The sequence below is a fragment of the Odocoileus virginianus genome, unplaced genomic scaffold, assembly GCF_023699985.2.
Source record: "Odocoileus virginianus isolate 20LAN1187 ecotype Illinois unplaced genomic scaffold, Ovbor_1.2 Unplaced_Scaffold_16, whole genome shotgun sequence".
NCBI lineage: Eukaryota > Metazoa > Chordata > Mammalia > Artiodactyla > Cervidae > Odocoileus > Odocoileus virginianus.
This window is the reverse complement of record NW_027224278.1, coordinates 552,650-681,011: the sequence shown is the minus strand read 5'-3', so window position 1 is coordinate 681,011 and position 128,362 is coordinate 552,650. Positions and strand designations below refer to the sequence as shown.

The 128,362-nt window shown below is 40.4% G+C and overlaps 3 protein-coding genes across 7 annotated transcripts; 1 reads left to right on the top strand and 2 right to left on the bottom strand.

Annotated features, from left to right (window-relative positions):
• Positions 1-12,151: 12,151 nt before the first annotated feature.
• CMC4 (C-X9-C motif containing 4) lies at positions 12,152-23,107 on the bottom strand. 5 transcript variants are annotated; one of them, XM_020889560.2, is made up of 4 exons: positions 16,379-16,426; positions 16,238-16,278; positions 14,846-14,913; positions 12,152-12,516 (listed from the first exon to the last, which is right to left on the bottom strand). In XM_020889560.2, exons 2-4 carry the CDS (start codon positions 16,255-16,257, stop codon positions 12,368-12,370), a joined length of 237 nt encoding a protein of 78 aa, XP_020745219.1. In that variant the 5' UTR covers positions 16,258-16,278; positions 16,379-16,426; the 3' UTR covers positions 12,152-12,367. The 5 variants fall into 5 exon arrangements, with proteins under 5 accessions (XP_020745219.1, XP_020745220.1, XP_020745216.1 ...); XM_020889561.2 differs by lacking the exons at positions 16,238-16,278; positions 16,379-16,426 and adding an exon at positions 23,019-23,107; XM_020889557.2 differs by lacking the exons at positions 16,238-16,278; positions 16,379-16,426 and adding an exon at positions 15,910-15,998.
• MTCP1 (mature T cell proliferation 1) lies at positions 14,914-23,107 on the bottom strand. The gene is made up of 5 exons (XM_070462889.1): positions 23,019-23,107; positions 16,800-16,951; positions 16,520-16,690; positions 16,379-16,430; positions 14,914-16,278 (listed from the first exon to the last, which is right to left on the bottom strand). Exons 2-4 carry the CDS (start codon positions 16,902-16,904, stop codon positions 16,383-16,385), a joined length of 324 nt encoding a protein of 107 aa, XP_070318990.1. The 5' UTR covers positions 16,905-16,951; positions 23,019-23,107; the 3' UTR covers positions 14,914-16,278; positions 16,379-16,382.
• A 905-nt stretch (positions 23,108-24,012) lies between these two features.
• Positions 24,013-92,817, top strand: BRCC3 (BRCA1/BRCA2-containing complex subunit 3). Its single transcript, XM_020889552.2, is given in 13 exon segments — positions 24,013-24,150; positions 24,962-24,978; positions 25,697-25,728; positions 25,731-25,750; positions 31,985-32,104; positions 33,403-33,490; positions 50,321-50,409; positions 51,953-52,008; positions 74,525-74,599; positions 87,816-87,947; positions 88,483-88,526; positions 89,701-89,870; positions 90,941-92,817. Coding segments are annotated over 12 exon segments (948 nt in total). The 5' UTR covers positions 24,013-24,027; the 3' UTR covers positions 89,853-89,870; positions 90,941-92,817.
• The last annotated feature ends 35,545 nt before the right edge of the window (positions 92,818-128,362 follow it).

Genomic DNA, 128,362 nt, shown 5'->3' with positions numbered 1-128,362 from the left:
CCTAGGGTGAGTGCTCATGGTTTTGAAAATGCTTAACTATTGTCAAAGTGTCCCCTCCATCATCCTTCTGTTTGACATTTGCCAGAAAAGATGGACATGACTAAAGACGGCTCTTACTTTGAACATCTACTTTTTTGTAGTTCGGGAAATGCCATCCATTGGATTTTAAAAATTGTGTTAGGGATAGATTGGCAAGATCTGAGTATCATTGGTATTCCATGATGATCTTAGTTTCTTCTCTGAGGGAAACTTCCTTAAGGCCAGTTTTGGACCCTGCAAACAAAATTTGAGTCCTCCCCTCTCTGCGGTCTCCACCAAGTTACCAGCTTCATTTCTTTGTTGTGGCTCCAAGTCTGGGGCTTGCTTGAACACGTATACAATAGTGGTGTGATCTCTTGGAGAGATGGGCAGACAACTTATTATTCTGGACATTATTTCCCAGAGATCATACAGTATGGCTTATGTCTGTGATGTTTGATACTTCTTATGCATCTTGCTGTGAAAGTGCTGCACTCAATATGCCAGCAAAATTTGGAAAACTCAGCAGTGGCCACAGGACTGGAAAAGGTCAGTTCTCATTCCAATCCCAAAGAAAGGCAATGCCAAAGAATGCTCAAACTACTACACAATTGCACTCATCTCACATGCTAGTAAAGTAATGCTCAAAATTCTCCAAGCCAGTATTCAGCAATACGTGAACTGTGAACTTCCAGATGTTCAAGCTGGTTTTAGAAAAGGCCAAGGAACCAGAGATCAAATTGGCAACATCCGCTGGATCATCAAAAAAGCAAGAGAGTTCCAGAAAAACATCTATTTCTGCTTTATTGACTATGCCAAAGCCTTTGACTGTGGATCACAATAAACTGTGGAAAATTCTTCAAGAGATGGGAATACCAGACCACCTGACCTGCCTCTTGAGAAACCTGTATGCAGGTCAGGAAGCAACAGTTAGAACCAGACATGGAACAACAGACTGGTTCCAAATAGGAAAAGGAATATGTCAAGGCTGTATATTGTCACCCTGCTTATTTAACTTACATGCAGAGTACATCATGAGAAACACTAGACTGGAAGAAGCATAAGCTGGAATCAAGATTGCTGGGAGAAATATCAATAACCTCAGATATGCAGATGACACCACCCTTATGGCAGAAAGTGAAGAAGAACTAAAGAGCCTCTTGAAAGTGAGAGGAGAGTGAAAAAGCTGGCTTAAAGCTCAACATTCAGAAAACTAAGATCATGGCATCCAGTCCCATCACTTTATGGCAAATATATGGGGAAAAGTGGAAACAGTGGCTGACTTTATTTTTCTGGGCTCTAAAATCACTGCAGATGGTGATTGCAGCCACAAAATTAAAAGACGCTTACTCCTTAGAAGGAAAGTTATGACCAACCTAGACAGCATATTAAAAAGCAGAGACATTACTTTGCCAACAAAGGTCCATCTAGTCAAGGCTATGGTTTTTCCAGTGGTCATGTATGGATGTGAGAGTTGGATTGTGAAGAAAGCTGAATGCTGAAGAATTGATGCTTTTGAACTGTGGTGTTGGAGAAGACTCTTGAGAGTCCCTTGGACTGCAAGGAGATCATTCCTGAGTGTTCATTGGTAGGACTGATGTTGACGCTGAAACACCAATACTTTGGCAACCTGATGCGAAGAGCTGACTCATTTGAAAAGACCCTGATGCTGGGAAAGATTGAGGGGAGGAGGAGAAGGGAATGACAGAGGATGTGATGGTTGGATGGCATCACCGACTCAATGGATGTGGGTGGACTCCGGGAGTTGGTGATGGACAGGGAGGCCTGGCATGCTGCGGTTCATGGGGTCGCAAAGAGTCGGACACAACTGAGTGACTGAACTGAACTGAACTGAAGCAATCATGAATTTCAGGAGTGATATTTTTCTAGCAACAATTGACAGTGCTGTACTTTCTTCACGTTTTTAGAAAACGATGGAAAAAAAAGCTAAAACTATTTAGCTTGCCATATCTCTACCTTCTTTAGTTTTCAATGGTAAAGAACTGCCATTATGATGATTGACAGCAGTGGTTCTCATCCTGGCTTCCCTGGCTGCTGTCTTGGAGGCTCTGACTGCACTGTACCAGTGGGGCAGCCTCAGATATTTGAGGAGCAGCCAAAGTTGGAAACCACTGAACTACAGACTTGGAATCTGGTGCTAATAAAATCAGCAAGCAACTTCTGAATAGGCCATTAAAGACTTTTAAATGAAGTGCCCTGCAACTTTGGATGCCTTCTGAATACTGAGCATAATATCACAGTTTATTAAATGTTATAGGAACTGTGTGGATTGGCTGCATGAGGGTAACATGATGGCAGCCCTGGGCCTTTGTCATCAGTGGATGTAAACATCTTAGAAGATTGTGGGGCATTTGGGCTATTCATATGGTGCCAAAGTATCACCCCACAAATGATCTACCCATTACCAAAGGAAAACTACCTTTCCAGTGGAGAGGTCTGTCTCAATCACTAGTTAACCAAGTGATTAAACTTAGCATCACTCCGAGCCCACTTAGCAGGCTTTTGAGTCTCAAAATGGAGGATGAGATCATAGTTATCACCTTAGCTCTTCCCTGAAGACTGAGATTCAGTGCTAATCATGGCCCCTAATAAACAATTGGTAAGTATTAAGCTTCTATGATGGCTCTTTGGTTTCCCTGTATGTCATCGTAATAGCTAAGAAGGATAAGATTGAAATCAGTGTTGCTAATAGATGTTGACTTACATTGAGACAGGACTGGGTTTAAAGATAGGAAGGAACAACTGTTTGAAGCATTAGGAGTTCTAAAGAAAGTAGTATACCGGCGGGGGATTAAAACAGTCAATTTTGAGTAGTTAACTCAATCAAGATAATTTTGTAATAAAGCACAGAACAGCAGTCTCTGATCATGTAGTGATTGTTAACGTGACTCCAACACGACTTTCGACTGATACTTTAAATGAACTTTAGATTTGTATATAATGTAAATGTAGTTGTAAAAAGTTTCATTAAATTGGTTTACTGTTAACACAAGACATTCAAATGATTTTATGAAAATGTAGCCCTGTTTTCCTGGTCTCTTAAGGGAGCATTTCTCCAAAGGAGAATGTCCCCCTCCTTTGAGAGATGCTATCTGCAAAATGGCGTGTTCTGGTAGAGTTGGCAAGTATTACATATAATAGTCCTTTCCAGGGAATCATACTGCACATGAGCATATGAACTGCTTTAGCCTTGCAGGAAAGAAACCTGTTGATTTTTGTGGAACCTGGTATTTCCCAAATTTAGCTTACCAGGCAAGCATTTTTTCTCCATTACAGCAATTCTTAGAAATGCTGATTTAAAGAACAGTTGGTTTCAAACAATAGTGGTATTTGAATACCAGGGACTATTTGAGTTTGTTCACAGCAGTGTAGACTCTAGCATACTGAAAGAGGGGAGGAAGGATCCTCCGTGTTCTGGCTTGAAATCCTAACCCCTTAATACCCAAGGTGATGGCATTTGGAGGTGGGGCCTTTGGAGGTGATTAAGTCATGAGTGCAAGGCCGTCATAAGTGGAATTAGTGCTCTTATAAAATAGATTCCAGAGAGCTCCCTTGTCCCTTCACGTGAGGATATGGTGAGAAGGCTGCCATCTATGAATCGGGTGGAGGGCCATCAACAGACACTGAATCTCAGCACCTTTATCTTGGATTTTCTGCCTCCAGAACTTTGAGAAATAAATGTATGTTGTTTAAGCCACCCAGTCTATGGTATTTTGTTACAGCAGCCTGAATGGACTAAGCTTTTGCTTAAAAAGTCATTGTTTTCCTTTTTTTTGGGGGGGGGGGGATGGTAGAGGGATGATGTTTCTAGCCCCTGAGGAAAGCAAATGGCTTGTTCAGTACTGCTACCCCCTCAACCACTGCGTGAAGTCAGACAATTGTCAACAGGCTTCCTTCAATAGCCTTATGTTAACACCATCAGTATCCACTGGAATATGTTTTGATTATAAGGCCATACAGTGTAGGTAAACCACTTAAGACTTCTAGTTCTGTCTGCCCAGTTTCCAATGAACTGTTTCTGCCAGTTCTCTCATGAGAGTCAATGAACAAATTTGAAGTGGCTTCTTCTGACTAGGCACTTATAATGGAAGAATGCAGAAGTGGAAAGAGGTGTTCTGAGTGGCATCTGGAAGGACACGTGGCCCAATTATTGGCCACAGAGTCACACAGGTGACGGGCTCAATCCCACAAAACTGCACCCACTTGTTCAGATTCCTATTCCAAACCCTGGTTGTCACCCTCTGCTTCTGATCAACTAGCTGCACACCTGAGGTTCCCAACAATGCCTCCTTGGGTTCAACAGATCTATAGAGCAGCTTACAGAGCTTGGAGGACATTTCACTTCAGTGTTTACCAGTTTATTATAAAGGATATGGATGGACAGCAGCCAGGTGAAGAGGTACCAGGGTGAGGTCCAGCCGGCTCTAAAACACAAGAGCTATCCCCACAGAACTGCAGTGTGTTCCCTCCCAGCATGTGGATGCATTCTGGTTCACCAACATGGAAGCTCTCTGAACCCCATCCTTTTGAGTTTTTAAGGAGGCTTCATTACACAGTGTTAAAAAACACATGGACTTCCCTGGTGGTCCAGTGGATAGGAATCCACCTGCCAATGCAGGGGACACAGGTTTGATCCCTGGTCCAGGAAGATTCCACATGCTGCAGAGCAACTAAGCCCATGTGCCTCAACTACTGAGCCTGCACTCTGGAGCCCAAGAGCTGCAACTACGGAGCCTGCATGCTACAACTGCTGAAACCCATGCACCTAGAGCCAGTGCTGTGCAGCAAGAGAAGCCATAGTAATGAGAAGCCCATGCACCACGATGAAAAGTAGCCCCTGCTCACAGCAATTAGAGAAAGCCCACATGCAGTAATGAAGACTGAGCACAACTAAAAATAAATACATAAATTATTTACAAACTCCTATATATACCCAATATCAGTTAGGTCAGTCGCTCAGTTGTATCTGACTCTTTGTGACCCCATGGACCACAGCACGCCAGGCTTCCCTGTCCATCACCAGCTCCCAGAGCTTGCTCAAACTCATGTCCATCGAGTCAGTGATGCCATCCAACTATCTCATCCTCTGTTGTCCCCTTCTCCTCCTGCCTTCAATCTTTTCCAGCATCAGGGTCTTTTCCAATGAGTCAGTTCTTTACATCAGGTGGTCAAGTATTGGAAGTACTTGGAAACTTCAGTTTGTATTGGAAGTATTGGAACTTCAGCATCAGTCCTTCCAATGAATATTCAGGACTGATTTCCTTTAGGAAAAGAAAAGCTATGACCAACCTAAGTATCAAATTAAAAAGCAGAGACATTACTTTGCCAACAAAGGTCAGTCTAGTCAAACTGACTAAACTGACTGATATTGGGTATATGTAGGAGTTTGTAAATTATGTATTTATTTTTAGTTGCACTAAGTCTTCATTATTGCACGTGGGCTTTCTCTAATTGCTGTGAGCAGGGGCTACTCTTCATTGTGATGCACGGGCTTCTCATTGCTTTGATAGTAGGAGACTTTAACACCCCACTCACATCAATGGGCACATCTTTGAGCCAGAAAGTCAATAAGGCAACACAGATTCATAAATGATAACAACAGAACAGTCACACTCAATTTATATTTTCAGGACATTACATCCAAAAAAAACCAGAATACACATTCTTTTCAAGTGCACATGGAACATTCTCTAGGACTGACCACATACTAGGGCACAAAACTAAGCCTCAATAAATTTAAGAGTATAGAAATTATTTCAAGTATCTTTTCTGACCACAATGGCATGAAACTAGAACTCAACCACAGAAAAAGAAATGAGAAAAAAATGATTACATGGAGGCTAAACAACATGACACTAAAAAACCAATGGGTCAACAATGGAATCAAAGAAGAAATTAAAAATGCCTTGAGGCAAACCATGAAAAAATAGCCATACAAAATCTATGGGATATAGCAAAAGCATTCTTACAGGCAAGTTCATAGCGATACAGGCCTTCTTTAAGAACAATCTCAAACAACTGAACTCATCACCTAAAAGATTTAGAAAAAGAACAAACAAAACCTAAAGTCAGCAGAAGGAAGGAAATAATAAAGATCAGAGAGGAAATAAATAAAGATTTCAAAATTTAAAAAGTCAATAAAACCAAGAATTTGTTCTTTGAAAGGGTATAGAAAATTGACAAACCTCTGACCAAGCTCATCAAAAAGGAAAGGAGAGAAAATAGACAAAATAAGAAATGAAAGAGGAAAAACTATATAATTTATACTGCAGAAATACAAAAAAAAAACAACCATAAGAGAATACTATGAGCAATTATATGCCAATGAATTTGACAACCTAGATGAAATGGACAATTTTTTAGAAATACAGCCCACCAAAACTGAATCAAGAAGAAATAGAAAAAAAAAAAAAAAAAGAAATAGACAACTTGAAAAGACCAATCATCAGAAATGAAATAGAATCTATAATAAAAGCAAATCCAAAACGCTCCCTACAAACAAAAGTCCAGGACCAGATGGCTTCATAGGTGAATTCTACCAAACATGCAAAGAAGAACTTATACTGATCCTTCTCAAAGTTTTCCAAAAGACTGAAGAGGATGGAACACTTCCAAAGTCATTCTATGAAGCCACCATCACCCTGATACCAAAACTAGACAAAGACACTACCAAAAAAGAAATTACAGGCCAATATCTTTGATGAATATAGATGCAAAAATTCTCAACAAAGTATTAGCAAACTGAATCCAACAACACAAAAAAAAATCAGATCATACACCATGATCAAGTTGGATTCATCCCAGGGTCACAAAGATGGTTCAACAGGTGCAAAATCAATCAATGTGATACACCACATCAACAAAGGACAAAAACCACATGATCATCTAAATAGATGCAGAAAAAACTGAAATAAAATTCAACATCCATTTATGATTAAAACTCTTACAAAGTGGGTATAGAGAGAACATACCTCAACATAATAAAAGCTATTTATGACAAACCCACAGCCAATATAATACTCAATGGTGAAAAGTTGAAAGCCTTCCCACTAAAATCTGGAACAAGACAAGGAAACACTCTTACTTTTCTTCAACATTTTATTTGAATTCCTAGCCACAGCAATCAGATAAGAGAAAAAAAAGGTATTCAAATTGGTAGGGAAGTGGGTAAAACTGTCATTATATACAGATGACATGATACCGTAAAATCCTAAAGACTCCACACAAAAACTACTAGAACTGATAAATATTCAGCAAGGTAGCAGGATACAAGATTAACATACAGAAATCAGTTGCAGGGGGTGGAGGAGGGAGTGGGGTGGGGCAGGGCGGGGGAAGAAATTGTTTGCATTTCTTTATACCAACAATGAAATATCAGAAAGAGAAGGTAAACAATCTGTTTTAAAATTACATTAAAAAATACTTAGGAATAAACCTGACCTAGGAAGTGAAAGACATATGCTGAGTACTAAAAGAACATTCTTTTAGTTCTGCTTCCCTGGTGGCTCAGTGATAAAGAATTCTTCCTGCAATGCAGGAGCCATAGGAGATGTGGGTTCGATCCTTTGGTCCAGAAGGTTCCCTGGAGGAGGGCATGGCGACCAACTTGAGTACTCTTGCCTGAGAATCCCATGGACAGAAGAGCCTGGCGGGCTACAGTTCATAGGGTCACAAAGAGTTGGACACGACTGAAGTAACTTAGCACAAAAAAACATTGATAAAGGAAATTGAAGATGATTCAAGGAAATGGAAAGATATTCCATGCTCTTGGATTGAAAGAATTGTTAAAATGGCCATAATACTGAAAGGAATCTACAGAGTTAATGTGATCACTATCAAACAAATTACCCATGATATTTTTCACAGAACTAGAACAAATAATCTTAAAATTCATTTGGAACCATAAAAGACCCAGAATTGCAAAGCAATCCTAAAGAAAAAAAAAAAATCAAGCAGGAGGCATAGCCCTTCCAAACTTGAGACAGTATTACAAAACTACAGTAGTCAAAACTGCATGATATTGGCACAAAAACAAACATATGGATCAATGGAACAGAATAGGCCATTAAGAAACCCACACACCTATGGTTAATTGTGTAAAATGTGTACTCAGTCACTCAGTCATGTCTGACTCTTTGTGATCCCATGGACTACACAGCCTGCCAGGCTCCTCTGTCCGTGGGATTCTCCAGGCAAGAATACTGGAGTAGGTTGCCATTTCCTTCTCCAGGGGATCTTCCCAACCCAGGGATTGAACCCATGTGTCTCCTGCATTGGCAGGTGGATTCTTTACCACTGAGCCACCTGGGAAGCCCTAATGGTCAGTTAATTTTCAACAAAGGAGGTAAGAATACACAATGGGGAAAAGACAGTCTCTTCAGGAAGTGGTGCTGGGAAAGCTGAACAGCCACATGTAAATCAATGAAGTTGGAACACACCCTCTCACCATATATAAAAAATAAACTCAAAATGGCTTAAAGACTTAAACATAAAACATGATACCATAAAACTCCTAGAAGAGAACATAGGCAAAACATTCTCTGACATAAATTGTACAATGTTTTCTTAGGTCAGTCTCCCAAGGCAATAGAAATAAAAGCAAAAATAAACAAATGGGACCTAATCAAACTTATAAGCTTTTTGCACAGCAAAGGAAACCATAAACAAAATGAAAAGACAACCTACAGACTGGGAGAAAATATTTGCAAATGATGCAACCAACAAGGGCTTAATTTCCAAAATATACAAACAGTTCATACAACTCAATAACAAAAAACAAATGTCCCAGTTGAAAAATGGGGAGAAGATCTAAAGATCTTCTCCAAAGAAGACATACAGATGCGCAATAGGCACATGAAAACATGATAAAAAAGATGATCAACATTGCTAATTATTAGAGAAATGCCAATCAAAACTACCATGAGATATCACCTCACACCAGTCAGAATGGTCATCATTAAAAAGTCTACAAATAACAGGGAATTCCCTGGCATCCCAGTGGTTAGGACTCCACACTTTCCTGCTGAGGGAATGGGTTCAACCCCTGGTTAGGGAACTAAGATCCTGTAAGTCATACAGCGTGGCCAAAAAAAAAGTCACAAATAACAAATGCTGGAGAGGGCGTGGAGAAAAGGGAGCCCTCCTATACTGTTGGTGGAATGAAAAGTTGGTACAGCTGCTATGGAAAACAGTATGAGGTTCCTCAAAAAACTAAAAATAGAGCTACCATATGATCCAGCAACACTCTTGGGCATATATCCAAAAAATATGACAACTCTAATTTGAAAAGATACATGTACCCCTATGTTCATAGCAGCATTATTCATAATAGCCAAGACATGGAAACAACCTAAACATCCATTGAATGGATAAAGATGTGATACATATGCAGTGGACTACTACTCAGCAATAAAAAGAAATGGAATTTTGCCGCTTGTAGCAATGTGGATGAACCTAGAGATTATCATACTAAGTGAAGGAAGTCAGAAAAGAAAATCCATCATGATATCCACTTATATGTAGAATCTAAAATATGGCACAAATGAACCTATCTGCAAAGCAGGAGACTCATGGACACGAAGAACAGACCTGAGGTTGCCAAGGGTGGGGGATGAGACCGGGAGTTTGCGATTCAGTAGATACAAAACTATTATTTTATGATGGATAAACAACAAGGTCCTACTGTATAGCACAGGGAACTATATTCAGTATCCTGTGATAAACCATAATGGAAAAGAATATGAAAAAGAATGTATATATGTGTATAACTGAATCAGTTTGCTGTACCACAGAAATTAACACATTGTAAATCAAGCATACTTCAATAAAAATTAAATAAGAAAAAACTGAGACTAGCCTTGAAAACTCCTTGAGCAGACAAAACCAGTTTAGTCACACAAGCAAAGCTTAATTTAACTTTGAGAGACTAACCTGACCTAGGTCATTTATTGCTTATGCTTCTGAAAATCGTAAGACAAAGTTTAACTGTTTTCCAAGGCTGATATGAGGTAACCACTGACCAATTCCCTACCATTTAGGAAAATTCTAATAATATAAGCCATCACTGTGAAGAAAAAACATCACTGCTATCATGCTATGTAAACTACTTTATAACAGTACACCCCTGGGCCTCATTCCATGTTTTGGTTTAAATGCTCTGTTTACAAACTGTCTTTTTGGTGTGTGTGCAATAAACGTTCATTAACTACTACTTTGATGATTAATTGACTTTGTTATTTTTCTATGATTTTTTTGGTAAATTATTTATTCATTTATTTAAGTTGTGCTGGGTCTTCATTGTTGTGTGGGCTTTTCTCTAGTTGGGCAAGCAGGGGCTACTCTCTAGCTGCAGTGCACGAGTTTCTTCTCATTGTGGTGGCTTCTCTCATGGAATACAGGCTCTAGGGCACTCAGGCTTCAGCAGTTGTGGTGCATGTACTTAGCTGCTCCTCAGCATGTGGGATCTTCCCGGACCAGGGATTGAATCTGCGTCCCTTGCATTGGCAGGTGGATTCTTATCCACCGCGCCACCAGGGAAGTCTTTCTGTGATCCTTTGACAAGTCACAAAGATCACCATTGATTGTGACAAGGCACAACTGATTAAATTGTTGGTCATTGGTGATTGAACTTAGTCTTATTCAGCCTCTCACCCTTCTTCCCTCCTTAGAGGTCAGGGTGGGGGTGGAAACTGAAAGTTCCAACCCTCTAACATTGCAGCTTGATTCCCCTGACAACCAGCCCCCATCCTAAAGTTATCTAGGGGATTTCAAAAGTATCCTCATTAACATAACCAAAGACACTTTGATTGCACTTGTTCAGTCACTAAGTCCTGTCTGATTTCTCTGTGACCCCATGAACTGCAGCACACCAGGATTCCCTGGTGTGTGTCTTCCAGAGTTTGCTGAAACTCATGTTCATTGTGTTGGTGATGCCATGCAACTATCTCATCCTCTGATGCCCTCAGTCTTTCCAATGAGTCAGCTCTTTGCATCAGATGGCCAAAGTATTGGAGCTTCAGCATCAGTCCTTCCAATGAATATTCAGGGTTGATTTCCTTTAGGATTGACTGGTTTGATCTCCTTGCAGTCCAAGGGACTCTCAAGAGTCTTCTCCAGCACCACAGTTTGAAAGCATCAATTCTTCAGTGCTCAGCCTTCTTTATGGTCCAACTCTCACATTTGTACATGACTACTGGAAAAACCATAGCTTTGACTATACAGACCTTTGTTGGCAAAGTGATGTCTCTGCTTTTTAATATACTGTCTAGGTTTGTCATAGCTTTTCTTCCAAAGAGCAAGTGTCCTTTAATTTCATGGCTGCAGTGCTGTCCTTCGTGACTTTGGAGCCCAAGAAAAGAAAATCTGTCACTGTTTCCACTTTTCCCCATCTATTTGCCATGAAATGATGGAACTGGATGCCATGATCTTAGTTTTTTGAATGTTGAGTTTTAAGCCAGCTTTTTCACTCTCCTCTTTCACCCTCATCAAGAGGCTCTTTAGTTCCTCTTTGCTTTCCCTGATTGCACTTATCACTTAAGAAATTCTAAAGAGTTTTAGGAGCACAGTGCCAGGAATGGAGATAAAGACCAAATATATATTTTGTTATAAAGAAAGCAGCTCTTTTGCCCTTTTCCTATTTGCCCATTTCTGGTTCCCCTGTAACCTTAAAAGAACCTGATCATAGGAATGAGATCACCAGGCAATTTAAGCAAACTCCTGACTTATGTTCTCCTGAATGCACACCATGCCTCGCCTAACATGTTGATTCTTTTCCTAGACAGAAGTAAGTAGGCCTCCGCCCCCAGTAGCCCTTATAAGTAATCCTGCCAGCAAGATAACATCTGAAGAGTCAGCTAGTCTGCACACAAAGGAGAAGGATGCAGAAGCCAACCTCCTGCTTCAATGATTCCCTGAGATTCTTCCTCCTTTTCCCTTTAAAAACTGTCATGGCTGATTAGAATCTTCAGAATTGGAGTGAGGACAATACACCTCCTCTCCAGGTTGCCTGCTTTTCTACTGACACTTGACCCTCCACTATCGCCTTTCGAACAAGCAGTCAAATCTGCCTTTAGTAACAAGAAAGCAAAATATCGCATATACCAAACCAAAAATGTTCACTGGAAAGATTTATTTTAGCAGCTCAGTTTTATCACATTCTACACATTTGTTCAATATATTTATATTTGTTCTGCATAGATGGCATATTAACTTTTATAGTTGACTTTTTCATTGGATATTTGCTGCTACCTGGCCTGAAGAAAGAGTCAGGAGGATAAATAAAACCCGCATGGTAGAAACAAAGAGCAGCGTTTCGGTTCTCGGCAGAACTTTACTGTGGTGTGAGCTTCAGTGTCTGCTTTTCTTCCTCTTCTTTCTCAAATCCTGAGCAGACGAGAGATCTTCCCTTGGGATATCGAGCACAACACTTACGCAGTTCTTCGATGACAGCCTGACACTTAGATTCCATGTAGTTGTTGGCTGAAAGACAGACAGGCAGACCCTAGTCATGATCTCATAGGACTCAGGCACAGGGATGTTGAGACCTGAACTTCCCAGTCCTTTTCACCTTAATGTACCTACAGACATGGAAGAAAGAGGATGTAACCACGTCCACTGAATTCTTTCGAGACCCATCAACAGCTTAATAAGGAAGAAAAGTATGATTTACAAAGTGCTCAAAAGATATTTTCACATCTAATTTCTTTTTCTTTAAGGCTGATTACTTATGTGCCTTCTTCTAGGGCAGCGTTTTCTAACCTCCTCTCTTTTTTTTTTGTAGGGAGGGGTCACTAATCCCTTGCACATTAGTTTGCACTCAGTTTAAGGTGGCTGCTGGATGTTCCCAAAGAAACCTTTGCATTAGGGGTTGAGAAACTGCAGCCTCAGGGTTGAATTCTGCTCTTTTTTTAACAGCTGAGCTAAGAATAAATTTATTTGGGGACTTCCCAGGTGGCGCTAGTGGTAAAGAACCCACCAGCCAATGCAGGAGACATAAGAGATGCAGGTTTGATCCTTGGGTTGGGAAGATCCCCTGGAGAAGGGCATGGCAATACACTCCAGTATTCTTGCCTGGAGAATCCCCATGGACAGAGGAGCCTGGTGGGCTGTAGTCCATGGGGTCGCAAAGAGTTGGACATGACTGAAGCGACTTCCCATGCATGAGCTAAGAATGGTTTTTATAGAAGGTTGTAAACACACACCCACACCCACAGCCACACCCACCCACCCAAAGTCCTCCTGACCTCCAAAGCCTAAAATGTTTCCTGTTAGGTCCTTTACATAAAACATTTGCATATCTCTGCCAAAGATAGACCCTAAGTCTAGGAGGATTTGATCTAAAGGTTCTAGGTAAGCTGATTGATTTGAGTCCCCCAGTACTAAAATGGGGTGCATGGGGGTTAGTCTGGGATAGGAAAGACAATTCAGCTTAGCAAGAGTATGGTTGGGTGGCTAAGTCCAGGTTTGGACCCAGACCAAAGGAGTTCCAATCGTCACTGTGCCCCTTACTAGTTCTGTGACCCTGGACAAGTTACAAAGCTTATATCCATCTCATGGGTGAAAGGATTAAGTCAATGTTATTTAAAGCCCTTTCAATTGCGATTGTCATCCAGCGAGTATTTAATGGTCTCTATTTCAGTCCTTCCAGCTTTCACCATAGCAAGGGGGTGTTACCAGCTCTAACTTGATGTGTATTCTCCTTTAGCCATATGATGCTAATTCAAATCAGGAAAGATTCAGAATCACCTAAGAATTTATGTGGGAGAAGAAATTATGAAAAGCATTCTTTGCAGGCAGGCGGGCAGGGGGTGGATGACCTGGGCCCATGGTAATGAAAGCATGGAGTCCTAACCACTGGACTGCCAGGGAATTCCCCTTCCTTTTTTGTCAATTTGGAGAAAGGAAAGAAAAGGATGAATAAAATGGCATTCTTATTTTCCATTAACGTTTCAGATTAAAAGATTTAAAAAATATTGCTTTCATCATAAATGGAAAAGTCCAAGAATGAAAGTTAAAGGTCAATGGAAATACACAAACAAGGGTTTTCTTTGGTGGTGAGTCTTTGGGTGAATTCTGAACATTTTCTCCTCTTTTGTTTTTATATTTTCATGGGGATCCATGTCTGTTACTTTAATAATGGGAAAATGATAAAAAAAAAAATCAGTTTTCAAATTCAGATAGCCTTGTAGCTTTCTGCTAGTAACCACTGGCTGATTTAAAAAACTAAAATCTTCTAGCACTTGGTCCAACAAAATGGACAAATCATATCAAATATGCTTTAGTTGAAATTAACTTTTGCCTTTAAGAGTTAGTTGCTGAATCCCAATTGTATTTTCACCCCCACACCTTCTAACCTGATTGCTCTTAAAAAGTGAGTTGTCAGCCACCAAAGTGAGTTTGTAAAGTATGACCAACCCATTTAAAACTAGTCTTTTTTAAAAATGACTTTGCTCAGCTTAGTGATTATCAACTCTGGCTGTGTATTAAAATCACCTGGTTAACTATTTTGATTGCGTGCTACCCAGACCCCAGCTGCAGAGAGTGTGATTTAATTGTTCTAGGCAAGTTTTTGAAGTTCTACAGGTGATTCTAAATGTACAACCAGGATTTGTTAACCCTAAGCTTAGGTCACATTGCTTTATTTTCTGCCATCTTTGGTGATATAATGAGGAAAATCTTGAGGATAAATTAATTACAGAAATATTATATTGTGAGCAGAGTTAGTATTGTCTGTTGATAAAAAGAACACTTGGTCTCTTGTTAGTTCACAGATAAATTGGAAACATAGAAAAACCATTTAACGTACTACCTTGTAAACATTTCTGTATCTCACAGGCTTGTTTCTGGCACGGATCCTTCTGCGGCATATCCAGAAAACTAAAATAAGAAAAATGATGTTTATTTTGTTTTTATACATAAAGACTTTAAACCCCCTCTAGATGGAATTTTCTTCTGAGATAAGCAGTATGCTCTTACAATTGCTGGAAAACAATTACACTAAAACATTCTTCCCGTTCAGAGGATGAATATGCTGTATTTGTATAATATTGCATTTCGCTTGGAAGATATAAATAGCTTGAAAAAAAACCCTTGAATTCAACTCATCTTGACCACTGTAAACCAACATTGGGCTAGAGGAGCCAGAGCTGCAACCTGACGGCTCTATGACTTACAGAACCACCTTTATAAACGATTTAATTCCCTGAGCCTTTTTCCTAATTATTGATGTGTAAAATAGGGATAATACCTACCTGAAAGCACTGATGGAAGGATTAAATGTCATAAAGGCGATAAACTGCATAGAATAGTGCCTGGAAGGCAGTAAGGACTGAACACATGATAGCTATTATTCCCGAGATTTTTTAACAAGTAAAACCTTACTTTTAATGTACATAAATTGCTATGAGTATTTTAACTCAGGAAATGTCTTTATCGGGTAGTGAATCAGCAATATTTGGTGCTATTACTACTTCCTGAGAAAGGTGCTAGGTAAGCAGTTAAAATTTTTCTTGGAGTTCTTACAGAAACCAACTTCAGATATTTGAAACCAGAGAATAAACTTAAGTGCCCATGATTCTGATCAGCAACTTCTAATAATGTGAAGACACCATTTCAGAAAGGAAAAAGGCCCAGGAGCCTTGGTAGGTATTTCATGAATGCAAATAATCTCCTTTCTCTCTTTTTTCCCCTCAGAGCCCCCTAACTTCTCAGTAGATCTGAGTTAGGTCAGTACTGGGATGGGAAACACTGGCGCAAAACCTAGGATATTTACAGGACGGGAGAAGGAAAGGCAGGTGAATTGCTGCAGGGCAAATAAGCGACAAAGAGATGCTGATGCTGCTAGCAGTTGCTCTCTTCTCTCTAAATCAGTACCAAGTCCTTGGTGATCGGGGCATCTGTTCTGTAGCAGGTGCTGACTTTTGTGGGATTCATCAGATCCCAGGTCCAGCAGATGATGTCCGTTAACGGGTCTATGGCAATTTCCAAAGGAGTCAATGGCAAGTTACGTATCCTAACTACGTGCTTGTGTTGGCTTGCTTTCTGCCTGCATAACCCTTCCTCTGCAGTTCCACTTTCCGTGTTCTTCATGGCCCTTTCTAAACTTCTGTGTTCTTGAGCAGTTTTTCACCCCGTGCCCCACCCCATCCCCAGGCCCACAGGTGGGTGCACTGCAGTAGTGAATGTCGTGATTGTCATTTACTGAACAGAACACTGGAGCATCTCTTCCTAGAATCCCAGCACCTGGGGGGGGGGGGTGGAAAAGAAAAGATCATTAGCATCACCACGATCAGAGCGAAAAAGAAGCAGCCGGGTAGGGATGGGGGAGAGAGAAAATACATACCCGGTTAATCATCAGGCAAAAGCTTAAGCAACAGCTCCTGTACGCCCCTGACCTGCCAGAAAAAGAAAAGTTTATAGAGTAGTCTGTCATAAGAGGCCCAGGACAATGAAAAAAAAAAACATGATTAAGCAACAGGCCTACCATTAAATGATGCTGGATTTGCCACAAGCGAGAGTTGTTGTCCATGTAGCGCTCCTCAGGGTAGAGTTGCCACATGAGAGGTAGCTGGGAGGTGAGAAGGTGGCTTGGCCTGGCTGCGTCACCTAAAGGAACCTGAACTTGCTGAACTCGGGCCCTTAGGAAGCTCGTCTCCTGGTGGAGAGAAGCGATCACACAGAAAACCAGAGACTTCAGGATGGTGCGATGGATGTGCTTGAAAGCAAAAAATCGATCAAGAAATCCGCAAAGGAGAAACAATTACCTCTTCCAGGACGGCCACCCACGTGCGCTGGTACTCGTCGCGGTAGACACCCTCTTGGTGAACCCAGAGGCGATCGGGTGGGGCCCCCACATCCTGTCCTGCCATCCTGGGCTTTGGGGTCCAATGCTAGCCCTGCTTTTCTCCAGCTAAGCCTGCAGCACCCGTGCACAGGACACAGGTGTGACTTTGGGGCTTGGACTGAACACACCCATGAGCCAGGGGACCTGGTACTAGCAACCACCAACTAGAAGCCAACCTCTTTGACGCCTACTCGCACTGTCTACACTGAACCCGGGGCATCTGAAGCTCGTGGCCGGTCTGAAACTTGGGGCAGAACCTCGGGTGAGGCTGCTGACGGCGAAGCACTCGAGAACTTGGGGAGGGAAGGGGTTCTGGGGACACGTACGAACAGCGCTAATGGGAAGCCAGGGGTCGGGGGCTGGTCTCGCAGTCTTTGCATTCCGCAAGCAGCATTGGACAAAATGTAGTGAGCCATGGAGTATGCACAGCAGTGCACAGGACACACTTATTGGGGCAGGAAAGCAGTAGAACAGACGCATGCATGCCATCCGTCCCCAAGTAAAAGCCCTTTCCAAGCAGTTTCCATCTTAAAAGGTAAGACTGTGCAGGTCAAATTATGTAATCATGTATGTGGCTTTCTAAATGGCAATCAGAATTTTATTTTAAAGGGCAAACGACCTATTTACCAGTTTTCTTAGAAAGCTTACTTATAGGAGCTAGGCATTTCCAGAAGGCAGTTTTCTTTTTAGGGAAAATATATAAGGTCACATCATGGAATGTTTCAGTTCCAAGAGACTCTGGGATCATGAAGGTTCAGAGTTGACAGACAGCAAATGAAAGTTACCCATCTCGTTTCATTTTTATGCTTTGGGGTGTCACAGGAGCCCATTCTCCCACAGACGGATGGCTTTACATTCTGTTTTCCCAAGTCAGAAGAGCAGAAAAGCCCACCTGCTCTTTGAGAGGTGTAAGTGAAGCACACTTTCGGGGCCAACTCTTATGTAACACAAACTCAGCTCTACCATGAGGATCCTCTGCCCACTTCTGGATCAGATTTCAGGGCCTCACAATAACTTGACCTGAATTTTGCAGGAATGAACCTTTGGGGGCCAGGTTACAGCATCATGGGGTAGCTTCCCTGGACCTCTACATTGGGCAGGGTGCAGACATGCCATTGGGGAATCCACTCCAAAAAAACAGAGGCCTTCTATTCCCACTGGGTGACTTAGGTAGGAGAGGGGTTGCAATACGTCTTGGGAGGTTGCTAAACCCTCAAAATGAGATTGTCAAGAGCAAACAAGAAGCCAGAACGCAGGGTGAAGTCCGAGAGGAGAACTGAGATGAACCCAGCCTTCTTTGCCAGAACAAGCTGAGTCATTTGTTGTTGTTTTTCCTTAACATGAGTTAAGGAAATTTTTAGTTTACCTTCCTTGTTAGTTTACCTTCACTGAAAGGTATGTGGAAATATGTTTGAGAGAGGGAGGAAATGGTTTGATTGGCATGAATGATTTATGAGCATCACAGTTGCTTTGTCCATTGTACCCTGAGTGGACCTGACTCTGAGCTTATCATACCTTTTGTCTTATGAGTAAGTAAGTAAGTGTTAGTCGCTCAGTCGTGCCCGACTCTGCGACCCCATGGACTGCAGCCCACCAGGCTCCTCTGTCCATGAGATTTTCCAGGCAAGGATACTGGAGTGGGTCACCATGCCTTTCTCCAGGGGATCTTCCCAACCCAGGGATAGAACTTGGGTCTCCTGCATTGCAGACAGATTCTTTACCGACTGAGCTACAAGGAAAGCCCTTTGTCTTACACGGCTCTCTTATTTCAAACTCATCAAAGGCAGAACGCCTTCTCCTTAACCAAATCCCGATTTCTCTCGGTGGCAACATAGCCTCTCCTGATCCTGCAGACTCAAAACTTACGACTTTTCCTGTACTTCCTCCTCTTCTTCAGTGGGTACATCCCACCTGTCACCAATGACAACCAGCGCCACTACCACTATTATTTGAGACCAACTTCCCCCTGATAGCAGGTTCATTGTGTCTAGTGCTGTATCCTTGTTCTCCCTGTAAGTTCAGTTCAGTTGCTCAGTCGTGTCCGACTCTTTGCGACCCCATGGACGGCAGCACACCAGGCCTCCCTGTCCATCACCAACTGCCGGAGTCTACCCAAATTCATGTCCATTGAGTCGGTGATGCCATCCAACCATCTCATCCTCTGTCGTCCCCTTTCTCCTCCTGCCCTCAATCTTGCCCAGCATCAGGGTCTTTTCCAATGAGTCAGCTCTTCGTTTCAGGTGGCCAAAGTACTGGAGTTTCAGCTTCAACATCAGTCCTTCCAATGAACACCCAGGACTGATCTCCATTAGAATGGACTGATTGGATCTCCTTGCAGTCTCCCTGTCCACTCATGTATAATATGCCTTCCCAGTCCTCTCTGCCTATCTCAGTGCTGTGACCACAGAGGGTGTATGTCTGCCTCCTTGATGAAAACATCTTGCCTCTGATGACTACTGAACATTTATGTTTAAAAGTCACATTTTGGCCACTAATTATAAATTGCTTTGCATTTTGCTCTGCTTATTTCACAAGTCCTGTCCCCGCCCCACCCCGATATAGTATTATAAGCACCTAGACAGAAGGAATAACATAGTACTGGGCAGTACTGGGGCACTGTGAGCCTCAAATACTAGTCAGTGTTCCTGGGCGTGGATGGACACGGTATGCTGAGTAGACAAACAAAAGGCCATATAAACATGGGTAGAGAGTGGTTCATTCTTTGGGTAGATTAGATAGCTGTTTGTTATTTTGTTCAAAGCCTTTTTTTCCATTTAGCAGACACAACTATTCTGCCTCTCTTCCCTGTCCCCCGCCCCACAGCTTTGGAAAGGAGCGATCCAAGAAAAGAAAAACAGTAAATAGGAATGTCAAAAAGAGAGTTAAGTCTGAATTTTGAATACAGAAGAAATTGGTGTGTTCCCCCCGCCCGCCTTTGAAGTAGAAACCAGCGTTGAGGGTTTTAGGGCCATCTCAACTTCACAGGTAGGCCCTGGCAACAACTAACAGATTGTCACACTGACATTTACATGTTTTGAAGGAAGAGCAAATGTTTACTGGTTACCCTGACTTTGAAAGGAGATACTGCCAGCAGAATAGAGGGCCAACCAATTGGATGGGCTAAGTTAGGAAGAATCACTACCAAGAGACCTGTGAACCTCTGCGAAATATTCTTAGAGGAAGGGCACCACGTGTACCACTGTGACCCACAGGACAACATGCTGGACGTTGGTGGGGTGAGCTGGGGACAAGCCCCAGCACACAGCCCTGGACTCCCACTCAGAGATGCGTGATGGCCCAGTGGAAGGCAACTGCAGGGATCAAGGGACTGAGAAGCTGCCCTGTGAATGCAAATCAACGAGAACCTCAGCTGAGAAACGCAAAGGCTCAGTGAGAGGGATGAAGAGCAAAGCCCCGAGAATCACCGGGGAAGGCAATGGCACCCCACTCCAGTACTCTTGCCTGGAAAATCCCACAGACGGAGGAGCCTGGTAGGCTGCAGTCCATGGGGTCGCTAAGAGTTGGACACGACTGAGCGACTTCACTTTCATTTTCACTTTCATGCATTGGAGAAGGAAATGGCAACCCATTCCAGTGTTCTTGCCCAGGGACAGGGGAGCCTGGTGGACTGCCGTCTATGGGGTCACACAGAGTCGGACACAACTGAAGCTACTTAGCAGCCCTAGAATCACAGGTTGTATGAACGGAACACAGTCTCCCTCGAGGTGATCCTTGGGACGCTGGCCCCTAACTTTTTCTTGGTCAAGTAAGTTTGGGAATCTTAGGGAAGCATAAAGTACCTAAGGATAATAAAAGCTCTGACAAGTTATGCAGTCACGAAACTTTAACATTCTCCCCAATTTATCTGACTAGAGAACATTCTTCTCTATAGACAGTTGTGCATAAACTTTAGGGCCCTGTGAACTAAGATGAATCTCTGAAAACCTCGAGATAAACTTAGGTACAAAGTGCAATACAACACACAGAACATAACCCTGTTCCACTCAACTCAAGGAACACTACCAGATGCAAATTCAAGTGGACTCAAACAAGTGTTTACAGGGACCTCCCTGGCAGTACAGTGGTTAAGAGTCTGTGCTCCCAATTCAGGGCGCATGGGTTCCATCCCTAGTGGGGGAACAAAGGTTCCTGCATGCCTCACGGTGTGGCCAAAAAAAGTGTTTATATTCCTTTATTACCCATGAATGTAGGGCTTCCCAGGTGGCGCTAGTGGTAAAGAATCCACCTGCCAATGCAGGAGACGCAAGAGACGTGGGTTCAATCCCTGGGTGGGGAAGATCCCCTGGAGGAGGAAATGGCAACCCACTCCAGTATTCTTGCCTTGAAAACTCCATGGGCCGAGGAGCCTGGCAGGCTACAATCCATGGAGTAACAAAGAGTTGGACATGACTGAACGACTGAGCATACCCATGAATACACTAAAAAAGATTTCCCCTTTGGGGGTTACCTTGATGGTAACCTGAATATGACCAGGGACCACACTGGCCTAGATAAACTATTTCTTAGTAAGGTGGTTTGTAAACTATTTTAAATAGATGACAGATCACAAAGAAGGATTTCCTTAGGTATGTAAGTACAACCATTATTTTTCATGTATAGAATGAATTATTGTCTCTTTTAAAAAATTTATAATTTGCTTTAACTTCCAGGTGTTTGAACAGCTTTCAAACATGAATCAGTCGAATACATTTATTTTATTTGAAGTGAATTAATAAACTCATCTAATTACAATGAGTGAAGTTATTAATATCAAGAATGCCAGCCCTGGAGTCAGCCTGGCCTGTATATGAATGCTGGTTTTGCCACTTACTGGCTCTGTGACCTCGGATAAGTTAAGCTCTCTACACTCCAGCTTTCTAAAATGTTAAATGAGATAAAGAACATATTGATCATGATTGTCAGCACTTAGCAGTTTCTACATGTCTTATATATATTGACACTTGCCATCTTCACAATCACTCATGAGATACTATGATTACCTTCACTTAAAGATGACAGAAGTTAAGGCACAGAGAAGTTAGCTAACTTGCATAAGGTAACACAGCTAGGAAGTTGCAGACGCCGGTTCCAACTGGGGCAGTTTACACATATGAGACATAGAGATGCTTCGTAGTCTAGCACATAGTAAACTTGACATGTTGTTTTTTTTCTGCTCCAATTAAACTTTAGAGCTGTCTAATGCACCCATGAGCATTATAAAAGAGACTGTCAATGTTGAATGTGAGATTGACTAACACCAACCACAGACAAAAGGTGTTTTTCTTCTCTTTTAGTGCTGCCTAAAAGTGGTTATAAACGGAAGACGTCTCATCAGAAAACATAATAACAACAGCCATTCGTGCACCATCAGCTCAGGGCACACTAGCCGCGAAGAGCAATTGAAAAGAATACATGCTGTAAAATCGAAGCTTAAGAGCAAAATTGGATAGGTGGAGTATAATCGCACACTTGAAATGTCGTCCCTGCTTCATCATTAGCAAAACGAATAGTGGAAGGATCTGTAATATGATTCTTAAACTTTAGGTAAACAATGGAGGTTGCTGGCATGGATGTTCCTGATAGTTCCACGGGACGTTGGCCCTATTTGTGGGGAGATTGGGGTTGGAACTGACTTGGGAGAAGAGCAAAGCATCAACACGTCCTCCAGCAGCACCCTGGGCGTGTTCCCTTTCCAGTACTGGCCTGTTTGCCTGGCTCCCAGACTACACACGAAACCGGTCAAACCAACAGGCACTGACCGGCCATAGCGGCAGCACCGCATAGATTGTCTTTGATTTAGACTCATTCGAGAACCTGCGTGTAATTTCTAGCCTTGGCAGTTGGGAGATGCGTACTTTCCCTTATGGCGTGTTTATCACACCTCCAAAGAAAATGACTTTTACATATAATTTCACCGGGTCTGATATCACCGAGACAAGGCGAGCTGAGGAAACTCGTGCGTATCTGCGGCGATCTGAGACACATCCGACCTCGAATCGAAACTTGAGTTCCCCTTTCCCTTTCCCTGTATCAAACACAGAGATACCTAAAAGCCTTCGGAGAAAGTAGCAGCCACCAAGCTTAGGAGTGATACTTTTCAGATACAGTGTAGCACTGTTTCTGCCAAGAGGTTACTCACATGAATATAGTGTTTCTTGGGCTAATTAATCCGCCTCAAGAGCAGCGAGGCTACAACTTCAGGTCACCCACCCCGGGCCACTCAAGCCGAGATCGGGACGTGAGCCCGGGGCGAGCCGAGGCGCATTCCGAGCCGAGGTCACCAAACCGAAGTTACGGGGCGCGGGCTGGTTACCGGAAGTGGTCCAGTGAAAGAGTGGTCCCAAATTCAGGGCCCCTAACTTGGAAACAAAATAAAAGAAAACCTTAACTCGGGACCCAATTTCCAAAGAGTGTCCCCTGGGCGCGAGAAGGCCGGCGGGGGCAGTGATGCCACTGGCGGGAGGTCCCCGGAGCGTGTAGGCCGCGCACGGCTCTTCTCGGCGGGCGGGCAAAATGGGCGCCGGCGAGCAGGAGGCGCCGGCCCGGCCGTACGCCCGTTCCTCACACACCACGTCCGCCCGCGGCCAGACAGCGCCGCCTCCCAGCCGCCCCCCGAGCCCGGCCCCACGTCCTGCCCGCGGCCGGCCACCGCCCTCCGCCCCGACGGCCACGCCTGCCTCAACCGGCGCGGGCGTTTCCCAGGTGCCGCTGGGCCGGCCCCGCCCCCGCGTCCCAAGCCCCTCCCCCGCGCGCCCGCCCGCCCTGCCCCGCGCCCCAGGCCCCGCCCTGCCCCAAGCTCCGCCCCCGCCCTCCCGCCGGCCCACCCGCACCCCAGGCCCCGCTCCCACGTCCCAAGCTCCGCCCCTGTGAGCCCGCCCGCCCGCCCGGCCCCGCGTCCCATGCCCCGCCCCACACCCCAGGCCCGGCCCCCACGTCCCAAGCTCCGCCCCCGCGCGCCCACCCGCCCCGTCCCTCCCACAGGCCCTGCCTCCGCGTCCCAAGCCCCACCCCACGTCCCCAGCTCCGCCCCTGCGCGCCCCGCCCCGCCCCGAGCCCCAGGCCCCGCCCCCCGCGGAACCCGCCCGGCTGAGCGGCGGGTTGGCCAGGCCCGAGCTGGCCGGAGGCGGACGTGAACGGGCCGGGCCAAGATGGCGGTGCAGGTAGTGCAGGCAGCGCAAGCGGTCCATCTGGAGTCGGACGCCTTCCTTGTGTGTCTCAACCACGCTCTGAGCACGGAGAAGGAAGAGGTGATGGGGCTGTGCATTGGGGAGGTAAGTCAGCCGCCCAGCTCGGCCAGGACCCTGCCAAGCGGTCCCCTCACTTCCCCGGGTGGCTGCTGGCCGCGCCCGGGGCTCTACAGGCCACAGGCCTCCTCGGCTCATCTTTGGATAGATCCTTCCCTTTGCCTCGGCTCGCTGAAAGCTTCTGGAGCCTTCCACAAGCCCCCAGTGGTCCCCATCAAGCCTTGGGGAGCGGCGGGGGGGGGGGGAAGACTTGCATTTTCTCCTGGGTGTGCTCAGTCCTGGCCGACTCTTTGCGACCCCGTGTATTGCAGCCCGCCAGGCTCCTCCGTCCATGGCATTCTCCAGGCAAGAATACTGGAGTGGCTTGCCATTTCCTCCTCCAGGGTATCTTCCCCACCCAGGGGTCGAACCTGGGTCTCCTGCTTCTCTGACATTGGTAGGCGGGTTGTACTGTGTGGCTTTTCTTTAGATCTGGAGTTACCACCCCAGTGACCAAACCCGCGATTCAGAACAGAAAGAATCTGTTATAATGAGGCCATCGTGTATTAGGGAGCAGGCGTCCACGATTAGGGCCTTCACTGTCCCTCTAGGAGTCATTTTGAGGGCATCAAATAACCTAAGACAGGTGAGACTTTCCAAGACTCCCAAATTTCTGCTGCGTTAAATATTGCAGGGGCGAAAGAGACTGAGCTTACTTGTTGACAATCCGAAGTAAGAGTTGTCCAGGCTTTCATGCTGGTGTACAGGAACCTATCACCTGATTTTCATTTTATCTGCATCGTGTACCTCTAATACGGTTAATGTGATCAATAATGTTTTCTGCTCTTTCCCACTCTAGTTAAATGATGACTTAAGGTAAGAGTCTATTTGTTTATTCCTATCTTTTGATCTCTTTGTTACTGTTAACGCCAAATTATCACAGCTTTCCCAGTATTTTGGACCGGTTGTATTCTAACTTATCATGATGACTCTGGAGCTCCCTCAATAACCCAGTTTAAATCCCACCCCACCTCTGAAAGTTGTTTTCCACCTGACTTTCTAGTTAGGAGGATTGGCAGTTGAGATATGGTTGTGAAAAATATGGTTGTGGGAACCAAGATCCTAAGTGAAAGCTCTTTGGGGCAGATGGCGTGCATGGAAAGGGGCCGTGTCCCTCAGTTAATCCATTTCTCTGTCTAAATTGTCAGTGGCTTTCTGCCTCCCCCTGGTGGACCCTACAGGGATCTCCAAGATCTCCAGCTGCTTGAATGCTTTTGGCCGTGAAAGCTTTGGGTTACCTTTATTGAAACGTCAAAGCATAGCAGAATTTCTCCTTGGCAAACTCAACTGCTTAATATCCAGCGTTATAGGACTTTAGCTTTGACCATGAAAACTGTGCACTTGCCACTTAAGCATGTGTCTCAGACTCCTCCTTCCTAACAGTCATGAGCACAGCTCTAGTCTCAGTTTATTTCCCTCTTCTTTCTCTGTCTCTACTGTTTCATTGCAAAAACTGCTAATCCTCTTACTTTGCTTTGAGACCTTTTTTATATTCCCAAGCTCAGTTCCTTTTTTTCTAATTTATCCCCAAAAGGAATGACCCCAAATTTACATATACTGGAACTGAAATCGCACTGTTGCTGAAAAGGTACGTGTGCTCTCATTTTGCATGATGCAAACTTGCACTTGGGGATGGATTTCTGTCTGTCTGATGGGCTCAGCCGAGGATGAACCTCCTTTCTGCAGACCTTCATTTGTGGCTGGCGAGGGGGGGGGTTTGTTCTCTCTAGTAAAATCAGATGAAGAATCTCCTCACTAGGAATAGGACCTATTCTTTGCAGTGAATTTTTCCTACTCCATCGAAATGAGTAGCTGCCATCAGCTCTCCTCCTCGCTGACCTCTGCTGGGTTTGTGGCCCTTCTCCCATCTTCCTTGAGAATTTGGCTGGTTCGCATCCTGTTATCTTTTTATCCCAAGTCCCAACAGTCACTCAGGCAACCCTTCTCTGGTTACAGGCAACCTGTCTACACTCCTGCCCCACCTTTTCTGTTATTCTCCAGTTTTTGTGGTCGAGTATCATGCTTCTCAACTTAATTGTGCTCTTCAGTTCAGTTCAGTTGCTCAGTCGTGTCCGACTCTTTGTGACCCCATGAACTGCAGCACACCAGGCCTCCCTGTCCATCACCAACTCCCAGAGTCCACCCAAACTCATGTCCATTGAGTCAGTGATGCCATCCAACCATCTCATCCTCTGTTGTCCCCTTCTTCTCCTGCCCTCAATCTTTCCTAGCATCAGGGTCTTTTCAAATGAGTCAGCTCTTCTCATCAGGTGGCCAAAGTATTGGAGTTTCAGCTTCAACATCAGTCCTTCCAGTGAACACCCAGGACTGATCTCCTTTAGCTCTAGGACCAGTTAATTTTTCCCCTAGTGTATCACAGACCGACGCTTCTGTAAAATACAATAAAAGTGAATTCTGTTCTCCCATGAAGCAGATGATGAAGTAAAAGCTGTCAGGCAACAACTCCATCTAATTATTACCCGCACATACAATCCTCTCCATGTTAAACCACTTTGCCTTTCTTCTTCCCATAATTAGGAAAGACATCTACTCCTGTCTAAAGCTGTAGCTTCTTCCGAGACCTTGCTTCTCAAATATCCTTTCTCTCTTTTGAGTCTTCAACCTATTCTTGTGATCTGGCTTTTTTCCCTTAGAATACAGCTGTGCTTCAATTACTGTATTTTTCAGAAAGGAAGGAAAAATAACATCTCAATTCTGTCTGTTCCTGTAGTTAACTGCTCTTGTGTCCTTGCTTTAATAGCTGTGTCTACATGTTCCTTCCTTCTCTCCCTCTCATCATTTATGGACTTTTCCTCCTCTGCCTCAAATATGGTAGTCTCCTAGTTTCTGCCTTCACCTCTTCCCAGAATGTCTTCTTGGCCAACATGAACTTCCTTGTGGCTTTTCCTGCAGCAGACATTGAGGTTAGACAGATCTGTCTGCAAACGCTTTCTCTGATACTTATGGTGTGACTTTGGGCATGTGACTTCACATCTGTGAGCTTTGCTTTCCTTATCTCTAAAACAGGGATAATGATAGCCGCCAGCTTCCTAGAATTGTTGAGAGAGTTGGATCTGCATAATGTGTGTAAAGCAGCATCTGCAGAGTGGGCATTCCAGTAGTACCAACCTCCCTGGGTCATGGGGAGAGTTCAATTAAGTTAATACATGAAAAGCACTTTTCCAAATGCCCGACATGTGGCAGGTAGCCAGTAAATGTTGGCCATTCTGCCTGGTTGCTAATGCTTGGTAGATGCTAGTTAGTATAAATTACCCCATGCTCTAGAACTTCATACTCCACTGCCTTCTGGACATCCATGTTTAGTGTTCAAAACTTTCCTCTTTCCCAAACTCTCTTCTCCAACATTCCTCCTGCCATAGTAGTTCCCAAACGTAGCCGCATCTTGGAATCGCCCAATAGTCGCTACAGAATCCCGATTCCAACTCGGTTTTTGGTGAGACCTGTGTGGCGGCAGTCTGCAAAGCTCCCCAGGTGATTCTCACGTGCAGCCATGTTTGGGAACCATGGTGTCTCCATGGTCTCCTTGCCGGGAGTCTGTCCTGCCTGTAGGCTTTTCTTGTGACTGCTTATGATGTGATCTTTTGAGAACAGCACTCTGCTACAAGTCTGCTGAAAAGGCAGTGGGTTTTCTGTTTTTTTTTTTTTTTTTTTAGGATGAAGTCTTCTTAGTGAAGAAGTCAGGATCTTTCCTGACCTCATATCTGTTTCTCTCCTTACATGTCTCTAGGTGGGTCCGAGTTCTAACCATGGCAAATGATGTCAGTTTCCAGCTGATGCTGTGCTGTTTCACTTTTTCTGTCTGCTGGGTATTATGTCTGGGCTGCTTGCTATCCTTCTCTGTTTGGCTGACTCCCTTTCCCTTGTGGTTCAGTGCAGATGCCTTAAAGGAACCTGCCCTGACCTGTAGCATATCGATTAGGGTACATCAGGGATGTTGTCTTCGAGCTGTCAACCTGTCTGTCTTTCCGGATGTAACTACTGTATCCTGTTTATCTTTGTATACTTTAACCCTCATGCAGTGCCTCACATATCGTACAGATTTGATAAACACATTTTGTTTGAATTAGCATACCTCCCCTGCAGTAGGAAATTAGGGTTACCTGCCCAGGATCCCTGGAGCGCCATGCTAGGGGGTGCAAACTTGCTGGAAAGGGCCAGATGGTAAATATGTTTAGCATTGGGGGCCATACAGTTTCTGCTGTAGTTCCTCAGCTCTGCCAGCATGGTGCAGAAGCAGCTACTGGAAGATAAATGAATGAACATGGCCAGAATTGGCCCGAGGGAGACCAGGCCAGCCATAGTTTGCTGACCTTTGATCTGTACCAAGGCAGACGCGCAAAAGGAACTGGAAAAGGGTAGGGGCTGATCTAGTCCAGCTGGAATATCTTCTTTCCTGTGTGACTATGACCATAACAGTCTGTTCCTCAATCCCTTCAGCTCCCTGTGACTTTTGGGGACATCTGTCAGTCCTCTGTGACCTCTGTGCTTTTTTTAATTTTCTTTTTGAGACCTGAGCTGGTCTCACCACCGTATCCTAAACTTCTTTTTTTCATTCCTCTTAGGCACTAAACCTTTCTCTGAGTAGAGAAAGAAAATTCACCCTGGGCAGCAACTCCTGTTAAAATAGTTTAATGATGTAATCTGATTTTTTCAGAGTCCATGTCCTCATCTTGAATTCTCTGTCAGTTTGTACCATGCACATTCGATACGAAACTTCATGAGTTGAGCAACCTTATCTGTCTGGTTAATGTTGGCATGGAATATCTTTTTCCATCCTTTTATTTTTAGCTTTTCTGTGTACTAATATTTGAAAGTGTGTCTCTTATTGGCAGCCTGTAGTTTTTAAAAAAATCTATAGTCTGATAATCATTTGAATTGGACTGTTTAGTCCAAATACATTTAGTGTAATTATATATATATAACATGCACACCACACAGATCTATAAATATATATATTATAACTGTCATATTTTTGGTTTCTATTTGACCTTTTTTTTTCTTTTTCTCTCCTTCCTTGCCTTCTTTTGGATTCATCAGTATATTATTTCCCTGTGATCCTCCATTAATTAGATATAAAATTTTTTACTCTTTTTGTAGTTATTATCCTACATATTGCAATAGGCATTCTTGATTTGTTAGTCTAACACAAGTTACTGTTTTTAATATTTCCCTGATAACAGTAGAGCTTTGAACATTGAAATTTCATTTCCATCCTCCCACCTTTTGGATTACTATTTGCATGGATTTTATTGATATGCTATTTTAAGCCCCACATGACATTGTCATGCTGTTCTGTACAGTTAGCTGTATTTGTATTTACTCATATTTTACCCTTTATGGTGTTTCTCACTTTGTCATACCTGAGATTTTCCTTTCTCTTTTTAGTGTTTCTGGGCTGATAATGATCTCTCGGTTTTTTTTGCACATGAAAATGTCACCCATTCTCTTTATGCTTGGTTGTTTCTGTTTCAAAGTCAGCTCTTGCCTTGTTGCTCCCTGGAAGGTCGAATTTCTTTCTGTCTCTACTTTTGATTTTCTTTTCTTTTTTGTGTTAAAGGTAACATTGATTTATTTGGCTGCACTGGGTCTTAGTTGTGACATGTGGGATCTTTAGTTGCAGCATGTGGTATCTAGTTCCACGACTTGGGATTGAACCCAGGCCCCCTGCATTGGGAGTGCAGAGTCTTATTCCCTGACCACCAGGGAAATTCCCTAATTTTCTTTATTGTATCCTCTGTGCCTGCCAGATACTGTATGGTGGCTGGGGTTAGAAAATAACTAAAACATGTTGCTTGCCCTTAAGGAGCTTGTGTTCTACTAGTTATTGTTGTTCAGTTGCTAAGTTGTGTCCAACTCTTTGTGATCCCATGGACTGCAGCACGCCAGGCTCCTCTGTCCTCCACTATCTCCCAGATTTGCTCAAACTCATGTCTCTTGAAGCTCCAATATTTTGGCCACCTGATGTGAAGAGCTGACTCATTGGAAAAGACCCTGATGCTGGGAAAGATGGAAGGTGGGAGAAGGGGACGATAGAGGATGAGATGTTCTGGTACTTGAGCTTAGTCACTCAGTCATGTCCAGCTCTTTGCGACCTCATGGACTGCAGCATGCCAGGCTTCCCTGTCCATCACCAACTTCCAGAGTTTACTCAAACTCGTGTCCATTGAGTCAGTGATGTCATCCAACCATCTCATCCTCTGTTGTCCCCTTCTCCTCCTGCCCCCAATCCCTCCCAGCATCAGGGTCTTTTCCAATGAGTCAGCTCTTCGCATCAGGTGGCCAAAGTACTGGAGTTTCAGCTTCAACATCAGTCCCTCCAATGAATATTCAGGACTGATTTCCTTTAGGATAGACTGGTTGGATCTCCTTGCAGTCAAGAGTCTTCTCCAACACCACAGGTCAATAGCATTCATTCTTCATCGCTTAGCCTTCTTTATGGTCCAACTCTGTTAGAGGAGGAGATTGTCAACAAATAGACATGTGTAAGCTCTAGCAGATATGTGTGTGTAATAAGTGAAGTTGTGTGGGAGGGGAGAAGGACTCATACTTTATAGGATGAGCAGGTAATTTAAAATCTATGAAAGAGTTCATGAGGTGAAAAAAAAGGCGTGAAAAGGAACCACAGGTGAAGCACAGTAGCCGCACGTGCCTCATGGCTGCTTTGCTGCACAGTATAAGGTCTATCACTTACTTCAAATGTCTCATATTTCACCCTCGTCCTTGTAATTTCTGGCAATTCCATACCAACCTGTTCTCCTGAAACTCTTCAACCATTTTATTGTTCTGCTTTTGACCCCTCTGTCTCCCTTCCTCGTTCCTCTTACTGTACCCCATCCTAAACCATGGGTGCACCCCTGGATTCACCCTGGACCTCTGTTCCCTGTCCTCACACAATTCCTTGCCTTGATTTCAAGGCTCTCATCTGAGTTCAGCTCATCTGAAAACACTCTCATCTTCCCTCTCCTAGACCCTTTCTAAGCTTTGATCTGCCTCCTCTGTTCTGAGTTTCAACCTTGACAGTTTCCTGGCCTCTATCACTTAGGTTGCATAAGCTCTGAAATCTTGCAGATTCTTAATGATTTTCCAGTCTGTTTCTTCCATCTTGGACATACACACAAGCTGGTACTTCATGGTCAAGCGATCTGAAATAGTCTCCTTCCTTGGACGTCATCCTGCAGACCACGGCTTGCTTCCGAGACCTTGAATATTTCCACTCTAACATTTCTCAGCCTGTCTGCCATTCCACCTCGAGTTCTTGATTTCAGTCAGTTGGCTGGTTTGTCTCCCAAATATCTTACTGACGTCAATTTGGAATCTATGGAAATTCTGTCTATCTGTGCACATACACACAACAATTAGGAGATAAGATACACTCGGCTGCCTTTTCTGGAAAGCTTTCTTTTTTTTTTTCTTTCAAAATAAGTGACTCGTTTCCCCTGAGCTTCTATAGCATTTATTTACTGCATTATTTTAATGTAGTTTCACATATGATTCTTGCTGTGCAACTGCATGTTAGGTGGTTGGCGCTCAGCGTTGTATTTTTGCACATAGTTGGAAATCAAATGATTATTACTTGATTGTTGCAAAGTCCTCCCTTGATGTAAATCTCACATTTTGTTTGGAAATGTATATATTGAGTTTGGATATATTTGAAACATTCCATCATGCATGAGAAAAATCCAAGTTTTCTAAGATGGCAACTTTTTAACCTGATAGTATAATATGATGTGTCCTCTAATTGCAGGAGGAGATAATTATTGGAGAGAGACAGAAGTAAACATTTCTGTGGATTTTCCTGTAGGTTGACACCGTCAGAATTGTTCACATTCATTCTGTCATCATCCTGCGACGTTCCGATAAGAGGAAGGATCGCGTGGAAATTTCTCCAGAGCAGCTGTCTGCGGCCTCAACAGAGGCAGAGATATCCTTACTGGTCGATGAGAAGCGTTTATGTGCTCTGAGGCTTCCAGGTTCCTCTGTTTGCTCCTTTTCTGCTTGGTGACTGTTTCTCAGTTCTCATATTTACTCCTTAGATCCAGTTGCTTGGTTAAGTGATCAGATGGGGCATTTGCTTCCCATGATTCTGGATTCCATAGGTCAACCATAACAAATCAAATTTGCATCAGTGGTTTTAGTAATTTATCAATCCTTTGGAATAAGTTAATCTTCTAGTCAACTGAAAAGTAACTTTGAAAACTAGAAAACATGCATGGTAGAAACTTTTGAAAGGTACAGTAGTGTGTACAAAATAAGTACTTCTCTCCAGCTTCCATGCCCTAGTTCCCCAACCATTCCTCCCTGGACATAACCAGGACTATCACATCTTCATGTAACTTTATGGTTGAATTATTTGCATACAAAAACATATAAGAATGTTTTCTTTTTTACAGAGTTTTGAATACATATGGTAGCTGTAATGGTACATAACAGTGTACCTAGAGAATTGTCCACTGATACAGAGATACCTCACTCTTAAGCCTGCATAACACAGCCCTTGATGGTTGGGCTGACCTCATGCAGATGTTGAGGTTATTTTCAGTCTTTTACTGATGGTAGTGCAGTACAAGCATGGAGCCCTAACCACCAGACCACCAGGGAATTCCCTAAAAAGCTGTCTTAGACTTAGTTGTGTAGACAGGTCTGTTGGGTTTCAGTGTAAGTCATTTTCAGGAAAATGAACCAGCAACAGAATGGGACAGCTTTTTCTCTTCAGCTGAGCTCTTATCTCAAGTTAGAGCCTCAGATAGTTATGGCGCATGGGCTTAGTTGCTTAATGGCATATGTGATCTTCCCAGATCAGGGATCAATTCTGCGTCCTCTGCACTGGCAGCCAGATTCTTTACCACTGAGCCACCAAGGAAGCCCTCACATGACTTTTTCAAAATTTTGCACTTCTTAAGAGGATGAGGATAGGTTGGACCAGAGAGAGAATAGAGGATTACTCAAGTTAATCATGTGACATCCAAATACTAACTAAACTGGATTAAGAGGCTATAACTGTATCCAAGAATGGAAACCATTCTGCTTTTTTTTTTTAAAGAAAAACCTTCGTCTTTAGATGGAAAGTGTGGGAAATTTTGGCATTGACCTTTGACCTTTTTAGACTTTTGTTGACATTAAATTGTAACGGGTTTATTTGAAACTTTAAGATGCTCTCTGAGCCCTTATTAGCATCACAGATTTTGTTTCCGCAAGTTGAAAATACCTTGACAGACACACAGGTTGGCTGAACTGACGGGTCGCCCCATGAGAGTTGTGGGTTGGTATCACTCCCATCCCCATATAACTGTTTGGCCTTCACATGTTGGTAAGTACTCTAGGGTTGCAGTGTTTATTGCTTTTAGAAATGAATATCATTTTTCCTTCTCTGCTACATGGCTTATGGTTTCTCCAGGGGATCTTCCCGACCCAGGGATTGAACCCTGGTCTCCTGCATTACAGGCAGATTCTTTACCATCCAAGCCACCAGGGAAGTCCTCTCTTTAAGCAGATGTCCTTATTTTCATTTTACGGTTTTAAAAGTACTGATTTATGTCATACTGATTTGTTGTTCACAGAGCTAAAATTTCAGCGCTCCATTTTGACACTGTTCAGGAAATCAGGACTAAAACCTGACAACTGGCTGATATCCAAATAGAGTCTTATTGCTCATAATAAATAAACTGTAACTGAAAATTGCCAAATGTGCCTGTCTGGTACACTCCCATTTGGAAGAATCAAAGATGTGAAGGGGGATATTTACAAACTTGATGTTTACTTTTTCTCTTTGACATTATATCATCCTATCTCTTGGTGCTCTGAAGCTGCCTTCTCACCCCTCTAATTAGTATAATTTAACAAAATTGTTTTCTCTCCTTTGATTTTTATCCCTTTTCTCTAATTGTGGTCATCTTTTTGTCTGTACCTGACTCTTTGGAAAGACGTAGAATAACTTGACTTGCAGAAATGAATGTTTTCTCCTCTACCCTGTGAGTTAGAGTTCTCCCCCCTCACGTCAGTGAGGAGTTAGCAGAGCTGAGGTCTGAACCAGATCTGTCTCCTAGGTCTGTAGTCTCTCCACTGTGAGGTTTTCATCCTAGCCATAGTCATCAGTGGATTAGAACACTTCTGTGTTCATCTACCCTGTGACATGAATTCCCCCAAATTAGGAGTCATGGTTCTTCATGTGGTGAAGGCTACCTCTCAGTCACCTGGGAGAGCTTTTCTAAAATGTACCTGCTCTCAATTCATCTTTCCTCACCCTGTCTGTTATTGCCACAATTCCAGGGAGTGGATTGAAACACTTTGTTTGATGGAAGAGAAAAAGTTGGAAGCTGGAACCTGTGGCAACAAGAATAGTGGTATTTTTAACTTTGATTTTGACATAATTTCAGACTTGAAGTTGATAAAATAGTACACAGAATTCCTGAATACTCTTCCTCCAGATTTGCCAAATGTTAGCATTTCAAAACATTTGCTGTATAACTCTGTCTACATACATGTATGTATATGCATGTGTGTGTGAGAGTAAGTTGCAGACCCTAATCCCCCTTTACTCCTAAGTACTCTTTTGGTGTGACTCTCTTAAATACAAAGAATTCTCTTATATAGTCACAGTGTGCATTTATAAAAATTCATAAATTTATATTGATATCCTACAATTATTGAAATTACTGGCATCATTCTAATTTTTTTTCTTGGCTCATCGAACTGAGCACCTGGAATTTGCTGCATGCTGGCAACTGTTATAGTATTTGCAACTATTTACATTGTATTAGGTATTATATTAGAAGGAAATAGCAACCCACTCCAGTATTCTTGCCTGGAGAATCCCAGGGACAAAGAAACCTTGTGGGCTGCCGTCTGTGGGGTGGCACAGAGTCGGACATGACTGAAGCGACTTAGCAGCAGGTATTATATTAATAATAGATGATTTAAAGTATATGGGAGGATGTGCCTAGGTTATATGCAAATATTGCACCATTTTATTGAAGAGACTTGAGCCTCTGCAGATTTTGGTATCTGCCCTGGGAGTTAAGTGTCCTGAAACAAATCCCTGCAAATACTGAGGGATGACTCTATATGACATTTTTTCCCATGTTTATTACAATACCGAAAAAAGATGCCACAGTATTCATCAGCAAAAATCTTTTAAGGACAAAGAGGGAGTACAATTGAATATCTAAAGTTGAAGAGCAGACACCATTTGAATGATTAACAAGAAGAATCCATTAGGTCTCTCAGCTGCCATCTCAAGAGGATTTGTGGTGGTCGAACTGTGAGTAGAAGTAAAGAAAAAATGATCTCCCAGATAAATTGCTGTATACAGCTTATCTCCAAACAGCCATTTCAGAATCGAGTCAAACAGTGGCCCTGTATTAGCAGGCCTTGGAAAAAAATGAGTGATGAATTTTAAAAAAAGGTTGATTTAAAGTATGTACAGTACATACATTTCATAGGGAAAGAATCCCTAGCTATGTTAATGAATGAAAAGAGTAAATGACATTTTTTTTTTCCATTCAAGAAAAGGAAGAGAGAGAGAAGGCTGTGAGAATGGGGTGTGTATATGTGTAACAAGAATTGTAATGCTGTCATGCCTACTCCTCACCCCACTGTAGTCTGGCTCCTAGCCTATTACTGTTGAAGTGGATCATGCCAAAGTCACCAGAGACATCCACGTTGAAAATCTAGGAAACATTCTAAGTCTCCACATTATGTAGCATGTGACTCTACAACCACTCTCTACTTCTTGAAACACTTTTCAGATAATCATGAGGGCTGCGTGGCTCTTAAGGGAAGAAACTAAGCCCAGGCTCGGAGCTGAAAGGCCTCATCCCAGACAAGACAGCTACTAAGTAGCAGAGTCAGTATCTGAATAGAGGTTTCTGTGAATTGGGGGCCTCTGATTACCCAGGGTCTGCTTTGTCCCATCAAGTGGGAATGCTATTTATGAAAACAGGAAATGGAAGAGGAAGCTTAAGTTTGGTGGTGAGGAAAGAGACAGTTGAGTGACATCATACCTGTGCAACTAACTTCCCCAAATTTTACCTAAAGGGCATGGTTTCCAAGGGGCTTCCCTGGTGGCTCAGCTGGTAAAGAATCTGCCTGCCATGCAGAAGACCTGGGTTCGATCCCTGGGTTGGGAAGATTCCCCTGGAGAAGGGAAAGGCTACCCACTCCAGTGTTCTGGCCTGGAGAATTCCATGGACTGTATAGTCCATGGGGTCGCAAAGAGTTGGACACGACTGAGCAACTTTCACTTACTTACTCATGGTTTCCAGAAGAAAAAGACAAGCAATTGAAATAGCGCAGCCTAAATCGTAAATTGGAGAAGGCAATGGCAAACCACTCCAGTACTCTTGCCTAGAAAATCCCATGGACAGAGGAGCCTAGGTAGGCTGCAGTCCATGGGGTCGCTAAGAGTTGGACACAACTGAACGACTTCACTTTCACTTTTCACTTTCCTGCATTGGAGAAGGAAATGGCAACCCACTCCAGTGTTCTTGCCTGGAGAATCCCAGGGACGGGGGAGCCTGGTGGGCTGTCTATGGGGTCGCACAGAGCCGGACATGACTGAAGCGACTTAGCAGCAGCAGCAGTAACATATGGTAAATTGCGCGAGACTTGGCACTATTTTTAAGTCACTCTTACATTCACTTTCCCGTCTTTGGAAGTGCACAGTAAGAGGACAAATGTGACTGTAGGTATGTTCTTATTTTTGATACCTACTCAGTCGTTTTGTAAGAAATGAAACACTGTTAGAATGATGTCATTGTTAGTTAATTTATCACCAAAGTTGCTGGATCCCATCAACCTACCATGACAAATATAGGCTGTGGTTTTAATTAAGCAGTTTTCTATAACCAGTCATTTAAAACATTTACATTTTGCCGGTACCAGCCGGCAATGTGAACAGGTCCCGACCGCAGCAGCACGGAAGCCTGAGAAAAGAAGCTGAAAGTAAAGGATGGGGTCGAGAGGGCTGAATGCTCTTTAGGCAAGTCAGCGATTTTATTGAGTAAAACAGCTACCTTTATACTAGTACAAGCAGAAAACATAGTTCATAAAAAATGCCATCTGGTGTTTGTCACATCAATACAATTCTTTGTCTTAAGTGATTGCAGAAGCTTACATCTTGTTTTTGGCATTCCAAGATAAACTACTAAGTGAAGGTCACTACTATGTTTTTCTCAAGGAAGAACAAAGGAGACCCAGCAAATGTTTTACTACTTTATCATGGGGTGGCGGGACAGGGAATGGCCTCTTTCAAGGCTTTCCCAGGGCCTTTTTGGGCCTTGAGCAGGCCGGCTCCCCGCATCTCCCCCTTTTTTATTTATTAAAGGCCGAGCCTTCTTACATATTCCTCGAGAAAAAGTAGACAAGGTTATTTTTTCAAAATCTGGGCAAATTTTATAATCCTTTCAGTAACCAGATTCATAATACATTGTAGAAAACATGGTCCACAACAAAGAACACAGAGTACAACAACAAGCACTATGAGCAGGGTCTTCCACCAATCACTCTCAAACCAGGATTTAACTTGCTCCCAAAAAGAAAGGGAGGAATCCTGCATAGAAAGTATTTGATGTTGAAGATCATTTACAGCATCAGACACATTGGAAGATAAATCTGGGATATACACACAACATTCTACTTTTATTATAGCGCAGGTCCCACCTTGAGCAGCAGTAATAATGTCTAGGGCCATGTGGTTTTGTAAAACGGCTTTTCTCATTTGTTTCTGTTCTTCATTTAGAGCCTCAATAGCCTTTTTAGTGTCTAATAAGGCTTGTTGAGTAAAATTAGTTAAAGCATCTACATGGGCCATTATGTCGACCATCCCAATAGAGGGAACAAATACTGCTGCCAAATAATCATACCAATGAAATACAGCTCGAGACCATCGCCCTCGCAAAAAGGGAAGGTTGGCAGGGTTCTTGATGGGCTTATGACTAATACAGCCAGGAGCAAACACAAATCCAAGGCTGCACCGTCCTACCCAGCCCACAGGCAGCCATGGCCAGACATTAGGACCACAAATCCATTTTGTTCCGTTAGGAGCAACCCATCTGATGCCTGGGTTATAAAGCCAATCAGATCCTGGCCAAGGCGTGGATGTTTTGACGGAAAAAGTAACATCAATTATGCATTCACACAAAGAATTAGGAGTAATACCCATATGCTTTAACAAATGTCTGCCTAAATTTCTTTCTCCAAAGTTGGGTTGATGTTCTTGTTGTTCCCAGCAAATGTCCACTCGTTTCAGCAATTGTCCTTTTTCTGGGGTCATCCAAAAGTATTCATCCCAAATCTGATAATAGTCCCCAAAATATCGGCTGGGGTGATCTTGTCCCTTACTGGAGGAATTAACATACTGATTAAAGGCAGCAGAAATTGTCTTAAGGCTTTGGTTGGCATTAAATCTAATCCAGGAATCATAAGGTTTCGAATTACACCAGGTCAAAGCTGTAATATTAAGAGAATTAAGGCTAAGGTGAATCTGCTTATATTGTTTTAAAAATTCACACACCGCAGGTAATTCTTCCTGACTCATCGGCAAAACCCACCATGGTAAACCATTTACAACTGACAAAGGCATGGCAGTGCATACCCAACAAGCAGAGGTATTATAAAAGTCAGCATAGGAATGAGCCCAAGAAAGAAAAACATTTCCTTCAGCTCTAGGAAATGCTTGATTCATGACAGCACATGCCAATGCAAGCACCAGGTAGGATAGGGAAGTGTGTGGATTGATTGTATCCACAGCAATGTGTCTTGCTCGTTCCACGAACTCATGTAGTTGTTGATTTGTTGGCAGAACATTCCTCTCTTGTATCTGCAGCCTCTCCATTCGAGCAGTCAGTGACCGTCTCCGTCTGGCGTACCAGCCTCTCTGGGAGCCAGCGCGGTGCTTTGGCATCCTGTGGAAAAACACAAACATGTCCCCGTCCCCATATCAAAACAGGGTGAGGGCCATGCCATTGATTAGTAGTTGGATCTTTCCAAGTTACAAAGGGTTTGTTAATAGCAGCTGGGGACCAGAATCGCTGTGCTGCGGTTTTGCCTTCAGAGTCCAAATTTAAAAAATTAAGAATGAAAAGGGCATGATGTAAGTAATTATATGGTGTGAGGGGATATAACTCCCCCTTCTTTAATTTTAAAAGCTGATGTTTTAATGTCTGATGAGCTCGTTCAACGATGCCTTGGCCTTGGGGATTGTAGGGGATGCCTGTTTTAAGAGAGATGGAGAGACGGGAGCAAAAATTAAGAAAAGCGGCAGAAGTATATCCAGGTCCATTGTCCGTTTTGATGGTCTTTGGAGTTCCCATAACGGAGAATGCTGCAAGGCAATGTGCAATACAATGTCGAGCTGCTTCTCCTGTTTGTAAAGAGGCAAAAATATATCCAGAAAAAGTATCTATATTAACATGAACATATTTCAATTTACCAAAGGAAAGAACGTGAGTAACATCCATCTGCCATAAATGGTTGGGAAGGAGGCCACGGGGGTTCACACCATAGTGAGGAACAGGAAGGAGTTGAGGACAAACAGGACAGCATTTAACTATTTGCCTGGCGGTTTCACGGAGTATTTTAAATTGTAATCTGAGGGTATTGCTGTTTTGATGATGTAATTGGTGAGAACGTTCTGCGAGTTGGGTCTGGGAAAGGAAAATATGAGTGGCTGAATCAGCTAATGCATTTCCAGAAGTAAGTGCTCCAGGTAAACTCGAATGAGCACGAATATGGCCAAAAAAGCATTTGTAAATCCTTTGATGTAAAAGAGCTTGTATATCGCGAAATAGTTGCTGAATCACTGAATTAACAGTATAAATAAAAGGAACAGTTTCCAATTGGTTAAGAGCTCTAATAACATAATGACTATCAGAAAAAACATTCAAAGGTTCAGAGGCAAAGTGTTGTAAAACAACAAACACGGCGCATAATTTTACTTTTTGTGCAGAGGAACAGCCTGTAAACCAGGAGGTAACATTATCATTAATAACATAAGCAGCCTTCCCGTTTGACGATCCATCAGTAAAAACGGTGACAGCGTTAGGAATCGGCTGTGAAACAATTACAGAAGGAAACACAAAGTCGTGTTGACTAGCAAAGTGTAGCAGCTTATTAGCGGGAAAATGATTTTCTAATCTGCCGGCAAAATGAGCTAGGGCTGCATTCCAGGAATCACTGAACTGGAATAGCCAGTTCTGTTGTTCCTTTGTAAATGGTAAACAGATAAAATAAGGGTCTCTCCCCAATAATTCTCTGGAATCCCGACGGCCCTTAGCGATAAGATTACTGACTAGATCAAAATAAGGGGTGAGTACTCGAGCAGGGGAAACAGGCAAATGTATCCAATAAAGAGGGGAATCTTGAAAAAGAACAGCTGTAGGGGTGCGTTTAGAAGGAAGTATATACAAGCCCCATTCTTTTGTATAATCACAATGAGAGCTTGTTTGAGCAGCCAATGCTTTTTCTACTATGTTTAAAGCTTGGCGTCCTTCATCAGTCAAAACCCGAGGCGACGTAGGGTCTGAAGGTCCTTTAAGAATATCAAACAGGGGTTTTAATTCTCCAGTAGTGATTTTCAAATAGGGACGAATCCAATTAATATCTCCTAATAATTTTTGAAAATCGTTCAATGTTTTCAAATTATCCTTATGAAGTTCCAATTTTTGAGCTTTAAAAGTCTCCCCTTCCAGTCTAAAGCCTAAATAAGAATAAGGTGGGCTATGTTGAACTTTCTCAGGAGCTATTTGAAGGCCATAGTGCTGCAAATCAGCCTGCAAGCCGGAAAAGGCAGACAACAAAATACTTTCATTAGAATGAGCTAGTAAAATGTCATCCATATAATGAATCATATATAGAGAAGGATATTTTTGACGAGTAGGTTCCAAGGCTTTAGCAACAAACTTTTGACATAAAGTGGGGCTGTTAGCCATGCCTTGAGGGAGTACTTTTCATTGATAACGCTTCATGGGTTGATGAAAGTTATTAGCAGGGACACTAAAAGCAAAACGAGGACAATCTTGTGGTGCCAGTGGTATAGTATAAAAACAATCTTTTAAATCAATGATTAATTTATAAGTCCCTTTTGGAATAGCTATAGGAGAAGGGAGACCAGGCTGCAAAGGTCCCATAATAACCATGGTCTCATTAACCTTTCTAAGATCTTGTAATAATCTCCATTTACCAGATTTCTTTTTAATTACAAAAATAGGAGAGTTCCATGGCGAATTAGAGTGTTCAATATGACCAAGCGCCAATTGTTCCTGCACCAATTGTTCTGCGGCTAATATTTTTTCTTTTGTGAGAGGCCATTGATCGACCCAGACTGGCGCGTCACTTTTCCAGGTAATCGCGTCCGCATGAGCCACAGGAGATACAATGGCCTCCCCTAAAAATATCCTAATCCTGATCGAAGAGGCAAGGTTTTAGTTTGAATAGGTGACAAATTTCCTTCTCCATTTTTTCCTAATCCCTGATTAGGTAATAGCCCCTGATTCAAAAGCATCTGACTAACGGCATCATTTGGGGCGAATATGTAAACTCCCATTTGTTTCATAACATCTCTTCCCCACAGATTAACAGGAATATTAGGTAAAATGTAAGGCTGAATGTGTCCTTCATGACCCTCAGCATCCTTCCACTTAAGCAATTCAGAACTCTGTTCAGGGTTATGAGACTGGCCAATTCCCCATAAGGTGGAGATGGCTACTTGCTTATTCCAATTTTTTTGCCAATCATTTAAAGATATTACAGAAACATCAGCCCCAGTATCCAGTATCCCCACGAATTTGTGCCCATTAATAAGTAGTTCTAATTCTGGGTGAGTTTCTTTTATATTTTGAATCCAATAAGCATCAGATGACCCAAAACATGCACCTTCCCGAGGTTGAGCATTTTTTATTTTCCCCATGGGTATAGTAGGCAGCATGACCAATTGAGCTATGCGCTGTCCAGAAGGGATACTAACAATGTTTTTTGGGGCACAAGCCATAATTTTTATTTCTCCAGTAAAATCTGAATCAATTACTCCAGGGGCGATTTGTAATCCTTTCATAGTCCAACTGCTTCTTCCTAATAGCAAACCCACGGAATTTTGTGGCAACGGCCCATAAACCCCAGTGGGTAGCGCTTGCATTCCCATTTCAGGAGTTAGTACTGTATAGGTGGAGGAACAGAGGTCCAATCCTGCGCTGCCTGAGGTGGCTCTATAGAGATCTTTGACTCTGGGTTGGAAATCGCTCCCTGATGATTTTCCTGAATTGCCCCATAACATTGTTTCGGGGCCTGGGGCTGGCCCCTCACCCAGTTTCCCGACACAGGTGCAAGCACTTTTCCATTGATATCTGTTTTAGATCTACAATCTCTTGCCCAGTGTTGTCCCTTTTTACATCTGGGGCATAAATTAGGGCCTTCAGTTTGTTTATTGGTCATTTCTCCTTTCTTTTGGGGGCATTGTATAGCTCGGTGTCCTATCTGTCCGCAGGAGAAACAACTGCCAGGGGGCCCGTTAACCCTATTCTTAATCTTTCCTTTGTTAGCTTGTTGGTACAATATTTCTTTAACAGTTTTTCCCTGTAGGGCAGCTGCGATGGTTAAACCTTGCATATATGATGGCCCAATATCTGCACAAATCCGGATATAATCAGCTATTGCCCCTTTTTTCTGTAGGGTCTCAAAGCAGCCTGGCAAGCAGAGTTAGCATTTTCATATGCCAGCTGATGGGTTAAAACCATACCTGCTTCTTCATCTCCTATAACTCGCAATACTGAGTCAAGAGACAAGCCACGAAATCCTGATAAGGCTCATCAGGACCCTGCCTTATTTTAGACAAATCTTCAGATTTTTTATTAGATGTAGGAAGAAGCTTCCAAGCTATCAAAGCTGCCTCATTTATTTGGGGATAAGCTTCAGGGGGATAATTCAATTGCTGATTAGTAGCCCTATATGCTCCCTCCCCCATAAGCATTTCAAAACTCACTTGCAGTCCATTCCATCTATTTCTGTCTGCAAAAGTTCCACATTGCTCTCCAAATTCTGATTTCCATAGCAAATAATCTCCCCCAGAGAGGCAGGCCCTAGAGACCTGCTTCCAATCATTAGGAGGTAAATATTGACTATTTAAATTCTCAATGATGGACATAGTAAAAGGAGCAGTTGGTCCATACTGGGCACAGGCTTGTTTTAATTCTTTAATTTGTTTAAATGGCAGGGGTTCATAATACCTTCGTTGTTGAGCGTCTTCAAGGACGGGGAACAGGATGGGAAATCCTTCTAAAGTTTCTCCCTGTTGCCTCGCCTGGCGAATTGCAAGTTGGAAGGGGGACAGTTCGGAGGTGTTTTTTACAGATAATGCCTGTGCGGGAGCCTCAGACCCCTTTTGCATATCAGCAATCGGTGGGTCTAATCCTGCAATAACGGACGGAGGCTGCGATGGTAACTGATTAGAGGGACATAAGGGCTGGGAAAAAAGCTTTAAGTTAAGAGTATCAAGACATTTAGTCATAGTTGTAAGCAATTCTTTAACCTCCGAAAAAGGGGATAATTCCGCTTGTGTTTTAACAGCGGTTTTTTCAGCAGCAAATAACTCCCATGGATCTTCTGCTTGCTCAGCAGGGTCTAATTCAGAATCAGAGTCAGAGGAACTCTGTACAGGGGATTTTTCTGCCGTATCAGAACCATGCTCCGAAGGAGGAGCAGTAGGCAAGGTGGGAGGTTTGCCAATTATATTCTTTAACGCAGTCTCCAATTTTTTGCTTTCATGTTCAGGGTCCAAACAGTCTCTGATAAGAGTCCATAATGAGTAGGCATCTAACGGTACCTTCTCAGCCCCATGTAAAGAATAATACTGCTGAATTTGCTCCCCTACCTTCTTCCAAGTTTCTATATTCACAGTCCCATCCTCAGGAAACCAAGGACAAACTTCTTCTACAAACAACAAAAACTTTTCTAATTTATGTTTAGCAACAGTAACTCCTCTCACCTTTAACATAGTCTTAAGCATAGTTACAAAAAGCTCTCTACTACTACCTTGACCCATAGTTTATACTCTCGACTAAAAACCCTCTCTGCCCTGAAAAAATCCGTACTCACGTTTCTTTTTTTTTTTTTCCTCGGGATCCCCTCTGTACTCACGTTTCGGGCGGCTGCGACCGTGTAGTCCGATCGGGTCCCCGTTCGGGCGCCACCTGCCGGTACCAGCTGGCAATGTGAACAGGTCCCGACCGCAGCAGCACGGAAGCCTGAGGAAAAGAAGCTGAAAGTAAAGGATGGGGTCGAGGGCTGAATGCTCTTTAGGCAAGTCAGCGATTTTATTGAGTAAAGCAGCTACCTTTATACTAGTACAAGCAGAAAACATAGTTCATAAAAAATGCCATCTGGTGTTTGTCACATCAATACAATTCTTTGTCTTAAGTGATTGCAGAAGCTTACATCTTGTTTTTGGCATTCCAAGATAAACTACTAAGTGAAGGTCACTACTATGTTTTTCTCAAGGAAGAACAAAGGAGACCCAGCAAATGTTTTACTACTTTATCATGGGGTGGCAGGACAGGGAACAGCCTCTTTCAAGGCTTTCCCAGGGCCTTTTTGGGCCTTGAGCAGGCCGGCTCCCCGCAACATTTTCCTAAACAAACATTCTCTTCTAGAAATTACAAGTCAATACTCCTCAGAATCATCAATTTTTTTTTTTTGTTGTTGGATATTACATTTCCGTGCTCTTCTTAGCAAACCGACTAAGATGGAAACTCCGTTAGGACAAGAGCCAGAGTAAGTGAAGGCAGAACCAAAATTTTATTATAATGGGATGGCTAACTCAGGGCTCGTATTCTAAAGACAAATTGTGCATATCATCTCTCATCTTCTGTCATTTACTCTCAACTTGCCTGAAACAGAGACCACAGGCCCCAGAATAAAGGTTTTTAAGAGAATGAGAGATTATATATGTGATTGTTGCACACCAGGAAATGGGAAGTGGGCATTCTTTTGTGCCTTGAGACCATCTGATGCTGAAAGAAAAACTGGACAACACAGTTGCAGGAAGTTCTCGTAGACCTCCATCCTTTAGACTAAAGTATATCTTTTGGGTTTGGCCTTTTGGTTGTAACTGACAAGGAATTAAGGTATCTGATGAAAAGACGTACATCAAGGTAAAGGGCAAAGAGTTTCTATATTTTAAGGTGCATGGTTAGACCTCATGGAGGAAGTAATGGGGGATCCAAAACTTGTAGGAAGTGAGAATGACCGTGCAAATATCTTGGGGAAGAGCATTCCAGGCAGAGAGGAATAGTCACTGCACAGGCCCCGAGGACAAGCATGGCTGGAATATATGATGAAAAGCAGAAACGCCAGTGTGGCTGGAGCTGAGTGATCAAGGGGGACACTGGTGGGAAGTGAGGGCGGGGAGGTGATGGTGGGGACCCTGTGAAAGGTTGCTGCCACAAGCCATGACTGACGCCAGGATGCGTGGCCCCCAGACCAGAGGAAATTGATCCAGGACCAGTGATGAGGCTTGATCACTCAGAGCTTTTGTATCATGAAGTTTTATTAAAGTGTAAAAGAGATAGAGAAAGCTTCTGACACAGACATCAGAAGGGGGCAGAAAGAGTGCCCCCTCGCTAGTTTCTAGCAAGAAGTTATATATCTATTTTCCAGTAGTCATGTATGGATGTGATAGCTGGACTATAAAGAAAGCTGAGCACCGAAGAATTGATGCCTTTGAACTGTGTTGTTGGAGAAGACTTTTGAGAGTTCCTTGGACTGCATGGAGATCCAACCAGTCCATCCTAAAGGAGATCAGTCCTGAATGTTCATTGGAAGGACTGATGTTGAAGCTGAAATGCCAATACTTTGGCCATCTGATGTGAAGAACTGACTCATTGGAAAAGGACCCTGATACTGGGAAAGATTGAGGGCAGGAGGAGAAGGGGACGACAGAGGATGAGATGGCTGGCATCACTGACTCAATGGACATGAGTTTGGGTAAGCTCTGGGAGTTGGTGATGGACAGGGAAGCCTGGCGTGCTGCAGTTCATGGGGTCGCAAAGTCAGACACGACTGAGCAACTGAATGGAACTGAAGTACATACCTATGAACAAGCAAGTTGCTAATCAGAGAAAGGAAACCAAAACAAAGCGGCACCAGGCCCCTCACCCACAACATGGTTCTTGAGATCACACTGATGAAGGGTGATTTATCCCCGGGCCGTAAAACAATTGCCAAGAATCTTGAAGACAGGCTGATCTCCAAGCCAATACATAGTTCCTTATGATGGCTTCAGAAAGACACTTCGTGAGAAAAATGCATTGCTGAGCTCAAAGTTCGAGATGGAGTTAAGTTTAGGCAGAACCAGGCATTGCCATGACAATGCAAGATGAGAAGTTTGTTTCCTCCTGCCATTTGGGGACCTCTGGCCTCTCTACTGAGGCCATGAACACTCTCACCTGGAAGGATGGAGTTGCTGCTGATTGAGAAGGGGATGCATTTGGAATAGCAGATCCTGTGGAGGAAATCCAGTCTGTGCTTTTGGACATGTTGAGTTGCATATATGTGGTAGGCAAGTTATGTGCACCTAGTCTGGCTTTAGGCCCATAAATCATCTATGTCAGGAGTTCTGTTTTTATTTAGGAAGATGGTAGGTAGAAGTCCCGATCCAGATAAAAAGGTATAAATGCAAAGTATCTTTAAGAACATCTAAAACAAGGTAAGTGGGCATAAGGCACCAAATGAAACCATACTTTCTGCACCATTTTGCTGGATCTTTTGTATCCATAAATAGTGGTCTGAAGGCTTCAGACCTTTCAACTTGTCATCTGTTCAGTGTTTGGTAGTTTTTAATCCTTTCAAATGTTATTTGGTGTTTATGATTTCCTTTAAAAAAACTGCATAACTATTTAGTGAGATTTTGTTTCTATTCCCTGGAATGTAGTGTTTAATTCTACTATAGTCACTTTTTAAAAAAAAAAAAACAAAACTTTTTTATTTTGTATCGAAGTATAGGCAGTTAATATACAATGCTGTGATAGTTTCAGGTGGACCAGCAAAGGGACTCAGCCATACATATACATGTATCCATTCTCCCCAAACCCCCTCCCATCCAGGCTGCCACATAACATTGAGCAGAGTCCATGTGCTATACAGTAGGTCCTTGTTAGTTATCCATTTTAAATACAGCAGTGTGTACATGACCATCCCAAACTCCTTAACTATCCCTTCCCTCTGTCCTTTGCCCTGGCAACTATAAGTTTGTTCTCTAAGTCTGTGAGTCTGTTTCTTTTCTTTTTTGTTTAACTTTTTATTTTTTATTGGGGTATAGCTGATTATACCATCAGTTCAGTTCAGTTCAGTTCAGTTCAGTCACTCAGTCATGTCCGACACTTTGCGACCCCATGGACCGCAGCACTCCAGGCCTCCCTGTCCATCACCAACTCCCGGAGGTTACTCAAACTTGTGTCCATTGAATCAGTGATGCCATCCAACCATCTCATCCTCTGTCGTCCCCTTCTTTTCCCGCCTTCAATCTTTCCCAGCATCAGTGTCTTTTCAAATGAATCAGCTCTTCACATCAGGTGGCCAAAGTACTGGAATTTCAGCTTCAGCATCAGTCCTTCCAATGAACACCCAGGACTGATCTCCTTTAGGATGGACTGGTTGGATCTCCTTGCAGTCCAAGGAACTCTCAAGAGTCTTCTCCAACACCACAGTTCAAAAGCATCCATTCTTTGGTGCTCAGCTTTCTTTATAGTCCAACTCTCACATCCATACATGACCACTGGAAAAACCATAGCCCTGACTAGACGGACCTTTGTTGGCAAAGTAATGTCTCTGCTTTTTAATATGCTGTCTAGATTGGTCATAGCTTTCCTTCCAAGGAGTAAGTGTCTTTTAATTTCATGGCTGCAGTCACCATCTGCAGTGATTTTGGAGACCCCCAAAATAAAGTCTGTCACTGTTTCCATTGTTTCTCCATCTATTTGCCATGAAGTGATGGGACCAGATGCCATGATCTTAGTTTTCTGAATGTTGAGCTTTAAGCCAGCTTTTTCAGTCTCCTCTTTCACTTTCATCAAGAGGCTCTTTAGTTCTTCTTCACTTTCTGCCGTAAGGGTGGTGTCATCTGCATATCTGAGGTTATTGATATTTCTCCCGGCAATCTTGATTCCAGCTTGTGCTTCATCCAGCCCAGCGTTTCTCATGATGTACTCTGCATGTAAGTTAAATAAGCAGGGTGACAATATACAGTCTTGATGTACTCCTTTCCCGATTTGGAACCATATACCAATTTGGAACCATTATACCATAGGCTGATAATATAGGTGATCATACCATATGGGAAGGTCATAGCCTTGACTATATGGACCTTTGTCAGCAGAATAATGTCTCTGCTTTTCAGCAAACACTGTCTAGGTTTGTTGCCAAGAAACAGGTGTCTTTGATTTCATGGCTGCAGTCACCATCCCCTTCTGTTTGCCATGCAGTAATGGGGCTGGAGAAGGCAATGGCAACCCACTCCAGTACTCTTGCCTGGAAAATCCCATGAACAGAGGAGCCTGGTAGGCTGCAGTCCATGGGGTCGCTAAGAGTTGGACATGACTGAAGTGACTTAGCAGCAGCAACGGGGCTAGATGCCAGGAACTTAGTGTGATATTTAGTTTTAAGTCAACTCTTTCACTCTCCTTTCACCCTTATCAAGGGGCCCTTTAGTTCCTCTTTGCTTTCTACCATTCGAGTGGTATCATCCACATATCTAAGGTTGTTGATGTTTCTCCCGCCTGTCTTGATTCCAGCTTGTAACTCATTCAGCCTGGCATTTCTCATGATATGCTCAGCATATAGGTTAAACAAACAGCGTGACAGCAGACAACCCTGTCGTACATCCTTCTCAATCTTGAACCAGTCAGTTGTCCCATACAGGATTCTAAATGTTGCTTCTTGACCCTCATACAGGTTTCTTGGGAGACAGGTAAGATGGTCTAATATTCCCATCTCTTTAAGAGCTTTCCACAGTTTATTATGATCCACACAGTCAAAGGCTTTGGTGTAGTTGATGAAACAGAGGTAGATGTTTTTCTGGAATTCCCTTGCTTTCTCTATGATCCAGCAAATGTTGGCAATTTGATCTCTGGTTCCTCTGCCTTTTCTAAACCCAGCTTGGACATCTGGAAGTTCTTGGTTCACATAATGCTGAAGCCTAGCATGCAAGATTTTAAGCATGACCTTACTAGCATGGGAGATGAGTGCAATTGTCTGATGGTTAGCACATTCTTTGGTACTACCCTTCTTGGGAATTGGGATGAGGACTGATGCTGAATTTGGTCACCCGATGCAAACAGCTGACTCATTGGAAAAGTCCCTGAGGCTGGGAAAGATTAAGATGAGATGGCTGGATAGCATTGCTGACGCAATGGACATGAACTTGGGCAAACTTTGAGACGCGGTGAGAAACAGAGAGCTTGGCATATTTCAGTCAATGGGTTCGCAAAGAGTCGGACATGAATGGGTGACTGAACACCTGCAACAATAGCTGATTAACAATGTTGTGATAGTTTCAGGTGGACAGCAGAGGGACTCAGCCATCCATATACATGTATCCATTCTCCCCCAAACTCCCCTCCCATCCAGGCTGCTACATAACATTGAGCAGAGTTCCCTGTGCTATACAATAGGTCCTTGTTGGTTATCCATTTAAAATATAGCAGTCACTTCTGTACAATGGTTTCGTAGGTAATAGTTCGACACTGCCATTCTTTAATATCAGGTCTAATATATTCACTTCTTTAGAAGCTGTCCATCAAAAGTTTATTCTCAGAAATCTTTTTTTTGTCTCCTTTCCATGCCTTTTTATTTTCTTTTGGAGTCCTCCTGAAAGAAATTATCAAGTGTTTTGGGGCTAACAGAAGTTTTCCATCTTCTTTCTACACTCTGTTTCATAGCAGGGCTAGTCATGGGCTAGGCATCCTAGAATCATTAGTACATTTTATTATTTAATTGCCATAGTATTTCCCTAACGAAGGAAAAAGCTTATACTTTGACAAGAGTATTGTCATTTCAATATATCCCCATTTTCCTTTTAGAATCTGAATCCTGGGTATTTTCACATCTGGGAGATAGAGTTCACTGACAGTGGATTTTTATCTTTGTTTCTTTGCAGATGTCCGCACACAAGCCATGTACCAGATGATGGATCAAGGCTTTGTAGGACTTATATTTTCCTGCTTCATAGAAGATAAAAATACAAAGGTATTGTGTGTGCGTGTCTCTCTGTGGATGTGGGCATGTAGGCATGTGCAGGTATAAACACACACACAGAATAGAGAAAGATCTTTGGGAATTTGCATAGTGTGTCCTGGAAAGGTTTCAATGAGCAGGGCCATTGAGTCAGGACCTGAAGTGAGGGAGCAAGTCTTGAGGATTTCTTGGGGGAAGAGCATTCCAGGCAGGGGAAAGAGCCAGTGAAAAGACCCTGCGGTGAGCATGGCATGTTTGGGGGGACATCGAGGAAGTCAGTGTGGCTGCAACACGACCCTCTGTCCCAGCTTGCCTCCATTAGTCCCAGTTTCACCCCACTGCCCCCAATCTCCTATTCAGGCCACACCTTTACTTCTTGGAAGTATCTTGGTTTGGATGATAACTCGTGTGCTCATCCACCAATGACGTCTGGGGTGGGGGGTGCTGGTGGGGACACAGGGAAGGAGAGGGTGCAGAATCCATGACTTCCATGAAACCAGTTAAGGAGAAACTGCAGTAACTGGGGAAGAGATAATGGATATTTGACTACAGCAGTAGGAGTGGAGTCAATTAGAAGTGGCCAGATTCTGTATATTTTTTGATAGCTAATAATAGTAACAAGTGCCACCATTTATCATGTATGGCACTTAGTCATTATGTGTTTGACATAAATATGCTCAGACCCTGACAACAGCCTCTGAGGGTTACTATTATCCATATTTTCTGGATAAGTAAACTGAAGCTCAGAGTAGTTAAGTAGCTCAATCAATGGCTAGTCTTGCCATTCTCAGGGAAGATCCCCTGGAGAAAGACATGACAACCCATTCTGGTATTCTTGCCTGGAGAATCCTATGGACAGAGGAGTCTGGCGGGCTATAGTCCATAGGGTTGCAAAAAGTCAGACACGACTGAAGCAACTTAGCATGCACGCCATTCTCTATTTAGAGTGCCTCTGTTTGAGTTTTATGTTCTGATCAAGAGCTTTTACTATGTGTCACTGCAAATGAAAAGAAAATTTCACACTGCAAGTGTGAATTTTGCCAGCTCACCAAGTGTGTTCTGTTGTTTAGTACATTAGTTATAGTCTCAGGATCTATGTTCATAGTGAATAGTCTTCTTATATCACTCTTCTGAAAACACTGAAGTTCAGTATCTTGAACTTCATAGTTCATTGAAATGCTTCTGGCTTTGTCATTATAAATTTATTTATTGTCATTATAGATAGTTACAGAATCAGTTTGTCAGTTTCCAACAAAGGAGTCTGAATGGTCTCCGTCTCAGTTTCTTGGGTCTCGCATTTGTGACCATTTCTCTGCTGTCATATGAGCAGATGTTTCATTGTAACCATTTCATGTTGACTGAGTATTTTATCCTTCTTACAGAAACTGATTTATGCATATTCCATCTTTAGAAATCTCGTCTAACCTTCCAGTTCCAGAGGGGCATTTGAGTTTTAGGTTACAGTCTACTAAGTTGCTGTACTTTTTTCAATACTAATCCTCCGTGTGACTTTTATTTCTTTTTTTCTTTCTTTCTTTTTTTTTTTTTTTTTAAGACTGGACGGGTACTCTATACTTGCTTTCAATCCATACAGGCCCAAAAGAGCTCAGAGTAAGTATGACAGAGATATATGTATGTATTGGTGGGTTAATCTCCAGTCCAGGGAATTGATTGTTTTGTTTCATTTTATTAATATTTTTCTCATAAGTAAGATGTGGAAAATTCTGTAGTCTACTTATACTTACTAACATCTCTGTGAGGAGTTAGCATCTCTTTAGTATCTTGGATACTGGGGATATACAAAGCTAGGCTAACATAAGTAGTCTGGACATTGCAATTACATCATTACAGCCCTGTCCCAGATTTCCTTTCTAGTATTATTCTAAACTGAGTTGCACTGTTAACATTTCCTTTCTCTGATGAATTGTGAAACAAAGACTGAGTATGCAGTCTTACAGATTTGTATAAGCTCTTGTGTATCCTGTACCATAAACTTGATTTTAGATGTACAGCATCTCATTGAAATGTTTACCTAGCTTACTTCCCTCATTGAAATTTTGTTCAAGCTAAATTAGCAAATACAGTATCTACTGCATGCCATACACCATGGCAGGCACCAAGTAGGCAGAGATGAAAGCAACATTCAATATCTCATTGGGAGACAGAAGCGAAGAATGCTTCAGATTTTTTTCTTACAGTATTGCTCAATTTCTAATAATATCGTTGTTTGAAAGAGCAAAGACCTGAGGAAAAGAACAGATGTCTCTCAGTATAGTACTGATTAAATAAATTATGATATATCTAAATAATAGAATAATATTTGGCTATTAAAAATAGGAGGAAGCTCAGGAGTGATACATATACATCTCCAAGATACATTGTCAAATAGTAAAAGGCAAGGTACAAGAATAGTATGTATAGAATGCTATACCATTCATGAATATCTGGACAAAAACACATCAGTCACTGCAGCAGAGAGGAAGTGGGAAGACTTCATTGTATTTTTACATGGGTTTGGAATGTTGAGTCATACACAAGGGTTATAGTTTTCATCACAGTAATAGATGTATGTGAATAAAAATACAGAATGGTACACATTTTATGATCAATAGTCTTACTCCTCAGGAGGAATGACTTCTTTCTCCAAATCTTGTTTTTAGTTCTTCTAATATTTCCGTTGATATCTCTAAATAACATACTTTTGATATTCTTTCTTGATTTACTAATTTTAGATGTTAACTCTTCTTCTCACAAAGGAGGATTTAGCCCACTGATACCACCCCATCTCCGTTCTGCCCAGTGTAGTTATATTCCTCCTTTCTGTTCTTCTGTTGTTACTTTTCTAACCTTAAGTAGTTTGCTGCTTTAATTATCCTATCAACAGCTGATAACAGACAATATCTTTTGACTCCCTACTGTTACTGACAGATTTACCATAAACCTTGATACTTTCACAGTTGCAAAAATCTGGGCTCTGTGTTTGTGATCATAATTGTGTTTTCTGTGCTTTGTTCTCTTGTTGATTCTAAGACTAGGAAGCAAAATGTTTATATTGTTATGTTTCTGTAAATATTATTCCATGTACAACCAAGCACTGTAAAGTAGTATGCTGTGATTCTATTTCCTTTCTTGTATAGCTTTTTGCTTTTTCATGGTGTTCTGAATGGCTTTTTATCTTATTTCTGTGCCTTTATCACCTCCCTGAGCTCCAAATTCTTAAGCGTACTATGGAGATCTTTGGAATCTTTGCTTTTTCCTAGGATCACTCCCTAAAGCCTTCCCTTTTCCTTTGCTAATCAGGTCTCAGCTAATGTCCTGGGACTTTTCTTCATTATCCTCCTGAGTTAGTTCTGTTGTTGTCTGGATTTCATGTCATTCTTCTGGTTCACTCTGTCATTTTGCTGTTAAAGACTCTTTAGTAACTTCCTAAGAAAAGTGTGCATTTGAGCTAAACCTGAGTCTGTGCTTGCCTGAAAATATTTTTATTCTTCATTAATAACCCTAATGGTTAAAGAATTCCAAATTGAACATTAGCATTGAAAAAGTGACTAGAGAGAGCTACGTCAGTAAAAATGGCAGAGTAGGAAACTTTAAAAGACCTCCATAAAAGCAGTGAATAGTCAGGTAAAAACTGTCAGAATCAACTTTATTGAAACTCTAGAAACTAATCAATATTTTATAGCAAGCAGGCAAATACTAAATCCAGAAAGAAACACCAGAATCTCCATATATAAGGAAATCCCTCTCAAGTCATTAGATGGCCACTAAGCTAACAGGAAAGAGACCTCACTGGCCATACATAGCAAAGAATCCAGACTATAAAAAATTAGTTATGGAAAGTCACTAAATGCACAAACAAAATCAGATAAAACAAGCAGCAATGACAAACCCCAGTTTTCAACAACAAAAAGGCATTCAGAGAAACAAATTATGGGCTGTAAGCAGGAAAAGCATTCATGGAGTAAGCCAAGCCATTGGGCTTACTAGACAAAGACTGTCCATCAGCTATTTAAAATATTCTCAAATAGCTAAAGCATACAATATACAAAGAACCAAAGAAAGTCATGTGAATGATAGAGACTATCTAATAGAAAATATCCATAAAGAGAGAAGTTATAAAAAGGAATCAAATAAGAATTCTTAGACTGAGAAATACAATAAAGGAAGTGAAAAGTTCACTAGATGGGTTCAATAGCAGGTTTGAGAAGACAAAAGAAAGAATCACCAAACTTGAAGACAAGTGAATTGACATTACCCAGTCTAAGGAAAGAAAAAAAGAATGAAGAAAAACGAAGAGCTTAAGACCTGCTGGGTATCTTAAAGCATGATCAGTGAACTCATAATAGGAGTCTGAGTAGAGGATGGAAAGGGGCAGAAAATGTATCCAAAGAAATCATGGTCAAAAACATCTCAAATTTTTGAAAGGTATGAACCTAATTGTACATCCAAGAATTTCAACTCCAAGACAACTACATAAAGCAACAGTTATAAATCTAAGTTGATAGTCACATGTTGTAGAAAGATGTGATAACAACAATACAAAAGCATTGGAATGGAGTTACGTAGGAACATTGTGAATATGACTAAGTATTATTGTTGTGCTGGGTCATGTCTGACTCTTTGCAGCCCCGTGGACTGTAGCCCACCAGGCTCCTCTGTCCGTGGAACTTTCCAGGCAAGAAGAATACCATGTCCTCCTCCAGGGGATCTTCCCAACCCAGGGATCGAACCTTTGTCTCCTGTACTGGCAGGCAAATTCTTTACCATGGAACCACCTGGGATGCCCCAAATAATACATACTTATCACAAAAAAATTTCATAAAATACAGAAAGAAGAAAAGTACCCATAATACTAGCACTCAGAAACAAACATGGTGTATAACCCAGGAATTGAACCTGCATCTCCCACATTGGCAGGTGGATTCTTTACCATTGAGCCACTAGGGACGTCCTTAATTTGAGCTAAATTCTTATAAATTAAGATATTAATTGTAGGGCTTCCCTGGTGGCTCAGCTGGTAGAGAATCTGCCTGCAATGTGGGGGACCTGGGTTTGATCCCTGGGTTGGGAGGATCCCCTGGAGAAAGGAAAGGCTACCCACTCCAGTATTCTGACCTGGACTGTATAACTCAGTCAAAAATAATAAATAAATAAAATTTTAAAAAATACATTAATTGCAGTTTCCTGAGAAACTATTAAGAAAATAGAGATACATAGTAGAGAGAGGGAGAAAGGAAGGGAGGAAGGAAAGAAAACAGTGTACTAGAAAATGTCTTTATTATATAAAAGGCAGTAGTGGACAAATTGAGGAACACAAAATGATAGAGGCATAATAATTATAAACATATATGCACCTAACAAAAGAACCCCAAAATGTACCACACACAAATTAACAGAATTGAAGAGAGAAACACACTAGTGGGAGACTTCACCCCACTTTCAATAAAGGATAGAACAACTAGAAAAAAATAATGAAATAAATCTGAATAATGCTATAAACAAGCTACACCTAACAGACACACAAAATTCCTTACCAAACAACAGCTGAATTCACACCCTCTCCAAGGGCACATGAAACACTCTCAAGGATAAACCACAGGTTAGCTCACAAAACAAGCCTCAGTAAAGTTTTGAAGATTGGAATCATACAGAATATCTTCTACAAAAATGAAATGGAATCTGAAATCAGTTACAGAGAAAAATCTGGAAAATTCACGGATATGTGGAGATGAAAAAACATGCTCTTAAACAGCCAGTGTTGATCACAAGATAAATTAGAAAATATTTTGAAACTAACAACATGACAACACAATGTAGCAACATTACAGGATGCAGCAGAAGCAGTGCTCACAGAGGAATTTATCGCTATACATGCCAACTTTAAAAAAAATACCTCGAATCAGTAATCTAACTTTACATATTAAGGAAGTAGAAAAAGAAGTGCAAACTAAATTCTAAGCAGTTAACAAAGGAAGGAAATTAATAAAGACAAACAAAATAGGGAATAGAGAAATAACAGAATGAAAGAAAGCAAAAGTTAGTTCTTTGTAAAGAGCAACAAAATTGACTTATCTTTATCTATCTGCATACGTGACTGATAAAGATGAGAGAAGAGACAAGAACCTAAAATCTGAAATCAAAGCAGGGACATTACTACCAACTTTACAGAAATAGACTTCCCTGGTGGCTCAGATGGTCTGCCTACAATGTGGGAGACCTGGGTTCAATCCCTGGGTCAGGAAGATCTCCTGGAGGAGGAAATGGCAACCCACTCTGGTATTCTTGCCTGGAAAATTCCATGGATGGAGGAGCCTGATAGGCTACAGTCCATGGGGTCGCAAAGAGTTGGACACGACTGAGCGACTTCACTTTTCACTTTACAGAAATAAAAAAATGGTTATAAGGTAGAACTGAACAACTTGTTAGGTAACCTAAATGAAGTAGACAAATTCCTAGAAAAAAAAATTGCCAAAACTGGCTCAAACAGAAATGGAAAACTTGAACAGACTTATAAAAATTAAATAGATTGACTCAGTATTCAGAAACATCTCAACAAAGACAATTCCAAGACCAGCAGAGGACTTCACTGGTTAATTCTGCCACCCAGTTAAAGAAGGATTAACACTAATCCTTCTCAAACTCTTTCCAGAGGCCAAAGATGCTATTGGATTCAGTGTGGTAGTATTTTGTTGAGGATTTTTGCATCTGTATTCATAATAACATTTTATAATTTTTTTGTGATATCTTTGTCTAACTAGTTCTTATGTTGAACATCACTTGTATGCCAGGGTAAATCCCACTTGATCATGGCATATAATCTTTTTAATATGCAAAAATCCTCAACAAAAGATTACCATACTGAATTCAACAGCACATAAGAAAATCAGTTGATTAATACTCCACGTTAATAGAATGAAGAAGAAAAAAAAACACACATGATGCACAAAAAGCATTTGACAAATTTAAAAATCATAATAAAAACACTCAAAAAACTAGGGATCTAGGGAACATGTCTCAATATTTATGGGCTTTTATGAATCCCATAGCTAACATTTTACTCAGTGTTGAAAGACTGAAAGGTTTCTCCCATAATATCAGGAACAAGACAGGGTTGCCCACTTTTATCACTTTTACTCAACATTTTACTGGTAGTTCTAGCCAAAACAATTAGGCAAAAACAGAAAGGGCATCCAAATTGGAAAGTAAAAAGTAAAGCTATTTGCTGGTGATGTGATCCTATGTATAGAAAATGTTAAACACCCCAGAGCTACTAGAGTTGATAAACAAATTCAGCAAAAGGTGCAGTGTTCAAAATCAGTTGTATTTCTATACACCAGCAATGAACCATCAAAAAAAGAACACTTTAAAAATCCATTTATGATGGCACCCAAAATAATAAAATACCTTGGAAAAAATTTAAGCAAGAATGGAAAGAGTTGTAAAGTTAAAACTAGGATACATTGCTGAAAGGAAGAATACCTAAATAAGTTAAAAGACATCACTTGTTCATGAATCAGAAGACACAATATTGTGAAGATGACAGTACTTACCAAAGATTCAGTAAAATCCCTATAAAATTCCAATGGCCCTTTTTCCAGATATGGAAAAGATGATCCTCAAACTCATGGAATTCCAAAGTGTCCTGAAGAGTCAAAATATCAAAAAAGAAGAATCAAATTTGAGGAGTCATACTTCCAGATTTCAGAACTTACTACAAAGCTTCACTAACCAAAGTTTGTGGATCTGGCAAAAGTAGAGACATAGACACTAATGAAATAAATAAAGATGCTTATCTACGGCCAATTGGTTTTCATGAAAGGTGCTGATGTCATTCAATGAGGAAAGAAGAGTTTGTTCAATAAGTGGTGCTGGAACAACTGGTTATCCACATACACCAGGTATAAAAATTAAATCAATGACGTAAACAGAAGAGCTAAAACTATAAAATGCTTAGAAGAAAACATAGGGGTAAATTTTCATGAAAGAAAATTTCTATAAAGAAAGCTGAGCACCAAAGAATGGATGCTGTTGAACTGTGGTGTTGGAGAAGACTCTTGAGAGTCCCTTGGACTGCAAGGAGATCCAACCAGTCCATCCTAAAGGAGATCAGTCCTGAGTGTTCATTGGAAGGACTGATGTTGAAGCTGAAACTCCAATACTTTGGCCAAGCCTGATGTGAAGAGCTGACTCATTTGAAAAGACCCTGATGCTGGGAAAGATTGAAGGCAGGAGGAGAAGGGAATGACAGAGGATGAGATGGTTGGATGGCATCACTGACTTGATGGACATGGGTTTGGGTGGACTCTGGGAGTTGGTGATGGACAGGGAGGCCTGGCATGCTGAGGTTCATGGGGTTGCAAAGAGTTGGACACGACTGAGCAACTGAACTGAACTGAACTGAACTGAATTCACAGGCACATGGAAAGATGCTCAACATCATTATTTATTTGGAAAATGCAAAGCAAAACTATAACAAGATCCCACAATAATCCACTGAGTTGACCATAATATTAACAATGGAGAATAACAAATGTTGACAGAGATGTGGAGAAATTGCAACCTTCAGGCATTGCTGGGGAATGTAAAATGTTGAGGCTGCTGTGAAAAAGTATCAGGGGGAGGTTCTCCAAAGAGTTAAACACAGAATTCTCATATGACCTAGCAACTCTATTCCTAGGTATATACCAAAAAGAATTAAAAACAGGTACTCAAACACTTGGACATGAATATTCATAGCAGCACTGTTCACAATAGCCAAAAGGTGGAAACAATCCAAATGTCCATCAACTGATGAATGGATAAACAAAATTTAATATTGATATATGCATTCAGTGGACTATTACTCATTGCAAAAATATGAATGAGGTACTGAAACATACTACAATGTGGAAGGATTTTGAAAACATTAATGCTAAGTGAAGGAAGCCAAACAAAACAGGTCACATACTGTAAGATTTCATTTATATGAAGTATCCAGAATAGAGACAAAGACTGGTGTTTGGCATGGGTTGGTCAGAGGGAAGGATGGGGAGCAGTTGCTTTAATTGATATGGGATTTTATTTTGGGGAAATGTAAATTTTTTAGAACTACACAGAAGTTGTGGTCTTACAACACTGTAAATGTACTAAATTATATTGAATTGTTGCCTTTAAAATGGTTAATTTTATGTTATGTAAATTTCACCTCAATTTTTAAAAATGGGCAAAGGACTCAAATTGCCACTTCTCCAAGGATATATAGTGACCACAGAAACAGCTGCCCAACATCATTAGTCTTTAAGACCTGTAATGAGATACTAGGATTACCATGGGCTTCCCTTGTGGCTCAGATGGTAAAGAATCCACCTGCAATGCGGGAGACCTGGGTTCAATCCCTGGGTCGAGAAGATCCCCTGGAGAAGGGAAAGGCTACCCACTCCAGTATTCTGGTCTGGAGAATTCCATGGATGTATAGACCATGGGGTCTCAAAGAGTCAGACATGACTGAGTGACTTTCACTTCACTTCACTTTAGGATGGCTATAATTTTTTTGAAGGAAAATAATGTGTGGCTGAGGATGTGGAGAAAAGGAACCTTGACTCATTGTAAGTGGGAATCTAGAATGATTCAGATGCTGTGGAAAAGTTTGGTGATTTCCTCAAAAATGTGTATACTGAATTACCATATGACCTAGCAATTCCAGTCCTAAGTGTATACAAGAGACAACAGAAAACAGGTATTGAAAAAAAAATGTACATGCCAATGTATGACAAAAACCACTACAATATTGTAAAGTAATTAGCCTCCAACTAATAAAAATAAATGAAAAAAACATAAAAAAAGAATTTTAAATGGGAAAAAAAATGTACTTGAATGTTCATGGCAGCACTGTCCATAAATAGACAAAAAGTGAAAAAAACCCAGATGTCCATCATCTGATAAGTGGATAAACAAAAAGTAGTATAAACATACACTGGACTTTTCTATCATAAACAGAAATGAGGTACTGATAAATGCTGTGACCCTGAATACATGTTAAGTGAAAGAAGCTGGGTGCAAAAGACCACGTGGTAGGAAATGTCCAGAACAGGCAGATCTGTAGTGACAAAAATTAGAGGAAAGAGGTAAACTGGGAATATATTATTTTGCTAGGGCTTCTGTAAAAAATAGCACCAACTGAGTGGCTTAAACAACAGAAATTTATCAATGTTTTTCTCAAAGTTCTGGAGGCTGGAAGTGCCAAGATCAAGGTGCTGGCAGACCAGGTTTCTTTTGAGGTCTCTTCTTGGCTTCATAGCTCAGTTGATAGAGAATCCACCTGCAATGCAGGAGACCCCAGTTTGATTCCTGGGTCAGGAAGATCCCATGGAGGAGGGATAGGCTGCCCACTCCAGCATTCTTGGGCTTCCCTGGTGGCTCAGATGGTAAAGAATCTGCCTGCATTGTGGGAGACCTGGGTTTGATCCCTGGGTTGGGAAGATCCCCTGGAAAAGGGAAAGGCTACCCACTCCAGTATTCTGGCCTGGAGAATCCCATGGACTGTATAGTCCATGGGGTTGCAAAGAGTCGGACACAACTGAGCGACTTTCACTTTCTTTCACTTTCACTTTCACTTTCCTGGCTTGCAGATGGTTGCCTTCTCATTATGTCCTCACATAGCCTTTTCCCCATACATGTGCATGCCTGTTACTTTGCATGTCCAAATTTCTTCCTCTTATAAGGGCACCAGTCAGACTGGACTTGGACCCAACCTTAACTGTCATTTTATTTTAATTACCTCTTCAAAGGCCCTTTCTCCAAATGCAGTCACCTTCTGAGGTACTGGGGCTTAAGGTTTCAACATTTGAATTTGTGTGGAGAGGGGGCACAATTCAGACCATAACAGGGAGTGACTGCTTAACAGGTGTGGGGTTTCATTTTGGTGTAAAGAAACTATTATAGAATTAGGTTAATGGTAATGGTTGCACAATATCATGAATGTACAAGTCCCTGAATCACACACTTTAAAATGGTTATAATGGAGAATTTTATGTTCTCTGAATTTTACCTCCAAAAAACAGAGCTGGAGAGACCTGTAGATTTAAAGGTCTATCAATCATAATAGTCCTAGAAGTAGAGTTTGGTGCTGAAAATCCCCCTCTGCCCACTTCTGTTTAACTTTGTGCCTGAAGTCTTAGTGCAATAAAGCAAGAAGTAAAAGGTATATGGATTGGAAAAGATAAATCAACCCCCATTTGCATAAAACATGGTTGTCTGCATAAAAAATCCCAAGGAATTTATAAAGAAATTCATAGAACTAATAAGTGATTTAAATGATAGCAACAGGATGTGGTGTCAACACACAAAGGGAATATTTCTATATGCTAGCAATGGAAAATCAGAAACAAATTTTTAACACAGTACTACAAAAAATGAAACAGGTGTAAAATTTATCAAAATCTATCAAATCTACATGCTGAAGACCACAGAATGCTGATGAAAGATATAAAAAGAAAACCTGGTTAAATGAAAAGACATACCATGTTTATGGAATAGAAGACTCAGCAGTTTAATAGTCAAGATTTCAGTTCTCAAAATAATCTATAGATTTAGAGCAATAGTCAAAAATTCAGCAAGAGCATTTTGTAGATACAAACTGATTCTAAAATTTATATGGAAAGGCAAAGGGAAGTTAAAAACCTTCATTTTGAAAAGGAAGAATAAAGTTGGCAGAATCACACTACACAGTTTTAGGACTTATTATGAAATGATAATAAGACAGTGTAGTATTGGTTAAGGGATAAATACCTAGATTAGTGGAACAGAGTTGTGTTCAGAAATAGACCCCCACAAAGATTTTTGACAAAGCTGAAGAGCTATTTAGTAGAGAAAGGATAGCCTCGTCAACATGTGTTAGGACAGTTCAACTACCATATACAAAATAAACGTCAATCTAAATCTCATACCAAACAAAAATTTAAAGAGATCATAGGTCCAAACAAAACAGTATGGAAGTTTTAGGGGAAAAGATAGAAAATCTATAGAGTACTGAGCTTGCCAACAATGTCTTATTCTTGGAACTGAAAGCATTTTCCATGAACTCATTTGTAAGAGAAAAGCAAAGTCACAGATGTAGAAAACAAACTTTTGGTTACCAGGGGGAAAAGAGAGGGAAGCAGATAAATTGGGAGATTGGGATTGACATATACGTACTACTATATATGATAACTAATAAGGATCTACTATACAAAAACTAAGATCATGGCATCTGGTCCCATCACTTCATGGCAAATAGATGGGGAAACAATGGAAACAGTGAGAGACTTTATTTTCTTGGGCTCCAAAATCACTGCAGATGGTGACTGCAGCCATGAAATTAAAAGACGCTTGCTCCTTGGAAGAAAAGCTATGACCAACCTAGACAGCATATTAAAAAGCAGAGACATTACTTTGCCAACAAATGTCTGTCTGGTCAAAGCTATGGTTTTTCCAGTAGTCATGTATGAATGTGAGAGTTGGACCACAAAGAAAGCTGAGCACCGAAGAATTGATGCTTTTGAACTGTGGTGTTGGAGAAGACTCTTATGAGTCCCTTGGACTGTAAGGAGATCCAACCAGTCCATCCTAAAGGAGATCAGTCCTGGGTGTTCATTGGAAGGACTGATGCTGAAGCTGAAACTCCAATACTTTGGCCACCTGATGTGAAGAACTGACTCATCTGAAAAGACCCTGATGCTGGGAAAGATTGAAGGCAGGAGGAAAGGGGGTGACAAAGGAGAAGATAGTTGGATGGCATCACCCAACTGGATGGACATGAGTTTGAGCAAGCTCTGGGAGTTGATGATGAACAGGGAAGCCTGGCGTGCTGCTGTCCATGGGGTCGCAAAGAGTTGGACACAAGTGAGCAACTGAACTGAAAAACTGAAATTGAATACAGCACAGGGAACTCTTCTCAATACTTTGTAATGACCTATATGGGAAATGAATCTTAAAAAGAGTGGATATATGTATAACTGATTCACTTTGCTGTATACCTGAAACCAACACAACATTGTAAATCAACTACAATAAAATTGTTAAAAAACATTTTCCATAAAAGAAATGTGTGAACACTTCATCAAAATTAAAAACTACAGAATGAAAGAAACTAAAGATAATGAAAACAGTAGCTACAGTAGGAAAATATTTCAAATCATTTATCTGACAACAGATTTGTATCTAGAATATACAAAGAACTCCCAAAACTCAACAATAAAAAAGGAAACAACCCAATAAAAAATGGGCAGAAGATATGAGCAGATACTTCACCAAGAAGTATGTAAGAATGGCAAGTAAGCACATAAAAAGATTAACTGAACATCACTGTTAAGGAAAAGATACTGAGCTCCTTAAGTACTGGGGAAGTGAAAATTGAAACTGCAATGAGATACCCCTACATACCCATTAGAGTCACTAAAATAAAACTTACCAACAGTGCCAAATGCTGGCAGGGATGCACACTAAAACTCTCATGATGCTGGTGGAAATGCACAATGGTATTGTCACTTTAGAAAACTCTTTGACAGTTTTGTATAAAGTTGAATGTATGCTTAATGTGTGACCCAGGAGTCCTACTTCATAGAGAACTGAACACAATTTCACACAAACCCTGTTTGCATATGTAGATGTATGTATGTGTGTATATTTCTTAATTTATTCATAATTGCCACAAAGTGGAAGCAACCCAAATTCCTTCAATAGGTGAATTGATTATGAAAGTCTAAGACTTCCATTGAAGAACTAATCAGCAGTAAAAAGGAATGAGCTTAAAAGAAATTCACATTTAATTGCCTGCCCGGGGTCTTAGTTGTAGAATGCAGGATCTTTAGTTGCAGCATGTGGGATCTAGTTCCCTGACCAGGAATTGAACCCAGGCCCCCTGCATTGGGAGCACGGAGTCTTAGCCACTGAACCACCAGGGAAGAGTCCCAGGAATGAACTTTTGATAACAAACAACAACTTGGAAGAATTTCATGGTCTGAGTGAAAGAAGCGAGTCTCCAAAGGCTACCTACAGTGTGATTGCACTCATATGATAGTCTCATATCAAAATTAAGAAATAGAAAACTTATTCAGTCTAATTACCAAAGTAGAGACTGAAAATGGTGATTAAGGATCTGTAATTTTAAAATACAGCCAGTTTACATAGCTTTACAGCTCAATTCTAACTTTTGAAAGATGGATGGGTCTAATTCAATTTCTACATTATCATAGATGATATGAAAAGCTTAAAAGTTCCTCCATTTTTAAAACAGGTGGAATAATTTTAACACCAAAACCCAGTTTGAGATAACATAGAAGAAAACTATTGACCCATCTCATATATAGATGTCAAACTTCAGAAAAAAAATCAATAAATATAACTGTATTAGGGAACAATCCACAATGACCAAGTTCAGTTTAATCCACAGATATAAAGTCCATTCAGCTTCAGGAAATTTCAAGGTAATTCAGGATGTTATATAATTCTTCATGTCAACAAACTAAAGTAGAAAAAGCATATGGTTAGATCAATAGATACTGGGGAGACATCTGCTAAAAGTCATGCTAATAGAAACTTACCAGGTACTTGTAACAACTCTGTTCCCCTTTTACTAATGAGGAAATGACCTCCAAGGTTAAGAAACTTGCTTGGTGTCACAAGGCTGGTGTACAGGGCCATTTTCAATGTCAAATGTTAATTTTTTGGAACTTTTAAAAAAATACTCATTTGGTTGCACGTGTCTTAGTTGGGGCATGTCTTAGTTGAGGCTTGCAGGCTTAGTTGCCTGGTGGCATGTGCGATTCTAGGTGCCTCGTTAGTGCAGTAGGGAAGAAAACCTATGACCAACCTAGACAGTGAATTAAAAAGTGGAGACATTACTTTGTTGACAAAGGTCCGTCTAGTCAAAGCTATGGTTTTTCTGGTAGTCATGTATGGATGTGAGAGTTGGACCATAAAGAAAGCTGAGTGCCAAAGAATTGATGCTTTTGAACTGTGGTGTTGGAGAAGACTCTTGAGAGTCCCTTGGACTGCAAGGAGATCCAACCAGTCCATCCTAAAGGAAATCAACCCTGAATATTCATTGGAAGGACTGATGCTGAAGCTGAAACTCCAATACTTTGGCCACCTGATGCAAAGAGTCAACTCATTAGAAAAGACCCTGATGCTGGGAAAGATTGAAGGCAGGAGGAGAAGGGGATGACAGAGGATGAGATGGTTGGATGGCATCACCGACTTGATGGATGTGAATTTGCACAAACACTGGGAGATGGTGAAAGACTGAAGCCTGGTTTGTTGCAGTCCCTGGGGTTGCAAAGAGTTGGACACGACTGAACAATAACTATGTGGGATCTTAGTTCCCTGACCAGGAATGGAACCTGTGCCCCCTGCAGTGGAAGGTGGATTCTTAACTACTAGACTGCCAAGGAAGTCCCTCAAACATTAATTTTTACCAGTCTGACAGATGAGTTAACAGTATGCCACCTGTAAAGTGGTTTTAGTGAGACCGCCTATCTCCTGTTTGGCAGTTCTGAGTTGCCCACTCATATTCTTTACTTTTCTATATAGAGTTATTTGTTCTTTCTTCCTGCTGGTTTGAATGATTTCTTTACATGTTCTAGAAATTTCATCTTTTTGTCAGTCACATATGTTGTGAATATTTACTCCCAAATGTTGCGAATATTTACTCCCAAGCTGACTTGTTTACTGTGTCATGTGTCAGGCGAAAGCTTTAAAACAATGAATCACTGTTATCTTTCATTTTATTTATGCTTTTTGCTTTTCTTCTTTCAAAGACCTTTTCTTCATGATGATAAATAATAGTTTTATGTATTTTCTTCTTATTTTATAAGAACCTATGTTATGCATTTAGAACCTATATTATGGACCTATAGATTTGAATAACAGAGTTGGGTGGCAAACAGCATTCTTTCTGACTTTAATGGGAATACTTCTGATGTTACACCATTAAGTATGAGTTTGTTATGATTATGTGGTAGACACCCTCTATTCCTTTATTAAATTAAGGAAGTTTCTAATTCTAGTTTACTGAGAATTTTTAATCATAATTGTCTCGAGTGTTATCAGATGCCTGTTTGTCATTTCCTGAGATGATAATGTGGTTTTTTCCCTTTAAAGTTAGTACAGGTAATGATTTACATTGAAAGCTTTTAAAATGGTGAACTGCTGTTACATTCCTGAGATAAACTCTATTTTGCCATGATATATTGTTCTTTTAACAAAGTAGATTCTAGTTGCTAATATTTGATTTAAGATTGTTACATCTGTGTTGATATGTGAGATTAGTGTGCAGTGTTCTTGTCTTGGACTTCTCTTGTCTGGTTTTGGTATCAGGATTATTAGTTTATAAAATAAGTTGGATTTTTTTCTCTTGTTTGGAAAGACGGCATGGCATAATAATTAAGAACATGGCTCTATAGTCAGATGCTTTGGGTGGAATCTTGATTTTCTGCTATCTTGATGTCTAACACTATAGGTTACTTTCACCTATTTTTGAACCATATGTAAATAGAGCCATATAGTATGTACTCTTTTGGGCCTAGTTTCTGTCAATCAGTATTATGTTTGTGAGGTTCGTCCATGTGGTTACATGAAGCAACATTTTAGTAATTCTCATTGCTGTATAGTGTTCCACTGTCTGAATATACCATACTTTGTTTATTTATTCTTTTATTGAGAGATAATTTCAGGTTTTAAAAGGCTTTTACAAATTACGCTGCTATGAATATTCTTGTGAACAGATGTACATTTGTTAGATATTTCTGTTAGGTACATATCTAGGAGTGGAATGCATATGTATATATGTATATATTCAGCTTTAGTAGATAATGCAGCAGTTTTCCCAAAGCGTCTTTATTGTTTTTCACTCCTAACACCAATGTTGGAGAGTTGCTTCCTGCACATTCCTGCTAATACTCAGTAACATCTGTCTTGTTCACTTTTGCCATTCTGCTAGAGTATTGCACTGTGGCTTTATTTTGCATTTTGTTGGTCACTCATAAAGTTGAAAACTTTTTCTTTTTTTTTTAGTTCTAGCATGTTTTTATTATATGAACAGCAGCTGTCTTACACACATATGTGGGTTTCCCTGGTGGTTCAGCTGGTAAAGAATCCGCCTGCAATGCGGGAGACCTGGGTTCGATCCCTGGATTAGGAAGATCCCCTGGAGAAGGGAACAGCTACCCACTCCAGTATTCCAGCCTGGAGAATTCCATAGAATACAGTCCACGGGGTCACAAAGGGTCGAATATGATTGAGTGACTTTCACTATACACATATATAGTCCTTGAATTAAATTCTGTGTTCACATCTCCCAAGCCCTATGTTCCTAACCCCAAAATTAAAGTCAAATAATCAGGATGTTTTTATTCAGGTCCATAACATGTGGTAACAATTTATTAGGTTGTGTTAGTTAAAATTACACTTGGTTGAGAACCAAGTAAATTTTTTAAAAAATAATGCCTTTAGCAAAGTTAAAGTTTAATCTCCATCATGGGGAAAAAAAGTAAACAAGTTGACTGTTATTAGATAAATGTGTACTCAATCACTCAGTCGTGTCTGACTCTTTGTGACCCCATGGACTACAGCCTGCCAGGCTCCTCTGTCCATAGGATTTCCCAGGCAAGAATACTGGAGTGGGTTGCCATTTCCTTTTCCAGGGGATCTTCCTGACCCAGGGATTGAACCCGTGTCTCCTGCATTGGCAGGCTGATTCTTTACCACTGAGCCACCTGGAAAGCCTGAAATATGAATTAAATATCTGCGCAGTCAAGGAATAGACATATCCAACACTTCTGAAGTTTCCTTCTGTTTTGTTTTGTTCCATTTAATTTTGTTTTCGTGGTAAGAAGACAACATGAGAGCTACCCTCAACAAAATTTGAAATCTGCAATACTGTATGTCCACTGAATAACTAAGCCTCTTTCCCTTACCCACATCCACTGGCAACAAGTATTGTATGCTCTGCTTAGACTATCTTAGATTCCTTATATAAGTAGAATCATGAAGTATCTGGCTTTCTGTGATGGCCTGTTTAGTTAGGTACAATGTCCTCCAGATTCATACATGTTGTTTCAAATTGTAGGATTTCCTTGTTTTTTTTTTTTTTAATATTGAATGATATTCCTTACACACACACACACACACATATATATATTACACTTTATAATATGTATGCATATAACACTTTTATCCATTCATCTAGAGAAAACTTAGGTTGTCTCCATATCTTGTTTATTGTGAGTAATGCTGCAATGATCATGAGAGTCCAGATATCTCTGAGATCCTGGTTTCATTTCCTTTGTATATATGCCTAGGAGTGGAATTGCTGGATCATATGGTAGTTCTGTTTTTAGTTTTTTGAGAAACCTCCATACTGTTTTTCCCAACAACGGTGCACAAGGGTTTATTCCAATTTCTCCAACTCACTACCAACACTTATCTTTTTTAATATTAGTCATCCTAACAGGTGTGAGGCAATATCTTGTAGTTTTCATTTGCATTCCCTGATGAATAGATAAATTGGTTACCTTATACCTGGTGGACATTTGTATGTCTGGAGATTTCTGTCCAAGTCCTTTGTCCATTTTTAATTGGATGTGTATGTGTGCTCAGATGCCTAGTTGTGTCTCTTGGTGACCCCACGGACTATGGCCTTCCAGGCTCCTCTGTCCATGGGATTCTCCAGGTAAGAATACTGGAGTGGGTTGCCATTTCCTTCTCCAGGAGATTTTCCCGACCCAGGGATCAAACCCACACCTCCTGCATCGGCAGGTGGGTTCTTTACCTCTGAGTCACCTGGGAAGTTAATTGCATTACTTTTATTTTTCCTTTAAAGTTGTAGGAGTTCATTTTTTTTTTTTAGTTTTTATTAGAGTATAGTTGATTTACAGTGTTATGTTAGTTTCTGCTGTATAGCAAAGTGAGTCAGTTATACATATACATATATCCACTCCTTTTTAGATTCTTTTCCCATACTGTAGGTCATTATTACAGAGTATTCAGTAGAGTTCCCTGTGCTATACAGTAGGTGCTTATTGATTATGTATTTTATATATAATAGTGTGTATATATCAATTCCAATCTCCCAACTTATTCCCCCCCACCATCCACTTTCCCCCTGGTAATCGTAAGTTTGTTTTCTACATATGTGACTCTATTTCTGTTTAGGAATTCCTTATATATTTTGGGTATTAACTCTTTAGGAGATATGTGGCTTGCAAATATTTTTTTTTTAATTTTATTGCAAGATATTTGCTTTACATGTTGGGCTGGTTTCACTTGCAAATATTTGATGCCAGTTCTTAATTTTATTTTCTTTTCAGTTCTTAATTTTAATACATATCATTCCCCACCCCCCAACTTTGGAGCTCTTTCTCCTACCCGAAGTTCATTCGGATGTTCTACTTTTTACCTCAAAGTTTTATTTTTTCACCTTTCACATTTAGATCTATAATAATACCTGGATTTGATTTTTGTGTATGGTCTGAAGCTGGGGGCAAGATCAATTTTTTTTCACATCACGTCCATTTAGAATTGTTTACTGAAAAGACCATTTCTTTGTCATCAGTCATGCATTCATTTATGTGTTCATGTTACTGAATTCTTGGTTCTATTTGTCTCTCCTTGTACCAGTACTACACTGTCTTGATTACTGTAGCTTTACAACAGGTCTTGCATTTGATAATATATGAATTGTCCAGCTGTGTACTTTTAAATGTTGCCTCAACTATTCTTAGTCCTTTGCATTTCTACATAAATTGCAGAATTTAGCTTCTCAATATCCCCAGGAAAAAGACCTGCTGGGATGCTGATTAAAATTGCCTAAGTATATATAGCTCAATTCAGGGAAACCTGACATTTTTGAAGTGAGGTCTTCCACTCCATGAGCATGTTATATCCCTCCTTTTGTGTGGCTCTTCAGTTCCTCTCAGTAATATGCTATAATTTTCAGTATAGAGGCCCTTGGTTGGATGTATTGCACATCCTTTGTTGGATGTATTCCTAGCTATTCGATGCTTGTTTTAAAAATACTGTAAAGCTATCATAAATGGCATCATATTAAATAGTTAATTTCCTACTTTTTGGCTAGTATATATGAATTCAGTGGATTTTTGTAAGTTGGTCTTGTGCCCAGTGACCAACTTAAATTTACTTATTAATTCTAATTGTGTGTGCATGTGTACAACTCAGTCATGTCCAACTCTTTGCAACCCCATGGGCTGTAGCCCACCAGGCTCCTCTGTCTATAGGATTTTCCAGGCAAGAATACTGAAGTGGGTTGCCATTTCCTTCTCCAGGGGATTTTCCCAACCCAGGGATCGAACCCAAGTCTCCTGTATCTTCTGCATTGGCAGGTGGTTCTTTACCACTGGCACCACCTGGGAAGCCTTTTGTATAATTTTCTACACACACAATCAGATCATTTGTGAATAATCACAATTTTCTTTCTTCCTTATCTATATGCCTTTTATTTTTTTTTTATTGCCTTAATAAATTTGCTAGGGCTTTCAGGGATACTATTAGGCAGCCGTGTTTATTCTCACGTTCAGGGAAACAGGTTTTAATAATTTACCAGTAAGTGTGATGCTTGCTGTTGATTTTTGACAGATATTCATTATCTGTTTAAGAGAATTCTTCTCTTAGCTATACCGTGAAAGTGAAAGTCACACAGTCATCTCCGACACTTTGTGACCCCATGAACTGAATAGCCTGTGGAACTCTCCAGGCCAGAATACTGGAGTGTTCCCTTCTCCAGCAGATCTTCCCAAACCAGGGATCGAACCCAGGTCTCCTGCATTGCAGGTGGATTCTTTACCAGCTTGAGCCACAAGGGAAGCCCCCAATATACCTTAGCTATATTTTATTTTATCATTGTAATAGTTGTATGTGCTGGAATAGGCTACATCAGACTGGAATTTCTCCTGATTAATCAACCCATCCCTTCTGAGGGTGTAGATTTTTTCCTTGCTGTTTAAATTATGTTTATTTAATTTTGGCTGCACTGGGGATTGTGCTTTGTCTCGTTGTGGCAAGCAGGGGCTAATCTCTGAATGCAGTGGTTTCTCTTGTTGCAGAGCAGGGGTTCTAGGCTCTCAGGCTTCAGTATTTGCAAGACATGGGCTCAGAAATTGCAGCTCTAGACTCTAGAGCACAAGGCTTCATAGTTACGGCATGCAGGCTTGGTTGCTCCATGGCACGTGGCATCTTGAGGGAGTAACTGTCAATTTCAAGGTCTTCCCTGTAGCTCAAATGGTAAAGAATCTGCCTGTGATGCAGGAGACCCAGGTTCAATCCCTGGGTCAGGAAGATCCCCTGGAGGAGGGAATGGCAACCCACTCCAGTATTCTTGCCTGGAGAATCCCATGGACAGAGCAGCCTGGCGGGCTACAGTCTGTGGGGTCGCAAAGAGTCGGACACGACCAAGTGACTAATCCTATGTGGGATCTTCCTGAATCAGGGATCAAACCTGTGTGTCCTGCATTGGCAGGTGGAGTCTTCACCACTGAGCCACCAGGGAAGCCCTTCCTCACTATTTAAATCTCTTTGTTTTTTTTCCCCCCAGGTTTTCTCTGAGTCAATAATGGTAATTTATATTTCCTAGAAAATTGTCCATTTCATCTAGCTTTTCCATTTTCTTGGCCTGAGGAAATATACATATTTTTAAAATATTTTTATTTAAAAATATTTTTTTATTTATTTTTATTAAATAAGCATTTAATAAAAAACATTTATTTTTTATTTTTTTCCATTTATTTTTATTAGTTGGAGGCTAATTACATTTATTTTTTAAATGTTTCATTTTCTTTGTAGCATTTATCACTGTGCTGTGCTGTGCTAAGTCACTTCAGTCATGTCTGACTCTGTGCGACCCTATGACTGTAGCCAGGCTCCTCTGTCCATGGGGATTCTCCAGGCAAGAATACTGGAGTGGGTTGTCATGCCCTCCTCCAGGGGATCTACCCAACCCAGGGATGGAACCCAGGTCTTCTGCACTGTGGGTGATTTCTTGACTGTCTGAGCCAAGTAATTTAAGTTTTCATTATTTATGGTCTCTCCACTAGACTGTTATCTCTGACTGTGGGGCCTATGTCAGGGCCTGCCACACAGTAGCCATTCAGTAAATATTTCTTGGGTGAATGATTGTGTGAGCTTTCTTTTAAGTATGTCCCCTTTTCCATTGCTAATGCTGTTTACTTGCTGTTTTCTTGATACTATTTGTGGAGGCTTATCTGTTTTGTTGGTCTTTTCAAAGGACCAGCATTAGGTTCTCTTGATCAACTCAATTTCTTCATTTTCTTTTTTTAAAAAATATTCTGTTTTTCTCTTTAGTAATTTCTTCATTTTATTTTCTGGATGTTTTATTATTGCTGTGGTGTTCTTCTTATTTTTCATCTTATTCTAAATTCTTGAGGTGAAAACTAAGTATATTTTCTGTCTCCCTTGGTTTCTGATAAATAAATACCTTTAGGGCCATAAATTTTCTTCCTCACTTGTCTCCATTACATAGGTTTTGTTGTATAGTAGTTCCAGTGAGGTTTTTTAACTTCTAACTCATTTTGTTCTCTGGCTTTATTTCCTTTTCAACTCGAGAGTTATTTAGAAATACATTTAAAAATTTCCAGATGTGTAGCTCTGCACTGGAGTTTGAGGGGATATTTTTCTTATATTAATTTTTAACACTACATGATGGTAACTGTCGCCTGTGTGATATCAGCTTTATGGAAGTTTTTTGGTATTTCCTTTGTTACCTCGAACAGTGATCCACAAAATACAGCTTGTAGGCCACATGGGCCTGGTGCCTATTTTGGAAATCAAGTTTTCTTGGAATACAGCCATGCCCATTTGTTTACATACTACCTATGACTTGTTGCGTGCTGTGCCCCATGGAGTCGTGAAGAGTCAGACACAACTGAGCTACTGAACTGATGACTAGTTTCCAGTTAACAACTGGAAAGCTGAATGGTTGTAACAGAGACCTTGGGGCCCACACAGCTTAAGAAATTTACTATTTGGCCTGTCCATGAAAAGGTTGTTGCCTGACTTAAAACATGATCAACTTTCATAACTTTTTCATATGAATTGAAATATATGTGTATTGTTTCGAGTCCAAGACCCTTATAGCCTTGTATGACTGTGTGTGTGTGAGTTTATTCCTGTACTTGGGATTCCCTGGTGGCTCAGACAATAAAGCATCTGCCCACAATGCGGGAGACCCAGGTTCGATCCCTGGGTCAGGAAGATCCCCTGGAGAAGGAAATGGCAACCCACTCCAGTACCCTTGCCTAGAAAATTCCATGGATGGAGGAGCCTGGTGGGCTATAGTCCATGGGATTGCAAAGAGTTGGACACAACTGAGCGACTTCACTTTATTCCTATACTTTATTCTGTTCCATTGGTCTATTGTCTGTTTCTTATGCCAGTACCATAGTGTTCTGATTACTGTCGCTGTTATACAGATTCTTATTTCCTTCCTCATTGAGAGAGATGTATATAAACCTCCCATTGTAACTTAATTTGTTTACTTCCTATAGTTTAATCATGGTTAGCTTTATGTGGGCTTCCCTCATGGCTCAGCTGGTAAAGAATCTGCCTGCAATGCAGGAGACCCAGGTTCGATCCCTGGGTTGGGAAGATCCCTGGAGAAGGGAATGGCTACCCACTCCAGTATTCTAGCCTGGAGAATCCCATGGACAGAGGAGCCTGGCGGGCTACAGTCCACAGGGTCGCAAAGAGTCAGACATGACTGAGCGACTAACACACTAACTTTGTGTATTCTGAAGCTGTATTGTTAGTGCATAAAGAATGGATAAAGGTTCGTAACTTTTTATATTTTTTTCCCTAAACTATGAAGTGTCTCTCTTTGTCCCATCTATTTATGCATATATTTAAATATGCCTTCTTTCTTTGTAAAGAATATTATTATTTGATTACTGTAGCTGTTACACAGTAGTAGTTGAACCTCATCCTACGAGGTTCAACTATATATATTAAGAAAAATAATAAGTAAAATTAAGAAAGATTCTAGCTTGGGTAGAAGAAATCTGGAGATAGGTGTTCCAGGACTCTGCGATATTATCAGACTCCTACCTTCTGCTTCACCATCTTGGTGTATGGTTTCCATCCTAAGGTCCCCTCGTGGTCCTCGAGACTTCTGGAGCTCCAGCCAGCACATCTCCATTGAGGGACAGAAGGAGGAGGAAAGGTAGGAGGACAAAAAGGATCTGGGCCCAGGTGTGCTGGTTTCTAATAAGTGACCCTCCCAGATAGCCCCAGAAAACAATTCCATTTTCATCTCCTTGGCAGAATTTAGTCAGGTCCCCACGCCTGATCTCCCAAGGAGACCTGTCAAGATACCTCTGTCCTGGCTGAAACTTGGCCTTCTGTTATCAAGGAGATTTTAATTGGTGCAGCCAGCAATCTCTGCCACTTCCTGTTTGTTTGCATGTTGCAGTTCTTGTCAGTATCCTTTCCTGTTATAACTTTTTTTTTCCCATCCCTTTATTCTCAACCTTTCTCAGTTATTTTGCTTTGGGTATGTCTCTTGTAAATAGAATGTAGCAAGATCTTGAGCTATTTGCTTTTAAGCAATCAGAACATCTGTCTATTTTTAGGTGAATGCAATGCATTCATTTATTATTATTGCTCATACATGTGGCAGTATGACTACCATTATTCTTTCTGCATTCTTTTTGTCATACATCCTGCTTAATTCTTTTTACCTTTCCTTCTCTCTGTTACTCTGATGGAGTTTTCCATTACCTGCTTTTTTTTCAGTTTTAGAAATTGTCCTTACTGTTTTCATTCTTTTAGTCATTACTCTTCATGTTTTACAACATTGTTTTGAAATAATTGCAGATTTACAGAAAGTTGCAAGACTAGTACAAAGGATTCCTATGTACCTTTTATCCAGATCCCTCAAATGTCAAAATTTTATCATATTTCCATTATCTTTTTTCTTTATACTGATGCATTATTTTTCCTGATCCATTTGAAAATAAGAATATAGGCCAGTTATTCTGGGAAAATGTCCTTTGTTTTAGATTTGTTTATGTTTTCCCATAATTAGATGGAGATTATGCAATTTTGGCAATAACACCACAAAACTAATATTGTGTTCTTAGTGATTTGTTTTAGGAGGCACATGATATCAATTTGTCCCATCATATGTGACTGGAGCTTTGCATGTGCTTAATGAAATGTCTATGAGGTTTTCCACTGTAAATTTTTACCATTGAAATTAGTAAGTATCTTGTGGGGAGTTTTAGCATTCATTAAATGAGTCTTTCCTAATTATTTATTACTAAAATAGTTATTAAAGGCAATGGTCTAAAAATAAAAATAAAAAATAAAGGCAATGGTCTAATTCCATCATTCCACCTACATTTACTAGTTAGCATTCCACTGCAGGGAAGGACTTGTCCTTCTTGCTATTTGTTTACTTATTTACGTTAGTGTGGACACCTGGATTCTTATTTTACTAATATATTTTAACCCATTATTGTCACTAGCCTATTTTGAGACACACATTGTTTCAGAATTGGCCATTGGAAGCCCCTCCTATGTTCTCTTGACATGTTCCCACTATTCTTTGAGTACTACCTGATATTCTAACACAAAAAGATGTTGTGGCTTCATCTCCTTTTCCTGCATTCAGTCCTAGATTTAGCATTTCTCCAAGGAACCCTGGTTCCTTTTATTTTTAAAGCAGTTTTATTGAGTTATAATTGACATAAACTACACATGTTAAAGTATACAATTTGATAAGTTTTGACATATACACACCTATACACACCATCACCACAATCAAGACGATGAATACATCTATCACCCTTCAAGTTTTCTTTATGCCCCTTTGTAATTCCTCCCTCTTGCCATTTCATGTCCCTCCCCAAACCCCAGGAAACCCTGGTTTGCTGTCACTAAAGATTACTCTGCATTTTCTAGAAATATGCATATAAGTAGAGGCTCAGCAGTAGAGAATCCATCTGCAATGCAGGAGATGCAGGAGACATAGGTTTGATCCCTGGGTCAAGAAGATCCCCTGGAGGAGGAAATGGCAGCCCACTCTAATATTCTTGCCTGGGAAATCCCATAAACATCGGAGTCTGGCAGGCTACAGTCCATGGGATCACAGAGTCAGACATGACTGAGTGACTGAGCATGCACACACACACACAGAATATGTACTGTTTGTTTCCTTTCAAACAGCAGAATTATTTTGAAATTCATTCATGTTATAGGTGCACACACACACACAGAATATGTACTGTTTGTTTCCTTTCAAACAGCAGAATTATTTTGAAATTCATTCATGTTATAGGATATATCAATAGTTCTTTATTTTCATTATAGAACAGTATTAAATCGTACAGCTAATACCACAGTTTCTTTATCCATTTACCTATTGATAGACATTTGAGTTACTTGCAGTTTTTGTCTATTACAAATTAAGCTGCTTTGAATATTAGTGTGCAAATCTTTGTATGGACATATACTGTCTCTTCCCTTGTGAAATACCTAGGAGCAGACTGGCTGAAACATATGGTAGGTGTATATTTAACTTTTTCAGAAATTACCAGGCTGTTTTCTAAAATAGCCTGCTGGGATTTTTTTATTGGGATGATATTGACTCTGTTGATCATTTTGAAGAGAATAGATATCTTAAATATACCGAGTTTTCCAGTCCATGAACATGGTATATGTCTCCATTTATTTAGGTCATGAATTCTCTCAACAATTTATTGTCGTTTTCAGTGTACAGGCCTTGCATATTTTTGTCAGACTTATCCCCACATATTACATGTTTTTATCATACTGTTTTAATTTCATTTCCTACTGTTCTTTGCTGCTATACAAAATACATTTGATTTTTGTATATTGATTGTATCCTACAACTTGGCTACATTCACTTGTTAATTTTAGTAACTTTTTCTGAAGAGTATGTTGGATTGCCTGTTAATACACAGATTATCATCTGTGATTAAAGGTAGTTTTACTTCTTTCTTTCCAATCTGGATGTTTATTTTTCTCAGATTACTGCATTCAGTGAGAGCTCTAATAAACTGCTGAATACAGTTTAAAGACAGTGAGAGTAGTCATGGTAGCCTTCTTCTTGATCTTTGGAGAAATCAGTGTCTCAGCATTAAGTATGATGTTGTTCATAGAAGGCAATGGCACCCCACTCCAGTACTCTTGCCTGGAAAATCCCATGGACAGAGGAGCCTGGTAGGCTACAGTCCATGGGGTTGCAAAGAGTTGGACATGACTGAGCGACTTCACTTTCACTTTCACTCTTAGATATTACACCAAGAGCACAGGTTACAAAAGGAAAAACAGATGAATGCACTACATTAACCTTAAAAGCTTTTGATCATCAAAGGAAATAATTGAAAAGGCAACCTACAGAATGGGAGAAAATATTTTCAAATCCTATATCTGATAAGAGGTTGATATCCAGAATATATAGGGAATTCCTACAACTGAATGACAAAATAATTTAAACATGGGCAAAGGACTTAAATAGACATTTTTCCAAAGATGATATACATATGGCCAACAAACCTGAAAAGAGGTCAACATCACTAATCATTAAAAAATGCAAATCAAAACCACTGTGAGACGTTACTTCACATGCACTAGGATGCCTATTATCAAAAACAGAGCAAAGAACAGATGTGTGGTGAGGATGTGAAGAAGTTGAAACCCTTGTGCTGTGTTGGTGGGAATGTAAAATGGTGTAGTCAGTATGGAAAAGAATACAGAAGGTCCTCAAAAAAAATTGCTATGTGTATGACCAGCAATGTCACTTGTGTATATCCAACAGCATTGAAAACAGAATCTCAAAGAGATATTTGCACACCCATGTTCATTACAGCATTATTCAAAATAGTCAAGATTATGGCTCAGATCATGAGTTCCTTATTGCAAAATTCAGACTTAAATTGAAGAAAGTAGGGAAACCTCTAGGCCATTTAGGTATAACCTAAATCAAATCTTTTTGATTATGCAGTGGAACTGAAAAATAGATTCAAGGGATTAGATATGGTAGAGTGCCTGAAGAACTATGGACAGAGGTTTGTAACACTGTACAGGAGGCAGTGATCAAAACCATCCCAAAGAAAAAGAAATGCAAGAAGGCAAAGTGGTTGTCTGAGGAGGCCTTACAAATAGCTGAGAAAAGAAGAGAGGCAAAAGGCAAAGGAGAAAAGGAAATATATACCCATCTAAATGCAGAGTTCCAAAGAATAGCAAGGAGAGATAAGAATGCCGTCCTCAGTGATCACTGCAAGGGAATAGAGGAAAAAAATAAAATGGGAAAGATCAAAGATATCTTCAAGAAAATTAGAGATTCCAAGGGAACATTTCATGCAAAGATGGGCACAATAAAGGACAGAAATGGCAAGGACCTAATAGAAGCAGAAGATATTAAGAAGAGGTGGCAAGAATACACAGAAGAACTGTACAAAAAAGATCTTAATGACCCAGATAACCACAATGGTGTGATCACCTAGAGCCACACATCCTGGAATGTGAAGTCAAGTGGGCCTTAAGAAGCATCACTAGGAACAAAGCTAGTGGAGGTGATGGAATTCCAGCTGAGCTTTTTCAAATTCTAAAAGATGATGCTGTGAAAGTGCTGCACTCAATATGCCAGAAAATTTGGAAAACTCAGTAGTGGCCACAGGACTGAAAAAGGTTAGTTTTCATTCCAATTCCAAAGAAGGGCAATGCCAAAGAATGCTCAAACTACCACACAATTGCACTCATTTCACATGCTAGCAAGGTAATGCTCAAAATCCTTCAAGCTAGGCTTCAACAGTATGTGAACTGAGAACTTCCAGATGTACAAGCTGGATTTAGAAAAGGCAGAAGAACCAGAGATCAAATTGCCAACATCCATTGGATCACAGAAAAAGCAAGGGAATTCCAGAAAAGCATCTACTCTAGCTCATTGACTACGTGAAAGGCTTTGACTGTGTGGATCACAACAAACTGTGGAAAATTCTTAGAGAGATGGGAATACCAGACCACCTTACCTGTCTCCTGAGAAACCTGTATGCAGGTCAAGAAACAACAGTTAGAACCAGACATGGAACAACAGACTGGTTCCAAATTGGGAAAGGAGTACATCAAGGCTGTATATTGTCACCCTGCTTATTTAACTTATATGCAGAGTACATCATGTGAAATGCCAGGCTGGATGAAGCACAAGCTGGAATCAAGATTGCCAGGAGAAATATCAATAACCTCAGATATGCAGATGATACCACCCTTATGGCAGAAAGTGAAGAAGAACTAAAGAGCCTTGATGAAGGTGAAAGAGGAGAGTGAAAAATCTAGCTTAAAACTCAACATTCAGAAAACTAAGATCATGGCGTCCAGTGCCATACTTCATGGCAAATTGTTGGAGAAAAAATGTAAACAGTGAGACAGACTATATTATTGTGGGCTCCAAAATCACTGCAGATGGTGACTGCAGCCATGAAATTAAAAGATGCATGCTCCTTGGAAGAAAAGCTGACAAACATAGACAGCATATTAAAAAGCAGAGACATCACTTTGCCGACAAAGGTCCATATAGTCAAAGCTATGGTTTTTCCAGTAGTCATGTATGGATGTGAGAGTTGGAACATAAAGAAGTCTGAGCACTGAAAATTGCTGCTTTTGAACTGTGGTGTTGGAGAAGACTCTTGAGAGTCCCTTGAACAGCAAGGAGATCAAACCAATCAATCCTAAAGGAAATCAATCCTGAATATTCATTGGAAGGACTGATGCTGAAGCTCTAATACTTTGGCCACCTGATGCAAAGAGCCAGTTCATTGGAAAAGACCTTGATGCTGGGAAAGATTGAGGGCAGGAGGAGAAGATGGCGACAGAGGATGAGATGGTTGGATGGCATCATCAACTCGATGGACATGAGTTTGATGAAACTCTGGGAGACATTGAAGGACAGGCAAGCCTGGCATGCTGCAGTCCAGGGGGTTGCAAAGAATCGGGCATGACTGAGTGACTGAAGAACAAAAAAGACATGGAAACAACCTATATATACTTCATTTTGTGGAGAGATATTTTGAATGACATTTTTAAAAACTTCTCCGTACATATGTTCATTGCTAGCATATAGAAACTGATCTGTGTCTGTGTTAATCTTGTACTTTATGACCTTTATGTACTTTATGATAGTCATGTTGTGTGCAATAGAAGGAACACATACAGGATTTGTATGTTGAATGATTCAAAACTCATGAATAAAATCAAAGATCTAAATAAATAGACAGATTAGATACACTATGTTCATGTGTTAGAAGAGTCAGCGCAGCAAACATATCAATTCTCCTCAAAGCTATAGATTTAATAGCAATAAAATTCCCAGCAGAAAAAAAAATGTAATTGTGGTTTAATACTGCATAGTGTTTTGGGTATTTTTTTTATATGCAAAGGTCTTATGAGCCAATAAAACTTTCAGAGTAAAAAAAAAATTTTTTTTGAGATCAGACCTGCTATTCTAAAATTTTATGAAAGGGCAAAAGAACCTTAATAGCCAAAAAGATTTGGTGAAATGTGTATAAATTTGGAGGAATCACATTCCCAGATACTGAGATGCTATTAAGCTATAATAATCAAGACAGGTGGTACTGGTGAAAGGATCAGAGATCCAAAGAGCAGAAGAGAGATTATTGAAAAATACCCTCTTTTATAAAGATATTAACTGATCCCATTCACGAGGGCTCCAACGTCATGGCCTAATCACCTCCCAAGTGCACAGATATTGGAGGCCACATGAAGACAGAGACAGAGATAGGAGTTAGGCTGCCAGAAGCCAAGAATCTCTTCAAGCCACAAGAATGTGCCTGTATCCAGGAAGCGTTTCCCATCTAGAACTTTCAGATGTGGGGCCATAATAGGTTTTTGGGGGTGAGGTGATGGAGTATTAAGGGTTTTCTACATATAAGATTAAGGCTTCTGCAAACAGAGTTTGACTTCATTCTTTCCAGTTTGGATACCTTTATTTGTTCTACTTGCAGAATTTCTCTGGCTCGGAGATCTAATGTTATTTTGAAGACAAGTGGTAAGGGGGCCAGACATATTCTGCTGGGTGAGACAGAGAGAGAAGGGAGCTAGATCTTATGTCGAGGTACCACCCTGGGCCAATGAGGTCATAGAGTGCCAGGGACCCTCAACTTTGGACACTCCATTGAACCCACTGTTAGGTGGAGATGAGGTGTATTCAGGGTGAGAAGTATTTAGAGGTAGATTGGTTGGCCTTGGAGTAACAAGCCTACTCTAGCATGAAAATGGAAATATTTGTATATTACGTACCTATTTCCTTCCAGGGGAGAAAATGGGAAATCAGGTGAACACTGAATTAGAACAAGTGACTATTTGTGTAAGTAATCCCTTCCACATAACAAAGCTGATGGAGCCATTGAAGAATCTCCAGTTCTTCTTCCCCCAAGCTTTGTGATCAGTGTGTTCCACCTAATTGGCAACTTTCTGAAAACAGTATTAATAAGCTATTTCCCTTGTCTGGGGAATGCATATAAGGACTTTATTTTCTATGAGAATACTGGCTCTGCAAATGTACTTCCAAATTGCTCCCCACATGAACTCAGTTTGAACCATATCCCCTTTGGAGTTACTAAATGAGTTACAGGAATATTTAATGTTTGAAGCATACCATGTCCAAAAATTTCTATTAAAACTATAGAAAACTTCTGATTATGAAAACTCAGCATTAAAAACTTACCAACTTCTTGGTATATATCCAAAGGAAGTGAAATCAGGGTCTCAAAATAATATCTGGGGTCCCATGTTCATTGCAGCATTACTCACAGTAGTCAAGGAATGAAAACAACCTAAATGTGTGTCAAAGATCATGGCATCCAGTCCTATCACTTCATGGTAAATAGAAGGGATAAAAGTAGAAGCAGTGACAGATTTTGTTTTCTGGGCTCCAAAATCACTGCAGACGGTGACTGCAGCCATGAAATTAAAAGACTCTTGCTCCTTGGAAGGAAAGCTATGACAAACCTAAACAGCATATTAAAAAGCAGACATCACTTTGCCAACAAAGGTCCGTATAGTCAAAGCTATGGTTTTTGCAGTAGTCATGTACAGATGTGAGTTGGGCCATAAAGAAGGCTGAGCACCAGAGAATTGATGCTTTCAAATTGTGGTGCTGGAGAAGACTCGAGAGTCCCTTGGACAGCAAGGAGATGAAACCAGTCAATCTTAAAGGAAATCAACCCTGAATATTCCCTGGAAGGACTGATGCTGAAGCTGAAGCTCCAATACTTTGGCCACCTGATGTGAAGAGCCAACTCATTGGAAAAGACCCTGATGCTGGGGAAGATTGAAGGTGGGAGGAGAAGGGGACGACAGAGGATGAGATGGTTGGATGTGCATCACCAACTCAATGGACATGAGTTTGAGCAAACTCGGGGAGATAGTGAAGGACAGGGAAGCCTGGCATGCTGCAGTCCATGGGGTCACAAAGAGCTGGACACAACTGAACAAAGAACAACAAAAACAATGCTCTTACTTACATGTGGAATCTAAACCCGTTGAACTACTAGACCTAGAGAGGAGAATGGTGATGGCAGGGGTGGTAGAGGGGAAAATGAGGAAGTGTTTGTCTAAGGGTACGAGTTTGGGAGATCTAATGTCAACATGGTGAGTATCTACTTGAAATTTGTTAAGGGAGATCTTAAATGTTAAATCAGCACAAAAATGGTACTTATGTGAGCTGATAGATATGTTAATGCACTTGAGTGTGTTGCTCATTTCACAATGTGTCTGTATATATATCATAATGTCAATTTATACAAATTTATACCTTAGGAAATATAGGTATATAAGACAAATAAGAATTACATCAGTTCAGTTCAGTCGTGTCCAACTCTTTGCAACCCCATGAATTGCAGCATGCCAGGCCTCCCTGTCCATCACCAACTCCCAGAGTCTACCCAAACCCATGTCCATCAAGTCAGTGATGCCATCCAGCATCTCATCCTCTGTCGTCCCCTTCTCCTCCTGCCCTCAATCCCTCCCAGCATCAGGGTCTTTTCCAATGAGTCAACTCTTCGCATGAGGTGGCCAAAGTATTGGAGTTTCAGCATCAGTCCTTCCAATGAACACCCAGGACCGATCTCCTTTAGGATGGACTGGTTGGATCTCCTTGCAGTCCAAGGGACTCTCAAGAGTCTTCTCCAACACCACAGTTCAAAAGCATCAATTCTTCGGTGCTCAGCTTTCTTCACCGTCCAACTCTCACATCCATACATGACTACTGGAAAAACCATAGCCTTGACTAGACAGACCTTTGTTGGCAAAGTAATGTCTCTGCTTTTTAATATGCTATCTAGGTTGGTCATAACTTTCCTTCCAAGGAGTAAGCATCTTTTAATTTCATGGCTGCAATCACCATCTGCAGTGATTTTGGAGCCCCCCAAAATAAAGTCTGACACTGTTTCCACTGTCTCCCCATCTATTTCCCATGAAGTGATGGGACCAGATGCCATGATCTTAGTTTTCTGAATGTTGAGCTTTAAACCAACTTTTTCACTCTCCTCTTTCACTTTCATCAAGAGGCTCTTTAGTTCTTCTTCGCTTTCTGCCATAAGGGTGGTGTCATCTGCATATCTGAGGTTATTGATATTTCTCCCGGCAATCTTGATTCCAGCTTGTGCTTCCTCCAGCCCAGTGTTTCTCATGATGTACTCTGCATATAAGTTAAATAAGCAGGGTGACAATATACAGCTTTGATGTACTCCTTTTCCTATTTGGAACCAGTCTATTGTTCCATGTCCAGTTTTAATGGTTGCTTCCTGACCTGCATACAGGTTTCTCAAGAGACAGATCAGATAGTTTGGTATTCCCATCTCTTGAAGAATTTTCCACAGTTTTATTGTGATCCACACAGTCAAAGGCTTTGGCATAGTCAATAAAGCAGAAATAGGTGTTTTTCTGGAACTCTCTTGCTTTTTTGATGATCCAGCGGATGTTGGCAATTTGATCTCTGGTTCCTCTGCCTTTTCTAAAACCAGCTTGAACATCTGGAAGTTCACAGTTCACATACTGTTGAAGCCTGGCTTGGAGAATTTTGAGCATTACTTTACTAGCATGTGAGATGAGTGCAATTGTGTGGTAGTTTGAGCATTCTTTGGCATTACCTTTCTTTGGGATTAGAATGAAAACTGACCTTTTCCAGTCTTGTGGCCACTGCTGAGTTTTCCAAATTTGCTGGCATATTGAGTGCAGCACTTTCACAGCATCATCTTTCAGGATTTGAAATAGCTCAACTGGAATTCCATCACCTCCACTAGCTTTGTTTGTAGTGATGCTTTCTAAGGCCCACCTGACTTCACATTCCAGGATGTCTGGCTCTAGGTGAGTGATCACACCATCGTGATTATCTGGGTTGTGAAGATCTTTTTTGTACAGTTCTTTTGTGTATTCTTACCACCTCTTCTTAATATCTCCTGCTTCTGTTAGGTCCATACCATTTTCTGTCCTTTATTTGCCCATCTTTGCATGAAATGTTCCCTTGGTATCTCTAATTTTCTTGAAGAGATCTCTAGTCTTTCCCATTCTATTGTTTTCCTCTATTTCTTTGCATTGATCACTGAGGAAGGCTTTTTTTTTTTTTAATCTCTCCTTGCTATTCTTTGGAACTCTGCATTCAGATGGGTATATCTTTCCTTTTCTCCTTTGCTTTTCACTTCTCTTCTTTTCACAGCTATTTTAAGGCCTCCTCAGACAGCCATTTTGCTTTTTTGCATTTCTTTTCCATGGGGATGGTCTTAATCCCTGTCTCCTGTACAGTGTCACAAACCTCCATCCATAGTTCATCAGGCACTCTGTCTATCAGATCTAGTCCCTTAAATCTATTTCTCACTTCCTTTCCAGCTGTATAGTCATAAGGGATTTGATTTAGGTCATACCTGAATGGTCTAGTGGTTTTCCCTACTTTCTTCAATTTAAGTCTGAATTTGGCAATAAGGAGTTCATGATCTGAGACACAGTCAGCTCCCAGTCTTGTTTTTGCTGACTGTATAGAGCTTCTCCATCTTTGGCTGCAAAGACTATAATCAGTCTGATTTTGGTGTTGACCATCTGGTGATGTCTATGTGTAGAGTCTTCTCTTGTGTTGTTGGAAGAGGGTGTTTGCTATGACCAGTGCGTTCTCTTGGCAAAACTCTATTAGCCTTTGCCCTGCTTCATTCTGTACTCCAAGGCCAAATTTGCCTGTTACTCCAGGTGTTTCCTGACTACCTACTTTTGCATTCCAGTCCCCTATAATGAAAAGGACATCTCTTTTGGGTGTTAGTTCTAAAAGGTCTTGTAGGTCTTTATAGAACCGTTCAACTTCAGCTTCTTCAGTGTTACTGGTTGGGGCATAGGCTTGGATTACCATGATATTGAATGGTTTGCCTTGGAAACAGAGATCATTCTGTCATTTTTGAGATTGCATCCAAGCACTGCATTTCGGATTCTTTTGTTGACCCTAATGGCTACTCCATTTCTTCTAAGGGATTCCAGCCCACAGTAGCAGATATAATGGTCATCTGAGTTAAATGCACCCATTCCAGTCCATTTTAATTCACTGATTTCTAGAATGTCAATGTTCACTCTTGCCATCTCCTGTTTGACTACTTCCAATTTGCCTTGATTCATGGTCCTAACATTCCAGGTTCCTATGCAATATTGCTCTTTGCAGCATTGGACCTTGCTTCTATCACCAATCACATCCACAACTGGGTATTGTTTTTGCTTTGGCTCCATCCCTTCATTCTTTCTGGAGTTATTTCTCCATTGATCTCCAGTAGCATATTGGGTACCTACTGACCTGGGGAGTTCCTCTTTCAGTATTCTATCATTTTGCCTTTTCATACTGTTCATGGGGTTCTCTCAAGGCAAGAATACTGAAGTGATTTGCCATTCCCTTCTCCAGTGGACCACATTCTGTCAGACCTCTCCACCATGACCCGTCCATCTTGGGTGGCCCACATGGCATGGCTTAGTTTCATTAAGACAAGGCTGTGGTCAGTGTGATCAGATTGGCTAGTTTTCTGTGAATATGGTTTCAGTCTGTCAGCCCTCTGATGCACTCTTGCAACACCTACCGTCTTACTTGGGTTTCTCTTACCTTGGACATGGGGTATCTCTTCCTGGCTGTTTCAGCAAAGCGCAGCCACTGCTCCTTACCTTGGATGAGGGGTATCTTCTCACAGCTGCCCCTCCTGACCTTGAACGTGGAGTAGCTCCTCTCGGCCCTCCTGCGCCCATGATTGCTCATAGTAATCTATATTTTCACAGAGACCAGATTCCTATAGGTCTCCCACATCACACCCCTGTACAGGGCCCTCTGAACAGGGTCCAGGGATTCCCACTCCTCCTGAGTGAATTTGATGGCCACATCCTTGAATGTCAGCTGTTCCTGAGAAAGAGCCATTCCTGATTCCAGTTCTTTCCTCTTTCACCTCTTCAGGGCTGCTTCTTCAGATAAAATGAATCTTAAGAGGTCTGCCGTTCCCATCAGTTCTCCCTTTTTTTTTTGTCTGCAGTTGTTATTTCTGTTGCTTTTTCTGTGACTGTTTGGAACCTCCTGGCCCACATATTTACAGTAATGGCGACTGAAAAAGATGCCCATGAACCGGAAAGACCATCAAGCTAACTCCACCTGGGTTATGGCAGAAAGAATTATATATATATACACACACATATATTTTGTCTGGTGGCTCAGACCATAAAGTGCTGCCCACAATGCAGGAGACCTAGGTTTGAACCCTGGGTTGGGAAGATCCCCTGGAGAAGTAAATGGCAACCCACCCAGTACTCTTGCCTAGAAAATTCCATGGATGGAGGAGCCTGGTGGGCTACAGTCCATGGGGTCGCAGAGAGTTGGACACGACTGAGTGAGTTCTTTCTTTCTTTCTCTTTTCTTATATAATTTGTCAATTATACCTCAGTAAGTTCAGTTCTGTTCAGTTGCTCAGTCGTGTCCAGGTCTTTGTGACCCCATGGACCGCAGCTCCCCAGGCCTCACTGTACATCCAAACTCCCAGAGTTTACACAAAGTCATGTCCATTGAGTTGGTGATGCCATCCAACCATCTCATCCTCTGTCATCCCTCCTCCTCGCCTTCAATCTTCCCCAGCATCAGGGTCTTTTCCAGTGAATCAGCTGTTTGCATCAATTCAGTTCAGTCCCTCAGTCTTGTCTGACTGTTTGCGACCCCATGGACTGCAGCACACCAGGCCCATCACCAACTCCCAGAGTTTACTCAAACTCATGTCCATTGAGTTGGTGATGCCATCCAACCATCTCATTCTCTGTTGTCCCCTTCTCCTGCCTTCAAGATACCTCAATAAAGCTGGAAACAACAACTGACATGACCTGACCTGGTTGTCTTCCAGGTATGAGAGAATTGAAATCCCAATTCATATTGTACCTCACATAACCATTGGGAAAGTATGCCTTGAGTCAGCAGTTGAGCTGCCCAAGATCCTGTGCCAAGAAGAACAAGATGCATATAGGAGGATCCACAGGTAAGATCCTCGCTGCTCATCTTCCTACTTCTCAGGGCCTGGTCCCCATTCCCTCGCTGCTCATCTTCCTACTTCTCAGGGCCTGGTCCCCATTCCCTCCCGTCCTGTCATATTTGGCAGCTCAACCTGCGAGCCCCCTTTGCTTTTTCACTCTCCTATGAAAAACCTTTATGGTAGTTTGCAGTCATCAGGTTTTTCACCTTGTATGATAACAGTCTCTTTACCACTTGTTTCTCTCCTGATGCACTTTGCATCTTCCTGGGGCAAAGATAATTTTTTAGTTGCTAAAAAAAACTAACATCTAAGTTAACCCCATGTACTATGTGACGCCTTCAGTGAGAGACAGTAATTTCCGGATTATTTCTTTGAATTATTTCAGTGTTTGGAATGAAAGTACGTCCCCCCAGTCATGAAAAATTTAACAAGAATGGAAAGTTAAATGATCCATATTTATCTGTTCTAGCAGCAGACTGGTGCCAGGCAGATTAGATGAACTGATGCTCTGCTACTAATCTATTTTATCCTATCCCTTTAGCCTTACACATCTGGACTCAGTAACAAAGATCCATAATGGCTCAGGTAAGATTTTTTTTCCTAAAGTATAAGCAGTGAAGTACTCACATGACCAAAGCAAATTTAGCTGAAGTAACTGAATTGATGAGTACAAATTACCCTGGAGTTTTCTTTCCCAAGAGCTTTGCCACTCGCTAAGCATGCCCCCCCCCAACTTTTCTATTGAACCCTGCCGACAACTGAATACTATACATGCTGCCCAAAGGAAGACTGGAATGTTTGCAGCAGCATTATTCACAATAGCCAAAAAGTGGAAACACCCAGTCGTCTGTCAGTAGGCGAATGGATCAACAAAGCGTGATCCATCCATACAAAAAAGTATTGCTCAGAAATGAAAAGAACAAACTACCGATATATGATGGAAAAGGAAATGGCAACCCACTCCAGTATTCTTGCCTGGAGAATCCCATGGACAGAGGAACCTGGCAGACTGCAGTCCATGGGGTCACAAGAGTCAGATACGACTTAGCAACTAAATCATCAAATCATCACATGAACAACCTTGATGAATCTCAAAACCATTATGCCAAGTGAAAGAAGCATCATGTAAACTGTTACATAACTTATAGTTCCATTTATATGAAATTCAAGAATAGGCAAGAGTAATGGGGCTTCCCTGGTGGCTCATAAGGTAAGGAATCCACCTGCCACACGGGAGACCAGGGTTTGATCTCCGGATTGGGAAGATCCCCTGGAGGAGGGAACGGCTACCCACTCCAGTATTCTTGCCTGGAGAATCCCTATGGACAGAGGATCCTGGTGGGCTACAGTCCAAGGGGTTGCAAAGAGTCAGACACGACTGAGTGACTAAGCACAGCACAATCTATGGTGACAGCATAGATTATGGATTTGTGTGGGAAAGTCTTGAAATTTGGGGAAAGAGACCCTTTTTTGAGGTCTTAGCCCTTTCACTATGAGAGTAAAAAACTGGTTATCTTTCTGCTCTCTGCATAGGCAGGCTTCCCTCTGGATTATGGGTCCAGGGATGTTCAGGGTAACCTCCGAATAGGTATATTCTTTGCTTAGTTATCCTGCTTTCCCCTGGCTGCCCATCCAAAGCTGTCTGCCAGTTCTACTACTATACTTTTTCTATGTTCTCCTCCTTCCCCTTCTTCCTGTACTCCCTGGTGTGGGGCTGCTGATGGTGGAACGTTGTCCTTGTGTTTTGCTTCTGTTGAAGTGTTTACCAAGAATCTGTGTAGTCAGATGTCAGCGGTCAGCGGACCTCTACTACAGTGGTTGGAGGACAGACTGGAGCAAAACCAACAGCATGTGCAGGAGCTGCAACAAGAAAAGGAAGAGCTTCTGCAAGAACTTTCTTCTCTAGAATAAAGCCAGAGACAGAACGGGGTAAAATGCTTTTCTTCCAATTTATATTAAACACGGTCTGCAATTTCACGTACAGGATGGGTAGGAAGATGAGGGAGCAGCTCTTTTTATATCCCAGTGGGTGTGTCTTATGCCTGAAGTAAACAAACACAAAATATCTTCCATAAAGTTTCACTGGGGCTTAATGAACCCTCCTACCTGGAACTGGCCTACACAGAGCAGATGCAGGGTGATTTAAGTAGAATATGAAAGCTTTTTAAAGACTGCGAAAGGTACATTGGCCAGGACATTCTATAATAAAATGTCTGGGGAGTATATCTTAAATGTTCATTTCCCCCTGGAATGAGCTAAAGGAAGAAGAGTATTTCATGTTTGATTTTGTAGTTAAGATGCTTATGTTGGACAAGTAAATAAGTACACGAGGGTCAGTGGAAAGAAGTGACTCTACCTATACTTTTGCCCCTACTGACAGGCATGTATCTCGTATCTTCCTTCCTGATCTCTAAAATAGGTATTCTGAGATACCTAGGAAAGGTTGAATCTATGTGGGTGCTCTTTATAACCAAAAACATGAGTTCTGGCATATTTGACCCTGAAGCAAATTCCTATTGAGCAGATCCTAGACCCTAAGAACTTCTAGTATAATATAAATGTGTTTTTCCAGAAACATTTAGGACCTAGGATGTAACAGAAATCACGCTTTAAAAAGTTCTGTTGCACCCTTCTTACCATGTGTAACCACAAATGATAAGTGTGTCTTCAGAAAAGAGCCAAGCCTACCTTATACTAGAAATTACAGTGGGAATTGAAGGAGTTAGAAAGATGACAAAGAAAGTCCTAATGCCAACAACAGTGATAAAGGGTTGGTTTTTGTTTTTTCTTCCCATTTCTCCCTAAATTATTGCTTTTCAAATTTCAAAGTATAGTCCGGAACTACCTGTACCGTAATAATTTGGATGTCAGACTTCATCTCTTAGGAGCGGAACCCAGAAAAGGTCATGAACTTTCCTAGGGCATATGTAGTCTAAATATTGTATTTTCCCTCATTTCCCACAGCCACAGTTCTTCTCTATTCTTTTCTTTCCCTGTAGGAAGAATGAAAATATCCAGGAATAAAATTAATTAGGCTAAATCCATTTTGAAGAAGAAAAATTGGGAGGACTCACGTTACCTGACTTCAAGATTTACTATAAAGCTGCAGTGATCAAGACAGCCCAATCAATTTTGACAAAGGTACAGAAGCAATTCAACTGAAGAAAGATAGTCTTTTCAACAAATCATGTTGGTGCAGTTGGCAAACAAAAGGAACTTTGACCTAAACTGTATACATTATACAAATCTGAAAATGTATCATGATGTTAGGTGTAAGATGTAAAACTGTAAGACCTTTAGGGAAAAAAATCATAGAAAAATCTTTAGGATGTTGGGCTAGGCAACAAGCTCTTGGCCTTCACCCCAAAAGCACAGTCCTAAAAGGAAAAAGTTGATATACTGGACTTTATCAAAAGGAAAAACTTCTGCTCTGCAAACAATTTAAGAGGAAGATGTTATTGAGAGAAATCACTTGCAAACCATTTATCGCAATGAATCCAGAATATATAAAGTCAAGAGGAAAAAATAATACAATTAGAAAATGAGCAGAAGACATGAATAGACATAGCACTGAAGAGGGAATGTGGATGGCAAGCAAGCATAGGAGAAAATGTTGAATCTTATTAGTAATCAGGGGATGCAAATTAAAACCACAAGGAATTATGACTATGTACTTATCAGAATGGCTAAAGAAAATAATAGTGAAAATGGGGACTTCGTGGCAGTTCAGTGATTGAGACTCTGCCTTTCAATGCCGGGGGCATGGGTTTGATACCTAGTTGGGGAACTAAGATCCCACATGCCTCGGGGTGTGGCCAAAAATTTTTTTTTTAAATAGTGACAATAGTAGATGCTGTTGAGCATACAAACTGGATATCTCATACCTTGCTGAATGAAATGTAAAATGGTAAGCCACTCTGAAAAAAAGAGTTTGGAAACTTCTAATAAAGTTAAACATGAAAGTGAAAGTGTTAGCTGCTCAGTCATGTCTGACTCTTTGGACCCCATGGACTGTAGCCTGCCAGGTTCCTCTGTCCATGGGATTCTCCAGGCAGGAATACTGGAGTGGGTTGCCATTCCCTTCTCCAGGGGATCTTCCTGACCCAGGGATCGAAAGTTAAACATACATGTTCTTTATTACCCAGCAATTGTTTCTCTGGACACCTATCCCAAAGAAATAAAAGCCTATTTTGGCACAAAAACTTCTATACAGATGTTATTAGCACTTTTATTTGTAATAGCACCAAATGAAACAACCCAGATGTCCTGCAGTTGAGTGTGCAGTTAAACCAACCATTCACACCATGAGTACTACTCTGCAATGTAAAGAAACAGAATATTGATATACACAACTTGGATGGACCTCAAGTGTATTATGATGAATGAAAAAAGTCAGTCTCAACAGGTCACCTACTGTATGACTGCATATGTATAACATTATAAATTCTTGAAATGAAAAAATTATAAAAATGAAGAACAGATTAATGGTTACCAGGGATAGGGACTGGAGGGGTTATGAGATATGGGTGATTATAAAGGGTAACAACACAAGCAGTTCCTTTGTGCTGATGGAACAGTTCTATTTCTTGATTGTGGTGTTGATTACATGAATGTATATCTGTGCTAAAACTATATAGAGCTACACAAAAAAAAAACCCACAAATGGAGTGCATGTAAAATCTGGTGAAACCAAATAAGCTCTATAGTCTAGTCAGCAGTATTGTACCATTGTCAATATGTTGGTTTTGAAGTTGGACTATAGCGATGTGTAAGATCTTACCACTGGGGGAAACTGGGACTCCCTGTACTATTTTTGCACCTTCCTATTAATTTGTAATTATTGCAAAATAAAGAGTTGTAAGTTTTAAATAAGGAACTAGGAGGTATGGTATGTACTTTGTGAAACAAGAGTGATAAAAAGAAAATCTGAAGGGAATAAGATGATTTGAGTATTTTTACAGGCCAGCCTTCAGCATGTGTCCCTTCTAAGTTATTTACAGTGATACAGTTATGGCTATTTGAAATTCTTTTTCTAACCTGAAATCTGAGTTGTAATTTGTAAAATAGGAATATGGGGAGAGGAGGTGGGTACTCAGAAGTGTCAAAGTACATGCCATGCCTGAGGAAGCAGGGCTGGGATGAGGGCCTTTGTTGGGGCCAAATGATGTAGCAAATAAGTAAATATATTGACGGAAATGAAAGCCAGGTTTGCCAGTGTCACAGAAATGACATACAAACATGAATGGGGGAAGGATAAAATGAATCTTACAGTCTTGGACTGAAATTGGAAGTATTAATGTGAAAGTTTTTTCCAAGGAAAAATTGATGTATACAGATATAGGGCTGTGTGCACATATAGATGCATGTATTTCCTGACTCTGTCCAATTCATTAGATTAGAAGAAATGATACCCCAGTAGCTATGAACACATCAAGCACCCATATATTGGTTCTCACTAAAGGTAACCAGGGCCCCCTCTGAGAGAAATGGCTGGTTCTGGAGCTGGGACAGACAAAGTATGAGATAAGCCCAGACCAAAGTTCCTTTGTTAGAGCTGACAAAAGGCCACTTAAAACAATGAGTAAATTCAGAGCAGTGCTTATTGGTACCAGCAGGTTTGTAGCCTCCCCACAAATTTCTCTCTCCTCTACTTTAACTTCAACTTCTTTCAGAGATGACACTTTGATCAACTTCCAGCCTGACAGTGTGAGGCATTCTGCAGACACCCCCTCCCCTGTGAAAATTATAAAAATTATCTTTGAATTATTAAAGTCCCTGGGAGTAGTCTGAGGAGCAAATAGAAACTCAAGAAAATCCACAAAAATTCCCTAAGAATTTCTAGTATTTGAATTGAGATCTCTTAGGGGAAACACACTGACTAGAACTGCCAATCCTGGCCAGGTACCATAGTAACCATTTGCATGAGTTATTTTACACAGGAGGTCCTGGTAAGGAACATGGAACTAACAAGCCACCACCAACCAGAAGAGTTCAGGAAAAGGTCAAAAGGAGATGCCACATGTCCTACCGACCTCCCAGAATTCTTGCTGGCATCCATCTTGGCTGAGCAATGTGTGCACCACCAGGAAGGACCCTGAGTCAGAATAACTGGTCAAAGACAATCCAGAAACTAATCCCATCACAATAAAACCTGAGACTGCAAGCCAAGTGGCAGAACAGTTCTCCTGGGTTCCCCTACCCTGCTGCTCTCTGCCCAGGTGCCCCTTCCCAATAAAGTCTCTTGCTTTGTCAGCATGTGTGTCTCCTCAGACAGTTCATTTCCAAGAGTTAGACAAAAGCCCCCTCTTGGGCCCTGTGACAGATCTCCTCCCTCCTTTCCTTCTCCTAGCTCAGTAAAGAGGAGATTCCATTCCAGACTTGTGCAGCCAAGAACACAGGGTTCAACCTAGCCCTAGCTCCCAGCTGGAGGGCTTTCTTCCCATGAGAAACAGGACTTAAACATTTCTTATCCTGGCCCCATCTCCCTGCTGCTTTGGCTAAGTCCTAGGAAAGAGTGATTGAGACATAGGAGGAGACACTAACTTGGATATGGAGCCCTGAGATCAAGGTCCCTGATCACCTTGCCCACGCTCATGAAGTGAGAGTAGCCTGAAAAAACCTCAGGCTACTAACCCTGGCCCTGACCATTTAGGTCCGAGAGCTGGGGTATCACTCAAAGAAGCTTGCCAGTGTCCCCATGTGCTGTTCCAGAACCTTGGCTCAGAGATTTTTGCATAGGGAGAGAAACGGGCTATAAAACATGCTCCTAATCTTTTCCCAGAAAACTAACCAATCTGATCACATGGACCACAGCCTTGTCTAACTCAGCCTTGTCTAACTATGAGCCATGCTGTATAGGGCCACCCAAGACAGACGGGTCATGGTGGAGAGTTCTGATGAAACGTGGTCCACTGGAGAAGGGAATGGCAAACCACTTCAGTATTCTTGCCTTGAGAATTCCATGAACAGTATGAAAAGGCAAAAAGATATGACACTGAAAGATGAACTCCCCAGGTTGGTAGGTGCCCAATATGCTACTGGAGATCAGTGGAGAAATAACTCCAGAAAGAATGAAGAGATGGAGCCAAAGCAAAAACAACACCCAGTTGTGGATGTGACTGGTGATGGAAGTAAAGTCTGATGCTGTAAAGAGCAATATTGCATAGGAACCTGGAATGTTAGGTCCATGAATCAAGGCAAATTGGAAGTGGTCAAACAGGAGATGGCAAGAGTGAACATTGACATTTTAGGAATCAGCAAACTAAAATGGACTGGAATGGGTGAATTTAACTCAGATGACCATTATATCTACTACTGTGGGCAAGAATCCCTTAGAAGAAATGGAGTAGCCATCATAGTCAACAAAAGAGTCTGAAATGCAGTACTTGGATGCAGTCTCAAAAATGACAGAATGACCTCTGTTCGTTTCCAAGGCAAACCATTCAATATCATGGTAATCCAAGTCTATGCCCCAACCAGTAATGCTGAAGAAGCTGAAGTTGATTGGTTTTATTAAGATCTCCAAGACTTTCTAGACCTAACACCCAAAAAAGGTGTCCTTTTCATTATAGGGGACTGAAATGCAAAGTGGGAACTCAAGAGATATCTGGAATAACAGGCAAATTTGGCCTTGGAGTACAAATGAAGCAGGGCAAAGGCTAACAGAGTTTTGCCAAGAGAATACACTGGTCATAGCAAACACCCTCTTCCAACAACACAAGAGAAAACTCTACACATGGACATCACCAGATGGTCAACACTGAAATCAGACTGATTATATTTTTTGCAGCCAAAGATGGAGAAGCTCTATACAGTCAGCAAAAACAAGACTGGGAGCTGACTGTGGCTGGCTCAGATCATAGAACTCCTTATTGCCAAATTCAGACTTAAATTGAAGAAAGTAGGGAAAACCACTAGACCATTCAGTTCAGTTCAGTCACTCAGTCATGTCTGACTCTTTGCAACCCCATGGACTGCAGCACGCCAGGCTTCCCTGTCCATCACCAACTCCTGGAGCTTGCTCAAACTCATGTCCATTGAGTCGCTGATGCCATTCAACCATGTCACCCTCTGTTGGCTGCTTCAGCTTTTTTGCTTTCAATCTTTCCCAGCATCAGGGCCTTTTCTGATGAGTTGGCTCTTCATATCAGGTGGCCAAAGCATTGGAGCTTCAGTCCTTCCAATGAATATTCAAGGTTGATTTCTTTTAGGATTGACTGGTTTCATCTCCTTGCAGTTCAAGGGACTCTCAAGAGTCTTCTCCAACACCACAGTTCAAAAGCATCAATTCTTTGGCACTTAGCCTTCTTTATGGTCCAACTCTCACATTCATACATGACTACTGGAAAAACCATAGCTTTGACTATATGGACTTTTGTTAGCAAAGTGATGTCTCTGCTTTATAATATGCCGTCTAGGTTGGTCAAAGCTTTTCTTCCAGGGAGCAAGCTTCCAAGACATGTAGTGTCTTCTTTTAATTTCATGGCTGCAGTCACCATCTGCAGTGATTTTGGAGCCCAAGAAAATAAAATCTGTCACTGTTTTCACTTTTCCCCCTTCTATTTGCCATGAAGTGATGGGGCTGGATGCCATGATCTTAGTTTTTGTCAGCTTTTCACTCTCCTCTTTCACCTTCATCAAGAGGCTCTTTAGTTCCTCTTCACTTTCTGCCATAAGGGTGGTGTCATCTGCATATCTGAAGTTATTGATATTTCTCCTGGCAATCTTGATTCCAGCTTGTGATTCATCCAGCCCAGCATTTCTCATGATGTACTCTGCATATAAGTTAAATAAGTAGGATGACAATATATAGCCTTGACGTACTCCTTTCCCAATTTGGAACCAGTCCGTTGTTCCATATCTGGTTCTAACTGTTGCTTCTTGACCTGCATATAGGTTTCTCAGGAGGCAGGTGAGGTGGTCTGGTATTCCCATCTCTTTAAGAATTTTCGAGGAGGAGCTAAAATGGTGGAGGAATAGGACGGGGACACCATGTTCTCCCCCACAAATTCATTGAAAGAACATTTGAACACAGAAAACTCCACAAAACTTCTGATCACTAGCAGAGGACATCAGGCACCCAGAAAAGCAGCCCATTGTCTTCGAAAGGAGGTAGGACAAAATATAAAAGATAAAAAGAGAGACAATAGAGTTAGGGATGGAGATCCCTCCCAGGAAGGGAGTCTTAATAGAGGAAGTTTCTAAACACCAGGAAAACCTCTCACTGGCGGGTCTGGGAGAAGTTTTCGAATCTCGGAGGGCAACCTAACTGGGAGGAAAAATAAATAAAACCCACAGATTACATGCCTAAAAGCAACTCCCAGCAGAAAAGTACCCCAGATGCTCACATCTGCCACCAGCAAGTGGGGGCTGAACGGAGAGGAGCGGGTGGCATTGCTTAGGGTAAGGACCAGACCTGAATGCCCTGAGGGCAATCTGAGGGAGCTAACATGAGATAGCAACTTAAACTGTGGGATAGCAAGAGAGAGAGAATTAACCTGCGAAAAGCCCTAACCAAAGGCACTGCTGGCCGTTCGCAGAACAAAGGACTGAGCAATACCAGAGAAGAGCTAGCTGGCTGTGGACCGGCCCATCCCCTGCTGGAGGCAGGAGGCAGGGGGGAGGCGGGCGCCAGCCAGAGCCGGAAAGGGGCAAACTCGGCCCCAGAGATGGCATCCCCTACCAAACTGCAAACAGGCTTCCAGTCTCTAACCAAAGACTTCCTGAGATTCTGGATGGTTGACATCCGCTGGGAGGGTCGCAGCCAGAAATCAGCTTCCCAGAAGGGACACAAGGCACACCCAATCGGCAAGTGTGGAAACTGAGGCTGGGACGTGAGGCTGGGGCCGCGGAGGGGATAAGGTGCACCGCACCCCGGGAGAGTGTGCTCGTCAATCTCTTGGCTGCCTGAGCTGCTCGGGCTGGGGAAGGAACAAAATGCAGGTCCAACTGAGCCTGTGCCTTTGGGGAGTACCCGAGAACCTGAACCTGAGCGGCTTGGGCCTGGGAAGTGCACACAACTTAGGGCCCACTCCCTGTAGAGCAACCTGGAGCCTGAGCAGTGTGGAAGGGGAAAGCATACATGCCGCAAGCGGGGACAAACCCAGTGTGGCTGAAACACTGCGAGTGCTCCCCACACATGCCAGTGACATTTGTCTGCAGCGCCCCTCCCTCCCCACAGCACGACTGAACAAGCGAACCTAAACAAGAGACCACCTCCGCCCACTTGTGTCAGGGCGGAAATTAGACACTGTAGAGACCTGCAAACAGAAGCCAAATAAACAAAGGGAACCGCTTTAGAAGTGACAGGTGCAACAGATTAAAATCCCTGTAGTTAACACTGACTACACTGGAAGGGGCCTATAGATATTGAGAAGTATAAGCTGGAAAAAGGAACTATCTGAAACTGAACTGAACCCACACTGCCCGCAACAGCTCCAGAGAAATTCCTAGATATATTTTTTACTATTATTATTTTTTTTAATTAAAATTTTTTCTTTTTTTTTTAAGTCCTCTATTATTCCTCTATTACTCCTTAATTTTCATTTTTATAACCCACTATAACCTTGCAAAAAAAAAAGGACCCTATTTTTAAAGTGAACTTCATATATATTTCTTAAATTTTTTTTTTTTTATATTGTATTTTTAAGAGTCTAACCTCTACTCTAGATTTTTAATCTTTGTTTTTCAGTATTTGATATCAATTTTGGACATTTAAGAATCCAACCTTCAGTACCCATTTTTACTCAGGAGTGTGATTACTGGTTTGATCACTCTCTCCCCCTTTTGACTCTCCTTTTTCTCCCCCAGATCACCTCTATTTCCTCCCTCCCCCTTCTCTTCTCAGTCCAATTCTGTGAATCTCTGTGGGTGTTCTGGGCTGCAGAGAACACTTAGGGAACAGAGTACAACCTAGATCTGTCTCTCTCCTCTTGAGTCCCCCTTTTCTCCTCCTGCTCACCTCTATCTCCTTCCTCCCTCTCCTCTTCTTCATGTAACTCTGTGAACCTCTCTGGATATCCCTCACTGTAGAGAATCCTTTCACCATTAATCTAGAAGTTTTATTATCAGTGCTGTATGGATGGAGAAGTCTTGAGGCTACTGGAAGAATAAGACTGAAATCCAGAGGCAAGAGGCTTAAGCCCCAAACCTGAGAACACCAGAGAACTCCTGACTACAGGGAACATTAATTAATAAGAGATCATCCAAAAGCCTCCATACCTACACTGAAACCAACCACCACCCAAGAGCCAATAAGTTCCAGAGCAAGACATACCATGCAAATTCTCCAGCAATGCAGGAACATAGCCCTGAGTGTCAATATACAGGCTGCCCAAAGTCACACCAAACCCATAGACCCATCTCCAAAACTCACTACTGGACACTCCATTGCACTCCAGAGAGAAGAAATCCAGCTCCACCCACCAGAACACCGACGCAAGCTTCCCTAACCAGGAAACCTTGACAAGCCAATCGTCCAACCCCACCCACTGGGAGAAACCTCCACAATAAAAAGGAACCACAGACTACCAGAATACAGAAAGGCCACCCCAAACACAGCAATCTAAATAAGATGAAAAGGCAGAGAAATACCCAGCAGGTAAAGGAACATGAAAAATGCCCACCAAGCCAAACAAAAGAGGAGGAGATAGGGAATCTACCTGAAAAAGAATTTAGAATAATGATAATAAAAATGATCCAAAATCTTGAAAACAAAATTGAGTTACAGATAAATAGTGTGGAGACAAAGATTGAGAAGATGCAAGAAATGTTTAATAAGGACCTAGAAGAAATAAAAAAGAGTCAATTAAAAATGAATAATGCAATAAATGAGATCAAAAACACTCTGGAGGGAACCATGAGTAGAATAACGGAGACAGAAGATAGGATAAGTGAGGTAGAAGATAAAATGGTGGAAATAAATGAAGCAGAGAGGAAAAAAGAAAAAAGAATCAAAAGAAATGAGGACAACCTCAGGGACCTCTGGGACAATGTGAAACGCCCCAACATTCAAATCATAGGAGTCCCAGAAGAAGAAGACAAAAAGAAAGGCCATGAGAAAATACTTGAGGAGATAATAGCTGAAAACTTCCCTAAAATGGGGAAGGAAATAGTGACACAAGTCCAAGAAACCCAGAGAGTCCCAAACAGGATAAACCCAAGGTGAAACACCCCAAGACACATATTAATCAAATTAACAAAGATCAAACACAAAGAACAAATATTAAAAGCAGCAAGGGAAAAACAACAAATAACACACAAGGGGATCCCCATAAGGATAACAGCTGATCTTTCAATAGAAACTCTTCAGGCCAGAAGGGAATGGCAGGACATACTTAAAGTAATGAAAGAGAATAATCTACAACCCAGATTACTGTACCCAGCAAGGATCTCATTCAGATATGAAGGAGAATTCAAAAGCTTTACAGACAAGCAAAAGCTGAGAGAATTCAGCACCACCAAACAAGCTCTTCGACAAATGCTAAAGGATCTTCTCTAGACAGGAAACACAGAAAAGGTTTATAAACTCGAACCCAAAACAACAAAGTAAACGGCAAAGGGATTCTACTTATCAATAATCACCTTAAATGTAAATGGGTTGAACGCCTCAACCAAAAGACAAAGACTGGCTGAATGGATACAAAAGCAAGACCCCTATATATGCTGTCTACAAGAGACCCACCTCAAAACAAGGGACACATACAGACTGAAAGTGAAGGGCTGGAAAAAAATATTTCATGCAAATGGAGACCAAAAGAAAGCAGGAGTAGCAATACTCATATCAGATAAAATAGACTTTAAAATAAAGGCTGTGAAAAAAGACAAAGAAGGACACTACATAATGATCAAAGGATCAATCCAAGAAGAAGATATAACAATTATAAATATACATGCACCCAACATAGGAGCACCTCAATATGTAAGGCAAATGCTAACAAGTATGAAAGGGGAAATTAACAATAACACAATAATAGTGGGAGACTTTAATACCCCACTCACACCTATGGATAGATCAACTAAACAGTAAATTAACAAGGAAACACAAACTTTAAATGACACAATGGACCAGCTAGACCTAATTGATATCTATAGGACATTTCACCCCAAAACAATGAATTTCACCTTTTTCTCAAGTACACACGGAACCTTCTCCAGAATAGATCACATCCTGGGCCATAAATCTAGCCTTGGTAAATTAAAAAAAATTGAAATCATTCCAGTCATCTTTTCTGACCACAATGCAGTAAGATTAAATCTCAATTACAGGAAAAAAAAATTAAAAATTCCAACATATGGAGGCTAAATAACACACTTCTGAATAACCAACAAATCATAGAAGAAATAAAAAAAGAAATCAAAATATGCATAAAAACGAATGAAAATGAAAACATAACAACCCAAAACCTATGGGACACTGTAAAAGCAGTGCTAAGGGGAAGGTTCATAGCAATACAGGCTTACCTCAAGAAACAAGAAAAAAGTCAAATAAACAACCTAACTCTACACTTAAAGCAACTAGAGAAGGAAGAAATGAAGAACCCCAGGTTTAGCAGAAGGAAAGAAATCTTAAAAATTAGAGCAGAAATAAATGCAAAAGAAACAAAAGAGACCATAGCAAAAATCAACAAAGCTAAAAGCTGGTTTTTTGAAAAGATAAATAAAATTGACAAACTGTTAGCCAGACTCATCAAGAAACAAAGGGAGAAGAACCAAATCAACAAAATTAGAAATGAAAATGGAGAGATCACAACAGACAACACTGAAATACAAAGGATCATAAGAGACTACTATCAGCAGCAATATGCCAATAAAATGGAAAACTTGGAAGAAATGGACAAATTCTTAGAAAAGTATAGCTTTCCAAAACTGAACCAGAAATAAATAGAAGATCTTGACAGACCCATCACAAGCATGGAAATCGAAACTGTAATCAGAAATCTTCCAGCAAACAAAAGCCCAGGACCAGATCGCTTCACAGCTGAATTCTACCAAAAATTTAGAGAAGAGCTAACACCTATCTTACTCAAACTCTTCCAGAAAATTGCAGAAGGTAAACTTCCAAACTCATTCTATGAGGCCACCATTACCCTAATACCAAAACCAGACAAAGATGCCACAAAAAAAGAAAACTACAGGCCAATATCACTGATGAAGTGATACATGCAAAAATCCTTAACAAAATTCTAGCAAACAGAATCCAACAGTATATTAAAAAGATCATACATCATGACCAAGTGGGCTTTATCCCAGGAATGCAAGGATTCTTTAATATCCACAAATCAATCAATGTAATACACCACATTAACAAATTGAAAGATAAAAACCATATGATTATCTCAATAGATGCAGAAAAAGCCTTTGACAAGAATTCAACATCCATTTATGATAAAAAAAAAACTCTCCAGAAAGCAGGAATAGAAGGAACATACCTCAACATAATAAAAGCTATATATGACAAACCCACAGCAAACATTATCCTCAATGGTGAAAAATTGAAAGCATTTCCCCTAAAGTCAAGAACAAGACAAGGGTGCCCACTCTCACCACTACTATTCAACATAGTTTTGGAAGTTTTGGCCACAGCAATCAGAGCAGAAAAAGAAATAAAAGGAATCCAGATAGGAAAAGAAGAAGTAAAACTCTCACTGTTTGCAGATGACATGATCCTCTACATAGAAAACCCTAAAGACTCTACCAGAAAATTACTAGAGCTAATCAATGAATATAGTAAAGTTGCAGGATATAAAGTTAACACACAGAAATCCCTTGCATTCCTATACACTAACAATGAGAAAACAGAAAGAGAAATTAAGGAAACAATACCATTCACCATTGCAATGAAAAGAATAAAATACTTAGGAGTATATCTACCTAAAGAAACAAAAGACCTATATATAGAAAACTATAAAACACTGGTGAAAGATGACACAAATAGATGGAAAAATATACCATGTTCATGGATTGGAAGAATCAATATAGTGAAAATGAGTATACTGCCCAAAGCAATCTATAGATTCAATGCAATCCCTATCAAGCTACCAATGGTATTTTTCACAGAACTAGAACAAATAATTTCACAATTTGTATGGAAATACAAAAAACCTCGAATAGCCAAAGTAATCTTGAGAAAGAAGAAAGGAACTGGAGGAATCAGCCTGCCTGACTTCAGACTCTACTACAAAGCCACAGTCATCAAGACAGTATGGTACTGGCACAAAGACAGAAATATAGATAAATGGAACAAAATAGAAAGCCCAGAGATAAATCCACGTACCTATGGACACCTTATCTTCGACAAAGGAGGCAAGAATATACAATGGAAAAAAGACAACCTCTTTTTTTTTATTTTTATTTATTTTTTCCATTTATTTTTATTAGTTGGAGGCTAATTACTTTACAATATTGTAGTGGTTTTTGTCATACATTGACATGAATCAGCCATGGATTTACATGTATTCCCCATCCTGATCCCCCCTCCCACCTCCCTCTCTACCCGATCCCTCTGGGTCTTCCCAGTGCACCAGGCCCGAGCACTTGTCTCATGCATCCAACCTCTTTAACAAGTGGTGCTGGGAAAACTGGTCAACCAGTTGTAAAAGAATGAAACTAGAACACTTTCTAACACCATACACAAAAATAAATTCAAAATGGATTATAGATCTAAATGTAAGACCAGAAACTATAAAACTCCTAGAGGAGAACATAGGCAAAACACTCTCCAACATAAATCACAGCAGGATCCTCTATGACCCACCTCCCAGAATATTGGAAATAAAAGCAAAAATAAACAAATGGGACCTAATTAAACCTAAAAGCTTTTGCACAACAAAGGAAACTATAAGCAAGGTGAAAAGACAGACTTCAGAATGGGAAAAATAATAGCAAACAAAGCAACAGACAAAGGATTAGTCTCAAAAATATACAAGCAACTCCTGCAGCTCAATACCAGAAAAATAAATGACCCAATCAAAAAATGGGCCAAAGAACTAGACAGACATTTCTCTAAAGAAGACATACAGATGGCCAACAAACACATGAAAAGATGCTCAACATCACTCATTATCAGAGAAATGCAAATCAAATCCACAATGAGGTACCATTACACCCCAGTCAGAATGGCTGCTATCCAAAAATCTACAAGCAATAAATGCTAGAGAGGGTGTGGAGAAAAGGGAACCCTCTTACATTGTTGGTGGGAATGCAAACTAGTACAGCCACTATGGAGAACAGTGTGGAGATTCCTTAAAAAACTGGAAATAGAACTGCCATATGACCCAGCAATCCCACTCCTGGGCATACACACCGAGGAAACCAGAACTGAAAGAGACACGTGTACCCCAATGTTCATTGCAACATTGTTTATCATAGCCAGGACATGGAAGCAACCTAGATGCCCATCAGCAGATGAATGGATAAGAAAGCTGTGATACATATACACAATGGAATATTACTCAGCCATTAAAAAGAATACATTTGAATCAGTTCTAATGAGGTGGATGGAACTGGAGCCCACTATAGAGAGGGTAGTAAGCCAGAAAGATAAACACCAATACAATATACTAACCTATATATACAGAATTTAGAAGGATGGTAACGATAACCCTATATGCAAGACAGAAAAAGAGACACAGATGTATAGAACAGACTTTTGGACTCTATGGGAGAAGGCGAGGGTGGGATGTTCTGAGAGAATAGCATTGAAACATGTATATTATCAAGTGTGAAACAGATCACCAGTCCAGGTTGGATGCATGAGACAAGTGCTCAGGGCTGGTGCACTGGGATGACCCAGAGGGATGGGATGGAGAGGGAGGTGGGAGGGGTGTTCAGGATGGGGAACACATGTAAATCCATGGCTGATTCATATCAATGTATGGCAAAAACCACTACAATAATGTAAAGTAATTAGCCTCCAACTAATAAAAATAAATGAAAAAAAAAAAAGAATTTTCCACAGTTTATGTGATCCACAAAGTCAAAGGCTTTGGCATAGTCAGTAAAGCAGAAGTAGATGTTTTTCTGGAATTCTCTTGCTTCCTCTATGATCCAAAGAATGTTGGCAATTTGATCTCTGCTTCCTTCTGTGTTTTCTAAACCCTTGTACATCTGGAAGTTCTTGGTTCATGTACTATTGAAGCCTAGCTTGAAGGATTTTGAGCATTACCTTTCCTAGCATGTGAAATGAGCACAATTGTGTGGTAGTTTGAACATTCTTTGGCATTTTCCTTCTTTGGGATTGGAATGAAAACTGACCTTTTCCAGTCTTGTGGCCACTGCTGAGTTTTCCAAATTTGCTGGCATATTGAGTGCAGCACTTTAACAGCATCATCTTTTAGGATTTGAAATAGCTCAGCTGGAATTCCATCACCTTCACTAGCTTTGTTGGTAGTAATGCTTCCTAAGGCCCACTTGACTTCACACTCCAGGATGTCTGGCTCTAGATGAGTGACCACATCATCGTGGTTATCCAGGTCATTAAGATCTTTTTTGTGTAGTTCTGTGTATTCTTGCCACCTTTTCTTAATCTCTTCTGCTTCTGTTAGGTCCTTACCATTTCTATCCTTTATCATGCCCATCACTGCAGAAAACGTTCCCTTGGCATCTCCAATTTTCTAGAAGAGCTCTCTAGTCTTTCCTGTTCTATTTATTGGTTTCCTCTATTTCTTTGCATTGTTCACTCAAGAAGGTTTTCTCAGCTCTCCTTTGCCATTCCCTCCTCCACTGGACAAAATGTGGTTCACTGGAGGAGAAAATGACAAACCACTCCGATATTCTTGCCTCAAGAGCCACATCAACAGTATGAAAAGGCAAAAAATCACCCATACACTCCAATTCATATTAAAATATGTAAAAGTAGAAGAAGAAACGCTGAGTCTATTCCCCTCAGGCCTTGGTGACCTTGGCTAGTGTCATATCCTGGGAGCCTAAGCATGCCTGGGGTCAAAGGCTGGAGTGTTGTGGGGCTGAGGGAGCTGGGAGGACATGCCAGCCAAGGGGCCTGCCCCTCCCAATGGACCTGGACTGCCTGTTGCCCCTGCATAAGCCCACAGTCTCCAGGTCTAGGCGAGCCCTCGTAGAAAAACCGAGCCTACTGCAGCCAAAGGATGGCAGAGCCTCTGGGCTGGAAGAGCTGTGAAAAATTCCCTGGACTGACTCCATGTCTCCTGATCATGGGATTCCCACCTCCAGCCTTCTTCCTCAGGGTCACCCCAGCAACAGATGACAGCACCCTCTGCAGAGTAGTCTTGTAGGAACTGGGGTGTGTCTGGAGCATAAAGCATAAGGGGGAAGAAGTAATGGGACACAAGCCTCAAGTGTTTCTTCTGGCACATTCCATCACTGACAATCCAGGAACAGGACTCTCCCTAAATGGCTTCCCTGGTGGCTCCAATGGTAAAGAATCTGCCTGTACAATGTAAGACCCAGGTTGGATCCCTGGGTCAGGAAGATCCCCTGGAGAAGGAAAAGGCAACCCACTCCAGTATTCTTGCCTGGAGAATTCCATGGACAGAGGAGCCTAGTGGGTTACAGTTCACGGGGTCACAGAGTTGGATATGACTGAGCCATTAACACTTTCACTTTCTGCTTGCCCAAGTAACCACATTTGGGCATGAAGAAATGCTGCTACCTTGTGGCTGTTTCCTGTAACAGCTTTAAAACCGGTGCTGAAATGGTCTCAAACTTCACAAGGCCTGGGGGGCTGTAAATGACTCCTGCCCTCAAGTAATGTCCTCATGTAAATTATCGGGAGAGAATTTAAAGATGGGCCGACTTTCAAGAAGCCAGTTTCAAGAGGTCAATTGTACTCATGTTGTATAAAATCAAAAAGCATGTGAAAGATACTGCGTCTCACTATTAAATCAAGGCAAATCAAAACTACAATGAGAAATTACCCCACACTGGAGGTAATTTAGACCAGCATCAAAAAGATCTACAGGGAATAAATGCTCCAGAGGGTGGAGGGCAAATGCAATCTTCCTATACTCTTGTGGGAATGTAAATGGCTGCAAGCCAGGATGGAAAACAGTATAGGCGTTCCTTAAAAATGAAACAGAGGAACCATGGGATCCTGCAATGTGACTTCTGGGCTTAGATCCTGAGAAAACCATAATTTGAAGTCACATGTTCACCCTTGTTTTCAGGGCAGCACTATGTACAATAGTCAAGAAATGGAATCAACCAACAAGTTCATCAACAGAAAACAGGACTAACTGGTACAACCCTACATGGGAATACTACTCAGCCATAAAACACAACCAAATAATGGTTTTGGCAGCAGTGTGGATGCACCAAGACATTATACTAAGTGAAGTAGGTCAGAGCGAGAAAGACAAATGTCATAAGATATCACAGATGGAATCTGTAAATTCATACAAATAAACTAGTTTACAAAAGAGAAACAGATTCACAAACATATAAAACCAATTTATGATTATCAAAAAAATGTCAGGGGGGAAGGATTATTTAAGACTTTGGAATTAACATGCACAAACTAATGAATATCAAGTAAGTAATCCAAAACGACCTCCTGAATAGCACAGGGAAATCTTCTGCTCACAATGTAATAACCTATCTGGGGAAAAGGACCCCCCCAAATAATAGATATACATCTTGTATAACTGAACACCTAAAACAAAAGTTCCTGAACACCTAAAACAAACCCTAACAATTGATATCAAATCTACTCCAGTATGAAATAAAAATGAAATTGTTCAGTTTCGAAATTGTGTCCGACTCTCTGAGACCCCATGGACTGCAGCACACCAGGGTTCCCTATCCTTCACTATCTCCCGGAATTTGCTCAAACTCATGTCCATTGAGTCAGTGATGCTATCTGACCATCTCATCCTCTGTCACCCCCTTCTCTTTCTGCCTTAAATCTTTCCCAGAATCAGGATCTTTTTCAGTAGTCAGTTCTTCGCATCAGGTAGCCAAAGTATCGGAGCTTCAGCATCAGTCCTTCCAATGAATATTCAGGGTTGATTTCCTTCAGGGTTGACTGATCTGATTTCCTTGCAGTCCAGGGGACTTATGTCCTACCACCTCCCAGAATCCTTCTCACTGGCATCCATCTTGGCTGAGCAATGCAGGCACCACCAGGAAGGACCCTGAGTCAGAATGACTGGCCAAAGACAACCTGGAAACTAACCCCATCACCATAAAACCCGAGACTGTGAGCCACGTGGCAGAGCAGTCCTCCTGGGTTCCCTTAGCCTGCTGCTCTCCACCCAGGCGCCCCTTCCCAATAAAGCCTCTTGCTTTGTCAGCATGTGTGACTCCTCAGACAATTCATTTCTGATTTTTAGACAAAAGTCCACTCTCGAGCCCTGGAAGGGGTCCCCCTTTCTGCAACAACACTTCATTGCCAAGGGTCCAACTGAAAACTGCATGGCATGACCAAAAAAAAAAAAAGAAAAAATTGGACTCTGACCCTCAGCTCAACAAAATGATGCTGCTGAGGTTGCTACAACTTCTTACATGAATTGTTGACTGAAAAAATATACACATAAAAGTTGAGAGTTATGTTTTATTTGACAGAAATTTTTAGGACTTAAGCCCAGGAGGCAGCATCTCAAGTAGCCCTGAGAGAAGTGATCCAAGGAGGCAAGTGGTAGGAGAGAGAAGCCAGGTTATATAGAAGTTTTGCAACAAAGGACAAGTAGTAGGAACAAAAGATTACTGTTAATAAAAACAAACAGTGTTGCAATGAACATTGGGGTACACGTGTCTCTTTCAGTTCTGGGTTCCTCGGTGTGTATGCCCAGAAGTGTGATTGCTGGGTCATATGGCAGTTCTATTTCCAGCTTTTTAAGGAATCTCCACACTGTTTTCCATAGTGGCTGTACTAGTTTGCATTCCCACCAACAGTGTAAGAGGGTTCCCTTTTCTCCACACCCTCTCTAGCATTTATTGCTTGTAGACTTTTGGATAGCAGCTATTCTGACTGGGAATGGAAGCAACCTACATGCCCATCAGCAGACGAATGGATAAGAAAGCTGTAGTACATATACACAATGGAATATTACTCAGCCATTAAAAAGAATACATTTGAATCAGTTCTAATGAGATGGATGAAACTGGAGCCCATTATATGGAGTGAAGTAAGCCAGAAGATAAACACCAATATAGTATACTAACACATATATATGGAATTTAGAAAGATGGTAATGATAACCCTATATGCAAGACAGAAAAAGAGACACCAATCTATAGAACAGACTTTTGAACTCTATGAGAGAAGGCGAGGGTGGGATGATCTGAGAGAACAGCATCAAAACATGTATATTATCAAGTGTGAAACAGATCGCCAGTCCAGGTTGGATGCATGAGACAAGTGCTTGGGGCTGGTGCACTGGGATGACCCAGAGGGGATGGGATGGGGAGGGAGGTGGGAGGGGGGTTCAGGATGGGGAACACATGTAAATCCATGGCTGATTCATGTCAATGTATGGCAAAAACCACTACAATATTGTAATTAGCCTCCAACTAATAAAAATAAATGAAAACAAACAAACAAACAAACAAAAAACACCTAGCTATCTCAAGTTAAGGGTGATATCTCAAGTTAAGCTATCTCAAGTCAGTGGTGAAGATATAGAGAATGGGCCTACCAAAGTGCCCTCATGACCTTCCATGTATCTGTTCAAGCAGAGCTCAAGCTGTGACTTATCTGGGTTTTGGCAGGCTGTCTTGTGATCCAACTGAAACATGAGGATGGGAGGTTTGTGAGTCTATCTTCCTCTCACCTTCTTATCTCCCCTGGGAGGCTGTTCTGGGACAGCTTTTCTTTGCCTTCTGTATTCTGCTGATGTATGAGTCTCTGAGCCCTGCGCCAGGCAGGGTATAACTACAGAATATAAACTCCTGAGCTGCAGTCTAGAGGGGAGTCCTTGGCAGTGGAGTGTCCCACAACTGGTGCTACAGTCATCTTTATCTAAAAAGGGGGTGTTGTTTGTACTTTACAAGCCCAATTAGGCACTCTGGTGCTTGGACTTTTTTGGGCAGTGGGGAGGTAAAGTAAAAAGAAGTAGCTTTATTGCTTTGCCAGGAAAAGGGGGCCAGAGTGGGCTCCTACCCTTAAGACTATGTGTCCCGTCCTGGAGGGGACAGTGAGGTGTCTTATAGTGTTCAAGGAACAAGGCATGATCAGCTCATGGATACTGTTCTGATGGGTTGGTGGTGAGGTAATTGGGTGTCAGCATCATCAAACTTCTGGTTCCAACCAGCCTAGAGGACTACATGCTTGTGGGTAGCATACTAGAGGGGATTTCAGTATCTGCAAAACAGCTCAAAGGACATGGCTCAGAATATTATCTATAGTCCTTGAGGAAGAACTAAAGGTCCTTGACTTTGTTTAATGGCTAAACTATTGTATTATTTTGTCTTGCTTGACTGTTTTCCTTTCTTTCTGCATTTTCTCACTTCTCTGATTAAATTTATTATTTGACTAAAGGTTTTTTAAAAACAGGCAAAAGACAGGTGGAGGACATAGGTGGGGGCGTCTGTTCAAGGAAGGCCTCATAGGGTCCTGATCAGTTACAAGTGAATCACAGCACTCCACACAGCTGTTTAAAAGTGTATTTCCCCTCTCTCTTGTCCCAAGGATAGAATTCAGACTTCTTGGATTAGTATGCCTCTCCAATGCCACTGCTGCTCATTTTCCCAGCTTCCTCTTCTATTCCTCGCATTATGAACTTCTCCATACTGAACTTTGGCACATTTGAATCCAACTCCCTCACAAATTCATTTGCTTGCAATGTTCTGCCTGCTCCCTCTTCACCTTTTTTAAGTAAACATTTATTTTGTATTGGAATATAGCTGATTAACAATGTTGTGATAGTTTCAGGTGGACAGCAAAGGGACTCAGCCATACATATACATGTATCCATTCTCCTCCAAACTCCCCTCCCATCCAGGCTGCCACATAACATTGAGCAGAGTTCCCTGTATGTGCTTGACAATGTGGTAGTTATGTATAAGAGTGTCCTTGATTTTTGAGAAGCACATTAGAGTATTTAGGGGTGATGGAGCATGATGTCTGCAGCTTGTTCTAAAAAAAATGGTTCAGAAAAAGCCTAATGATAATGATGGTCCACACACACAAACACATGCATGCACACTGCACAACTATAGCAGAATGTTAACAATGGAACAATATGGGTGAAGGGTATGTGGGAGTTCTTTGTACTGTTCTTCCAACTTTTCTGTAAGTTTAATATCATAAAGAATTATTAAGATTCTATATACATATGTGTGTACAATGTATGAAATACTACATGAAAAAATGATAATTGGCTAATTATCTTGAGAAAGTGAAAGTTGCTCAATCATGTCTGACTCTCTGTGACCTCATGGACTGTAGCCCTCCAGGCTTCTCTGTCCATGGAATTGTTTAGGCAAGAATACTGGAGTGGGTAGCTGTTCCCTTCTTGAGGGGACCTTCCCAACCTAGGGATTGAACCCAGGTGTCCGGCATTGCAAGTGGATCCCTTACCGTCTGAGCCACCAGGAAAGCCCAAGAATACTGCAGTGGGTAGCCTAAATCCTTCTCTTCCTGACCCAGGAATTGATCCAGGGTCTTCTGCATTGCAGGTGGGTTCTTTACCAGAGAAACAGAGTCTTATTCTTCACTTTGAAATCTTCTGTAAACTGTGTTTTGAATTTCAACAATGAACATGTACTACTTTCATAATAAAAACTAAAATAAAATGTCCAATGTTTAAAAGCACAAAAAGTAACAGAAACAGACTTACAGACATAGAGAATGGACTTCTGGTTGTCAAGGTGGAGAGCGGGTGGGGGAGGGAAGGACTGGGAGTTTGGGATTAGCAGATGCAAACTATTATATATAGAATGGATAAACAACAAGGTCCTACTGTATAGCACAGGGAACTATATTCAATATCCTGTGATAAACCATAATGGAAAAGAAAAATAAAAGCACAAAAAGTAATATAATAAAGAAAACTTGGAAAGTACAAATGAAAACTCACCTATAATCTCATCATCATAATACAATTACTATCACTTTTGCTATTCCTTTCTTTTCCTCTTTATTTGTTTTTACCCAGTTCTAGTATTAATGCATCTTATATTTTTATATGTAGACTTTATTCATTTGACATAATATTTAAAATTTTACATAGTACACTGACTTCACAATTATCATCTTAAATAGTCACTTACTATTCTATCTGGTGGCAGCACCATGATTTACTTAGTCATTCACTAAATAAAGGGCAACAACAGACCCTGGAGAAGGAAACATCTAACTTTTAGAGTTACATACTACAGTACTACAAATGTCCAATTTCCAACAAAAAACTATGACAGCAAAAAAAGCACAGCATGACCTGCTGACAGCCAAAAGATATTAATAGAAATTATCTTAGACAAAGTCCAGACACTGGATTTACTAGACTAAGAATTTAAATCAACAGTTGTAAGTATGTTCAATGAGCAAAAGGAAAGCAATAGAATGATGCCTCAAAAAATGAAAGATAATAACAGGAGACAGAAAAAGTTTTAAAAGGAACAAAACAGAAATTCTGGAGCTGAAAAGTATAATATATGAAATGAAAAATTCCCTACAGAGGCACAACAGCATACTTGAGCAGGCAGAAACAATTACTAACCTTGAAGATAGGTCAGTTATCTGAGACTGAAAATCAGAAAGACAAATGAAAAGGAACAGGACCCAAAGACCCAATGACAACATTAAGCCTACCAACATACATAATGGGAGGTCCAGATAAAGAAAAGGGGGAGAAAGGGGGAAAAAGAATAATAAGTAATGACTGAAATTTTGCTAAGTTTGGTGAACTATTTGAATCTACATAGTCAAGAAGCTCAAAGATTCCAAATATGATAAACTCAAGAGACCCATACCTAGAACACATAGTCAAAATGTCTGAAGCGAAAGACAATGAATCTTGAAATCAGCAAAAGAAAAATAATTCATCACAAACAAGGACATTTCAATAATACTGACAACTGAATTCTCATTAGAAACCAGAGGCCAGAAGGCAGTGGGATGATATATTTGAAATGCTGAAAGAAAAAGCTATATCTAAGAAAACTATGCAGAAGTGAAGTTATAAAAAGACATTCCCAGAAGTGCATGAAACCCAGGGCCCACTTTGGACAGTTCCCCTGCAGAGCAACCTGGAGCCTGAGCAGTGTAGACCTGGAAAGCACACGCTGCTGTGAGCTGGGGCAAACCCAGTGTGGTCCATACACTGTGAGCACTCCCCACACATGCCAGTGATATTTGTTTGCAGTGTTCCTCCCTCCCCACAACACAACTGAACAAGTGAGCCTAAATAAGTGACCACCTTTGCCCCCTTGTGTCAGGGCAGAAATTAGACACTGAAAGAGACTTGCAAACAGAGGAAGCCAAAATAAACAAAGAAGAGGGAACCACTCTGGAAGTGACAGGTGCAACAGATTAAAACCCTGTAGTTAACATTGACTAAGCATTGGAAGGGGCCTATAGACCTTGAGAGAAGAAGTATAAGCTGGAACAAGGAATTATCTGAAACTGAACTGACCCCACACTGCCCACAACAGCTCCAGAAAATTCCTAGATATATTTTACTATTATCATTTTAAATTTTTTTCTTTTTAAGTTATTACTTTTAATTTTCATTTTTATAACCTACTATTACCTTGCAAAAAAGACCCTATTTTTAAAGCAAATTTCATATATATATATATATATTATAATTTTTGTGATTGATTTTGTTTTGTATTTTTAATATTGTATTTTTGAGAGTCTAACCTCTACTCTAGATTTTTAATCTTTGCTTTTTGGTATTTGTTATCAATTTTGTACCTTTAAGAATCTAATCTTCATAATCACAAGATCATATCAACAGGTGAAGGGAAAAAATCATCTGATGAAATCCAACACCCATTCATCATAAAAATTCTCAGCAAACTAGATACAGACAGGCATTTCCTAAAAAAAAAAAAAAAAAAAAAGAATCTAATCTTCAGTACCCATTTTTACTTACGGGTGTGATTACTGGCTTGATTCCTCTCTCCCCTTTTGACTCTCCCTTTTCTCCCCCAGGTCACCTCTATCTCCTCCCTTCCCCTTCTCTTCTCTATGTAACTCTGTGAACCTCTCTGGGTATTCCAGACTGTGGAAAGCACATAGGGAATTGATTACTGGCTAGATTGCTCTGTCCCCTTTTGATTACCCCTCTTCTCCTCCTAGTCTCTATCTTCCTCCTCACTCTTCTCTTCTCCATGTAACTCTGTGAACCTCTCTGGGTGTCCCTCACTGTGGAGAATTGTTTCACCATTAACCTAGATGTTTTATCATCTGTGCTGTATGGATGGAGAAGTCTTGAGGCTACTGTAAGAATAAGACTGAAAACCAGAGGCAGGAGGCTTAAATCCAAAACTTGAGAACACCAGAAAACTCCTGACTCCAGGGAACATTAATCGACAAGAGCTCATCCAAAAGCCTCCATACCTACACTGAAACCAAGCTCCACCCAAGAGCCAACAAGTTCCAGAGCAAGACATACCATGCTAATTCTCCAGCAGTCCAGGAACACAGCCCTGAACATGAAAATACAGGCTGCCCAAAGTCACACCACACCCACAGACACTCCAAAACTCACTACTGGACACTTCATTGCACTCCAGAGAGAAGAGATCCAGCTCCACCCACCAGAACACAGACGCAAGCTTCCCTAACCAGGAAACCTTGACAAGCCACTCGTCCAACCCCACCCACAGGGAGCAACCTCCACAATAAAGAGGAACCACAAACTTCCAGCATACAGAAAGGCCACCCCAAACACAGCAATCTAAACAAAATGAAAAGGCAGAGAAATATTCAGCAGGTAAAGGAACATGATAGATGCCCACCAAAACAAACAAAAGAGAAGATAGGGAGTCCACCTGAAAAAGAATTCAGAATAATGACAGTAAAGATGATCCAAAATCTTGAAAACAAAATGGAATTACAGATAAACAGACTAGAGACAAGGATTGAGAAGATGCAAGAAATGTTTAACAAGGACCTAGAAGAAATAAAAAAGAGTCAATCAATAATGAATAATGCAATAACTGAGATCAAAAGCACTCTGGAGGGAACCAACAGTAGAATAACTGAGGCAGAAGATAGGATAAGTGAGGTGGAAGATAGAATGGTGGAAATAAATGAAGCAGAGAGGAAAAAAGAAAAAAGAATTAAAAGAAATGAGGACAACCTCAGAGACCTCTGGGACAATGTTAAACACCCCAACATTCGAATCATAGGAGTCCCAGAAGAAGAAGACAAAAAGAAAGGCCATGAGAAAATACTTGAGGAGATAATAGTTGAAAACTTCCCTAAAATGGGGAAGGAAATAGCCACCCAAGTCCAAGAAACCCAGAGAGTCCAAACAGGATAAACCCAAGGTGAAACACCCCAAGACACAGATTAATCAAATTAATGAATATCAAACACAAAGAACAAATGTTAAAAGCAGCAAGGGAGAAACAAAAATAACACACAAGGGGATTCCCATAAGGATAACAGCTGATCTTTCAATAGAAACTCTTCAGGCAAGAAGGGAATGGCAGGACATACTTAAAGTGATGAAAGAGAAAAACCTACAACCCAGATTACTGTACCCAGCAATGATCTCATTCAGATATGAAGGAGAATTCAAAAGCTTTACAGACAAGCAAAAGCTGAGAGAATTCAGTACCACCAAACCAGCTCTTCAACAAATGCTAAAGGATCTTCTCTAGACAGGAAACACAGAAAAGGTTTATAAACTTGAACCCAAAACAACAAAGTAAATGGCAACAGGATCATACTTATCAATAATTACCTTAAATGTAAATGGGTTGAATGCCCCAACCAAAAAGACAAAGACTGGCTGAATGGATACAAAAACAAGACCCCTATATATGCTATCTACAAAAGACCCACCTCAAACCAAGGGACACATACAGACTGAAAGTGAAGGGCTAGAAAAAGATATTTCATGCAAATGGAGACCAAAAGAAAGCAGGAGTAGCAATATTCATATGAGATAAAATAGACTCTGAAATAAAGGCCATGAAAATATACAAAGAAGAACACTACATAATGATTAAAGGATTGATCCAAGAAGAAGATATAACAATTATAAATATATATGCACGCAACATAGGAGCACCACAATATGTAAGGCAAATGCTAACAAGTATGAAAGGGGAAATTAACAGTAACACAATAATAGTGGGAGACTTTAATACCCCACTCACACCTATGGATAGATCAACTAAACAGAAAATTAACAAGGAAACACAAACTTTAAATGACACAATGGACCAGCTAGACCTAATTGATATCTATAGGACATTTCACCCCAAAACAATGAATTTCACCTTTTTCTCAAGTGCACACAGAACATTCTCCAGGATAGATCACATCCTGGGCCATAAATCTAGCCTTGGTAAATTAAAAAAAAAAAAAAAAATGAAATCATTTCAAGCATCTTTTCTGATCACAATGCAGTAAGATTAGATGTCAACTACAGGGGAAAAAAAAAACTATTAAAAATACAAATATATGGAAGCTAAACAACATGCTTCTGAGTAACCAACAAATCACAGAAGAAATAAAAAATAAATCAAAATATGCATAAAAACAAATGAAAATGAAAACCTGACAACCCAAAACCTATGGGAGTCAGTAAAAGCAGTGTTAAGGGGAAGGTTCATAGCAATACAAGCTTACCTCAAAAAACAAGAGAAACATCAAATAAATGACCTAACTTTACACCTAAAGCAACTAGAAAAGGAAGAGATGAAGAGGCCCAGGGCTAGTAGAAGGAAAGAAATCATAAAAATTAGGGCAGAAATAAGTGAAAGAAGAAACAAAGGAGACTATAGCAAAAATCAACAAAACTAAAAGCTGGTTCTTTGAGAAAATAAAATAGACAAACCATTAGCCAGACTTATCAAGAAAAAAAGGAGAAAAATCAAATCAACAAAATTAGAAATGAAAATGGAGAAATCACAACAGACAACACAGAAATACAAAGGATCATAAGAGACTACTATGAGCAACTATATGCCAATAAAATGGACAACCTGGAAGAAATGGACAAATTCTTAGAAAAGTATAACCTTCCAAAACTGAACCAGGAAGAAACAGAAAATCTTAACAGACCCATCACAAGCATGGAAACTGAAACTATAATAAAAAATCTTCCAACAGACAAAATCCAGGGCCAGATGGCTTCACAGGTGAATTCTACCAAAAATTTAGAGAAAAGCTAACACCTATCCTACTCAAACTCTTCCAGAAAATTGCAGAGGAAGGTAAACTGCCAAACTCATTCTATGAGGCCACCATCACCCTAATACCAAAACCAGACAAAGATGCCACAAAAAAAGAGAACTACGGGCCAATATCACTGATGCACATATATGCTAAAATTCTTGACTAAATTCTAGCAAACAGAAGCCAACAACATATTAAAAAGATCATATATCATGACCAAGTGGGCTTTATCCCAGGTATGCAAGGATTCTTCAATATTTGCAAATCAATCAATGTGATACACATTAACAAATTGAAAGATAAAAACCATATGATTATCTCAATAGATGCAGAGAAAGCCTTTGACAAAATTCAACACCCATTTATGATAAAAACTCTCCAGAAAGCAGGCATAGAAGGAACATACCTCAACATAATAAAAGCCATATATGATAAACCCACAGCAAACATTATCCTCAGTGGTGAAAAATTGAAAGCATTTCCCCTAAAGTCAGGAACAAGACAAGGGTGCCCACTCTCACCACTACTATTCAACATAGTTTTGAAAGTTTTAGCCACAGCCATCAGAAAATAAAAAATAAAAGAATCCAGTTTGGAAAAGAAGAAGTGAAACTCTCACTGTTTGCAGACGACATGATCCTCTACATAGAAAACCCTAAAGATACTACCAGAAAATTACTAAAGCTAATCAGTGAATATAGTAAAGCTGCAGGATATACAATTAACACATAGAAATCCCCTGCATTCCTATACACTAACAATGAGAAAACAGAAAGAGAAATTAAAGAAACAATTCCATTTACCATTGCAATGAAAAGAATAAAATACTTTGGAATAAATTACCCAAAGAAGCAAAAGAACCTATATATAGAAAACTATAAAACACTGATGAGAGAAATCAAAGAGGACACAGATAGATGGAGAAATATACCATGTTCATGGATTGGAAGAATCAATATAGTGAAAATGAGTATACTACCCAAAGCAATCTATAGATTCAATGCAATCCCTATCAAGCTACCAACAGTATTTTTCAGAGAACTAGAACAAATAATTTCACAATTTGCATGGAAATACAAAAAACCTCGAATAACCAAAGCAATCTTGAGAAAGAAGAATAGAACTGGAGGAATCAACCTGCCTGACTTCAGACTCTACTACAGAGCTACAGTCAGTAAGACAGTATGGTCCTGGCACAAAGATAGAAATATGGATCAATGGAAGAAAATAGAAAGCCCAGAGATAAATCCACGCACCTATGGACACCTTATCTTTGACAAAGGAGGCAAGAATATACAATGGAGAAAAAACAATGTTTAAGAAGTGATGCTGGGAAAACTGGTCCACCACTTGTAAAAGATTGAAACTAGAACACTTTCTAACACCATACACAAAAATAAACTCAAAATGGATTAAAGATCTAAATGTAAGACCGGAAACTATAAAACTCCTAGAGGAAAACATAGGCAAAACACTCTCTGACATAAATCACAGCAGGATCCTCTATGGCCCACTTCCCAGAGTAATGGAAATAAAGCAACAATAAACAAATGGGACCTAATGAAACTTAAAATCTTTTGCACAATGAAGGAAACTATAAGCAAGGTGAAAAGACAGCCTTCAGAATGGGAGAAAATAATAGCAAATGAAGCAACTGACAAAGAATTAATCTCAAAAATATACAAGCAGCTCATGCAGCTCAATACCAGAAAAATAAATGACCCAATCAAAAAGTGGGCCAAAGAACTAAACAGACATTTCTCCAAAGAAGACATACAGATGGCTAACATATGAAAAGATGCTCAACATCACTCATTTCAGAGAAATGTAAATCAAAACCACAATGAGATACCATCTCACGCCAGTCAGAATGGCTGCTATCAAAAAGTCTACAAACAATAAATGCTGGAGAGGGTGCAGAGAAAAGGGAACCCTCTTACACTGTTGGTGGGAATGCAAACTAGTACAGCCACTATGGAGAACAGTGTGGAGATTCCTTTAAAAACTGGAAATAGAACTGCTATACGACCCAGCAATCCCACTGCTGGCCATATAGACTGAGGAAACCAGAACTGAAAGAGACATGTGTACCCCAATGTTCACTGCAGCACTGTTTACAATAGCCAGGACATGGAAGCAACCTAGATGTCCATCAGCAGATGAATGGATAAGGAAGTTGTGGTACATATACACAATGGAATATTATTCAGCTATAAAAAAGAATGCATTTGAATCAGTTCTAATAAGGTGGATGAAACTGGAGTCTACTATACAGAGTGAAGTAAATCAGAAAGAAAAACACCAATACAGTATATTAACGCATATATATGGAATTTAGAAAGATGGTAATGATGACCCTATATGTGAGACAGCAAAAGAGACACAGATGTAAAGAACAGACTTTTGGACTCTGTGGGAGAAGGCAAGGGTGGGATGATTTGAGAGAATAGCATTGAAACATGTGTATTACCATATGTAAAATAGATCACCAGTCCAGGTTCGATTCACAAGACAGGGTGCTCAGGTCTGGTGCACTGGGATGACCCTGAGGGATGGGATGGAGTGGGAAGTGGGTTCAGGATGGGGGACATGTGTACACCCATGGCTGATTTGTGTCAATGTATGGTGAAAGCCACTACAATACTGTAAAGTAATTAGCCTCCAATTAAAATAAATTAATTTTAAAAAGACATTCCTAGATTAAAAAAAAACAGAGATAATTCATCATTAACAGATCTGTCTTACAAGAAATACCAAAGAGAGTCCTTCAGGCTGAAATGAAAAAACATCAGAGAGTAACTCAAAATCACACAAAGAAATAAATATCAGTGGTGAAGGCAACAACATAGATAAATATAAAAGACAGCATAATTTTATTTTTGTAAATTATAAAATTCACACCAAGAAAAGTCCAGGACCAGATGGTTTCACAGGTGAATTCTATGAAACTTTCAAATTAATGCTAATTCTGAATTAACACCAATCCTTCACAAATTATTCAAAAATAAAAGAGGAAACACTTCCTAACTCATTCTATCCTATGTCAAAACCAAACAAAGTCATCATAAGAAAAGAGAACCAGAGACAAATATGAAACTGGACCCCTGCCTGACATCATACACAAACATTTAGTTAAGATGTATCACAGACCTCCCTGTTAAGAGCTAAATTTATAAAACTCTTAGAAGACAAGGGGTAAATACTTGTAACACTGGATTAGGCAATGATTCTTTTTTAAAAAATTAATTTATTTTAATTGGAGGCTAATTACTTTACAATATTGTAATGGTTTTTGCCAAACATTGACATAAATCAGCCATGGGTGTACATGTGTCCCCCATCCTGAACCCTCCTCCCACCTCCCTCCCTATCCCATCCCTCAGGGTTGTCCCAGTGCACGAGCTTTGAGTGCCCTGTTTCATGCATCGAACTTGGACTGGTCATCTGTTTCACATATGGTAATATACACATTTCAATGCTGTTCTCTCAAATCATCCCACCCTCGCCTTCTCCCACAGAGTCCAAAAGTCTGTTCTTTACATCTGTGTCTCTCTTGCTGTCTCACATATAGGGTCATCATTACCATAGGCAATGATTCTTTAGGTATGGCACCGAAGCATAAACAGCAAAATAAAAAATAGATAAATTGGACTGGAATACTGTCCAAGATAGATCATAATTGGAGAACAAAAGGCTTAAATTTATGACAAATGCAATCACATTAAGTATCTTTTATGACAACAATGGTATAAAATCAGAAAACAATAACAGGAGTAAAATGTACTCATACGTGGAAATTAACACACTCCTGAATAATCACTGGGTCAATGAATAAATCAAAGGAAATTTTTTAAAAATACCTTGAGACAAATTAAAAATGGAGACAACAAATCCTATGGGATGTGGTGAGAGCACATCCATGAAGGAATTTTAGAGTAATGAATGCATGCATTAAGCAAAAAGAGAGATATCAACCAAACAACCTAATTTTACACTTCATGGAACTAGAAAAGGAACAAACTGAACACAAAGCAGAAAGAAGGAAAGAATAAAGATTAGAGAAGAAATAAATGGAATAGAGACCAGAAAGGCAACAAAAAGATCAACACAACTGAGTTGGTTTTTTAAGATAAAATTTACAAATCTTTAGCTACTTAAATGAACAAAAAAGAGAGAGAAGACTCAAATAATAAAGTCAGAAATGAAAAGGAAGACATTACAACTGATACCACAGAAATACAAAGGATCATAAGAGACTACTATGAAAAATTATATGCCAATGAGTAAGATGACATAAAATGGATAAATTCCTAGAAACTTACAACCTACCAATACTGAATCATGAATAGAACATCTGAAGAGACCAACAATAAATAAGATTGAAGCAGTAATCACAAACCTCCCAGTACAGAAAAGCTCATTGAACAGATGGGTTCATGTGTGAATTATACAAAACATTTAAAGAATAATTAATGAATCTTTCTTAAACTGTTCCAAAAATTTGAAGGAGAAGGAACATATTGATTTTCATTTAGTAAGGCCAGCATTATCCTTATACCAAAGTCAGATACATACACTACAAGGAGGGAAAATTACAGGGCAAAATCCCTGATGAATCAAAATGGAAAAAATCCTCAACAGAATGCTAGCAAACTGAATTCAACAGCATGATAAAAGGATCATACAAAACGATCAATTGGAATTTATCCCCAAGATGCGAGGATGGTTCAACATACACAAATCAATAAACATAATATACTACATTAACAGAATGAAGGATACAAATAATATAATCATCTCAACAATTGCAGAAAAAGCATTTGACAAAACCAACATCTCTTCATGATAAAACTCTTCAGTTTTTTTTTTTTTAGGAGAAATGTATCTCAACATAATAAGAGCCATATGACAAGCCCATAGCTAACATCATCCTCAGTGGTAAAAAGTGATCTTTTTCTCAAAGATCAGAAACAAGACAAGGGTGCCTACTTGCCACTTCTTTTTAAGATAATACTGGTAGTCCTCTGTAGAGGAATTAGTCAAGAAAAAGAAATAAAAGCCATCAAAATTGAAAAGAAAGATGAAAAATTATTTCTGTTTGCAGATGGCATGGTCTTATTTGTGGAAAAACCTAAAAACTCTACCAAAAAATTCTAGAATTAATAAACAAATTCAGTGAAGTTGCAGGATACAAAATCAACATACAAAAATCAGTTGCATTTCTATACACTAATGAACTATCTGGAAAAGAATTTAAGAAAACATTCACATATACAATAGCATCAAAAAACACTTAGAAATAATTTTAGCCAAACAAATGAAAGATCTTGTACCCTGAAAAACATAAGATATTAATGGAAGAATTTGAAGATGACACAAACAAATGGAAACATATCCTGAGTTCATGGGGAATTCCCTGGCAGTCCAGTCATTAGCACTCTGCACTTACCAAGGGTCCAGGTTCAATCCCTGGAGGGAAACTAAGATCCCTCAAACTTCATGGCATGGCCAAATAAATAAAAATAAAAAAGAAATTCTAATATATCCTGTGTTCCTGGATTGGAAGAATGAATATTGTTAAGTTCCTGGATTGGAAGAATGAATATTGTTAAAATGATCATAATATCTAAAGTGATCTACAGATTATGCACTGGAGAAGGAAATGGATACCCACTCCAGTATTCTTGCCTGGAGAATCCCAGGGATGGGAGCCTGGTGGGCTGCCATCTATGGGGTTGCACAGAGTTGGACATGACTGATGTGACTTAGCAGCAGCAGATCTACAGATTCAATGCAATCCCTATCAAAATTCCAATGGTATTTTTCACAGAAATAGAAAAAGCAATACTAAAAATCATATGGAACCACAAAAGACCCCAAACAGCCAAAATGATCCAGAGCAAGAAAAATAAAGCTGGGAACTTCTGGATTTCAAATATTACAGAACTACAGTTATCAAAGCACTATGGTACTGGCATAAAAACAGACCCATAGATCAATGGAACAGAATAAAGTACAAGAATAAACCCACACATACACAGTCAACTAGTATTTGACAAGTGAGCCAAGAATGCACAATGGGGAGACGGTAGTCTTCTCCATAAGTGGTGTTGGGAAAACTAGACATCCATAAGCAAAAGAATGAAACTGGACCACTATCTTACACCATACACAAAATTTAACTCAAATGGATTAAATACTTAAATGTAAAATCTGAAAGGATAAAACTCCTAGAATTAAATCTAGGTGGATGCTCCTTGACATCCATCTGGGCAAAGACTTTTTAAATTTGACACTGAAAGCCAAAGCAACAATAGCAAAAATAAACAAGTGGTACCACATCAAACTAAAAAGCTATACATCAATGGATGCCATCAACAAAATGAAAAGTTAACCCATGGAACGTGAGAAGGTATTTGTATATCATATATCTGATAAGAGGTTAATACCTCAAATTGGCTTCCCTGATAGCTCAGCTCATAAAGAATCTGCCTGCAATGTGGGAGACCTGGGCTCAATCCCTGGTTTTGGATGATCCCCTGGAGAAGGGAAAGGCTACCCATTCCAGTATTCTGGCCTGGAGAATTCCATGAACTATATAGTCCATGGGGTCACAAATGGACACAACTGAGTGACTTTCACTTTCAACTCAAATATATAAGAAAGTTTTATAACAATAGCAAAAAAATACAAGCATTCTAATTTAAGAATAGACCTGAGACCTAATAAACACTTTCCAAAGAAGACGTACAAATGGCCAACATGCACATGAAGAGATGCTCAACACTGAGAATCATCAACGAAATGCAAATCAAAACCACAATAAGCTATCACCTCACACGTGTCAGGGTGGCTGTTATCAAAAAGACAACAAAAAACAAGTATCCATGAGGAAGTGGAGAAAAAGGAACCCTATACATTGTTGATGGGAATATAAACTGGTATAGCCATTTTCAAAACAGTATGGAGATTCTTCAAAAAATTAAAAATAGAACTACCATATAATCCAGCAATCCAAATTTTGGGCATATATCTGTAGGAAATGAAAGCAATATCTCAAAGGTGTATATATATATATATATATATATATAAAATGCCGTCATTAAAAAAGGAAATTCTGCCTTTTGTAACAACATAGATAAGCCTGGAGGACATTATGCTAGGTGAAATAAGCTAAGCACAGAATGACAAATGATATATGATTTCACTTATATATGGAATCTGAAAATGTTGAACTTATATAACCAGAAAGTGGAATAATGTTTGCTGGGGGCTGGGGCTCGGGGAAATGGGGAGAAGTTGATCAAAGGATACACATTTTCAGTTACAAGATGAATTCATTTAAAAAGATGAATGAGTTCTAGGGATCTAACACACAGCATGGTGACCATAATTAATAATATTGCATAGTTGAAATTTGCTAAAAGAATAGATATAAGTGTTCTAACCACAGGAAATATTTCAAGTATGGAGATGATGGATGTGTTAATTAACTAGATTATGGTGATCATTTCACAGTCCTTATCTTTCACACCCTAAAAGAAAACATCATGTTATACAACCTAAATATATACAATTTTTATTTGTTAATCATACCTCAATAAAGCTGAAAAAAGATAAATAACCCAATTAAAAATTAGTAAATGATAAAAAAGAAAAATATTGGCAAAGGATCAGAATGGACATTACTCCAAAGTAGATACACAAATTGCAATAAGCACATGAAAAAATTCTACTAAATTATTAGTCATCAGGAAATTGTAAATGAAAATTACATAGAGATACCACTTTCCACCCACTCAGATGGCTATAATCAAACAAATGGAAAATAAATATTAGCAAGGATGTGGAAAAATTGGTACCCTTATACATTGCTGGTGGAATTGTAATAAGGTTCAGTCCTGTGGAAAACAGTTTGGCACTTCCTTATAAAGTTCAACACAGAATAACCATATGAACATGCAGTTCCACTCCTAGGTATGTATCTAAAAGAACTGAAAAAGGGTATTGAAAGAAATACTTGCATGTGAAGCAGTATTCACAATAGTTCAAAAAGGTAAACAGCTCAAATGTTCATCAATGAATGGATAAATTGTAGTATATCCATACAATGGAATATTATTTGGTCATAACAAGAAATGAAGTACTGATTAATGCTACAACATGAATGAAGCTAGAATATATTATGCTAAGTGAAAGAGCCCGGTTTCAAAGTTCCACATATTGACTGAGTCCTTTCATATGAAATATTCAGAATAAGAAAATCTTCAGAGACATAAAGTAGAATAGTGATTGACTAGGGATGGGAAGTTTAGGTGGAAATGAGGAATGATGGCTAATGAGTGTGGAGTTTCTTTGTAAACTGTTGCAAATTGATCCTGGTGCTGGTCATACAACCTGAATATACTAAAAACTACCAATTTATAGACTAGATGGGTGAATGGTATGATAGTGTGCATGCTCAGTCACTCAGTTGTGTCTAACTCTTTGCAACCCCATGGACTGCAGCCCTCCAGGCTCCTCTGTCCATGGAATTTTACAGGCAAGAATACTGGAGTGTGTTGCCATTTCCTCCTCCAGGGGATCTTTCAAACCCAGGGATCAAACCTGGGTCTCCTGCACTGGTAAGTAGATTCTTTACCACTGCACCATGATATGTGAATTAAATATCATCTATTAATTAAATACCAATAAAGCTGTTTGAGAAAACATATGCTGAAAGGATAGAAGAGATATCAAAGTAATGTATGTGCCTGTCTAAACAAAGTTCAACATTCTGTAAAGGAATATATAAAAATACAGCACTCAGTGAAGCAAAATTAACAATATTTGACATCTACATAAAATTGCATAAGCAGGAAAAATGTTAGCTATGTCAAAGAGAAAAATAAGTCAATAGAAACAGAGCCAGAAATGTCAAAGATGAAGGAATTGGTTGACAAACATACAACCTGGATAGTTATTGTGCTATCCACAAGGGTTTAAAGGAAAATGTAAACCTAATGAAGAGAGCATTGAATGATAAGAATCAACTGGAAATTTTAGAGATGAAAAACACCTTACTGGACATGAAAACTGTCCAAAACGGGATTAAGAGAAGATTAGACTCTGCAAAAGCTAAGATCAGTGAACTTGAAGACATAGCAAAATAAAGTCTCCAACCTGAAGCTCAGGGTGGGGGACAAAGGCTATAAAAATACAAATGAACAGAGCTTCAGTCACTTGTGATACAATACCAATAACTGTAAAACACATTTAATAGAACACTGCATTGAGCAGGAAAAAAAATGCAGCTTTCGAAGACCTAAATGTAAGACCAGAAACTATAAAACTCTTAGAGGAAAACATAGGCAGAACACTTGATGACATAAATCAAAGCAAGATCCTCTATGACCCACCTCCTAGAGTAATGGAAATAAAAACAAAAGTAAACAAGTGGGACCTGATTAAACTTAAAAGCTTTTGCACAGCAAAGGAAACTATAAGCAAGGTGAAAAGACAACCCTCAGAATGGGAGAAAATAATAGCAAATGAAACAACTGACAAAGGATTAATTTCCAAAATATACAAGCAGCTCATACAACTCAATACCAAGAAAAACAAACAACCCAATCAAAAAGTGGGAAAAAGACCTAAACAGACATTTCTCCAAAGAAGACATACAGATGGCTAACAAACACATGAAAAGATGCTCAACATCACTCATTATTAGAGAAATGCAAATCAAAACTACAATGAGATATCACCTCACACTGGTCAAAATGGCCATCATCAAAAAGTCTACAAACAATAAATGCTGGAGAGGGTGTGGAGAAAAGGGAATGCTCTTGCACTGTTGGTGGGAATGTAAATTGATACAGCCACTATGGAAGACAGTATGGAGATTCCTTAAAAAACTAGGAATAAAACCACCATATGACCCAGCAATCCCACTCCTAGGCATATACCCTGAGGAAATCAGGGTTGAAAAAGACATATGTATCCCATTGTTCATTGCAGCACTATTTACAATAGCTAGAACATGAAAGCAACCTAGATGTCCATCAACAGATGAATGGATAAAGAAGTTGTGGTACATATACACAGTGGAATATCTTACTCAGCCATAAAAAGGAATGCCTTTGAGTCAGTTCTAATGAGGTGGATGAACCTAGAACCTATTATACAGAGTGAAGTAAGTCAGAAAGAGAAAGATAAATATTGTATTCTAATGCATATATACAGAATCTAGAAAAATGGTACTGAAGAATTTATTTACAGGGCAGCAGTGGAGAAACAGACATAGAGAATAGACTTATGGACATGGGGAGAGGGGAGGAGAGGGTGAGATGTATGGAAAGAGTAACATGGAAACTTACATTACCATATGTAAAATAGATAGCCAATGGGAATTTGCTGTATGGTTCAGGAAACTCAAACAGGGGCTCTGTATCAACCTAGAGGGGTGGGATGGGAAGGGAGATGGGAGGGAAGTTCAAAAGGGAGGGGATATATGTATACCTATGGCTGATTCATGTTGAAGTTTGACAGAAAACAACAAAATTCTGTAAAGCAATTATCCTTCAATACAAAAATAAATTAATTTAAAAAATATGCATCTTTCAAGGGCACACTGAACATTTACCTTGGTAGCACATATATTCTGTTCTATAAAATAGATCTCAATAATATTTAAAAGACTGAAATAATATCTTTGACAGAAACAAAAGCCGTACTTAACCCTAATGTCCTATATTATAAAAAAGAATCTTAAACAAGGAATCGAACCTCTCTTCAGAAATGAGAAAGTGAAGAGGTAAATAAACTGCAAGTAAGTAGAAGCAATGGAATAATACAGATAGGAGCAGAAATCAATGACATAGAAAAGAGAATACAGAGAAAATCAATGAAACCAAAACGTGGTCCTTTGAGAGGTTCAATCAAATTGATAGTTGTCTAGCCAGATCAATCATGGAAGAAAAAGAGAGAGAGGGCATACATTACTATCAAGATTGAGAGTAGTAAGGTCACTATAGACTGCAGGGGTAGACGGAATAGTATGAAGAAGTCTATGAACTTCCATATATGATGCTGGGTGAAGGGTTGAAGGCCAGGAACTCAGGCAGGATACAGATCCCATTACCCGTGACAGAAGCCTCCTTAA

What these genes read in the sequence shown, in the direction of transcription:
- CMC4 (XM_020889556.2), bottom strand. Translation starts at nt 15,337, where the DNA reads ATGCAGTTTATCGCCTTTATGACATTTAATCCTTCCATCAGTGCTTTC. An exon ending in CCTTCCATCAGTGCTTTCAG is followed by an intron (nt 14,914 to 15,287) that starts GTAGGTATTATC and finishes TTCTTATTTTAG; the next exon opens with TTTTCTGGATATGCCGCAGA. An exon ending in GATACAGAAATGTTTACAAG is followed by an intron (nt 12,517 to 14,845) that starts GTAGTACGTTAA and finishes TCTGTCTTTCAG; the next exon opens with CCAACAACTACATGGAATCT.
- MTCP1 (XM_070462889.1), bottom strand. Translation starts at nt 16,904, where the DNA reads ATGGCAGGACAGGATGTGGGGGCCCCACCCGATCGCCTCTGGGTTCAC. An exon ending in GGGTGGCCGTCCTGGAAGAG is followed by an intron (nt 16,691 to 16,799) that starts GTAATTGTTTCT and finishes TCTCTCCACCAG; the next exon opens with GAGACGAGCTTCCTAAGGGC. An exon ending in AAATCCAGCATCATTTAATG is followed by an intron (nt 16,431 to 16,519) that starts GTAGGCCTGTTG and finishes TTTTTCTGGCAG; the next exon opens with GTCAGGGGCGTACAGGAGCT.